We start from the raw sequence: 144179 nt of genomic DNA on the forward strand, positions 1-144179 counted from the left end.
GACATGTGAAAAGATGTTCAACATCACTAATCACCAGAGAAATGCAAATTAAAACCACAATAAGATATTACCTCACACATCTTAAGATGGCAATCACCATAAATCAACAAACAAGTGTTGGCAAGGATGTAGAGAAAAGGGAACCTTTGTGCACTGTTGATGGGATTACAAATTGGTGCAGCCACTATGGAAAACAGTATGGTGATTCCCCCAAAACTTAAAAATACAACTATTAATACCTTATGACCTAGCAATTCTGCAATTCTACTTCTGGGTGTTTATCCAAAGAAATCCAAAACACTAATGCTAAAAGATATATGTAACCCTACATTCACGGCAGCATTATTTACAATAGCCAAACTAAGTGCCCATCAACAGACGATTGGATGAAGAGGTGGTACATATGTGCAATGGAATATTACTGGACCATGGAAAAGAATGAAATCTTATCATTTGCAACAACATGAATGGAACGAGACCGTATTATGCTAAGGAAGTCAGAAAAAGAAAGACAAATACCATATGATTTCACTTATGTGTGGAATCTAAAGAACAAAATAAACAAACCAGAAACAGACTTAAAGACACAGAGAATGATGGTTGCCAGATATATACTGTAAAATGCTATTAACTATCCTGTACCCACCAATGTAAAAGAAGTGTGTGTCTCTCCATTTTGCTTTTTATTTAATCCCAGAGATTCCCTCACTTTGCTTTCTCCCACCCCCTTAATCTACAACCAATGGATTTCATGTAACCTTCCTCCTTTGATTCTCATGTATAAAATAAGTTGCACAACAGCCATTTCCCAGAGCATTTCCTCAATCCGATGAGACTTTATTTCCTGGCAATCATCGTCAGTTTGGCTCAAATAAATTCCTATAATCTTTCTCTTAAACTGGATGTTTTTTTTGTCAACACCTGGAATGGGACAGGGAGTGCAGAGAATTAGGTTGCCACCCTCCTTTTGGTCGTCTTATATGGGCTACTGAGGACCTGTTACAGCACTGGTGAGTGTGTTTAGTCTGGTAATTAGGGCAGATCACTCAGACAACAGCTCTAACTTGTGCGCAGGCTCGGTTTGGGGGACCTTTCCTAAATCTGACTACATCTCTTTTGCAGTTACCAGTCCAACGATTCTTGTTTCTTATTGGTGGGAAAGTATGACTTAAGGTTGCTTCCGCAAAGGTATGTTTTGGCTACATGACTACAGATCATGTTCTAGCTACGTGACTACCAACCACACAAAAACACAGAACAGGACTACACACCTGAAAATGATACATTGTACCTGAGCCACTTTCAGAGACTTGTGATTTCCACACTGTATTTCCATCTTTTACGTTTTTGTCCACTAGACAAAAACATTTTGTGGACGAGATCTTTGTAGATTCAGTTTTGAATCTACCCCAAATCCAGTATAATACAGTTATGTAGTTAGTGCATAATAAATATTCATTGAATAGCTAGTAACGAAACCTTAGAGAGCATGTACCACAGTGGTTCTCAGCCTCAGCTGTAGCTCAGATTGATGGTGAGAAGGTTTTTACAAAATCCCAATGCCCAGGACCCACCTTAGACTAACTCAATTCAAGTACTGGGAGCTGGGCCTGTATTTCTTTAAAATTCTCCATGTGATGCCACCATGCAGCCAGAATTGAAAACATAGTTTTAACCAAAATCTCTTGCTTTTCAGACACAGAATGGAGGAACTGCGGAGAGCGGAGAGCAGAAGTGAATTTCTCAAGGTCTTACGTAATTAAATGGTAGAACAGGGATCAGAATGCTCGTCTTTCTGACTCCCTGCCCTGCAATTTTTCCACTCATTGTGCTGCCTCCTGATTCAGTCATATTGTTTGGAATGGAAAGAAATGGGATTAAAGTGGTTGAAAAAAGATGGAAAGAAGAGGAATAGGATGGGATGGAAAGGAATGGATTGGAGTGGAGTGGAATTGAGTAGAATGGGAAGATATGAAATGATAGGAAAGGAATGAAATAGAGTTGTGATGTAATGTGATATTTACAGTGAGATGTGATAGAATTATAAAATAGAAAGGACACTATTGTGTAGAAAATAGTAAGCACTCAATCTTTGCTGTTTTTTATGCTTATGTAAGGTGAAGAATCAGCAGGTGTCAACAGGGGACTAAGTAAGAGACTTCAAGGAGGAGACACAGATACTGTGACTTCACTTCATCGGACAGAGTGCTGTTGGGACAGTGTGCTCATAGAGTCCAGGACACCCTCTGGAGCCATCTTAAAGGTTCTGCAAGCATCTGAGCAAAACCACTGCTGAATACACAGAGCATAGAAGACTGGGGTAAATGCCTTATGTTTCCTCTGCCTAAATTCAGGTTTTGCTCCATCCTGCCACATTGCAGGCTCCTGAAAAGACCAACTTGAAACTCATATCAACATTTAAATTGTCAGGATGTGATTAAGGCCTGGAGGCTTAGAGAAGATTAATTACTGACTTTCTTATGCATCAACACCCCCCCAAGTTCCCTACCCCCCGCTATGCCTCTGAAAGAATCCAACATTATAAACAGGATCTAATTAGCAACTTGAATTCAGATTTAAGATCTTTTGTGAAGGTTTGGTCACAGATGCTGCTTTAATCTCTGAGGATTATTCCTCAGCATCCAGAGGGACTTTAGTTACTTTCCTGGGCCTTTAAGAAATTTTATCTCATTTGAATAGTGCTGCCAGCTCCAAGGACCTCCTGAGGAGTAGACCCCAGATTAGCTCTTACCGGGCTAAAAAGAACTCTCTTTTGTAGTAGAATTCCTTTCCATTCCATTTACATCTTCAAACGGAAGCCTACGCCCCCCACTCTTGAGTGTCTCTCACTTGAGGTCACAAGGAAGATACAGATCTTGAAACGGACTTCCACGGAGGAGAGATGGAGCAGAGTTCTGGGCCACTTGCCGACTGGAAGGAGCAGAGTAGCTTTGGTGGTGGAGGCCCTCAGTGTGGCCCGTGGGGCTCATATTCCTTCCCTCTCTGCATTCTCGCTGCTCTGCCCTCATGTGGATTTGCAGTGCCTCTCATCCGAGATAGACATCCCAGTCTATCTCCACTGCACCGTCCCCCCCACCTGGTCTCCAGTCCTACAGGGCTTTCATATCACAGCCATGTTTGTGGTCCTCCTCGATGCAGCTTTGATCACACCCCTGTGTCCAAACCAAGCCTTTAGCAGCACCCGGCTGGCTTCCCAAAGACCAGAGTCCTTTTTCTGGCATTCAAGAGACCCCCTGCTATGGAGACAAATCACCACCTCCACTCTGGGCTTCCCTCCTCGCACACCTCTATTTCGTAGTTCTTCAAGCCGCCCATGTGGCTCCTTAAGGAGATCCTGAAATCAACTGAGTGTTTGTGGCCAACATTTTAATTGAGGTTTATAGCAAAAGAGCAAACACATGGCTTTTACTATGCAGAGGCTCTGTTCTAAATACTCTACATAGACTCGCAGACTTCCCACACTGATATGACAGGAACAGTTGCCATCCTTGTTTTGCAGATGAGGACACTGGGGCTCAGGGAGGGTAAATAAGTTGCCAAAGATGGTTAAGCCAGGCTTGAACCCAGGCAACCTGGCATCGGAGGCCACGCTCCTAACCACTGCACTATGCTGCCTCCATATACTCCAGAACTGTGTGGAATAGAATAGAAAATGCAGGGTGCACTGCATACATGAGGGGAACTGTTTCATGAAGGTCTGTTGCAGATAAACATAAATGTATACACACAAGTATAACAGAAAACGTGCTATTGTACTGAGTGCACAAGGTAAAATGTGTCTTAATGTGGCTTCTGGTCAAAATGTGTGACCGCTGTTCTGACCAAACCGAGGGACCCGCCAGTGGTCCCCCACACTTCCAGGCTCCATGCCTTCACCCACTCTGATCTTAGCACTTGAAATGTCTTTCCCCATCTATACCTCTTCAGTTCCAATGTCGCCCCCTCCACAAAAACTTCCTTAGGTCTTCTCTCCATTCTTTCCTGGAGAGACTTGGCTTCATTGATTTCCCCATCCAGACTTGTTTCCTGCCTGGCTGAGCCTCGACTCCCAGGAAGTAGCCTGTCACTCTCACTCCCCATCAGTTTGATGGTGAAATAGGGCCTGGTTGGTACCCCCGCAAATAGGCCTTGCAATGTCCCTGACCTCCCCTCTCCTTGACCCAGAGCTTAATAATTGCAAACACCCCTCCTTGCGTTGTGAGCTTGAAATGTTTCCTGCCCAGTTCCCTGCTTTAGATAATTACCCTGAAACTTGTGCTTGCTTATGATCACAGTACCCCTTGCTTGTGATCACAATCTCCATGGTCTAGCATTCTTTCCAGGTTACTGTCATCACTGCTCCTGAGTTGATTACCACGTTAAAGAGACTCATTGCCAGCGGAAGGAACCGTCACGTGGCCTCTGGAGGAATGTCCAGACTTTCCCTTAAACATCCCAGGCTAATCTAAGAATGTGAAGGCAGTTTTTGGAAGTGTTAACTGGCTGCCTTCTCAGACCACCGACACTCTGGTAATAAACGCTTATTCTATGACCCAACTCCTGTGTTGGTCTATTGGCTGAGCGGTGCAGGCAGCACGAACTCCGGACTTGGTTGGCCTCTGGTTTCAATGGTTTTCTGGTATTCAACTTCTTTCTCTGTTAGTTTAGGCTGGTGTTTCGGAAATGGTGGTCCCCAGGACAGCAGCTTCAGTACCACCTGGGAACTTGTTAGAGATGCACATTCTCAGGCCCCACCCAAAACCTACTGAATCAGGAATTCGGAGGCTGAGCAACAGCAATGTTTGCTGTGAGAAGTCCTCCAGAGGATTTCAATGTCCACTCAAGTTCGAGAGCTACCGGCTTAAAGGAAAGCTACTCTTCGTATCAGAAAAGAGTTTTCTCCATGAATCTGGGCCAGTTGACTGCAATGTGCTCCTTGAGTACAAGTCATGGAAACAAGCTCTTGTGTCCAGGTCAGCGATGTTTTTCTCCCATATACTGAATCCCCCAAGCCTAGCTTTGGGCAACTGTAAACTCTTTAGTCCTAAGGCTATTGAGGTCTCGGCACAAACCTATCCCCTGCTCAAGGCTGACGCGCAGCTCTTAATCACTACTGCAATATCCTTGCTCATTCACGGAGCTGGGCTTGCGGCCTTCAGCTATTAGCACCCAGAAATAAAAGCAAAGCCAAGAATGGACAAAGTTACTGCAAGCAGCCAGGAGAACATGCGTAGAACACCAGTCTGTAAGGCCAAAGCTTGTTAGGAGGCATGGTCAAGAGAGAGTGCAAATAATTACAAAAGCAAGGAGAGTCCACGTGGGTTTCGAATGGGAATGAAATTTTCATAGGAAATCCAAGGTCACAGAAATAACAAACCAAGAAGGCCTGGGAGCTAGCTCACGGATTCAAAAGCATTTCCCTGGACATTCTGTATTTGAAGAAACTCACATTTGCATTCCAAGGAGTTAAGAAGAAGGATCACCCAGTGAGGGGTGGCCCAGCTGGAATGCAAATCCAACCTGTGCTTCCCAACCTCCCTGCCCTGGGGGAGCCGCCCAGTCCTTTGAGTGCACTTCTCTGCTCTTCCTCTCTGCTTCTGCCAAGCTGGCCCCCAAATGCCATGCCACTGTGCCCAGTTCCAGGGCTCTGTACTTTCTGTTCTTTCTCTTTTAAGGGTTCTTGCCATAGTGGCCCCTCTTCGTCTTTCAGGTCTCCACTCAAATGCTGCTTCACTCAGCCTGCTCTCTGCCCCTTTAACTTCCTGGGGCTGCTGAAATCAATGACCACAACTAGATGGCTTAAAACAACAGAAATGTATTCTCTCACCATTCTGGAGGCTGGAGGTCTGACATCAAAGCGTCAGCAGGGCCGCGCTCTCTAAAGGTTTAGGGGACAATCTGTTCCATGCCTCTCTCCTCTTTTCTGGTGGTTGCCAGCAATCCTTGGCATTGCTTGGAGAAGCATCTGACTCCATCTTCACAGGGCAATTTCCTCTCCGTATCTGCGTCCACATGTCCCTCATGGATTGGGGCATTCTTTCATTTAGTATGACCTCACCTTACCTGGGCTGCATCTGCAAAGACCCCATTTCTAAATAAGATCACATTTCTAGGTACTTGGGATTAGGTCTTCGACATATCTTTTTGGGGGGACACAAATCAACCCACACCAGTGCCAGACACTTCCCACCACAGGACCCACAGGACCCTATTTTATCTTCTTCATAGTGCTTATCAATATATGAAATTCTCCTATTTATTTATCTGCCCACTCTCACCATCAACTAGGTCCTTACACCAGGGCACCTGTCTATTTCGTGCAGAACTGAATCTCCCACACCTAGCATGGGGCCTGGCACAAAACAGTGTTGAACAAATATTTACTGGCTGACTGAACTGCCTCTTCCTACTGGGGTCTTTAATTACATGGGCCCAACTCACCCACCACAGGGATGAGGGTATGACCTAAGCTGGCCAATCGAAATCATATTAAGGATCAGCTGCGTGACAGAGAGAGCCACGCTTTTTCTTCTGAAGTTATTGGCTACGAAGATACTGCAGGGTTGCCAGACAACGTATAGAATGCCTAATACAGGTTTAGTATAAGTATGTCCCAAATATTGCATTAGACTTACTTACACTAAGAAATCTACTAGTTGTTTATCTGACATTGAAATCAAAATAGGCCCTCTGTATTTCCATTTGCCAAATCTGGCAACCTGACGACCTCAGCCTCCAACTGCCAGCAGCCATGTTGTCCTCCCCATGGAGAAAGCCTGCTGGAGGATGAAGTCTTTCTAGAGAAAAGCAGAGCCAAGATAAAAAGACTGACTCTTGCTGGTATTTTCTGAGTGCCTCAATGCTTCTTTCCCCACTGGGATGTCCCAGTAATTTGGATCAATAAAATTCCTTTTTTTCTTTTCTAAACTTTTAAAAATAAAGTTTTGCAACAAATGCTGGCGCGGATGTGGAGAAAAGGGAACGCTAGTGCACTGTTGGTGGGACTGCAGATTAGTGCAGCCACTATGGAAAACAGTATGGAGGTATCTCAGGAATCTGAAAATGGAACTACCCTATGATCCAGTAATTCCACTCCTAGGCATCTACCCGGAGAAATCCAAAACTCCAATTCAAAAATCTGTATGCACTCCTATGTTTATTGCAGCACTTTACACAATAGCCAAGATATGGAAACAACCAAAATGCCCATCGGTAGATGACTGGATTAAGAAGCTGTGGTACATTTATACAATGGAGTATTACGCAGCCATAAAGAAGAAAGAAATCTTATCATTTGCAGCAACATGGATGGATCTAGAGAACATTATGTTAAGTGAAATAAGTCAGAAAGAGAAAGACAAGTACCATATGATCTCACTTATATATGGAATCTAAAGAAAAGACTATGTGAATGAACTAATCAGAGTCAGTTTTGGGGACGCAGAGAAAAAACCGAGAGTGGTTAGATGGGTGTGTGGGAGGGGGTTGGGGATAAGGGGAAAGGTGAAGGGATTTGGAAGCAGCTGGTAACCACAAGATGGCCTCAGGGTTTTTCTTTTGAAAATTAATTTGGGGAAGGTATTCTATAATGTTGTAAAGATTTTGTTGGGTATCCGATGGACATGCGTCCTATTTGGGAGACCACCTCAGGGATACTGTGGATACCTGATCATGGCATTGTACATCAGAAGCTAAACATTAATGAATGCCAACTATAATTTTATATATATAATGTGATGGTTCAGTGTGAGGTCGGAGGGATAGTGGATGGGGGGAGGGGGGTTCACAGTATGAGGGATATAAATGATGAACGTCTAAGTATTACCTTGTTTTGTACACCTGAAACTAATAAATAAATTAATTAATAAAAAAAAAACAAAAAAAAAATAAAATAAAATAAAAATAAAGTTTTGCCACTTGCAAGTGAAGGGGCTCTAGAGAACGCAGGTCACCTTCCAATCAGTGCCAATTTGTATTCTTCGTGAACACTGGAAGTCCACAATCTCTCGGTTTCCTTCCTCATTTTTCTACCACTGCCCCAAGGATCCCTGTTTCATTCTGACTTAGTCCTTTGTGTTCAGGCCAGACATCTCAGCTGTCACCCCTGGATCTGCATCATTCAGTCCCATCAAGATGCAGGACAAGCACTGATAAGACAAAAAACAAACAAACAAACAAACAAACAAACAAAAAACACCTCTGTTGTGCTGATATTGACCACTTGTCAGGGCATAAATTCAACGTCATGTTATTTGAATCAGGAGTAACGAATGCGGGGTGGCCGGTTAGCTCAGTTGGTTAGAGCGTGGTGCTAATAACACCAAGGTTCCAAGGTTGCAGGTTTGATCCAAACATAGGTCACTGTGAGCTGTGCCCTCCTTTAAATAAATAAATAAATGAATAAATAAATAAGAGTCATTAGTAACGAATGAGAAGGGGAAAGAAAATGTGAAGGAGAAGGCAGAGAACCCCATCTTGCTGCAGTAGAAACTTCAACAGAGCGTCCAAAGAGACAGACAGCATTGCTCTGGGCTGGGTGCTGCAGGTTCCCTAAACAGCAGAATCCCAGTCTTTCATTCCCTTCTCCAACTTCCCTGCAGGGGTTCACGCAAAGACCCCGTTGACCACACAAGAGTGACAGCAAAGGGTAATGTCCTCAGAGGCCAGAGAGCACCCTGGATGGCATTACCTGCTGACAATCTGTGCAGTATGCCTGCAATGAGACGTGTCCCTTTGGTTCTACATAACAAATCTCCTCTTGCTGAAGTGACAGACAGCTGGGATTGCTACATTTCGTTTTGGCAGATCCCGATTTGATAAAGATTGACTCTTTCATTCCAGGCAGGAGACGAGGAACATGTCAAATACTACTAAGGGGCCAGCCCCTTAGCGTCTGGGCGGGAGAGAAGAGAGAAAACACATGGCCTTGCCAAGGGATCATTCAGACGACCACAGGCAGGGATATGGATCTCCATCCAAATTAAACACTCAGCCTGCTGAGCCCAGTCTTTGCCAAGCATACACATTGTAAATCAAGATGTCGTTTATTCATCCAGCAAATGTTTATTAAGATCAAACAGTATACAAACACGGTTCTGGGCACTTGGGAAACAACAGTGAGCAAATGTAAACATGGTCGCCGCACCCTTGCTCCTCTAGTTAGGAAGATGGGCGTTGATCGAATAAATACGTAAGTAAATGAATATGTTATTGTGCCAACTGCTACCAAAGAGAGAAACGTGTAATATGAGAACATGAGAGGTTCAACAGGCTTTATTCAATGATCAACAAATATCTGTTGCGCCCTGCTGTGTGTCAGACACTGTTGTGGGTATCGAGCTGCAAGGATTTGGATCTCTTTATTAACTGGAATTATTGAACCCCCAATGCAGAAGCTCATCTCATTCCCAGCTTGTGCAAAGAATTTTTCTCCTATCCCATTGCTGGCTTCTTGGTTACCTCCATGCCATAATATACACTTGCCGTACCTATTCGTTTAAGCACGCAGAAGTCCAGGGGCTGCAATCAGTCACCCTGGGCTCTCTGGAAAGCAGGATACAGGCAAATGAGAATTTGAATCAGAATGGAGCAGGCTGCTGTTTTGTTTTTGGACTCCATCTGTGAGACTGGTAGAATTGAGAGAATTACAGAGTAGAATTCATGTAGTTCCCAACTCATTAGCATTCAGGAGCTCTACACTCATGAGGTGGGAAGTTTGGGATTTTAACTGGTACGTATTAGCTTTTTCATTTTTTAAAAAAGATTCCTGGCTGCCCATGGCTTCTGTCCAACTCTGACAAGCCTTACGATAGCCTGACTTCAGACCCACCCACGACAGGCAGGAAAAGCCAATGGTTATTTCCTAGCCGTGAAAGTGCCCTCGCTCTTCCTACAGAGTGTTCTGGCTGTTGGCCCAGACTCAAAATTCTCAAAAATTTTGTAAACAGTGAAAGCATCCTCCCGTTGCTCTGGACCACAGCATCTCATGTGCTTGTCAAGTCTTCTGACTGAAAGTACAAACGACACACCTCAAATGAGTGTTAGCAGGAAAATTTAAAAGGGGTGCTGGTGGTGGTGGATTTACTAGGATACATGGGTGACTTACAGAACCCAAGGGAACAGAGCACCATGGGGCCCTACAAGGGTTTGGAACCAGAAACTGCGAAGCCAGCAGGAAACGAGATGTCCCCAGTCAATCTCTGGGTCCCTGAGCTCTCATCTCCGCTGACCTCTGCGCTATCTGGATTATTCTCCTCTGCAGAACCACTGTCTCTACTCTGGGTACAGAAGGAAGGATGACTCTAGTTCCTGCATTTCCACCTCCCTACTTTCTCCTGCACCAGAGATTAACCAACTGCCATTTTCTTCAGAAGTTCTAAAACTCTGCCACTTACTCATCTAACTGCACTTATGAAGTACTGAGCTACTATGTGCCAGACACTGTTCTAAGCACTCTACAAATATTTACTCATGGAGGTGGGCCCCTTGAAAACCACACATCATCATTGTTAGGGCCTTTTGTGAGGGTCCACTACCTGGCATGCCATCCTATACCTGTGTACAGAATAAATTCAGTGACAAAAATATCATGCCAAAAAACACCGTGTTGACTATTGAGGAAGATGAGCTTGGATTATGTGAGTTTGGATTAGGTGAGTTCTCTAAAACGGAACCCCAGAATTAAACAGATTTACCCTCTCAGATACCAGATACCAGCAAACCAGCAAGATAGGCCGGAGCCCTAAGGGAGGATAAGACCCATTGCCCTAAGGATCACCTTAGAACCCATTTACCCTAAGAGCAGCTTAATCCCAAGGAGAAACCAGAAAGAACTGAAATGAGAGTGATTCCTTCACTCTTCTACATTTATCAAATAGATAAATCACATCACGTCCTCTAGGGCAGAGTGTCTAAAGAGGCAGAGAGAGGTCAGGAGTAGTAGAGCCAGCTTTTCACATGGAAATAAATATGAAGAACAGGAAAAGCACAGTCCACCCCAAAGCACATTTAATATTATTCTTTGCCTTTATCACTTTAGGTTTTTAAAGTCTTTCCTTAAAGAGTCTGATTTCCCTTTTTTTTTTTCTTTTAAATGTGTGGACATGTTTTTCTGCTGATTTTTGGGAAAGTTTGAATTTGTTGTTGGTGTTCTACTGGTTATGATATAACTGCGTATGATACTTAATTCTGTACGCATTAGCCAGTACCTATCAACTCCCTAATATGAACTATGACAAAAGTGTATTTTCTCTTCCTCCCACATCCTCTTCTTTTCCATTGCCTTTTCTTTTTCAATTTTCATTGATTATTATGTTTTAAAACACATTTCTATTACATGATTTATCATCTTTCGATAATACCTTTTGACTTCTGGCTATGAAAGATTAGGAAAGCAGATAGAATACATTGCCTTCCACCATTTTTCCCTCTTTTTCTTCTAACTGTTCTTAATTCAATCATTTCTACATTGTGAAGGCTTATAAGATTTTGGACTGCAATCATAATCCCATGGTTTACAGGAGTCTTAGCTCCATAGATGGATTCCGCACTTGTCATGAATCCTTTCAATGATTCCCCTTGCCATCCTGAAGTTCATCCTCTAGTGACTTCTTCAGGCAAGGCTCTCGGGAAATCCATTCTGAGTTATCGCATGCTCAAGAATATCAGCCTTCTGCCTCTACACACAAACAACAATTCAGCTGTGTAAGAAAATTATTTTATCACATTTTCTTCTTATGGCTTTTGTAAGTATTGCTCCACTGAGATCTTCCTCTGAAAATTGCCCGGGGGGGAGACAAAGCCATCTCCAGTGACTAGATACTTTTCCTGATACCTTTCCTGATTGCCCAAAGTATTGTTTTCTGAAATCTAGAGTCTGGTGGACTAATTATTCTATGTCTCCGTGTTGATTGTTCTAGGCTGATGTCTCCAGGATAAGCCTGTCCCTTTTAAATTCTGTGTGTGTGTGTGTGTTTATATAATTTCTAGAAGCTTTTTATAAATTATGTTTTGATTTTTGTTATGTCCTATTTAAAAAGATATATTTTCTTTTTTTAATTTATTCGGGTGACAATTGTTAGTGAAATTACATAGATATCAGGTGTATAATTCTGTATTACATCATCTAAAAATCCCATTGTGTGTTCACCACCCAGAGTCAGTTCTCCTTCCATCACCATATATTTGATCCCCCTTACCCTCATCTCCCTCCCCCCACCCCCCTTACCCTCTGGTAACCACTAAACTATTGTCTGTGTCTATTAGTTTTTCTTTCTCATTTGTTTGTCTTGTTTTTGGTTTATATACCACATATCAGTGAAATCATAGGATTCTCTGCTTTTACTGTCTGACTTATTTCACTTAGCATTATACTCTCAAAATCCATCCATGTTGTCACAAATGTTCCTATATCATCTTTTCTTAGCACCGAATAGTATTCCATTGTGTATATATTCCACAACTTCTTTATCCATTCATCTATCGAAGGACATTTTGGTTGTTTCCATGTCTTGGCCACCGTAAACAAAGCTGCAATGAACATTGGAGCACACGTGTCTTTAGGGATAAATGTTTTCAAATTTTTTGGGTAGATACCCAGGAGAGGGATTGCTGGGTCGTATGGTAATTCTATTCGTAATTTTTTGAGGAACCTCCACACTGCCTTCCATAACGGCTGCACCAGTCTGCATTCCCACCAACAGTGTATGAGGGTTCCTTTTTCTCCACAGCCTCTCCAACACTTGTTACTATTTGTCTTGTTGATGAAAGCCATTCTGACTGGGGTGAAGTGATATCTCATTGTGGTTTTTATTTGCATTTCTCTGATGATTAGTGATGTTGAGCATCTTTTCACATGTCTATTTGCCATTTGTATGTCCTTTTTGGAGAAATGTCTCTTCAGGTCCTCTGCCCATATTTCAATTGGGTTGTTTGTTTTTTCTGTTGTTGAGTTGCATGACTTCCTTGTATGTTTTAGATATTAGCCCCTTATCGGAGACACTGTTTGCAAAAATCTTCTCCCATTCAGTTGGTTGCCTCTTTATTTTGTCGATTTTGTCTTTTGCTGTGCAGAAGCTTTTAAATTTCATATAATCCCATTTGTTTATTTTAGCTTTTACTTCCATTGCCTTTAGAGTCAAATTCATAAAATGCTCTTTGAACCCACCGTCTATAAGTTTAGTACCTATGTTTTCTTCGATGTAGTTTATTGTGTCAGGTCTTATGCTTAAGTTTTTGATCCATTTTGAATTAATTTTGGTACATGGTGACAGATAGCAGTCCAGTTTCATTCTTTTGCACGTAGCCATCCAAGTCTGCCAGCACCATTTATTGAAGAGGTTGTCTTTCCTCCATTGTATGTTTTTAGCTTCTTTGTCAAAAATTATCTGTCCATATTTATGTGGTTTTATTTCTGGGTTCTCAATTCTATTCCATTGGTCTTTGTGTCTGTTTTTCTGCCAATACCATTCTGTTTTGATTATTGTAGCCCTGTAGTACAAGCTAAAGTCAGGGAGTGTGATACCTCCAGTATTGTTCTATTTTCTTAAGATTGCTTTGGCTATTCAGGGTCTTTTGTGGTTCCAAACAAATCTGATGATTTTTTTGTTCTATTTCTTTTTAAAAAGCCATTGGGATTTTGATGGGGATTGCATTAAATCTGCATATTGCTTTGGGTAATATGGCCATTTTAACTATGTTGATTCTTCCAATCCATGAGCATGGAATGTCTTTCCATTTCTTTGTGTCTTCTTCAATTTCTTTCAAAAATGTCTTATAGTTTTCAGCATATAGGTCCTCACATCCTTGGTTAAGTTTATTCCTCAGTATTTTATTCTTTTTGCTGCAATTGCAAAAGGAACAGATTTTTATTTCTTTTTCTGAGATTTCATTGTTAGTATATAGGAACGCAATGGACTTTTGTACATTGATTTCGTAGCCAGCAACTTTACTGCATTCATTGATTGTTTCTAAGAGCTTTTTGGTGGAGTCTTTAGGGTTTTCAATATATAGCATCATGTCATCTGCAAAGAGTGATATTTTAATTTCTTCATTCCCAATTTGGATGTCTTTTATTTCTTTCCCTTGCCTGATTGCTCTGGCAAGGACTTCCAACACTGTGTTGAAAAGCAGAGGTGATAGGGGACGGCCCTGTTGTGTTCCTCAACGTAGAGCAAAGGGCTTCAGTTTTTCACCATTATGAGATTAGCTGAGGGCTTGTCATATATGGCCTTTATTATGTTAAGGTATTTTCCTTCTATACATATTTTATTAAGTGTTTTAATCATAAATGGATGTTGTATCTTGTCAAATGCTTTTTCTGTATCAACTGATAGAATCATATGATTTTTGTCCTTTATTTTGTTTATGTGATGTATCACATTGATGGATTTGCGGATGTTGAACCATCCTTGTGCCCCGGGGATGAACACCACTTGGTCGTGATGAATAATCTTTTTAATGCGTTGTTGTATTCGATTTGCTAGAATTTTGTTTAAGATTTTTGCATCTGTATTCATCAGAGATATTGGTCTGTAGTTTTCTTGTCTTGTGTTGTCCTTACCAGGTTTTGGTATCAGGGTAATGTTGGCCTCATAAAATGAGTTAGGGAGTACTGTCTCTTCTTCAATTTTTTGGAAGAGTTTGAGCTGGATTGGTATTAGATCCTCGTTGAAGATTTGGAAGAATTCACTAGTGAAGCCATCTGGTCCCGGACTTTTGCTTTTGGGAAGGTTTTGGATGACTGATTCAATTTCCTTACTGGTGATCAGTCTGTTTAGATTTTCCAGTTCTTCATGGTTCAGCCTTGGAAGGCTATAAGTTTGTAAGAACTTGTCCATTTCTTCTAGGTTATTGAATTTGGTGGCATATGGTCCTTCATAGTATTCTTGGATGATCCTTTGTATTTCTGTGGTGTCCATGATAACTTCCCCTTTTTCATTTCTGATTTTGATAATTAGTGTCTTCTCTCTTTTTATATTAGTGAGTCTAGCCAAGGGTTTGTCAATTTTGTTAATCTTTTCAAAGAACCAGCTCTTTGTCACATTAATTTTTTTCTATTGTGTTTTTGTTCTCTATTTCATTTAGTTCTGCTCTGATTTTTGTTATTTCCTTCCTTCTGCTGAACTTGGGTTTCATTTGTTCTTCTTTTTCTAGTTCTTTAAGGTGTAACTTGAGGTTATTTATTTGGGATTTTTCTTGTTTCTTGAGATAGGCCTGTAATGATATAAATTTCCCTCTTAAACTGCTTTTGCTGCATCCCAAAAATTTTGGTAGGATGCCTTTTCATTGTCATTTGTTTCTATGTATCTTTTGAGCTCTCCTCTTTTGAATTGTTCTTTGACCCGCTTGTTCTTTAAAAGTATGTTTAATCTCCATGTATATGTGTTTTTTCCTGCTTTCTTTTTGCAGTTGATATCCAATTTCAAAGCCTTGTGTTCAGAGAATATGCTTGGTATGATTTCACCCTTCTTAAATTGCTGAGGCTGATTTTATGTCCCAATATATGGTCTAATCTTGAGACTGTTCCATATACACTAGAAAAGAATGTATAGTTTGATGTTTTAGGATGAAGTGCTCTATATTTGTCAATTATGTCTATTTCATCTAATGTGTCATTTACGGCTGCTATTTCGTTATTTATTTTCTGTTTGGATGATCTATCCATAGTTGTCAATGATGTATTTAAGTCCCCTAGTATAATTGTGTTTTGGTCAATTTCTCCCTTTAGTTCTGTTAGTAGTTGCTTGGTATATTTCGGTGCTCCCTGATTGGGGGCATAAATATTGATGACTGTTATGTATTCTTGTTGGATTGTCCCCTTTACCATTATGAAATGTCCATCTTTGTCTCTTGTTATCTTTTTCACCCTGAAGTCTGTTTCATCGGAAATCATTATGGCTACACCTGATTTTCTCTGGGTACCATTTGCTTGGAGTGTCAATTTCCACCCTTTCATTCTGAGTCTATGCTTGTCCTTGTAGCTGAGATGTGTCTCTTGGAGACAGTATATGGTTGGGCTTAGTTTTTTGATCCAATCTGCTACTCTGTGCCTTTTTATTGGTGAGTTCAGTCCATTTACATTTAGGGTGATTATTGATATGTGAGGATTTCCTGTCTTTCTATCTTTAGTTTTCTGGTAAGGCTGTGTCTCTATTGTTTCTTTGCCTTTTTGTTGTTGTCTATTATTTCTGTGTGGTGGTATTCTATGATGTTTCCCTCTGTTTCTTCTTTTATTACAGTATGTATTTCAGTTCTGGATTTTTTTTGAGTGATTACCCTTAAGTTTATGTAAAAGAAAGTTTGATATTTAGAGTATTCCAGTTTCTTCAGTACGCTTACTTTCTCCATTCCCATATTCCGGTTCAGGCCTTTACTCTCCCCCTTTTTATGTTTCAGTTGCCACAAGTTGTCCCTGTTGATGGTGGTCTAATAGCTTCCTTTAGTATTTCTTGTAGTGCAGGTCGTGTATTAGAAAATCCCTCAGCTTCTGTATGTCTGGAAAGGTCTTTATTCCTCCTTCATATCTAAAAGATATCTTTGCTGGATATATTATTCTTGGCTTATAATTTCTCTCTTTCAATAGTTTGAATATTTGGTTCCACTCCCTCCTGGCTTGTAGAGTTTCTGCTGAAAAATCGGATGATAATCTAATGGGCTTTCCTTTGTAGGTTACCGTCTTCTTTTCCCTGGCTGCCTTGAGGATTCTTTCTTTGTCATTGATTTTAGACAGCTTTAATACAATGTGCCTTGGAGAGGCCTTTTGGGATTGAGGTAATTAGCTGTTCTATTTGCTTCTTGGATTCGAGGACCCAGTTCTGCCCACACGTTTGGTAAGTTCTCATCAACAGTTTTTTTTAAATATATTCTCTGTTCTCTTCTCTCTTTCTTCTCCTTCTGGTATGCCCATTATTCTTATGTTGCTCTTTCTGATGGAGTCAGAGAGTTCTTGTAGAGTTCTCTCATTTCTTTTAAGTCTCAAGTCTTTCTTCTTCCATCTGTGTAATTTCCAGGTTTCTATCTTCAATGTCACTGATTCTTTCCTCCATCTGGTCAACTCTACTATCTAAGCGGTTATTTCATTCTTAATTTCTTCTATTGTGTTCTTAATTCCAGAAATTCCATTTGGTTCTTTTTTAAAATTTCAATCTCTTTCGTAAAATGCTCATGTTGTTCTTTGATTGTGTTTCTGAGTTCATTAAACTACCTTTCTGTGTTTTCTTGCATCTCGTTGTGTTTTTCAGAAGTGCAATCTTGAATTCTCTGTCATTTAAGTCACTTATTTCCATATCTTTAAGTTTCTTTTCTGAAGACTTTTCACTTTCTTTCTGAGCTGTCTTGTTGCCTTGGTTATTCATGGCAATTACTGATTTATTATTTCTCTTCCTAGACATCTACAAGAGTGGCTTCTGCAACAGGTTGATAGGAAGAGGTCTTTCTTTTGTTTTCCAGTACTTGTTAGTAGAATGTTTTATTTTCTCTCCGACTGCAGCCTTTTTTTTTTCTCTCTTACACGGTAGTGCTATGTTTTCTCTGCACTATTCCAGCTTCTCACACAATGGGGGGGATTCCCTGGGAGACGGGCTTCTCTTCTGTTAATAGTTCTCCTGGGTCACAGGGAGCACTGTCCATGTGGGTATGCGGAGAGCTTTTGAAGTTCCAAAGCTCTTCCTGCACCAGATTCAGAGCCCGCATGTTTTAGCAGTTCTGTTTACTCCTACAGGGATTCGCCCAGATAGGTGGGGCCAGGGGCGGGGTGAGTTGTGAGAGGTGGCCCAGAGCAATGGCAGCGACCACCACCACAGCTGGTCCCGCTTCCACAGTCCCTCCCCTTTGCCGGAACTAGTTGGGCTGTGAATCTGTGTCTGCGGTCCATGGTTCTCAGAACTGCAAATATTCTGTTCTTTTGATCTGAAACGCTACTGTTCCGCTTCTAGCACCGGGCAGGTGGGGGCGGGGTGAGCTCTGGGAGGGTAGGGAGGGGCGGCTAGTCTCAGTGCCTAAGGCTTCTGTTCTCTGCTTGGCAGTGAGGGCTGCAACCACCATTTTTAGCCTTCTTCTCTCAGTCTTTTCTCCGAGGTCTCTGCCGTGAGCGTTGGGTTCAGCCGTGTTATATGCTGCCCCCTCAGCCCCGTGGGCCGTAAGCGGAGCCCTAGCAGTCCAAGTTCTTCCCTCTCCCACAGCTGCGGTAGTTCCAGGATGCAGCGAGCTCAGAGCACTGAGCTAGGTCTGCGCCCTGCGCCCGCGCAGCTCCATCTCCCCACTTCTCCCTTCTTTGCTCCCACACTCGAGTGATTCTCCCACCTTTAGGTGAATTCAGTAGTGGGCCTCTTTGTCTTGCCTGTCTGCTGTGCAGGGAGTCCTTTGTGGAGTTATTGTTGTTCGATTAGTTATAAATTCCAGGAAAGCTTTACAGAGGCTCACCTCATGCCGCCATTTTAATGATGTCTCTAAAAAGATATATTTTCATCAGTTTGTTAAAAAGAAACTAAAAACGTAGACCATCCATTATGTGTGTTGTATCTCCCTTTGTTCATCCTTCCAGTGCTATCATTTTATGTCTAAGCCATGTTAACCCTCTGTCCATGGCCATTTTATTTCACTCACTTTTCTTAATCTCTCTCCCAGGTCCCTTCTTATATTTTCAGCCATGCATAGTTTTATTTATGTGCCTCGTCCAATAGAAAACCTTCATTCCTGTGATGGAGTATTTTTATCTTTTTTTTTCCTGACCTCTGCCAGCTAACATTTAAACTCCTTCTGTTGTTTTACCATATTTCCCTGACCTATTGTATGTCCACTGTAGACTAATTTTATGGAGGTGATTGTTCCATTGAGGTATTTTGTTGAACAGGGTAATAAAATATGTAGTGTTAAAAGTCCGCTTTATACTACACTTTACAGAAAGAATGATGAAGCCCCAGAACTTGGCTTGATCTTTAAATGCACCCAATCCTTCAACCAACCTACACTCACACAAAAAAGACACACGCAACCTCACCTCCACAAATGTCTTGGAAATGCTCAAGACTAACCACATCATGCCTATATTTCTGTTGTCAGAACCACCAGAATTCTAAGGCTCTCTGGTCACCACTCATCACTTGGACTCTCACTCCCACATGGAAAAGTATATTCTTTAATCTAACCACTCACCTACTTTGCTTCATTTCTGGAAAACTTTCTTCTCTGCTCTCTGAAACTCATAGTTCATTATCAGCAAAATCCCTTATATTTTCACATCTCTGAATTATCCCTTCATCTATCTCCTCTAAGTGAAGCCTGCCCCTAACTACAGACAATTCATCTCCCACAGAGCTTTGCAGAGCTGGCTGAGTTCCCAAAATTTGTCTGTACCACTTGCTGGACCTGGAAGTGTGGTGTTTGCCCCCTCATGAATCATTAGCTTTTCAGACAATTTTCACTCCTTTCTCCTTGAAAACCTTGGCCTTGAAACTTACATCATCAAATTATATCACTCACTACCCTTCCTTCTTTTAGTTGTCTACAGTTGTCTGAGCAATCCCTCCTCATTCCTCAAGAATTTAGTACCTGGGTCATTACAACTCCTTCCAATGCTATTCAGAATTACTTCAATATCTTTTTGTAGGAGCCCTCCAATACTGTGTGCTCTAAGTTGCTTTTTCTCTTATATTTCAATGATCTCATTCTCCACCTAATAGTGTCTCATTCTTATAGGTGTTATCATTACATCACATATCACCACATATAGGTCTTATCATTAATACTAATTGCACTGCTGAACTGTTTCAGGCATCCTAAGTTCTACCTTTTTTGAACTGTCCAGATGATTCTTTCTATTTCCCCAACACCAATAATTATTTAATCCAATGAGGACCCGTTAACATACTGATTCTACCACCATTTTACTGTCCCCCATTTCATCCTGCTTATCCAACTCAGATTTCACGTTCCCTCACATACATCTTCAAATACCTTGCTTGTTATTTCTCTCTTTAATATACTGGCCTGGGGGAAGCACCAGAACCTTGGTTAAATACTTCTTACCCAAACAAGTGAACACGTTCAGAAAACACACACACACACACACACACACACACACACACACTTTTTCTTCTGGGCTTCATTTAAACCTATACCACTAAATTAGGAACAGTCAATAATCATAAGAATTTTCCTTGGCTCTTTCATTCTCCCTCTGTGCTAGACAATCATTTTCCATTTTTTCTTTTCTCCTCAAATCTCTGACATCTCCTTCCTCACTTTACTCTCAGCTGGTAACAATGCCTTCTGTTACTTTGGAAAAATAGAAGCAATGAGAAAGAGAATTCCAACAAGGCTCCCTCCACCACACGCATGAAACTGCCAAGTTTACTCCCATATATGGTGTTCGCTGCTGTTCCTAGGGATGAACCACACCTGAATTGATATTAAAAGTCGAATCCTGTTCCTGTGCAAAGTATCCCATCCTGTCTCGCTGCCACAAGATTACTGCTCTCACATCTGCCCCCCTTTCTCTCACCCCTTATCAATATTTCTCTTCTACATAATTACCATAAGCACACTAGCATGCTTATGCTCCTGATATTAGCTATGGTGCTCCAGAGAAAGAAATACGTACATATTTATTTCCAGGGATTATAAGGAATTGGCTCACAGAATCATGGAGAGGCTGAGAAGTCTCACAGTCTTCTATCTGCAAGCTAGAGACCTTGCAAGCAGAGAAAGCTGGGGCTGTAGTTCTAAGCTGAGTCCAAAGGCCTGAGAACCAGGAGAACAAATGGAGTGAGTTCTAGTCCAAGTCTGAAGACCTGAGATCGGGACCACTGATAACATAAGTCCCAGTCTGAGTGCAGGAGAAGACTGACGTCTCAGCTCCAACAGTCAGGGTGAGAAAGCAAATCTTCCCATCCTTCAACTTTTGGCTCTGTTCAGGCCCTCAACAGATTAGATGATGGTTATTCACATGGGGAGGACAATGTGCTTTCCTATAAATTCTAATTCTAATCTCATCCAGAAACATACTCACAGACACACCCAGACATAAAGTTTAACCAGATATCTGGGTACCCTGTGCCCCAGTCAAGTTGACACACAGAATTAACCCTCACACTCAACCCCACTTTCCTGCAGCTACCGCCCCTTTACTCTGCTCCCCTTTACAGCAAAACTCATGCTGTACTTCCGTACTTCCTCACCTACCATGCGCTCTTGACCTTATCCATTGAGTCTTCATCTCTATCCTTTCGTATCCCAGCAAACGCTCAGGCAAAACTCTGCCTCCCCTGCAGACTGCTCCCTGAGTGTATGATCTGTCTTCATGAATTTCTCTTTTAGTCCCATCTTCTTAGCTTCTCCTTCCTGCCAACCTAGGTCCAGGGAAGCTCCTGCCAACTATCCACACACCTGTTCCCAGTGCTCCAAACAAAGGGGTGTGTGGGGTTTGCCCTCTGGATGTGCCATGTCCTTTGAAGAAATGTGTTTGGCCATCTTCTCCCGAGATCTGCAGCTGTGAGCACCCTCTCTCTGCACCTTCCCTCACCTTATTCGAGCTTCCCGGCTTTAATAGCCATTCTTCTGTATTATGGTTCCAAGTTACAGAGGTCTCCTGGTTTCATCAGCGATGGAGCGTTCATTTCTTTCACCATAATCTTTGATGCTTTGAGGGTCCTCTCCCAGAAGAGAAAGGAGAAGCAACCTCTCTCTCCACCACATTACAACTGGAAATCACAAGGCATGTGACGAGTGATTTGCTTGGAAGAAGAGAAATCTGACCACAGTATTTAGTGTGGATTGGGAAGAGGAAACTCTTAGGCAGGGACACTATTTAGTAAAGGCAGATGGTCCAAAGAGAGGGTCCAAGAGACTATTGGAAGTTAGAGCCTCCAAGTTAGGCCATAGAAGGACTAAGCAGGTGGGAGCCTTCGGTGCCTTCAGAGATGCAGCCTCGCCCTCGCGCCAGTCAGGGCTCAACTGGAGATAACAAACACTAATGCTATTTTGTTTATGTTTTAAAAAAAGTTATTTGAGGTAGGAAATCAAATACTTATAAAATCATCAAACGGTCTGGAGAAGTAAGTTCTAGGTAGGGAACGACTAGGAATCACTCTAGAAGCCATCCCAGAAGCAGCTTATCAAGGGAAGCTCTGCAACAGAAAGGCTCTTAGAGAATCAAAGCCGGTGTTCCAGCTTCCACGATCATATCACATTAGCCACAATCTGGGCCTCAGGAGCCCAATGCTGCAGCTGATCGGGGATCAATTCGCCTTAAGAGTAAGGTGGGGCTCAGGAAGCAGCCATCAGAATGGGGACCTTCCTAGAGCCAGGGGGGTCCAGACACTGGCAATACAGATGCCCCATGTGTGCTGTCTCTTCCCACTCATCTTGGTTCTGAAGCCAAATCTTAACATGTGTGCGTCTGGCAAAATCTTACATCCGAAACTGTACCTTCACCTGAGAAGGTTGTTTTTAGATTCCCAAACCTGAAAAGTACCCACTGGTTCATCCATAAACTGATTGGGGTCCTTGGTCCCAACTTTCCCTCTGAACGTAACTTCCCTCCACAAGTCTGGCCAAGGCAACCTTTGCCTTCCTTCTGGATGTGCCTCTGTTTCATGCCTTTGCCTGGATTACCCTTCTCTTTTCCAATGCCTGGGCATCCAACTCTTCACCCATCTTGCAAGATTTATCTCACTCACTTCCTTTTCCACAATGTTGCCCTTGAACTCTCCACCCGTTCGAAGTGGGTTCTTTTACTTTTGCACTGTGTTGGCACTTCTATTGATAATTCTCATGTCATCTCCCTGACTTTCTACTGGGTATTAAATAAGCACAATATAGGTTGAATTGCTGGCAGCAAACCTTTTATTCCCCGGTGGTAATATTATAGATCTGTATTCTTGGCATGGCCAGGAGTGCTTGGCTTTGGGCTTTGACACGTGACTTGCTTCAGCCAATGGCATTGTTGGAGGATGTGGCAGTAGGAGAGGTTGGACATGTACTTGTAGAGCTGAGCCTGTCTTCTTGCAGGTCTGCCTTTTGCCAAGAGACTATCCTGAGGGTAGATGTTAGTCCAAGGAGGATGAAAGCACATGGAGCAGATTTGCACCCAAACTGCAGCTTGAAACCAAGCCCAGCGTAACGCAGATCAATGAAACCCCAGACAGTCTAATACATGCATGAGTGAAAAATACAGCCTTGTTTCACATGCCACTGTGATTTCGCTGATGTTCTTACACAGCAGGAACAGATGAAAGCACCCATCACTGCCATTTCATGTCTTTTCCTAGACTGTGCACTCTCAGAAGTGCACAGGCTTTCTATCTTAGCCTTTGTATGGTTTTGTGACAACAGCTAAACATTATAGGGTGCTCACTAGGTATCCTATGAAAAAGCTGAGGCCCAGCAAGGGTTAATAAGTTCTCCAAAGCTACATAATGAGGTCGCAGTGGAGATGGGGTGGCTTCCAGGCAGCCTGGCTGTAGAGGCTTGAGGCAATACATCCAATCACGTCACAGATGTTTGAGAAAATAGTTGAGGATGGGCAGGAGAAAAGGAGAGATAAAAGAGGGAAAATAAGGAACAGTTCTACGATTTTTGTTGTACTTTAAAAAAAAAAAGATTTCTACTTCCGTAATTGAGATTTTTAAGTGTCACTGTGATTTACACCCGTGAAGAGGATGTTCACCATTCTGACCGCTCAGCAGTCATTCCTTTCCTAAGAGCACCTGACTACCTTTTAGGGAGCGCCTGTACCCACGTGTCTTGGGGACGTGTACATCCTGGTTCTCTCACTATAGACTCCCTCCACTTACAAGATCTACTCCTCCCCGCCACAGAACAGCTGAGGTATGCACTTGTGACCCAAGCTGACCCGGCTGGCTGCTCTCTCCACGACTCAGGTGAGTGATGGAAAGAAGAGCTCAGCTACACAGGAATGTGCGCATTCCAGACCTGCTGGTTGGGAACCATGGTTGAGGTTCCTACCTTGAGCTCGCCTGAGCTCCCTCTATCTCCTCCCCATTTCCCTATCCAGTTCCAGCCTGCCTAGATCTATGAGTTCCCCATATTCTTCCAATAAAGCTCTTTTCACCTAAGAAATTCAGTGTTGGTTTCTGTTGCTTGCAACCAAAACCCCTGATTGATTCTATTCTTTTCCCCAAAGTCTGCCCATTGTGATGGAACTGCGTGCTCCACTGGTCTGAAATCGTGAATGACACAGGTTTTGAAAGAAGTTCCGGCCAAGTTGTTTGTTAGTTGCTCTTGCCAACTGTGATGTGCGCGAGAAAGGCTCTGAGCCCAGCAGCCAGCAGTATGAATACATCTACTACCGGGAGAGGAAAATAAATGTGAGCTATGTAACACCTTCTGTCCCTGAATCACAGAATGTTCAAAGTAGATAGAACTTTAAAGAACATCTAGGCCAACTCTCTCAATGAACAAATGAAAATAAATGAGGTCCTGAAAAGGAATGTGACTTGTCCACAACTGAACAACTTAGTGGCAAAGCTGAGATGAGAAGGAGGGTCTCCTGGTTCCCATCAGGGCTGTTGCTACCCCATCACCTGCTGTTTGTCTGCCAGAATGTTTTGTTCTGATTTAAAAACTACGCAAATAGTATAGTGGCTACCAGCACAGTTTTGAGGGACAGACAACTGGGATATCTTAGCTAAGCCACTTCCCAACTCTCTGACCTTGGGAGGGTCACTTGCTTGTCTGGACTTCAGTTTACAAATCTGTAACGTGGGGATAATTACAAGACCCACCCCCATAAGATTCTTATGAGTAACAAATACCATATATATATTAGCCTAGTATGGGGCAGATAGCAAGTGTTCGATGAACATTAAAAATCATTATAAATATTCATAAAGGAAGTGACCTTCAATATCAAGTATTCCTCATGTTAGCATAGATGCAGGGACCTGACCAAGGACATGCATCGTAAAAATGGCATGCTGTTTCAGGCCATTTTCAGTATCAACTGACAGGAAATTTTAGCCTAGTAAAAATTTAGTGATTCATGTAACTGAAAAGGATGGTTGCTGATTTCAGTCATGTTGGGTCCAGCTGGTTTTAGTTCCCTCCCTCCCTCCCTTCCTTTCTCCCTTCCTTCCTTCCTTCCTTCCTTCCTTCCTTCCTTCCTTCCTTCCTTCCTTCCTTCCTTCCTTCTTTCCTTCCTTCTCCCCTCCCTCATCTCCCACTCCTTTCCCACCCCTTGGCCTTATTTCCAGCTGGGTTAGCTTCATCCTTTAATAAGCCCTCCCCACATGGAGAGTCTTGCATCTCCCACTGAAATTATTTTTACAGGTAATAATCCCTGTGGGAGGAAAATTATATGATTTCCCAATTATTCCTGCAAAAGTTCTGAAATTCATGGTGATTGGGTCTATTAAAGTTGGCTGTTCAAGCCTGAGCCGGTCCCTTTGGCCAGGGGCACTTCTGGGATTAGCCAGGCCTAACTCCTGTGCTCATTTGTGGGTCTGGGTGGGATGGCGTCACCCCCCACTTAAATCACGTGGACGGGGTGTAGGACAGAGAGCTGATACCAGAAGAAGAGGGAATGGAGACGTGCAGGCAAATGCAACCAGCCTCAGGAGCCCCCTCCCCCTTTCTACTCTTTTCTGTTATGGAAAGACCCCCAAAGGCACCCACCGGCCATCACGTCTCTTCCCTTCTGACTGTCTCCAGTCTGTCCATCTCTTCATTCAGTTCCGTCTCCTCCTCAGGAGACATGTGGAATTGTACACTCGTGTGGAGACTCCTAAAAGATCTCCAACCCCAAAGCTAAGCTCCAGCTACTGAGTACAACTCGCTGCACCAAGCATGCACATGTGTAACCTGTACGCACAGGTACCTTTCAAGCAGATCTGGGGCCTCAGCCTAGAGGGTGACCCACTTCTCTTTTCTTTAGCACCTCAGACCCCTCCTGGGTGAGGGGTTGTTGGCTCTCGCACTGGCCTCATCCCTGAGCAGCTAGGATCCTCTAAAGAAGAAACAGTGGGGCTCAGATTTGTCGAGAGCCAGCATGGCTTTGAACATGGCAGGGGAAAGTCAGAGTCATCCTCTCCTACTGATTAGAGCATTTCAACAGCAAGCGGGCTGCCTACTTGCTTATTCAGAAGGGGCATGTGCTTTGGAGGCATTGATGATAATACTGGACCTGCCAGTTAGTAGCCCATGACCTTGGACAGCGCAGTTAGCCTCTAAGGAGTCTCAGTACTCCAACCCAGTAAAACAGGAGCAGTAATATTTACCTTTCGGGGTGCTGTGAGCATTCAGTGAGATAGCGCATGTGTTGAGCTCTAGGGAGTGCTCATCACTCTTTGGTCCCCACTCCTTTGGTGCCTCCCCTCCAGCTCTTCCAGGGTGTGAGGATCTAGGACAAATACGTCCACCTCCCTAAACGGAGCAATGCCAAGCTGGTGAATCAGATTCCAAGATACAAATTGGCCTAGTATTCTGAAGGTCTCACTGCCAAATGGGTGAACAGCTCAGTGTAGGTGCACCGGGTCTCTTCTGCTTCTTCCATCTCTTCAGGGTGTAGGCCGGGGCTGCCTCTGAATGTAGGGACCCAATCCCATCTCCTCTCCTCTCTTTTCCTCTCCTCCCACCTTCCTCCCTTCCTCCCCATTTCCTCGTTTTCTTTCTCTCTCTCCCTCTCCCCTGCCCCCTCCCCTTCTGTCTCCCCTGGTGGCTACTGGTCTAGATTAAGAAAGATTAGGGCAGGCAGTTCCAGGCTTCGGGGGCCATGCTGTCTCTTTCTCTCCATCTCTCCAGCTCCTTATCCTCCAGGGCAGGAAAGGAGCCTTGTCTCCCTGCAGTATGGCATGTTCTGATACTCTGGTCTGACCTTAAAGGATATAGAATTTTGCTGCACCAGTTTTGGTTGCTAAATTCTCTTTACAGGAAAGAAATAGATTCTTCTGCTTCAAGGGTTAGCCTTTGGGCCAAATCAGGCCCAAGGCATGCTTTGCAAATAAAGCTTTATTGGAACATAACCACAGCCATGCATTTACATATCATCTATAGATGTTTTTGCACTACAATGGCAGCATTGAGTATTTGTGACTGAAACACGTGGTTGTCAAAGCCTCACATATTTACTGTCTTTTCCTTTACCACAAAAGGTTGCTGTCCCCTCACCTACATGACCCTGCCCACCTTACCATATTTCAACTTTGAGTTTTGGGAGCAAAGCCCCATCAAAGAATCAATGTTACTTTTCTTTCTCTCTTTGGTCATGTCACTCCCTCAGGATTGGTATGACTCCTGTGTCACTGATATGATTCAATGATATCAATCATTCATTTGAGAACCCTGTGAGTTCTAGCACACAGAAGAAGATATCCAGTGTGTCCAGTGATTAAATGAATCAATGGGGATTTATTTTATTTATAGGACCCTTTGGTGAATAAGTTTCTTCTGAGTCATTTCAGTATCCTCATGTCTAGTGGCGATCCAGTAAATATTTTCTAGATGAATAATTCAATAAATGAATGATAGCAAATTTACATCTTTCTTCCCTCCATTCCTTTCTCTTCTTTCTGCCTTCCTTTTAAGGTGCATTGGCACCTAGCTTGCGTTGGCTACTTACCTAGGTCTCATTCGTAGCACATGTCACACAGCAAGGAAGAACGTAATAAATAGGACATGAGAAAGGCACTGTGGTATAGTTATGACTCTCAGACTCTAAACTAAGACCCAGGTTTGAATTTCACATCTCACTTTACTGTGTGAACTTGCACTGGTTAATAAACATCTCTGAGACTTAGTCTCTGCGACTACAAAGTAGGAAATAACAGTAACTATCTTATAGAGCCTCTGTGAGAATTACATTGGGAAATATATGAAAAGCACTTAGAACAGTATCTGTACATAGCATTACCAGTGTTATGGGCTGAATTGTGCCCTCCCTCCCCCCCAAAAAAGATATGTTGAAGTCCTAATCCCTGGTGTCTATTCATGTGACCTTATTTGGAAATAGGGTCTTTGAGGATGTAATCAAGTTAAAATAAAGTCATCAGGGTGGACCCCAATCTAACATGACTGATGTCCTTATAAGAAAGGGAAATTTGTACCAGGAACCAATGCGCATGAGGGGGGAGATGAGGGAGAAAAATACAGGGAGAACACCATCTGAGGGAAGCAGGAGAGATTGGACAGATGCCTCTACAAGCCAAGGAATACTACAGATTGCCAGCAAATGACAGAAGCTGGGAAGGGACAGGGAAAGGTTCTCCCTTACAGCCTAGAGAGAAAGAGCAGGACCCTGTCAATGCCTTGATTTTGAACTTCTACTCTCCAGAACCATGAGACAATACATTTCTGTTGTTTTAAGCCATCCCGTCTGGGGTACCTTGCCATGGCAATCCACAGAAATGAAAACAATTAGTGATCACTAATATTATGTGGCTGCAATGCTTCCTAATACAAGAAGTCATGCATGTTGGACATCCCTTTGGATTTCTAGGGCTTTGGGGAGCCTGGAGAAATGAAAAGAATTCAGAGAGGGATGTGCTTTGCACCATCTTAGGTGATTGTATCGGAATCATTGTTTTCATGACATTGTGGAAACAAGGCTATGAATATCTCCAGCCGGGTTGGCTCACGAGGTGAATTATAACTGAGGTTTATGTAAGTCACAAAACACCTGTTCCTTCTCTGATGCCTCCAGTCCTCACAGTTTCTCCCTAACGCCCATCACCATAATAAGCAACAGGCATATCATACAGAGAGACGAGACGAACCAGCCAGACAGTGCAGCCTTTCTCCTCATTTCAGAAGGCCTGTCATCAGGCGTCACATCCTAACTAGAAAGGTCACATCCTTTCTGCAGTTGATTCTCTTTCCCATGAGCCGTGACAGGGTTCCACATGGAATCAGACTTGAGACAAATTATAGGACCTAAAAACTTCCTCCAAGTGTTAGAGAATGTTTCCATCAGCCTTCCACCTGGTGGTCATATCCACTGGAAGGTCACATCAATGAAAGGTCATATCATCGATCCACCGTAGTGGACATAATTGGTGCCTCGTTAGCATCCATTCATCCATTGGTCTCTTCCTCCTCCATACGCCATGAGCCTCAGGAAATCCCATCCCGAGGGTTGGTTCAGAAATGGGCACTATCCAATTCAGGACCATAAAGTGTGATGGGAATTCTGTAGGTAGATATGGAGGAAAATGTCCTCACTCTTAATCAAAGAGAAGGAGAGGAAGAGAGAGAGAGAGAGAGGGAGGGAGAGGGGAAGGGGAAAGAGAAGGAGAAAGAGGGGGAAGGAGAGAAAGGAGAGGACAGAGAGGAGAGAGAGATGTAATCTCTTTTTTTCTCTGGGTCTGAATATGACACCTTCAGCATAAGGATGAAGCCAGCACCCAGAATAGAAGAGGAGAGATTTAGAAAGACTCTGGATCCTTGATAAAAATATTAAATTCCTAAATTAATCAATTCGGAAACCTGACATGTTTTTGAATATTTTCTATGATATGAGCTTATAGATTTTCTTTATTATTTAAGCCAGTTTGAGTCAGTGTCAGATACTAGCAAAATAAAAGCATTTCAATAAATATGTCATATATTTCTAAAACAAAATTACAATATTGAAAATAAAGTTTTTCTTGCTTTTTCACTTACCAAGAGAATTTTCCTATGTCAGTAGATAATCTTTACAAATTTAATTTTATAGGGACATTATTATATTTTGAAAATGCATTATAATTTACTTAACCATTCAAATATTTGGGGGGTAATTAGATTATTTCTATTTTTCACTATTAAAAAATACATTGAGGTCAACAGCTATAAACAACCTTATTTAGTTCCTTAAGATAGATTAAAAAGAAAACTTCTGAAGGTTTTTGCTATTGCCAAATTGCTTTCCAGAAAAACTAAATCAATTTATACTCCCATTAGTGTGATATAAGAGAAACTTCCTCACTACAGTATAAATCAAAGGCAATTTATTAAGATAAAAGAATAGTATTCTCATCTTCTTTGAAATGTTTTGATTATTAGTGATGTTATGGTTCCCTTTGCTTACTGGCCACGTGTATTTGTCTCTAACAAATTGCCCATTCCTGTTCTTACTAACGTTTTGAACTGAGGTTTTATATTTCCCTGCAGACTTGTAAGAGCTCTAGAACGAATCTGTGCAATCAACTTGAAATTCATAATTTATTTTAATCCTCCAAATAATTTTGTTAGGTGGGCTTGATTAAACCCAGCTTATGGAGGGGACACATAGGCTTAGAGAAGTGTTTATACTCAAACAACTTGATAGTAGTTAAAGCGGTCCTCAAGGAGTGATTCAAGTATGAGCACAGGTGTGCACATTGACACAAACACCAGAAGACATGGGCCACGTGAAGTGATTCACCTATCACGCAGGCGCTGTTCCTCTGCCTCAGGTGAGCCTTTCTATACAGGTAATTGTCTGGTTCTCCACACAAAAGAGATACTGGTCATTCAGGTCAGAAACAGAAGGATGTATTTTCCCACTATATGTGTCATTCTTCGGATGACACATATAACCTCAACTCTCTGAGAGTAACATACTTCCCACCATCAGAATGCCCCCCAATGTGGCAACTGTAGCAGTAAATACAGATGTTCCCAGTGCATGCCAATCCGGCCAGTAACTGACTGTACCCCCTGCTTCTTTCTTGTTAGCAATTCCAGGGATAACTGCATCCCATGCTGGAACTGACAGATGACCCACGTGATAGCGGGACACTCTGAGCTCCCATTTTGGTAGAGGCTGTAAAAGTAATCCAAAGGAGGAGACAGGTGCTGTATGTCAGGGTTCAGAACCATAGGACAGCGATTTTAAAACTGCATGTAAGAATCATGGGGAGACTTTTAAATCCCCCATACTTCCAGCCACACTCAATACCAATTAAATCATAATCTTAGGGCATGGGACCTAGACATCAGCATTTTTTTAACTCCCCAGGTGGTCCAATATGCAACCCAGTTTGAGTATTAGTGCTACAGAACCACAGCTCTGCCTTCCTGTCTTGAAAAGCAAACCTTGTGCTCAGAGATCCAGGAAGAATCCAGGAGAGAGAGAAGAAAGGAAATGCTTAGCAACCCAGCAAGCCCACGCTGGGATGGTATCTTCACAACATGCCTCAACTTGAAGATGTCCTTTGATTTAAAAGCAAATGTCGCTGCTGTGTAGGTGACAGATATTGAGACTGTTCCCATCCACCTTTGAGTAAACTCATACACTGAAAAAGTCAGCGCATTGTCTGAAGAGAAGTTCAGGAGTTGAATACTGAGACCGGTCGTTGGCTTTGAAACCAAGAAATCGTTGGGAAATGAAGCTTATACTTTTTAAATAGAAATCTCTCATGGGCCTGTGACATAGGTACAAGCTCGGAGGTGACAGGACCCAGGATCCTTTCTCACTGAGTATGATCATGCTATGAGAACTCCCCAAAGTCCAAACTCTGGTCACATCCATCTAAGGAAGACAGTTTCCTAGAAGCGGAGTAAAACCATAAGGTGTCCCCTACCATCGCCAAACAAACCAAAATGAAAAGGCAGACACCCTGCCCACCACCAGCCTCGAAACAACGTACTTCCATTTTCATCCTGCCCTTTTGGGTGCCTTTTTCCACCTCCACAAGTGGAAATTTCTCCTGAGGCTAATTAAATGGTGGTTATTTATGCACAAATGTGCTTCAACATTTCTGGTGTCCCAGAAAAACCTTTCTTCCTCATGATCACAATTCAAACTATCGCTTTATCTTTCCCTATGGTTATGTGCCTCCTACTCTCTTTCCCATTATTCCCCTACACTCTAAAAATGCTCTGATGCAGAGCAGAAAACTACAGTTCCCAGTTCCCATATGGAGAGGTCAAGAGCATTCCTAGGGCCCAGAGCTGCTCGGTGGGAAAGCTGAGAAATACTGAGACGAGACACAGAGGTACCCAGCGATAGACAGTAGCTAGGAGACAATCAGAAAGCACACAAAGCAATACACATGTATAGATGATGTATTATGGAAATGTGCACTCGAAACCTATATAATTTTACTAACCAATGTCACCCCAATAAATGTAATAGAGATAAAAAAAGAAAAAGAAAGAGAACGTGGGAAATTTATCAGTCTCCCTAATTTTGCAACGTGTAATAAAAACTTATTGATAAAACTACAATAAATGTATTCAAAGCCAAACAAACAAACAAGAAGAAAGCAAATGGATGCTCAGAGAGTCAAAGAAAAAAAAAGACACATTCCAGGGGACGTAGAGACATAGGAGAGAAAGAGGCAGAGTCAGAAGTAGAAGGGCCTTGAAACACTGATCTGGACGTAAAAAAAACCTAGAGGCAGGTCTTTGCTATCAAAACCGACTGATAGGTGATGTTGGGCCATTTCCACCACTTGGTTTCCCCCTGTGCATTGCTAGGACTAGATCAGGGATGACAAATGACTTTCATTTTGCCTGCCAACTCCAATCAATCGGCAGTCACTTATGCACTGTATTGACAAGGATGTGAGTCTACACCTGGAATCTTAGAATGATGGATGAGCCATGTCCGCCATGGATGTGGGCGAGAATTACAGCACACATGCCAGGTGTTCTCCACCTTGGAAGTAGATTGTTTCTAAATTCAAATTTCAGCTCTAACATGCTATAATTCAATGCAACTGTGGCAAAAATGCAAGATCTTTTCACTAGACGAATTTTTCTCTAAAATTGTGACAATTACCTGCCATCATTCAGTAGGAGGGGGAAAAATATGATAGAAGAAAATATTTAAAGAGGGAGCATTTGCGGTTTTTCTTCTTTTCTCCCAGAGCTCCTAGAAATAGGAACATTTTAGAGTGCTGGAGGCCGCTTTCTACATCCCTTGGAGAGATGGAAGAAGGGAGACAACTGGAAACAATTAGGATGGTTCTAAGTTATTTAAGACCCTTTGCTTTACTTGTACTTTCCAAAAGAACATAGATGTAGGGGGCGGGTGCCTATAAGGCACCATCACATAACTGAGAAGCATGAGATAGAGGAAGTTACTTGGGTCTTTAGATAACACCCACATTTCTGTAGGGGGTGTCTGGATGGCTTAAGATGCTAGCCTGGGGCAACCCTTCTTATGTTAATGCCCCTCCACCCAGCAGAAGAATGTATATAACCCCTGATTGAGCTGCAATAAAGAGAGACTTGATCAGAACTCCTGTCTTGTCTCCGGTCTTTGTGTCTCCCATTTTCCTCCCTTCTAGGTGCTTCGGGGTCCCTCGTGTAGTGTCCCGCGGGTCGGGACAACTGGCGCCCAACGTGGGGCCTGAAGTCTCCTAGAAGATGAGATGCCTGAGTTCGTCCAGTCTAAAGAGCTGCAGCATATTTCTTCTTTGATCACCATAAGACTACCCAACTTGTGGGAGATCTGTACAGGTAAGCGGACGACTCCTTCAAAAAATGGGACATATATTTGTGTTCTAGACTTATGTATAGTCTACAGGCTTCCCCTCAGACACTTAGACTAGGGTTCCCCTTTCCCCTAACCTGTTGTCCCAGTCTCCTTTTTTATCTGCTCTCAGCTCACTTTGGGTTTTAGTCGTTCACCAACGAGACAGTTTTCTAGGTGTTTGGGACCGTTTGAGCGAGATTTTGCCTGCTTACTTTGAGCTCCAATCGTCCACCCAGAGGATTTCCCGACCGGTTGAGTCCCGACTGGCTTTCGCCTGAGGGTCGTTACCAGCCGCGTCGCCTCTCGGGGTCCGTGTTGGCGGATTATACCAACCGATTGCTCACGTAAGGGCTTTTTCTCCTCTCATCCCAACACCCCCGTCGCTCCGGCCGGGTGAGTCCCAAAAGACATTCGTCTGCGGGTCGTTACCATCCGAGCCGTCTCGTTTGGGTCCGTGTTGGCGGATTGTACCAACCGACTGCCTACGTGAGGAGAGTCTTTATTCTTTCTCATAATGGGACAAGAGGTTAGTGTTCATGACAAGTTTATCTCAGGACTAAAAGAGTCCTCACCTAATTGTCCTGATTTTAATGTAAATTCGAGCCCACCTGAGGACGATCAGTTAAGCTCTGAGGACGAGGCTGATTTAGAGGAAGCTGCCGCTAATCCTGACTGGCAGTCTCTGGCCTCTAATCAATTGCCCCCTCCCTATAATCCCCAAATGCCTTCAGCTCCTATCCACGATCCTGATCAAACTCTCCTCTCCCACCAAGTCCAACAATTAGAAAAAACCGTTCAACTCAAAAAACAACATCTAACTCTCCTTAAACAACTTCAACAGTTAGATTCACAACTCTCCTCTGCTGCTAAAAAACCCCCTCTTAATCTTTTCCCTGTTATTGAATTCCCCCCAATAAAAACTGAAGAGGGCAGTGCAGATAGTGATGAGGACCCCGACAGAGACAATAAAGAACCCGCCAGACACTATAAACGCCTTGATTTAAAAACCACAAAAGAACTCAAAAAAGCTGTGGATGAATATGGCCCCACGGCCCCCTTTACACTCTCAATTTTACAATCCCTAGATGACCTCTGGTTAACCACCCACGATTGGCACTATTTGGCCCATGCCACCCTATCAGGGGGTGATTATGTTCTCTGGAAATCTGAGTTTTCTGAGGCCTGTAAAGAAACTGCACGCCGCAACGCAAAAGCGGGAGGCGAGTGCACTGATTGGACCTATGATAAGCTCAGGGGCTTTAAGCCCTACGATACAAATGAAGCTCAACTACAATATCCATCTGGCCTTTTTTCTCAAATTCACCTTGCCGCTACTAAGGCATGGAAAAAACTTCTCCCTAAGGGGCCGGCCACAACTCAACTCACTAGTATTAGACAGAAGCCAGATGAACCATATGCTGACTTCATCAGTCGCCTAACCAACGCTACTGAAAGACTCCTTGGTAGCACAGAAACTGATAGTGATTTTTTCAAACAATTAGCTTTTGAAAATGCCAATTCTGCCTGTCAGGCAGCCATCCGCCCTAGAAAAAAGGGTTCACTCTCTGATTACATTCGCCTATGCACTGATATTGGTCCTGGTCACCAAATGGGCCTTGCTATTGGGGCAGCTTTAAAAGATTCATTATTTAATCCATCTAAAAGCAAAAATAATTGTTTTTCATGTGGCCAGCCCGGACATTTTGCCAATCAATGCCCAACCCCTCGCCAGACACTATTAAGCCAGCCCACTCCCATACCCATATTGCCCCCACGAGTATGTCCCAGATGCAAGAGAGGCAAACATAGGGCCAATCAATGTAGATCAAAAATAGATGCCCACGGCAATCCTCTCCTGCCCCAGCAGGGAAACTTCCTGAGGGGCCAGCCCCAGGCCCCTGCAGAGAATCCAAACCTTGGGGCGACTCGGTTTGTTCATCCACAACAAAACTTTGTCCTGTCTCAAGTCTCCTCCGAGCAACCCCCGGCAGTGCAGGACTGGACCTCAGTCCCTCCTCCAAATCAATATTAACTCCTGACATGGGACCTCAGATACTACCTACGGGTGTCACCGGACCCCTACCACCAAACACTTTTGGTCTAATAATCGGAAGAGGCAGTTCGAGCCTACAAGGCCTATATATTTACCCTGGTGTTATAGATAATGATTTTACAGGAGAAATACAGATTGTAGCCTCTTCTACTTCCTCTCTCATTTCTATACAACCAGGACAGAGAATAGCTCAACTACTCCTTCTCCCACTCCAGACCACCCATAAATCTGCCAGCAATGAGCCTAGAAACAAAAAGAATTTTGGATCCTCAGATGCTTATTGGATTCAAAATCTCTCCCCCAATAAGCCCATGCTAGATTTAAAACTTGATGGAAAAACCTTTAAAGGCCTTATTGACACTGGTGCTGATGCAACCATTATTAGACAAGAAGACTGGCCACTTTCTTGGCCCCTTTCTGACACACTTACTCACCTACAAGGCATAGGACAGACAACTAACCCCAAACAAAGTGCCAAGTTCCTAACATGGCTAGATAAAGAAAATAATTCTGGCACAGTACAACCTTACGTTGTACCCAACCTCCCAGTAAATCTGTGGGGCCGTGACATATTATCCCAAATGGGAGTAATCATGTTCAGCCCCAATCCCAAGATAACCACCCAGATGTTAAAACAAGGGTTTCTCCCAGGTCAGGGATTAGGAAAACAAGGACAGGGAATTAAAAAACCCCTGTCTACTGCCCAGCGCCCACCTCGATTAGGCTTAGGACATTTTCACTAGTGGCCTCTGACCAACCTGCACCCCATGCTGACCCTATATCCTGGAAAGACAACTCGCCCATATGGGTGGATCAGTGGCCACTAAGTTCAGAAAAACTAAATGCTGCCAATCAATTAGTGCAGGAACAATTGGCGGCAGGGCATCTAGAGCCCAGTAACTCCCCCTGGAACACACCTATCTTTGTCATAAAAAAGAAATCTGAAAATTGGAGACTTCTCCAAGACCTTAGGGAAGTCAATAAAACAATGATAATTATGGGTGCCCTTCAACCAGGCCTACCCACCCCTGTAGCTATTCCCTCGGGATCCTTAAAAATCATTATTGACCTCAAAGATTGCTTCTTCACTATCCCTCTACACCCTCAAGATCGACAACGTTTTGCTTTCAGCATACCTGTAACTAATTTCCAAGGGCCTATGCAGAGATTTCAGTGGAAGGTCTTACCTCAGGGCATGGCCAACAGCCCGACACTCTGTCAAAAATTTGTTGCTCTGGCCATCGATCCCATTCGAACTCAGTGGCCCTCTCTTTATATTATTCATTATATGGATGATATCTTAATAGCTGGCAAGAATGGGTCTGACCTCCTTTTATGCTGTGACGCCCTTGTCAATAGCCTACAAAACAAAGGCTTACAAATAGCTCCCAATAAAATTCAGTTAAAAGATCCCTACACCTATCTTGGTTTTGAACTCCAGGGTAAATATATTAAAACTCAAAAAATTCAACTCAAAACCACCCATTTAAACTCTTTAAACGATTTCCAAAAATTATTAGGTGATATAAATTGGATCCGTCCATACTTAAAACTTACTACAGGAGAACTAAAACCTCTCTTTGATATATTACAAGGAGACTCAAACCCAACCTCCCCACGCAAGCTAACTAAGGAAAGTCTGCTTGCGATAAAAAGAGTAGAAGAGGCCATCAGTCAACAATTTATCACCTTTATTGACTACACTCAGCCCCTTAAGTTTATCATCTGTGCCACGCCACACACACCCACCGGTGTCTTTTGGCAAACAGCACCTTTGATGTGGTCGCATCTCCCTGCCTCCCCCGAAAAAACTATAATACCATATTATTTGTTAGTTGCAAAACTTATCACAATTGGCAGAGAAAACGGACGCCGATATTTTGGTAAGGAGCCGGACATAATCATTCAACCTTATACAAAAACAGAAATTAATTGGCTCTTACAAACAACAGATCAGTGGTTATTAGCCTGCGCCTCCTTCTTAGGGGACATTGACAACCATTATCCCTCTAATAAGCTCTTACATTTTCTTAGGCTTCATCCCTTTATATTTCCAAAAAATACTTCTCAAAAACCATTACCAAATGCTCTTACAGTTTTTACTGATGGATCTTCTACAGGCATAGCTGCCTTCACTGTTAACAATCAAACTCAGGCCATTCAAACCCCTTATAAATCAGCCCAGATTGTGGAGCTTTTCGCTGTCCTCTCAGTTATGCAAAAATTCTCTAACGATCCAATTAATATTTACACAGACAGTGCTTATATTGCACAGTCACTTCCTTTACTAGAAACTACTGCATTCATTAAACCCACCTCCACTGCCATACACCTTTTCTTACAGGTTCAAAAGGCCATCCATGCCCGATCTTATCCATTTTTTATAGGTCACCTTAGAGCCCACACTGGGCTTCCAGGCCCCCTTTCTACAGGAAATCTATTATCAGATATAGCCACCCACAAAACAACTGTTTCCTTCGTCTCCACTGTTGATCAGGCTCAACACGCTCACTCTATACACCACCTCAACGCTCAGACATTACGATTAATGTTTAAGATCACACGTGAACAAGCCCGACAAATAGTAAAACAATGCCCTGCTTGTGTCACACATCTACCTACCCCTCACTTAGGAGTAAACCCTAGAGGCCTTGTTCCCAATGAAATCTGGCAAATGGACATTACCCATGTCCCTGAATTTGGCAAACTTAAATATCTTCATGTTACAGTTGATACCTTCAGTGGATTTATTTTTGCATCCACACAAACAGGTGAAGCCAGCAAACATGTTATTTCTCATGTCCTCACTTGCCTATCAGTAATGGGCAAGCCTAAGACTATCAAAACAGACAATGGGCCAGGCTACACAGGAAAAAATTTCCAGTCCTTTTGCTCCACTTTACAGATCCATCACATTACAGGCATCCCTTATAATCCTCAGGGCCAAGGCATTGTTGAACGCGCTCACCAAACACTCAAAATCACTATAAATAAGTTAAAAAGTGGAGAATTGTACACTATAAAAAATTCCCCCAAAAATGTTGTTGCTCATGCGCTTTTTATTCTAAACTTCCTGCAACTTGACAAAAACTCAAAAACTGCCGCTGACCGCCTCTGGCATCAATCCACAGCTGATAATTTTGCCTCCGTTTTGTGGCGAGACCCCATAACAAATCTATGGTCAGGCCCAGATCCTGTCCTCATTTGGGGACGAGGATCAGTCTGCATTTTCGATAATAAAACCCAAGCTGCCCGGTGGCTTCCCGAGAGACTTATAAAACAAATAGATGTTAACCCCCATTCCAGGGATAGCCCTGCTCCCTGAGAAGCCATCTTTCACAACAGGCACAAAAATGACTGCTAATTCATGCAACATAGCTCTCCCTTTTTTTTAGTCCAACCCCTTGGCTTTAACAATATACTATAGAGGTTATTTTTAGAAGCCTCTCCTTTACAAATTGCTCCTCCTTCATTAATGTATCCTCTCCTATGTGTGCACCCAATGGATCAGTATATATTTGTGGAAATAATTATGCCTACACCTATTTACCACAAAACTGGACAGGAGTTTGTGCCCTAGGCTCCCTCCTCCCAGATGTATCCATCATTCCAGGAGATAAGCCAGTCCCTATCCTGACTTTCGAACATATTGCAGGACGCACTAAACGTGCAGTCCATTTTATTCCCTTATTAGCGGGCCTAACATCACCACCGCACTTGCCACCGGGTCCGCAGGGATAGGACATTCCCTAGTACAATACCATAAATTATCTGGGCAACTTATATCAGATGTCCAGGTACTCTCAGAAACTATCCAAGATCTTTAAGATCAGGTTGATTCCCTGGCAGAAGTTGTCCTCCAAAACAGGACGGGATTAGATTTACTTACTGCAGAAAAAGGGGGCATCTGCCTGGCCCTTGGAAGAAAAATGTTGTTTTATGCTAACAAATCTGGAATTGTTCGTGACAGAGTCAAAAATGACAAGAAGACCTTGAAAAAAGAAGAGACCTCCTTTCCAACCCTCTCTGGATTCAATGGACTTTTTCCCTACTTACTACCCCTGCTTGGCCCCATGGGTGCTTTATCCTACTATCACTGGGACCCATCCTCCTCAATAAACTCATGCGCTTTCTCAGACAACAAATAGAGGCCTTGCAGGCCAAGCCCATACAGGTCCATTACACCCGACTGAAGATGCAAGAGCGAGGAGATCCCGATCTCCAATGACAGGAGTCATGAAACAGGACTCCTCCCCTGTGAGATGAACTGGATAGCCAATGACGGGTAAGAGGACAGCTCTCTAAGTAACATAAAAAATAAAAAACCTGTCACTGTCCCAGGTTTCACAGAGATGGACTGTCCCAACCTAAGACAGGCACAGTTCCCTAGGGGCTTAGAGCTCTTTTTTTATAAAACAGAAAAGGGGGACCTGTAGGGGGCGGGTGCCTATAAGGCACCATCACATAACTGAGAAGCATGAGATAGAGGAAGTTACTTGGGTCTTTAGATAACACCCACATTTCTGTAGGGGGTGTCTGGATGGCTTAAGATGCTAGCCTGGGGCAACCCTTCTTATGTTAATGCCCCTCCACCCAGCAGAAGAATGTATATAACCCCTGATTGAGCTGCAATAAAGAGAGACTTGATCAGAACTCCTGTCTTGTCTCCGGTCTTTGTGTCTCCCATTTTCCTCCCTTCTAGGTGCTTCGGGGTCCCTCGTGTAGTGTCCCGCGGGTCGGGACACATAGACACCGAGCTTTCAGCTGCAAGCACGCGGCTCACTCAATAAGAAATATGGAAGCTTCGGCTGCGAAGATGAAACCACCACAGCATGTACTCAGAAACATCTGAAAGCTGGAGTTGAGTGATTGGTGTTTGACAACACAGGTCATCTGTCTTCCAGGAACTGAAATCTGCGAAGAAGCAGGAATGGTTGGCAAGGAATTCAGGCCCGTGGGGTTCAGAGGATGATGATCTTTGGAAACAGAATTCTCTAGCCCAGGATTTAGTACAGGCTGCTTTTGGAGGTCTAGCCCTTGGCCTTCTAACACAGGCAGCTCGCGAATGAGATGTTCTTCTGCACTGGGGTGTCTAGAAACTGATTTTAGATTCTGAATATTTCAGGAATCTGTTTATTTCTTCCTGACTCTTCCACTGCAACTCTAGGTGGGGTCCTCATCACTTTGCATCTAGACTCTTACTAAGGTCTTTTATCTCCTCTCTATCTCTTGTCTTGACATGCTGGTCTACCCCCAACACTGCAGCCAGACTGATCTTTTCAAAATTTACGTTCCTGTTTGAAATCCCTTAATGACTCCTTTTATCTTTGGATTAAATCCAAGGTCCTGATAATGTCCTTAGAGCTCGGATCCCGACCCATGACTTGCGATCCCCACTTTATGTGCTACTAACACAAATGCAGTTGAGTTTCCCCTACACATTGCACTCTTTCTTACCATTATTTCTTTACACAGGTTGCTTCATCCAGAATGTCTGATCCACAGCTGTCTGCGTGGCTAACTCTTCAGCCCGCCATTTTGCCCCTTTCGTATATGATGACATGTACCATATTTTGTCATAATAAATATATACTTGTTTCTCTGTCTTCCAGACAGTAACTCCTTGAGGATAAGAACCACATCCTACTCGTGTCAGATTTTTGCCATCGGAATGCATGCCATGCACCCTACAAATCTTTGTTGAATACAATGAATGAATGAATATAATAGAAGTACCTACCTTATACAAAACTCACTCTTGTTTAGCAATTTACCCAAAGGAAGTTACAGTGTATCTCAAGGGATTAAATCTAAGTCAACTTGAAATTTAAAATGCGTGATACTAATAGTCTACCTACCCGTTCTCTAAGTAATCTCATTTTGACATCTTCTCAGTGAAATCTTACTCAGCTTCCCACCTCTTCCTGATCATATGGAACTACTGTTCCTTCTCATGGCTCCCTTAATACCTAATTTCACATCTTCATTTCATCACAAATTAATTTTAATTTTATATATCATATAAAGATCAGTCTTCCTGACTAGAACATGAGCTCCTGGAAGCAGGAATTGTGGTTGATTTGTCCTTGGAGTAAAAAAAATCACAGTACAAAGAGTAATCATTTAATACTTTTTAAAATATACAAGTGAGTTGTTTATTATCATAATACCTTACATTTATTACTTTTGTAATTTTCACAGTGACTCTATGAGGTAAGTACTATTATTGTACTTGTTTTGCAGATGAATAAATTGAATATTCTAAACGTTAGGTCACTGGTCCAAGATTATATTACTCCTAAGTAGGTGAGCCAAAGCTCAAAGCTTGATCTGTCACACTACGTAGTACCTCCGTGGATAGATGGATCGACGAAAGGATAAACTGATGGGTAGATCAATGTACGGATGAATGATGGATGTTGGATGGATGATGAATAGATGAATGGATAGATAGATGGATGGATGGGTGGATGGATGGATGGATGGATAGATGGATGGATAGGTGGGGTGGATGGATGGACGGATGATGGATTATGGATGGATGATGAATGGATGGACAGATAGATGGATGATAAATGGATGGATGGATGGGTGGACAAGCATCCATTAGGATAAAAAAGACAGGGAAACATTAGACATTCTTCACCACCGTCACCCCCTAATTTGTTCAGAAGACTAATTAATAATTCTAGCACTCACTGATGATAATGATTTTAGTAGGAAGGAGGGGAGAAAATCTGGGAGGAGATGCCTAGATTGACTCACCAAGGAATAATAGATCCTTAGTGCCTGCTTCCCATCTGCAAATTTCTTTTAAGTTGTGAGATCTAATCCTTGTCCAGATTTCTTCATTCTTTTCACTCCGTGAATATTGCTTAAATTACGTGTGACTGTTAGAGATCAGAGAAGTCTTTTCCCTTTTTACAGAGGAAATATTGATATTTCATTTTGTAAAAGAAATATGACTGCAATAAAAAGATAAACAGATTTATCTGGTTTCAAATTCTGCTGGAAAAAAAAAAAGATTTCTCCCTGATTCTTGACATTTTCCTGTTCCAGAAGGAATTCCCACTTAGTCTAATTAGGCTCTCTCTTTTCTTCACTGGGTCTCCATCACTCATTAGTTTCCAGCTGGGTGATACATTACAAGGAGTTTTCTAATTACCTGTATTTTGTAGGCATCCTTACCTGCAGGTGGCCAGTGAATGCTTACCTAGGCCAGACTGCTGATCTCCACTGACCCCTGATCTAATACTGACAATCTGCCGATTCGCTCTCTCTCTTACCCTATTAGGGAATTAAGAACAAAGACGCAAAGCATACAGTACAAAGACTATCACCAAATATAGGTTTCTTAAAGGATCAATGTACTCAAGGTGAAGAAGCAGGATTCACTTTGAGTTGACCCTTCTCAAAGCCTAGAGTTCATTTAGCACAAGATTTCTCAATCAGACCATCCTGGCCCAACAGCAGCTCTTGTGTTCTACTGTACGAATGAAACGTCTAGCTCGTTACTACCAACCACCACTCTCTTGAACACCTCAGCAGCTCCCCGAGATGTTCAGTAACTAGAGAGACTGTATAACTTATCATCCACATGTGGGCGCTTTTGAAAGTTGAAGTAGGCGCTATTATAATTACACCAGGAAAACAGTGCCAATTAGGACTCTCCCGCTCAATGACTGACTTGAGAATTTTTAAATTCCTCCCCCTAACTTCTGTCCGTGGTTTTCAAATGCCATTAGGTTTTGTGATCAAGCCCCTCCCTGAGATATGGCTTTGTTCCCACTAAGATTTTACTCCGTGCTTCCATCAAACTCCTCATATCACAGAGGCTCACTTTATTGTGGTTGCTGATGTCATTGCGTTTTCCCCTAGATTATTTGCTAGATGACAGCAGTCCCTCTTGCCTCCCTAGCACTGAGCACATTTCCTAGTATACAGAAGGCCCATAATAAATACTTGTTTTGTATTGGAATAAAGAGTACCTACCACGTATCCTGGTTCAGTGGTGACCCAAGAAAGACATTTGGATCATGGCGGTCAGGTTGATGACAATACCCATCCATTTGATTTTCCATCAATTTAAATAAATATTTATGAGCATTTACCAGCCACCATACCTTCATTTGTGGGCAAATTAAGTCCAGTATTTGATCTCCGTAACTTGGCTTTGCATTCTCTTCTAAAGTAAATGAGCTAATATCATGAGGACTCCATGCCTTTTAATTCCTAAATTTTCATTTTCCTTTTGCTGTCTTTGCTGTCCAAAACACGATGTCTATTTTCTATCTATAAAGGTTGTCTATATTTTTTTTAAGCCGGGTCATCGGATTTTGATCCCAATACCCCTCAATGAGATAATATGATAGATTAAGCCTAGACAGTCACAATTAATTTCTAAACAGATTTAATTTAATTTCCCTTCTCCAATAAACCCAATTTACCTCAGTGGAGGTGTGACACGTTTGATTAGACACAGCGATTCTGAGAGCAGCCGGCCTTACAGAGAAAGGGTTGTGTGTGCAGAGATAAGAGATCAAAGCTGAGAGGATTCCTCAGCAGTGTGATTAGTGGTAATTCAGCAGAACCTTCAGTTCAGTTGTCCCTCAGTTGCTCTTTAATTGGAGAGATAATTACGCCGGGAGGGGTTGGGGAAAGGGAGCCAGGGTCAACCCTCCCTTAGCGTTGGGATTACAGGGAGAGAAGACACAAGTTCAAGGAAATAATTTTATAATTTTAGAATGCTAACTCCACGTCAGAATTCAGCACCTAGAGAATCGTGCTGAAGAGAGAATGAGGTCAACACCAGGGCTTCAGAGACAGCCATTTTTCTCAAGAGCATGAGTGATTTTTAAGTCAATCTACAAAGTATTTTTTAATTGAACAAGAATTGATTAGGTACCTATTCATGCTAGGGTCACAGAACTTTTTGACTACACTGTTTTGACTAACTTTGGGTGTTGAGGGTAGTGAGATTAATAAGACACATCAATTCTTTCACTTCGTCTCAAAACCTTTAGAGGTTGAGGTTTGCAGACTTTGAATTTCCCCCATCCAGTCATAATTGTTAATTGCTCCTGAAAGCCTTCAGATACTTGAGAACTCATCCTTTATGGGGTCAATTGCATCAACCCACCCCTCACTCTTTTAGTATTCTTCCCATGACATGACAAAGACAGCTGACTCTGTGTTTTCAATTCCTGCTCCTGCCCTGACAAGCTGTGCAGGCTTAGGCAAGCTACCAAACTCCTCTGAGCCTCAATTCCTTCTCAGGATGAACGAGGATAGTATGACCTGACAAATGAAGATCAAATCAAGTAACTAACAAAAAGTACCAATTGATATGTTCTCAATAATGCATAGTGCCTTTCTTTTCTAGGAGTTGCTACAGTGACACACTGACCAGGGAAATATTTCGGACAATTTCCAGATTGAAGCAAGGAGGGATCATGATCGGGGGTCCTAAAATGAGAGCAGGAGCAAGGCAGACAAAAGCACCTCTTACCTGTGACGCTGTTGAACAGAAGTGAATGTTAATTAAGCAACAAGATGGGAGACACCCTGTGTTTCCAGGCAATTATGGAGCACCGTGGGGGCCGTTGCAATGTCCACGGCTGCAGGCTGAGTGACTGTAGAAGTTCACCAATTCCCAGTGAAACATAGAGCCCAGGATGTCTTGTTGCCAGTAGGGAGCAATATTTGTCAACGAAAATAAGAGTGAACTCTGGCGGCAAGACCAAGAGGGTCATCAGAGGTAAAAGTTGGATTCTTTCGTCTGAACAGAATGATCCAGAGTGCTTTCCATCTTGTACTGAACACACACTGACTAGTTCCTGATGGACAAATTTAATATTGTATTCACAGTTGGCTCTACTCATGTCAGCATCAGGACCAGTGAAAACAAGTCAGGGCACAGGCGAGGAGGGATGAAAGACCTGGAAAGCTAAGGCAGTCTAGGAGGCTAGTACAGTGAATCAGCAGAGGAATGGGAAAATCCAGAGTGAATCTGGGGATGGAGGCAAAGTTAGGAACCCTGCACAAGACCCCGAGTAGAAATGTAGGTTGTATTTCAGTGCCTATTCATTTCCTCAGAGTGATACCAAATGCTTTATATAAATAAAGTACGCTTTATTGTACCCACTTAATAGAAAAAGAAACTGAGGCTCAGAGACATTAAATATACATGTTTAGGAATTTCCCCCAAAGTTACACAGCTAGTAAGTGACGAGTGAGGATTTCATTCCAAGTGTTTGATTCAAAATCCACACTCGTGATCACTAGGCTATCATGAAATACAATCAATGCTTTCACCCAGATTCAAAATTCCAGGAGACAGTTTCCAAAGGGAGGCAAGTTCAGGTCAGAATGTATACAAACAATGTGAGTGAACCTACAACTTGAGTTGGAGTCTAAAACGTTTCACTAAAACTTGAAGGATCAAATCACTATGTAAGGCCAAAGCAGGCAGACGGTCCAGAATGTATGAAGATCGTCTGAGTAACAGGGTCACGACCCAGGCCAGGAGAACCACCAGCCAGGAGAACGTCCATACTGTGTCAGCCCTCTGCCTCAGCCTGGGCACTTGTCCACTGCCTATCGAGAAGGATCCTCATCTCAGCCTTTTTCAAGTACTCCCTGGAGTGCTTTGCCTTCTCTGCCTCAGTCATTCTTACCCACTGGCTCAAAGGCAGAGGTTGCAAACTGGCAAGCCTGACATTCTGCAGATGGGTTTATTTTGCCAGCAGAGTGTTGTCTGAAAGTTTAAATCCAAATGCTTTGGGAGAGAACAGATATTCTCCACTTGCATGATGCCTCTCATCTCCTGATTGTCCTATATCTGCATGATCCCTGGAAACACCTGAGTTTGTGAACCCAGTTTAAGGTATCACCACCTCCATGAAGGTGCCTCTGATTGACTCATTCCTAACCTTCCTATTGGCTCCCCTAGCAACTTGTGTCTAACTCTATCACAGAGTTCATCACACAACCATTACGCTTGTATGTCTTTTCCCATATTAGACTGTGAGTCCCTGAAGGACAGACTCCCAGCCTTGTTCATTTCTCCAGTACTCAGCATACTGTGTGGACCATCGAGGGAACTCAATAAATGGGAAGTAGATGAGAAGATCTCTGGCCCTTGGGGTACTTCCCTACCGGAGTGCCCAGGGAGACGATGATGGTTGAGATGGTAACTCATTGGCTGTCCTCATAGTAATTATATTGTACAGCCAGTGCAATTTTCAGCCCAAGAGACTTAGAGTTTGGATCTCGAATGGTTGCCCTCGTGCCCTAAAGAAACTACTGATGGGAGCAGAGGTCCTAGCTGTGGGCATAAGTGCTCATAGCGAGAGCCATTTACAGTGGAATGCCAGCTGGTGGTAGCCATCCCCGAACTTTCTCCATTCCCAGTCGCCTCATTCAGAGTGAGTATGGTTGGTGGTGCTCAACTTTGTTGATCCTGGGATGAGTACCTATTCACACCACACACACACACCCACACACAACACACACCACTCCAGAGTCATCAAAACGTCATCTAAGTTAGACTAACACAGAAGCTGTGGAAGACAGAAATGGCAGTGAGTGGTCCAGTCCTAAGAGCAAGCAATCGGCAGGAAGATGTAGTGAAAAAAAACCCTGGACCACAAGGGAGGCTTGGGACTGGGTGCAGCTGTGTCATGAAGACCGGAACAGTCTTTGGGTGATGTAATCAAGACTGTTTTTCTCCATCCATTGGCTCTCTTTTTCTTTATGTTGGCTTCATTCCCAGATAGGGCCCATTCAATTGGTGGCCCTCATAAATTCCAAGCTTAACATTCCTGGGCTCAAGTCCAGTCCACAAGAGAACATCTTCCTCCTAATAATCTCAGAAATTATAAGACTGTCTCTGATGGATGTTTTGAGTTACTTGATTACACCTGGAGCTGCAGGGCCAGTCTGCTCACCTTGAACTTGATGGAGGACCTCTGGGCTTTGTCTTTGGCCCTCTTTTTTCTGTCTATAATTCCTCCCTAAATGATTTTATCTGATCCCATAACTTTCAATATCATCTGTATCCCGAAGCTCTGACCTCTCTCCAGAACTCCAGACTCATGTATCAAACGGCCTACTTCACACATGTCCATTGTTCATCTCAAACTTAAGTTTTCAAATAGAATTTTTGATTTTCTATCCTAAGCTCCTCTTGCCCTAGTCATTCCCATTTCATTAAATGGCACCACTTCTGTGCTAGGCACTTCTCATACGATTCCACTACTATCTCACATCAAGCCCAAAGTGAAGTCAAACTGTCACGTTAAGAGTGAAGAAACTGAGGCTCAGGAGTTAAGCAAATCGAAGCAACATTGTTAATAAACCTAGATTTGGTTGCCAACAAAGACCATGTTCTTTCTACTAACAGACAATAAAAAAGCTTTCTAGATAGACAATTAGGTTATAAGAAATAAAAAGTTCAAAATTTAAGTTGCAAGAAACTTGGAGAAGGAAACTCATATGTTCATTCTGCTCTAGTCGTCACAGGTGATAAATCGTGAATGAAACAAGGACAAGGGGAAATTAACTACATTCTTGATGATATAATCACACAATTTCAAAGTTTTGAATATCAATTAAAGTGAAAATCCATAAAAATCCAAGCCATAAGAAAATGTGAAATCTATATATATATATAGAATGTTTTACAGTATTCATTTCATATAATGAATATGTATTTTATATAACATATTTTCACATCACCTTAGAAACTGTTTGCAAACTAAAAGTTAATTAGAATACTGGCTGTTGTCATTTTGAACTCTTTAAATGATATTAAAATGGGGGGGAAAAATGGCACCACCATCCATCATGTTGCCCAAGAAAGAAACTTAGGGATCATCCTTGATACCTCTCGAAATCTCGACACTCCATGTCTAATCCATCAGCAAGTCCTTTTAGCTCCTCCTTCAAAATACATCCCTCAAGTAACCACTTTTCGCAATTCAGTACCCCCCTAACTGAATTCTCAGCTTCCTCTTTTGCTTCCCATAGTGTATTCTCCACACAGCAGCTCAAGACTTCTTCAAAACATAGAAATCCCTCTCCTACTCAAACCCACCAGTGGCATACATTCATTCAAGGTAAGATCCAAATTCTTTCCTGGGACCCACAGGTCCTACGTGATACAGCCCCCACCTTCTGCTCTCGGTTCTCATCTCATTCCACTCACCCTTACTCAGTTGACTTCAGCCCCTTTGATCTTTTACTATTTCCTGTAAACGCCAAGCTAGGTGCCACCACAGGGACTCTGCCTGAAACATGTGTCCCCCAGGATTAACACATGGCTTGCTCCCTTCACTTTACTCCATTTTCTACCTCCATTTTTCTACTTCCTCCAAGCAAACTTTCCTGCCACATAGTCTTCTTTTCCAATCTTTATTTTTCTTGATACTATTTATCTCGTCCATAAAACGTATATTTATTTGTTCATTTTGTGTTTTCCCTGTTAGAATGTGGACTTCATCGGGGCAGGAATCTCAGCCACCTGGCTCACCACTCTCTCCCTAGAAACTGTAATGGAACCAAGCATACGGTAGGAGCTCAGTAAATGTTGGCTGAAGGGAAGAATAAATTGATAGTGGAGAATCAGGATGATTTTACGGAAATAAGGAAATACGAATGTCAGGCAGATGCTTGCCACAATCTATCCCTACATAGAAATATCTGATAATCAGATTAACGCATTTTCTGAGCATTCCCAATAACTAAGAGGTACCATATGTAAGAGTCTGACCTTTCCCGAATGCATTCAAAGTACTAGATTTATTAAATATTATATGTGCTAGAAAGACTATTGAAGTTGTTACAGAGCTAAGGTTTGGGACTATACAAATTCTTGGTTAAGAAGTTCAAAAGTGAACAAGGAATTTGTGGAGAAGGAAACAGGAGCTGCCATAGTAAAGCTGCCCGGCACCGCCCTCCATCGTGTATTTCATTTTAGCATCAGAACACGCTGACTGAATATTTTTGTTGTCCTTTTTGACACAAGAACTATACAAATGGGCATTTAATAAGATAAAGGAAAAAATTCCATCATTCTGAATGGAGCTGATTTGATTTCATACATAAAAGTTGAACTACTTAGAATGCATGAACTAGATCATTCACTTCCTATAAATACAACAGAGCAGCCTAACCTATTTTCAGATTACGTGACACCTTTTTTCCCTTCCTGAAGTTATTTAAGAGCAGGTCATCAACAGAATGGCCTCATTTGCCATGATGAAAGGCTGAAATTGTTGTTTGCCTGTTTTCTTTACTCTCTTACAATCAATTGCCTTGAGATTTTAGAGATAGCTTCATTGATTCCCCCAAATCTCCCCATCCACCTTTCCATCAATACTGAGTTCAAGGTTATAGGAGGTACTGTTTGTCTTATTGATGTAATTCCTCCTTCTATTTCCACTGGCCTAACTTGGGTCAATTTTATTACTAATACAATTGGTATCTTTCTACACCCTTCCCCTCCCTCAACCCCTAACTATATTTCAACTTTAACCTTCCCCCTTAGAGCCTTCACTCTCTCTCAGAACATTCTGAAAAACTGCACTCTCGAAAATGAACCCTCTCTCAATTGTCTCTGAGCTGAGGGCATCCCACCTTCAATGAATGTTTTAAAAACTGTGTGGTGTATTTATAAAGGTACAGGCTTAGGGAGTCTTTATTCCCAGTGTTTACATGTTCTTTTCATTGCATAGGGTTCGAAAGTCCAATCTCACTTTATTTATTTTTCTTCTATGAGCAATCATTATTTTCATATATTTCAAATCCATTTGTCTATTGTAAGCTTCGTGAAGGTAGATATTGTATTTTAGCCACTTTTGAGCCTCCCCTAGGGCTTAGCAAAGAGCTTGGCACATAGGAGACACTCAGTAAGTACTTGGAGAATGCATAAGTCAGTGAATTGTTAAGATTTCCGTAGGGGCAGATATGTTATTCTTCTACAGATTTTCTAGAACCCAAACTCAAAATGAGTGAACTAACTCCACTGGACTAAGTTTCTAAGAGGTCAGGTATTCTCTCATCTCTGTTTTCCTGGCAAGGAACCAGCACATTTCATGACAGAGGAGTAAAGGTTTGTTAAATGAGAGAACAATAGCAATACTTTAAATTGTATTTTTTTCTAAAGTGAAAAGTTGCACATGAAACCCCTTGGGATCCATAGAATGCTAGACTCTTTCTGCACCAAGTTTGGTAAAGGGCACTTATGGGTTGAATGGTGTCCATTCCCCAAAAGATGAGTCCAAGTCCAAGTCCAAGTCCAAATCTATGGAACCTGTGAATACGACCTTATTTGGAAAAAGGGGTCTTTGAGAATGTAATTAAGTTAAGGATCTTGAGATAAAACCACCCTGGATTACCGGCTGGGCCTTAAATTCAATGACCAATATCCTTAAAACAGACGGAAGAGAAAAATATGCCACAAAGATGGAGGCAGAGATTGGAGTGATGTGGCTACAGAGAAAAGAAAACCAGCAAACCACCCCACACGCTGGAGGTGCAGCGGAGGATTCTCCCTTAGACCTCCAAAGGCAAAGCAGCACTTCCCACCTCCAGAACTGTGAGAGAATCAACATCTGCTGTTTCAAGACACCGCGTTGGTGACAATTGGTTATAGCAGCCCCAGGAAACTCATACATAGAGGGTTAATCCCATTGAATCCTACCAACCTGTCGTATTTTCGTTTTTGCAGAGGAGAAAAGTGAAGCACACAGAAGTGAAGTGGTGTTAGTCTCATAGCTGGTCAGTAACAGAGTTGAGATTTAAAACAAGGCTCATCTTGAATGACCGTGCAACAGAGCTTCACTGAGACAGGCTTTTGCTCCCAGCCCAGGTGAGGCTCTGTGGATAGAGACTTAGATAAGATGTGAGATCTACCTTTGAGGAGCTTTCAGCTTTCAAAGGCCCTGTTCTCTCCTCTGTACAGACTGTAAAAAGAAACAGAAGTTCCACTTTACATGAGTGTCAATTATTTCTTTCACACTTCGCTTCCAAACCTAGATATCCAATGTACCAGCAAACCATCTAAATTGTCTACCATGGATCCTGGATTCAGGGAAGGAAAGGAAGAAGAAAGAGAAAGCCAGTCTGCAAGGTAACGAGGGAATGGTTCTCCCATGGAGGACACTGGTTTCCCCGATACTCGGCTGGATGGCAGAGGTTTAAAGAAACTCACTCTGTCTTCCCTGGGAATTCCTTCAGACATTGAAAAACAGCTATCATATTCTACCTATGTGTACTCTTTTTCAAGATAAAGCTATCATTTGTGCACTGCTTTATAGTTTACAAACCCTTTCACCATATATTAACCTGTTTAATCCTTCCCACAATCTAACAAGGTAGTAATATTTTTCTGGCTTTGTAGGAGAAAAAATAGTTTCATGGATGTTAAGTGATTTTCCAGGGCAGGGATCCAAACACAATAATTCTGATTATGTATTCCCCTACATTTGCACATGAAAAATCAGGGGCAGAGACACTTTGTATCAGGGAATGCTCATCTCCTAATATTCATTCTTCCCTTCAAATTTTAGCGAGAGATGTGGCCACCCAAAATAAAAACAACATTTCCTAGCCTCCCTGGCAGCTAATTATGGCATGTGACTAAGTTCTACAAAGAGACACATGCAGAGGGGTGTGCCTAATTCTAGAATGAATCCACACATGGAAGACCTGTGCCCTTCTCTTCTATCTGTCCTCCTCACTCCTAGTTGGAATGACCATGTGTAGGCAAGACCTGAGCAGCCATCATGGAGTACAAGGTGAAGGCTGTTTTGAAATAGTGGATTAGCTACCAGGAAGAAGTTGGGACTCAAGGATCAAGGAACTGCCTTGTCCATCTTGAATGATCTATATTTACCTACATTTACATGGAGGAGAAATAAATTTCTACTCATTTTATTTAATTCATTATTATCTTGAGGTTTCTGTTGTTTTCAGCCAAACCCAATTTTAATCGATGTGGTTTCTAAACTTACAAGAACACCAATCAGTGTGAAATCTCTTAGTGTTAAAGGTTTGGATTGTTTGTCAGTCTTGTAAGTTTCCTAAAACTGCTTGCAAGGCTTGAAAACTGAGAAAATGGAGGGAAATTAAAATCGGAATTGTACTAAGCTGGAGTTGGGATATTGTTAAGAAAGAGCTGTTTACACCAATCCTGAGGCATTCTATTTCTTTGAGACCTTATTACAGGTTGAATTATTGCCTATTATAGAGACTTATAAATAATGATTGTATTCACAACAACTGAATATAAATAATTGGGTTTTGTATAGTCAGCTTATTTCATCCTTTTTTGGTACCCACTTTATTGAGATATAAATCGCACACTATTCAATTCACCCATTTAAAAAGTACAATTCAAAAGTTTCTATATTCACAGTTGTTGTGAATACAATCAATTATAGCACATTTCCATCATCTCCCCCCCAAAACTCCACACCCTTTAGCAGTCACTCCCTACCCACTCCCGCTCCCCCTTCCTTCTTCAACAATCACTAATCTACTTTCTAACTCTATGGTGAGAGTTCTAACTCTAACTTCTAACACTGCGAACATTTCATAAAAATGGAACCATGCAATGTGAATTTTTGAGACTGGCTTCTTTCACTTGGCACAATGTTTTTTGGGGTTCATCCATGTTGTAGCATCTAGTCAGTACTTCCTTTTATTGCTAAATAATATTCCACTGCATGGATAGATCACATTTTGTTTATCCAATTATCAGTTGATGGACATTTGAGTTGATTCCAGTCTGGGGCTATGATGAATAAGGCTGCGATGAACATTCCTGTATTATTGTATCTTTGAAGAGTTCTATTACAAAATTCTTATTCATAGTAAACTACATTGTAGCACTCCCTACATTATAACAATTGGTCCTAATTCAACTTCTTGATAATTAGTTTAGGAGACAAAATATGTTCTCATTAGTAACCTGGATTTGCTGTCATAGTAGGTGGGGGGGGAGGGGAAAGCAACTCGTTCCATAGAGTCAGAGCACAGTAAAGATACTATCAATCACAATAGTAACCGCAGCTATTAATTGTTGAGACTTATTATGTGCTTACACTTTCCATTCATTCAGTTGATGCACCTACTTTATTTAATCATTCTCCTACTGCTGGTGGATTTGGTTTGTTCCCATTTTGTAACATGGATACTTCCACCACCATTTTCATGCGAATTGCTTTCTTTCACCTAGAAGTATTGTCTCAGGATAAATTCACAATACTGGTAACAATGATAAACTCTCTCATGAGTCTTAATGCTTAATTGACATTGATTTATAAAAGCATTTGGAAATACTAATTTCAGCACACTTCACCAGCGGTGGGTGCTAAATTTTTACACATTTTATCAGTGAAAACCACGAACTCCTCAATAATGATTTAATTTGCATATCTTTGACTGCTAGCAAGAGTGAAGCTTCTTTATTTGTTGTTGAAGTCTAAGATGGGTTGCCTCATGGAGTCTTTGTGAAAAACTGAATTTAAATGAAAAATGTTAACTCAATAGCCTCATGAACAACTGACCAATGGGATGATAACATGTTCGAATGAAAGGTGATTACAATAGTCCCTCCTTATCTGTGGTTTCACTTTCCAGTTTCAGTTACCCACAGTCAACCATGGTTTAAAAATATTACATGGAAAATTCCAGAAATTCCAGAAATAAGCCATTCTGGGTAGTGTGACAAAAATCAAGCGCCATCTGCTCAGTCCCACCTGGGACATGTACCCACCCTGTACACGCTTCCTGCCCCATTAGTCACTTAATAGCCTTCTTGGCTATCTGGTATTTCGTCTTGTCTTGGTATTTCAGTGTTTGTGTTCAAGTCACCCTTTTTACTTAATAATGGCCAAAAGTAGTGCAAAATGCAAAAGTAGTGATGCTGACAATTCAGTTATGCCAAAGAGAAGCTTAAAGTGCTTCCTTTAAGTGAAAAGGTGAATGCAGTACAATAAGATATTTTGAGAAGTAGAAAGAGAAAGACCACAGTGATGTAACTTTCATTATAGTATCTTATTATAACTGTTCTATTTTATTATTAGTTATTCTTATTAATCTCTGACTGTGCCTAATTTATAAATTAAACTTTATCATAGGTATGTGTGTATGTATAGGAAAAAACATAGTATATGTAGGGTTTGGTATAATCCTTTGTTTCAGGCATCTACTGGGTCTTAGAACATATCCCCAGTGCATGAAGTGGGACTACTGTATCTGGAACAAGAGCAAGCCTCAGTGGAGTTCCAAAAATGGCTGCAAAACACGATTCCATTGAATGTTTGATCTTCATTAATGATTTGGGAGAAAAGAGTAAACAGCACTGAAATTAACTTCACAGATGGCTCTAAATTGAGAGGATTGTAAATAGCAATGAATAATGAGAAATTACACAGGGACCAGAAAGATGAAAACTAGCAATATCTAAAAACCAATCCAACCTAGAAAACAAGCCTGCCAGGGCAGGACGACAGAGGCTTACATCCAGTGCAAAAGTAAAGAGGTGCTACACCTCCACATCCACCAAATACCCATCTAGCACACGGCAAGTGTGAGGGCCTCTTGTGTCCTCATGCAACATGCTTTCTCATTGCCATGACCACTCACACAGGCTGGTCCCTTTGCTCAAATACCTTGCTCGCCCCTATTTACGCAACTGACTCCTTCTGGGGCTCAGTTCAGATGGAAGTTACCTCCTCTAAGTAATCTCAGACATCTAAACCATTTTAGCATTTTTAAAATACATTTTAGAGTCATAGAAAGATGGCTAATGTGATATAATAGTGTTTCAATCCATTCCCATGAAAACATACTGGACCATTAGGATAGCAAAAGTGAAATTCCATAGCCAATACTTACAACAGAACCAGATCACAAGCTACCCTCATGAACACCATACTAAGACCCAGTGAAGACAAACCATTGCTATTCATGCTGCATGACCTCAGCATTTGTATCTAAGGAGAAGAGGGAAGCAGTGAGGCATCTACTGACTGACACCAGAAGAACCCCCAAACTAACACCATATATTCATCAAGAAGTGCAGTAAGTCAACATGAGAACAAGAAATGACAGTGAGGGAGGTTTCCCCCATAATTTATTAGTGAATTTCCAGGGGCTCACACAAAGCCAGAAGAGGCTGACACAGTCTGTGCCCTAGAAACACTCAGAACTAACTGGGCAACATGCTATACCCTCCCAAAACCAAGTTTCATACTGAGGAGAATTTCTGGGAATAGAGTTGAAATTGAGCAAGACAGAGACAACAGAAGCAAAGGACAAAAAGTCCAGATGAAAGTGAAGGGAGGAAAAGAAGCCAGGAGACCTCAGCATTCATAAGGCCTTGACTTTCTAATACTTCACAAAAATGACAAGAGAATTCCAGAGCTCTACAGTGAGGGAATCTATCCTGACCCACCTCTCCACCTCCAAAGAGTGAAGAAAAATCAATTTTATGTAAAAATGAGCATCAGAAAAAGATTTTCGTTAAATCCCACATACAATTATTATGAAAATAGCAAAGATGAAAGAATAACAGAAAATTCTTTTAAAGAAAAAGATGACTTATTTCGCATTATACTCTCAAGATTCATCCATGTTGTCACAAATGTTCCTATATCATCTTTTCTTACCACCGAATAGTATTCCATTGTGTATATATACCACAACTTCTTTATCCATTCATCTATCGAAGGACATTTTGGTTGTTTCCATGTCTTGGCCACTGTAATCAGAATTGTACACCTGAAATCTATGTAATTTTACTAATAATTGTCACCCCAATAAATTTTTAAAAAAGAAAAAGATGAAAGTGTTTATGACCTAATTTTTCCAAATGAACTAAAAGATACTAGAAACAATAGAAGATATGAGCAAATGAAATAAATCAGAATACTAAAGACACAATGATAAAACTCATGAAAGCATAAAAAACAAAAAACAAAAGAAAAACAGCATTTCAGAAGTGAAGACTAAACTAGAAAAAAACAGAAGAGTAACGACACAACAGATAACACTTTAAAAGAAATAGGTCAAAAGGACGAATTTTTAAATGAAAAGAAATGAGAAATCATGAGAGAAAGTAACAAATATAGAAGAGAGTCAAAGATGGTGTAACACATGTATAATTAGAGTTTTGGACTAAGAGAACCCAAATAAGTATCAGAACAAATCCTAAAGCTGTAACTCAAAAACACTGTACTATAATATTTTTTAAAATTTGAAACTGTATTTAAAATCACACATTATATATCTAAGTACCATTAACTCAAGCCAACCAATATAGAAAAATATTCTAATAAAATTACTTGACTTTAAAGAGGAAAAAAGAGTCTTAGGGCCTCCAAACACACAGGCTCATTCACTTATAAAGGAAAGAATATCAGATTGTCATCAAATATTTTGAGAGCAGGAACTTATACCAGAAGACAATAGATAATACATTTAGTATACTCAGTGAAAGAGAATGTGAATGCTGAGAGAAAGAAACTAGTCCCAAAAGATCACATTTGTACGATTCCATTTATATGAAATGTCAAGAATAAACAAATCTATAAAGACAAAAAGTAGATTAGTGGTTGTCAGGGGCTGAAGGTAGGAATGAGTAGTGACTGCTGATTTGGGGGTGATGACAATGGTCTAGAATAAGACAGTGGTGATGGTTTCACACCTTGATGAATATACTAAAAAGACTCCACTGAATTGTACACTCCAAAAGAATGAATGTTATAATATGTAAATTATATCTCAATAAGGCTGGTAACTGAAAAATTTTTTTTTCATTTTTTTAAATTTATTGGGGTGACAATTGTTAGTAAAATTACATAGATTTCAGGTGTACAATTCTGTATTATGTCATCTATAAATCCCATTGTGTGTTCACCACCCAGAGTCAGTTCTCCTTCCATCACCATATATTTGATCCCCCCCCCTTACCCTCATCTGCCTCCCCCCTCCCCCCTTACCCTCTGGTAACCACTAAACTATTGTCTGTGTCTATAAGTTTTTGTTTCTCATTTGTTTGTCTTGTTCTTTTGTTGTTTTTGGTTTATATACCACATATCAGTGAAATCATATGGTTCTCTGCTTTTTCTGTCTGACTTATTTCACTTAGCATTATACTCTCAAAATCCATCCACGTTGTCACAAATGTTCCTATGTCATCTTTTCTTACCACAGCTTTGTTTACAGTGGCCAAGACATGGAAACAACCAAAATGTCCTTCGATAGATAAATGGATAAAGAAATTGTGGTATATATACACAATGGAAAAAATTTTAAATAAAGAAAATGTGAGTCAAGGATTTTTATATTTAGCCAAGCTGACCTTCAGGTATAAAAGCTAACAAATGGTTCTCATCAAGAAATAACTCAGGGAATGTTGTTCCCATGAGTCCCTTGTAAGTATCCACTTGAGTGTGAGCGTCAGTTCACCAAAATCACTGGAACATTAAATATATATAAATAAAGAGAGAGAGAAGAAGTATACATTACATTTTAAAAGTCTTAAAATATATGTCAAACAATCACAAAGTATACACCTTATTCAAACAAGTTATTTAAAAAGTGAAACAAAAAATAGAAATTGGAACACTACCTTCATGTTTGAAGAATTATCATTAACGTTTAAGGTATGATAATTATAACATGTGATTACTAAAAAATATTCCTTATTTTGTAAAAATAGATAAGTGTAATAATTCTGGGGGCATTTATATAATGTCTGTGATTTGCTTCAAAATAATATGGAGAAAACACACACCACAAATCAGTACAAGAACACAGGTAAAACTGGAGAAGTCTGAGTAAGACCAGCAGATTGTATCAATGTTAATATCCTGGTTGTGATATTGTACTATAGTTTTGGAAGAGGTTACTATTGGGAGAAGCGGGGTTAAGGGGACACAGATGTCTGTTTGTCATTTCTTGTAATTTCACATGACTCTACAAAGATCCCAATAAAATTTTCAATTAAAAAACCCAATAATACAGAGGATGTTGGTGGTGCGACAGACAGAACAAGACTGATGACATTGGCAATGAACTGATAACTGTTGAAGCTGAGAGACGGGTTGAAGGGAGTTCATTCCACTACTTTATTCCTACTTGTATATGTTTGTAACTTTCTATAATATAGTTTTAAATGCACTTATTTTTCAGATCTCTCCATCTGTGCATCTTTTGAAGATGGGATTTGTGTTTTATGTATCCCTGCATCCTCAGTTATTTGCACAGGACTTGGCTAAAAATTCATTGGTTGGAAAACTCATGGATAAATGGATGGAAATACAGAGTTATTAGTGTGCAAATAAATGGAAAAATAGATCAAATTGGTGAAGGCTTTGATGCCAGACCTCATGCCAAAGACCAAGTATGACTATGAACACCAAGCTAAGGACTTTCGATAAGAGGAGACTATCTGACTGCTCACCAACATCTGATTCCCCACCTCGGTGGTGGATTATCCTTTCACTGAAATCAGGTTGGTCATATGATTTACTTTGGCCAATTAAATATGATGGAAAAATAATTTGTGTCACCTTCAGGAAAATCTTCAAGAGACAATGTGCCACGTGCCCTCTCCTTGTTTAGGACAGGAAGACCAACATCATTCCAAAAAGTGGCTGCTCCATCCCAGTGCGTGTGGATCAGAGATACAGCCAAGCAGTGATGAGTACGTAGCATAGGCACGAAAAAACCCTTCATTGTTGCACACGGCCCAGATTCAGGAGTTGTTTATTATTACACCAGAACGGAGCATCACCCGATAGAGGGAGATACTAGGGTCTTGCTTTGTTTTATTTGAGCCAGAGCAAGTAGAGTAAAAGCTCAACTTGCAGAGGAGAGCTGACGAGACGAGAGTATAAACCAGAACAGAGGCAGTGGAAGTGATAGAGCTGACAGATGTTGGAGAGGCAGAATCCACAGGACTGAGAAAATGAAGAGAGGGCCTCAGGACGAGAAAGAGGCATAGATGCGTCGTCTGGGGGTGCCGGTATGAATGGCGCTACTGTTACTAAGAAAGGGAGCACTGGGAGAAGAGGAGAAGGCTGTTATTGAAGGGGAAGATGATGATGACTTTGGCTATAATTTAAAAGGAATCAAGCAAGACTGAAAATACACTCTGAGCAGTTGAGCAGCACAGTAAGCGACGCAGAAGCTCTTCACAGACTGCAGGTATCAGAAGAGTGGAGACGTGAGCAAAGGCCCCTCCCGCCCCCTCCCAAGGTCACGTACCTGGCCCTTGCCTCCAAGCTGGGCCAGACTTGCAGAATATCTGACAGATGGGCACATTCCCTCTTCTCAACCTTTGCCAGAAAAGGCAATTTCCCTGACTTCTCCAAACCCAGCAGTGTCTGACAAGACCGGTGATCAGCAGGTTTTCTCCTTAGTAAGCAGGCAACATTTGCCCCTGGGGTGGACAGACCATGGAGCATTAATCAATAATAACTTTATCAGGGCTTTCAAGAATTGGCTTTGGAGGTAGGGTTCCAAGATTTCTGGAGTCTTTCTGAGTTTCAAACTTGAAAAGGCCTCTTTCCAGTCATCTTCTTTCTTGTCAAAAGTAAAACAAGCTGTGAGAGATCTAAGTAATACATCTTTATTCGGTAGTTTCCTATGGTAGCAATCTCTTACCGGTTGTAGTAATAAAATAACAATAACAAAAACTGTAACTTATTTAGAATTCATTATATGCCAGCTATTGTGCAAAGGGCTTCATATCCATGACCTCATTCATTTATGTAGCTGTCACACCAAACTGTATGAAGTTATAAAAATAATGTGATACAGAATATAGGCATTACTTACTGAGAAAGGCAAATGCTGGTGGTGACGACAAGTCTTTGGTTTGCTGAGCAAGGTGATGGTTGTGGGGAATGTAAGCTTGCAAGAAACAGGAAAATTATTTTCTTTAATCAGAGGAAGAAGGTGATGAAAAGAGAGACAGGAAGATCTGGGAGCTGGAAGACAAGACCTAGAAGTTGGAGCTTTGAGTGAGAAAGAACACACATACACACTCACACACACAAACACACGCACAGAAACACACACGCACAGATACACACACACACAAATTGGTGAGGTATCTAGAAATATCACACAAATTGGTATTCTTTGCAAAGCATGAAATTCAAACCTTTCTAACGTCCCTCTATAAAATCTTTAATAAAATAGACATTGCTCACTAACATTTGGGAGTGGGTTATAAAGAGGTACGAAATCCTGCTTGAAAGTTAGGGCAAGACAAAACCAAGGAGGCTCAAAGCACTGTGCTAAGTGAAAGAAGCCAGACAGAGAAAGACAAATATGGTATGGTATCACTTATACATAGAAGCTAAAGAAAAACAAAAACTGGCATGGCCTGAAGGTAGATTACATCACCTCTACTGCATACTATTAGCTGGAATCCAGTCCCATGTCCCCAACCCACCTGTAAGGGGAGCCGGGAACTGTAATCTGCCTGCAACCACAGGATGGGGAAAATAAAACAAGACTTTGTGAACACTCAGCATTGTCTCCACCACTCTAAAGATACAGCCAGAGAAAGCAGGTAAGGAAAAGGTCCCCATCACAAGCCCAAGCTGCACATTCCCCCAAATGAAATGCTTTTGGCCCTAGCCTCCTACCCCTACAAAGTGGCCAGAAACATTTTGGAAAGAGTCAGGATTTAGCTACAGCTGTGGTGTGAGAAGAGTTTGTGCAGCAGTGTAGAGACGGATGCTTTGAGCACCTACACGGCTTGATGCTTTAATGCTTTAAATGTATTGTCCCATTGTATCCTCGCAACAACCCCTCCCCCAAGTTTTAGACATGTGAAACCTGAGGACAGAGAGGTTTGGGGGTTCTCACCATACGGACCTAAACTGGATGTTTGATGAGGCCATATGGTACCAAAAATAAACAGAACAAACAAAAACCTTCTGGATGTGTCTGTTACGGCCTGAGTTGAGTCCCCACTCCCCCCCAAACTTATATGTTGAAGTCCTAATCCCCAATACTTCAGAATGTGGTAGCATTTGGAGAAAGGGTCTTCAGAGAGATGATTAAGTGAAAAGCATCCCTTAAGGTAGTTCCTATATAAGTAGTGATGTCAGAAGAGGAGGAAATTGGGACCCAGACGTACGTACACACAGAGGAAAGAACACATGAGGACACAAGGAGAAGGCAGCCACCTACCAGCCAAGGACAGAGGCCTCAAAAGAAACCAACCCTGCCAATACCTTGATGTTGGACTTCAGCCTCCAGTGAGAAATACATTTCTATGTTCAAGGCATCAACCTGTGGTACTTTGTGATGGCAGCCCTCCCAAACTAATAGTCTAGTGAGAAAAGCCGAAGCTGTTGCACAATTATCAGCAGGGTCACCTTGAGAGTGACTTCATCTCAAGATCCTCAAGTCCCCCATCAATAAAATGAGGAAAATGGGCAAAACCTAACAAGTGCTACTCAGGCTACACGGGTCCATTGTGCGTGAAAACACTAATACCAGGCCTGGTGTCCATGCAGTCAAAACACGGAAATAACACCTCCCATCACCACAATGAGAGGACTCAGGGCCTCTCTGTGAGTCACGGCTCAGAGTCAGGGTGTCAGATACACCTGGGATCAGATACACCTGGGCACACTTCCTTAGGTCGCCATGAGGTGACCTTGGTTAACTCACCTCTCTGACCTCTGCTCTCGGCTGAAACAGGAACAATTAACAGTGGCTCCCACCCAGGACTCGGGTCCCAGTGAGATGGATTGAGCACATACAGCTCTCAGCATAGAGGCGGGCCTACCACCGTGTTTGTCAACAAGGCCATTAGAATGTGTTGTTGTTATTCTCTAATTTAGTTTCTCCTTCCATTTCCCCAGTAATGCACTGGCAGGAGCAGAGCTCACTTGAGCTCATCTGAGCGCGCCATGTTTTAATGACCAGTCGGCTGGTCTGTGAATGGGCAAACTTGGAGCCTCATCATGTTGTAACAATTCACAGGGAACAGGATGTGTCCCGGACTGTGTTTTTAAAACAGACTTTTATGGGCTTCTGGGGAATGGATACCTCCTTATGGATCTTTATTTTAGAGACGTCTCTACTATAAAGGGCAAAAAAATGTTCAAGGAAGGAGGATTATAGTCTTGTATCAGACATTGTTCTGGAAAAGGCAGAGAAAGTGCTCCCAACAGGTCGGCATCAATATACTTCTATATTTAATAGTGTGGTTTACTTTTGTGAATTCTTTATTAGCTGGTCATTAAGAGCCTAATCGCTGATTGGAATCGGTGCACAGGGAGGAATTGCTTGCCGCCTGCTTTTGAATCTTAATGCTAAGGCAGATGGAATGAGTTTGTATACCGGCCTGGGAATGGGCCTGAACACATCTTTTTGGTGGAGTCAAAAACAAACACAGCAGCCCACATGCAGCCTGACTCAGAACTCAAACAACCTGGAAGGTGGTAGGGGAGGAACCATCTTCCAGGTTTGACCCCAACCTGGACGAACCCACCTGGGCTGAACTCTGGGTCCAGTGGCAAAGGGATTTGAAGTCTGGACTGACCACCAGAGAGACAAAGGCTAAGCAGGCTGCTCACATAGATTCATTCAGCTTTTTTGGAGCCCCTGGTAAGCACCCTGCCCGAGATGTCCCACTACACCCCAACCACACAACCCTGGGAGAGCTCCTTATTCTCTCTGGGCCATTTCTCTAGTTTTAGAATGGGATTAATAATGCCTAATTAATAGAAGTGCTATGAGATTTAAAGAATTAATGTTTGGTGCATAGTAACTGTTCAGTAGGAATGATAATAATCAGAGGTGATATCTATTAAGTGTTTACTATGTGTCAAGTATTTCGTATGGGTTATCTGATTTAATACACACAATCCTGTAAATAGGTGTTCTTACTTTGAAGGAAAAGAAAATGTAGACTTAAAGAAGTTAAGTTTCTTTCCTTGGTCTCAGAACCAGCAAATGTAGGCTAGAACCAGGTTTTAAATTCTTTTTCTTTTTTTTTAATGTGGTGTTGGATTTTTAAATTTTTTATTATTATTATTGGGGAAGGGAAACAGGACTTTATTGGGGAACAGTGTGTACTTCCAGGACTTTTTTCCAAGTCAAGTTGTTGTCCTTTTAATCTTAGTTGTGGAGGGTGCCATTCAGCTTCAAGTTGTTGTCCTTTCAGTCTTAGTTGTGGAGGGCGCAGCTCAGCTCCAGGTCCAGTTGTCATTGTTAGTTGCAGGGGGCGCAGCCCACCATCCCTTGTGGGAGTCAAACCGGCAACCTTGTGGTTGAGAGGACGCGCTCCAACCAACTGAGCCATCCGGGAGCTCAGCGGCAGCTCAGCTGAAGGTGCCATGTTTAATCTTAGTTGCAGGGGGCGCTGCCCACCATCCCTTGCGGGACTCGAGGAGTTGAACTGGCAACCTTGTGGTTGAGAGCCCACTGGCCCATGTGGGAATCCATCCGGCATCCTTCAGAGTTAGAAGCACGGAGCTCCAACCGCCTGAACCACCAGGCCGGCCCCAGGTTTTAAATTCTGGTAATCTGATTTCCGAGTCTCGAGTCTTAATTACTGTAGTATCATGGTCAACAGCAGAAGCAGGAACATCTGGATACATTGATAACTAAACCACAATCCTGGCCTCCAAGCAGCTTGCAGACTGATGGAGGAGTCAGACACGTAAACACGTAAGTGACTAAACAGCACATTAAGTATTGGAATAGAGTCACAGACAAATGCTGTGACTATCTAAAGGAGAGAAGAGCTTACCTCTCTGGTGGAGTAAGAAGAGAATTGCAGAGGAGGTAATATTTAAGCTGAGGAGCTCACCAGCAGAGAAAAAACAGGAGCGGGGCAGGGCAGGGTGCGGTCAGAACAAGCAAATGGTGCATGCAGTGGGTACAAAGTAATAAAATCATGAAAGGGTACGTTTTGTCCAGGCCATGCTGAAAAGTCCAGTGTGCCTTTAAAGGGTGGAACGTGAATAGAGAGCAGTAAGAGTTGTGCATGGAAAGCTATGCTGAGACCAGAATATGAAGGGCCTTATGTATGGCAAGTTATGGGGTTCATCCTGTAGAAACCACAATGAGTGGCAGTGTAAGCAGGACAAGAAACTGATCACATTTTTTAATTGGGGAACATAGGGGGAACAGTGTGTTTCTCTAGGGCCCATCAGCTCCAAGTCGTTGTCCTTCAATCTAGTTGTGGAGGGCGCAGCTCAGCTCCAAGTCTAGTCACGGCTCCTAATCCCTAGTTGCAGGGGGTGCAGCCCACCATCCCATGTGGGAATTGAACTGGCAACCTTGTTGTTAAGAGCTCGCGCTCTAACCAACCAAGCCATCTGGCAGCCTCTCCGGAAGCTCAGCAGCAGATCGCTGTCTTCAATCTAGTTGTGGAGGGTGCAGCTCACTGGCCCATGCGGGAATCGAACGGGCAACCCTGTTGTTAAGAGCTCGCACCCCAACCATCTGAGTCATCGGCCGTCCTGAAACTGGTCACATTTTAGGAAAACTCTTCCGGGAGCAGTTCAGGGTAGTGGACAGAGTCCTTGAAAAGGTGAAACAGACTTTGAGAATTAGATAGTTAGTGACGGATCCTAGGACCCTGGTGTCAGCCAACTGTAGCTTACAAACTTGGCAGGATGAGCTCTCTGGTCCAAGAATGAAATTCACAAAGACAGAAGACTGTGTAGAGGTCAGACACAGGAATGGAGGAGTCTTTAAGAGAAGGAGCGGGGAGATGCCCAGATAAAAACTTGAGCCTGGGAAAATAAGCATGCCTTCAGACATTCAACAAGCTCTAATGAAGCACCTATTAAATGGTAGGTAATGGGGGCACAAGTTGAACAAACTGCTGTAGTTCCTGCTCAAGGAGCACACACTGAGCAGGGGAGGTCCTGGGGGTCATGTGGGGAAGACCTTGCAAAACATGCCCAGGTATCTCTGCACCTTCCTGCAGAACAACCATAGATGAGAAGCAAATTGGCCGAGCGGGAGGTAATACAGTCCCAGAGTGTCACAGTGACCTGGTGAGACAGGATTCGATAAAGCATGGCCAGGACATTAGAAAGCATTCTTTTTCCTTCAAACTAAAAAGAATGTAGACCTCACAGACCAAAAAAACTGGTGATCTAAGTCACAATGGACAGTAGCTTTCTGTATGAACATCACAATAAGATAGAACAGCCTGGCACCATTTTAGGAACGTGGGATTTGGAGTTCTGCTGACCTAGGTTCCGTCTCAGATGCTCTTGTTGACTCAGAGTGATCTTTATTGGTTACTGTGGCTTTCTCCTGCTTCTAAGGTCGCTTCCTCAGAAGAGTGTGGACAATAATACCTTCTACCTAGGTTTGTGGTGAGGGACACATAAGGGGACACTACATAATGCCTATTGAAGGGTTTAGAATACAGCAGGTAAAGCAGATATACCTCTCTTCCCTACCCAGATTTCTAAACAAGGATAGAAATAAAACACAAGAGTAAAGATAGAGGACAAATATCAACTTTATTACTGATTACATACTGCTATACAACAAGCCACCTTAAAATGTAGTGGCTTAAAAACAATATTCACGTGGCTTATAAAGCTGCCATTTGAACAGGGCTAAATGGGGTCAGCTCGTCTGCTGTGCTCAGCATCGGTTGGAGCCGCTCCCAAGTCGAGGGCTAGAATCACCTGAAGACTCAGTCACTCACACGCCTGGAAAGTGATGCTGTCTCAGCTGAAACCTGTGGCCAGGACCCTTACAGGTGTCCTCTCCTTAGGCTGGCTGGGCGCTGCGAGCGAGCACCCCAGAGGCCCAGGGGGAAACACACTGCCTTCTATGACTTAGCCTTGGAATCCACCTGGCATCGTTTCTGCCATTTCCATAGTCCCACCAGATTTAATTCGGGGTGGGGAGGGGGTGGGCATGGATTTTCACCTCTTGACGGAGGGGTGTCAATCACATTTTAAGAAAGACACGCGGGATGAGATAGATGTTGAGGCAGCCATCTTTGGAAACTGCAAGGTGTCCCAGGGATGGAGGCTAAACAGTCAGGCTAAGTTATGGAGGACGGTTTCATAAAGCATCTGTTTACAAGGGTGTGGAAGGTTTAGAAAAAGCAACTAGACCTGTTACTGCGCCTTGGCCTAAAGGGACACGGAAAGGAGAGCTTGCCTGACAGCATCACCAACTTCAGTTAGAAACACAACCAGCCAACGGCAAACCACAGGGAAAGAGCCAAGGAAATAAACACCCCAACCTCACTCTCCTCCTTCCTGTTCTTCTCCTTCCAGACCTTCCCAGTCTGTAACCTGTTGATGCAGGATGCAGTTTGGGACACAGCTGAGAACACAGAAGGGTAGACTATGGATCTGTAGGGGCAAACAAAAGCCATCCGGCACAAAATCCATGTTGGGATATCTGGATTTAGGGGGGACTGCTAAACGGAACCACTATCTTCCAGCCTCCCAATCTCGAACTAAAACCAGCCCATCGGTTGGTAGGAAGTTTGCATCTGCAGAGCAGGTACGCTTCCCCAGGCCATTACCTCCTACTGGTTATGTGGAGGAGGAAGGCAAAAAGGACCAAAAAGCCCCCTTTGCTACATTAGTCCAAACAGAAGTGCGGATGGATCACAGGCCGAACGATTCACTCCACCTCTTCAGAGGTACCACGAGTATAAAGGGGTGGAGAGGAGGGCTGTTTTCTTACAGGGAAAATCCCCACCAACAAAACAGGGGAAGGGGGAGATTTCCCCCAACAGTGTCCAATCATCTGCCTCCGGGCTTTCACTGAAAAGAACCAATGACACTGGCCCCGTGTGAGTGGAATGTGGAGACAAGAGATTTTTGTCTCTATTAAGCCAGCAGTATAATGCATCAACTTCAGGTACACCAAACCGACCAATTTAGAACAAAAGACTTTGCACTGGGTTTCTGCATTTCCCATGTGCACAAATACCACGAGATGAGACACGCAATGTCTGGTGAGCTCAATCTTAGCTCTTCCAGGTCCTGAGAATCTGACACTCTTCAGGGCAACTTTTCAAATAAACAACCAGGATAAAGAGGAGGCAAACGCTTTGTGCAAACACCAATAATTCTCATCCTATCCTCTTACATATTGACACGTTCTAGTTGTAATCTGTTTTCCTAACCTGTTCTCCTTTGGGAGAACAGAGGCTCAGAAGGCGATTTCCATGAGAGAGAGAGAGAGCAGCAGCAGAAGAGGGGTGGCGTGGGAGAAGGTAGCCTGGTGGTACCTCCTCTCGGAACTGGCCCCAGATCTCACAGGCATGGCTGACCACCTCTCCTTTGCTCTCCCCTGACACTGTGAATGACCTGGCATTTCTTTGTTCGTGTGTTCTATCTTTCCACACTGTTTAAGGGTAGAGGCAGCTTCTTGCTGGTAGAGACTATGTCTTTACCTGTACATAGCTCAGTACCAGGCTTAAACATGAATTTGCTTAATAGCATGAAATGGGGTAGATGAGAGTGAACACACCAGCTATGTAGGTAACTGTAACACTCTCCCATTCCCCACTTGAAATGCTCAATACACGTGAAATTGCTGTACAAACTGTAACACCTGTAATAATGCCCTGTACTATTCTAAGTGCTGAGAGGGATGGCAGCCAAGATTCAGGGGTCCTAGGGTCAGACCAGGATATCCTATTTCAAGTCCCAGAAATATGGCACAATGGTTAAAAGCAAAACAGCCTCACTTCAAAGCCCAGATCAACCTATCGCTAGCTGTGTGATTCGGACCAAGTCACTTACCCTCTCTGTGCTTTGGCTTCATCATGGGTAAAATTGGGAGTAAAATAGAATCTACCCCATAGAGTGGCTTGAATATCAAAAGAGCCAATATACAAAAGTTCTGAAATAGTGCCTGGCATATAGCAAGCCTTATATGATCATTAGCTACTATTAATAAGCATCATTATTTTCAAGATTGATGTGAATAACTTATGTCTAAGTATTGCCATAGTCTCCTGAAATCTTAGAAGTGGAGCCAATCTTAGAGGTCCTGCATTCCAACCTCTTGCCACCATCCCTTGAATGGGTAGGTGGCCGACCACAGAGGCCGTTACCATTTTTCAAACACCTACCAAGTGTGTTACTGAGACACTTCTGTCTAGTAAAATGCCGTGAGGTAGATATTGTTATTCCCCCACTTTACAGAAGGGAAGATTGAACTTGAAAAGGAAGGTTGCCTCTGGTGTCACGGCTAGGAAATGGTGGGGTTTATATTCCCACTGAGGTCTCCACACCCTAAACCCTTAATGAGCTCTCTGTGATCTAGTCTTCCTCTGAGCTCCAGTCGCTTTGTGTACGCTAGCCTTCTCTCCAACCAGACTGGCAGCACCTGCCATTTCCTCCTGCCCCATCCCTTCCACCCACTCTCCCATAATAAGTGTAAAACTACTTTCACTGATTCGTTTATTCATGTGCCAGTGACTGGCATGTGTGCTGTGGGTACAACAATGAGCGAGGCATAGTCCTTGATGACAAAGTCCAGGCAGTTCCGTGTTTCTCATGCCTGGCAAACATCAATTAGGCCATTTAATTGAGTGAGGTAGAGGAAGAGACAGACCAGCACAGTCGATGTCTTAGACTGAGGTCCCCCGCGAAGGCAGAACCTGAGTCAAGGGCTCGCATGCGGGTAGTCTGTTTTGGAAAGCGAGCCTGGGCACAGGAGTGGGAGACGGTGGGTAGTGAGACCTGGAAGGAGGGGAAGCCAATTTAAGGGTGAGGTGTGTAATATCAAGTTGGTCACCACAGTGGGCAACTGGAGCTCTATTTCCCCAGGGCCTTCAGAGGAACCCTCTAGAATGCATCTCAGAATTGTCTACAATCATTTGTCTACCAGCTCTGATCCTCTAGGGTTCGGGGATTCACCATGAGCTGCTCATTGTCTTGTACTTCCAGGCAGCACACGTGTGAGTGCCAGGCAGGTTCCCACAGGCATCCTCTGCTGAAATACCTGAGAGGCTCAGGGAAGAAAACATTACAAGTGGGTTCACCTGGGCAGAGGAGGTTGCTTCTATATGGGCTGGAATAAAAGGAGGCCCAGCAACATCAGCATTACCTGAGAAGTGACTATAAATAAAGTCTCATGTCCCATCCCAGACCCACTGACTCAGACCCTCTGCACATGGGCCCATCAGTCTGAGGCCTACCAAACCCTCCAGGTGATTCTGATGGACACGTGAGCTTGAGAACCACTGGTCGATAGAATTTTTGAACAGAATACAAAAGGTATCTAATACAGTTAACTACGCTCATCCAGAATTCTAGCAACCGACAGTTCAAATCCCTTCAGATTGCAGAGTAGAAGTCTGCGGGTCACCTTCAACTCTTCCCTTTTACTCCCATTCCAGCCGCACTGAGAGCAACACCTCTTGTCTACGTCTACTTTCACACAAAAAAGACCACACGGAACATAGATCTGAAGTATTTGTTATTTAGCCCTTTAAGATAAGTTTTGCCAATTGCTAAAATAGAGTCCAGAAACGAACCCACACAAATGTGGTCAATTGATTTTTGACCATATTATAAAGGCAATTTAAATGATACTCTTTTCAACAAATGAGTTGGAAAAATTGGGTATACATGTGCAAGCAAACGAACCTTAACTTGTATCTTGCACCTTACATAAAAATGAACTCAAGGGGTGGCCGGTTTGCCCAGTTGGTTAAAGCGTGGTGCTAATAACACCAAGGTTGCCAATTCGATCCCCGCATGGGCCACTGTGAGCTATGCCCTCCTTAAAAAAAAAGAAAAAAAAACTCAATATAGGTAACAAATATAAATGGAAAATATAATCATATAAAACTTTTAGAAGAAAACATTAGAGAAAACCATTGTGACCTTCAGTTAGACAAAAAGTTCTTAAGCTGATAGCAAAACCATGATCTATAACGTAACAAATTGACAAATTATGCTTCATTAAAAACATTGCTTTACAAAAAGCTAGAGAGTGGAAGAAAATATTTGCAAATCACCTATCCAACAAAAAAAACTTGTATTTAAAATATATAAACAATGTCAAAAACTCAACACTAAGAAAACCAATAACCCAATATATGAAATGGGCAAAAGATTTGAACAGACACTTCTCCAAAGGAGATATGTAGATGGCAAATAAGAACACGAAAAGCTGCTCAACGTCTTAAGTCATTAGGAAAATGCAAATTGAAATCATGAGATATCCCTACACACCAATTAAAATGGCCAAAATTTTTAAAAAATATATGAAATCTGACACTACCAAGTGCTGGTAAGGACAACGAGCAGCTGGACCTTTCATGCATTGCTCTTGGAGATGTAAAATGATCCACCCACTCTGGAAAACACATTTTGGTGATTTCTTACAAAGTTGTAACCATACACTTATTACATGACCAAAAAAAAAAAAAAATCACACACCTTATATTTATCCTAGAGGAATAAAAACATGTCCACTCACAACCCCATGTGCAAACGGTTATAGTAAGTCTATTCAAAATCATTCCCCCTAAAACTGCAAATAACAAAAATATCCTTCAGTAGGCAAATGGATACACTGTGGTACCTCCATACAATGGAACACTTCTCATCAATTAAAGAAACGAGCTACTCGTAGACACAGCAACGTACATGAATCTCAAAGGCATTATGCTCAGCGAAGACAGTCAATCTCAAAAGATTATAATCATATACGGTATGAGACTATATGACATTCTAGAAAAGACCCAACTATGCGAGTTGCCCAGGGCTAGGGGTGGGGGAGGGTGAGACTACAAAGGAACAGCAGGAGGGGATGTTGGAAAAAATGGGGCTGTTCTGTCATGATTGTGAATGTGTTTACACATATCTGTGCATGTATTAAAGCTCACAGGACTGCACAACAAAGTAAAATGAGTTTTTCTGTATATAAATTAAAAACAAACAGAACCAGAAGGTAGGCTCCTACGTCACTTTATCTGTTTGGTTCTCAGCTGCAACTCTTACTGGAGGTGTGACCCTCACTGAGTCACTTAACCTCTCTTTGTCTCAACTTCCCAATTTGTAAAACGGAGATAATATTTTCTACCACATAGAGTTTTTATGAGGTTTAATTGAAAAAAAATGCATGTAAATCGTCCAGACAAAGCTTGGCATATAAAATAAATGTAATAATAAAAGATGCTTACTCTTATTAAGCTTAGTTCAATTGTTACATTGCATTGATTTTATTTTGTTATTCAAAAACTGATCTCCTCAGGGTGTGTGTACAGTAATTCTCACTTAATTCAGAATATTCCATTTCTCCGAGCACCTTTTTCATCTGTACCAGATTCAGAAGGATTTTATGAATTTTGTAATTGATCCATGAAATCACCCCTACATATTACACTATTGGTCTCCCTGGTTCCAAAGATTTTTCAAGTCTAATAGTTTAAAATAGTTTAAGGGAGGAAGTCAGGACCCAGAATTGGAGTCCAGAAATGCAGTAGTGTCCTCGTTCTAAGACCAAATAGGTCAAATTCTTCCCACCTAGTCTTGAATATCATCACTTGGATGGAGTGAATTGGGATTCCTGACACATAACAACAAGTGACTCACACACTATTTCTCAACTATGGAGTTTTCACAGTTCCTCTTTTCTTCCCTGCCCTGTAGTTCTTGAAATAATCCCTCTTTTATAGGACTTCCAGCCCCCTACCCACAGCCTCCCACCAACCCTAACACTAAAGTGAGGAGATGCTGGCCTTTGATATGCAATTTTAGTCTTCAAAGGACTGAGTTCCTCTGTTCCCCTTCACAAATCATCATTAGCTTTCATGAGAACATTTTCCACTGGAGATAATTGTTGTGACATGTCCTCAATGCCTTTTTAATGAAAGTGGAGCATAACTGGAGGCTTTTCAAAATGTGAACAAAAGGATTTCATCTCAGTCACACATAATACAGTCCTAGCCAGCTGTCAGTTCAGTGGCTTGACAAATGCATACTGAACTTGGTTTGTGCCATTCGTGATAAGAACAAACATGACTAAAGCACGACCCCCATGGAGCCACGGGGATTCTCACATACTGCTGGTAAGAGTATAAATGGGGGCAACTCTCGAGAAAACAGTTTGCCATTATTATTCAAGCTGAAGATATACTCCATGACCCGGCCATTTCACTCCTAGGTATGTATTTTGGAGAACCCATGTGCCTGTCCTCCCAGAGAAGCGTATAAAAAAAATTAGGGCATCATTCATGACAGCCGCAAACTAGAAACCATCCAAATGCTCAGCAGCATTTGAATGGATCAACACGTTGCTGTATATTTATACAATGAAATGCAGACATGAAAATTAATTAATGACAGCTATGCACGGCAACACAGACACTCTCACAAACCATGGTGAACAGAAGATGCCAAACATAAAAGAACAAAGTGTGATTCAATTTATGTAATATTCCAAAAAGACATCACTAAATCATTCTGTGGAATAGATAGTACACAAAAGATAAGTCTGAAAACGGTTACCATAAAGTTGGGGGATAATGGTTACCTCTAGCAGGGAAGGGAATGAGTGGTAATTGATGCTCTTGGAATAGTCATGGTTTATTTCTTAACCTGGGTTGTTGCTTAATAGGTATCAATTTTACTCATTTAAATATACATACATGTATTTTCTTTTATGTTCTTACCTTATATATATTTCATAACAAGGAGGTTTAAAAAAGGTAAATTAAAAGAAAAAAATCTAGAAAACAGACTCAATCTTCTTTTTCTCACTGAATGTAGAACACATGGAGAGTTATTTAAGGACTCTGAAAAGTAAATCGTGGCAGGTGGATTCAGGAGGATGAGAATTTGCACCCCCAAAGGGGAGGCAAGTTTACCACTGCTTTTCCTCCAGTAGAAGTGAGCAATCAAGGAGAACAGGGAGAGTTTCAGAAGAAGCTTCTAGTTGTGGCTCCAGGCACAGGAAAGGGAATTGCTAACAATCACAGGGAGTGTGGAAACACCCGTTTTTTCCTTCTCTCTGTCCTTTCAGACCCAGTCCCCAAGCAATCCTGTGATGTCAGCTGCAGAAGCCTCTACAGGAGGTGACAGGAGCCTAAAGTCTGAGGGAGGGAACCTGGTGCTCTGATCAGTGCAGCTAGAATCCCAAGAAGGTAAGGCAAACAATGATTGTTTTTTTTTTTAAATATACTATTGTATTTTAGAGTAGTTTTAGATTTACAGACAGGTTGTAAAGACAGCACAGATCATTCCCATACACCACACGACCCAGTTTCTCCTACTGTTCCCATCACATTAATCCCTCTTTCTCATTCCTCCCACAGCTTGGCCCTAGATTCAGGCACAGCTCAGAGTTTAGTGCAGCAAGGTAACTAAAGCCCTCTCTTTCTAGACAAAGGAAAGAAAAGGAGAGTCCAGGCAAATAAAAAGTGTTGGAGGCATAAAGGAGAGTGAGGATCTCAGGAAAATGACTACGTAACCTGGTTTAAGATTCCTGTGCTCACGTCCAAGCTGGGCCTGCCGAGGTCTGATCCTACCCAGCATTCCTAACACTAAGGAGTGGACCGACAGATATACCCCATCTCATGTACTTAGACTGTTCACGAGGTGATGCTGACATGGGTGAATATAAACAGTACCACAGAGGTTTGGAAATGGAACTGATATTAGAACCAGAGTCCACAGAAGGGAGGTTGGAACTTGCCACCTGAATCCAACCAGATGGATTTACTGCTAAAAAAAATTTTTTCACATGAGTTAAATAAGGCCCAGAGTTGTGTATTTCAAAATGTTCAGAATCAAATCCAAAATCACCCAGCAAACCAAGAACCAGAAAGTTCTTAACTCCCTGAAGGAAAACCAGTCAACAGATTCCATTCAATGCCCAGATCGTATGGATGCTAAAATTGCCTGACAATCCCTTTAAAGCAGTCATTATATAAAGGCCAACAAGCAATCATAAACAATCTTGAAAGAAATGGAAAAACAGAAATTCTCATTAAAGAAATAGGCGATATAACAAAGAATCAAACAGAAATGGAAACATAGGATAACTGAAAAAAAGTTAAAGACTCACCAGTTGGGCTCAACAGTAGATTGAAGATGACAGAGGAAGCATTCAGTGAACTTCAAGGTACAGTAATAGAAATGATCAAATCTGAAAAATGAAAAAAAAAATTAAAAAATAAATAAGCAGACCCTCAAAGAGACCAGTGGCACTATAACAAAAGGTCTAATATCTGTGTCATCGAAGTCCAAAAGGTTGGCAATGAAGAATATGATGGTGAAAAAAATATGTGTAGAAATAAAGGCTGAAAATTTCCCAAGTTTGGCAAAAGAAGTAAACCTACAGATGGAAGATGGTCCGTGAACCCCAAACAGGATATACTCAAAGAAATGCACATACAAATACACATTCCACGCAAAATGCTGAAACTGAAGTTAAAAAAAAAATATCCTAAAAGCAGCCAGAGAAAAACAACACGTTACCTAAAGGGGAGCAATTATTTAAATGACTATGAATTTCACAACAGAAATCATGGATACCAGAAAAAAGTACTATAATATTTTTTACAGTGCTGAAAGAAAGAAATTGCCAATCTAGAATTCTGTATCTCGTGATCTATTATCAGTAATGAAGTTAAAATAAAAGCATTCTCAAATGGAGATAAACAAAAAGGATTGCTTGACAGAAGCAGGTATGCTTTAAAGGAATTTCTAAAGCAGTTTCTTCAGGCAGAAAGCGCATAAAACCAGAAGGAAACTTGGAATAGTAAGAATGAAGGAAGAACCAAAGACATAGTAAAGATCAGGATAATATAATAGACAATTCTCACTTCTTGAGCTGTTAAAAATATATTTCACAGTTGAAAGTAAATATTGTAATATTTTCCGGTGGGGTTTTTAATGAACTTAGATGTAACATATAAGACAAACATAAAGGTGAGAGGATAAAAAGACCTATATGATAATAAGTTTTCTATGTTCTACTTGGAATAATAAAATATTGATTATAAGTAGACTGCAAAAAATTAAGTACGTGTATTATAATCCCTCTGTTGAACATTAAAATGACCATAAAAAGGGACATAGTCAAAATCTAAATAAGTAAAAAAAGAATACTGAAAAAAAAATTAGAATAACGAAAAACAGCGCAGGAAAGGAGAAAGAAACAAAAAACAAAGGGAACATAAATTAAAAATAAAATGATAAATCTAAATCAAAACATAATAATCACATTAAATGTAAACATCTAAACACACTAAATAAAAGACAAAGACTTTCAGAATGAATAAAAACTATGCTGCAATTATATGCTGTGTATATAAAACCCACTTTGAACATAATAATATATAGATTAAAAATCTTTTTTTAAATTATGAAAAAGTATATTATGCAAACACTAATAAAAAGAAAGCTGGAGTGGCTATACTAAAAAGACTTCAGAGCAAAGAAAATTACCAGGAGTAAAGAGGGACAATACATAATGGGGTCAATTCAATAAGATAACAGAACAATCTGGGTGTGTATGCAACCTAAAAAGTTTCAAACACATGAAGCAAAACTGACAGAACTGAAAGGAGAAATAAATAAATCTACAACTCCTCTTTTAGTAATAGCTAGAATTAATACACAGTAAATTAGCAAGGATATCAAAGAACTGAATAACATCAACCAATTGGATCTAATTGATATTTCTAGAACATTCCACCCAACAACATCAGTATACACATTCCTTAAAATTTGTGTGAACCACAAAAGATCCCAAATAGCCAAAGCAAACTTGACAAAGAATAACAAACTTGGAGGCATCTTCTCCCTGATTTCAAACTATATTACAAAGCTATAGTATTCAAAACAATATGGTATTGACATAAAAACAGACACATACACCAATGAAATAGAATAGAGAACCCAGAAATAAACCCACGCATACATTGTTGATAGATTTATAACAAAGGATCTAAGAATATCCAATGGGGAAAGGACAGTCTCTTCAGTAAATGGTGTTGGGAAAACTGGACAGCCACATGCAAAAGAATGAAACCAGACTGTTATCTTACACCATACACAAAAATGAACGCAAAGTGGATTAAAGACTTGAATGTAAGATCTGAAACCATAAAATTCCTAGAACAACACATAGGTGGTCAGCTCCTTGACATCTGTCTTGGTGATGATTTCTTGGACGTGACACCAAAAGTAAAGGCAACAGAAGCAAAAGTAAATAAGTGGGACTACATCACCTAAAACATTTCTATACAGTGAAGGAAATCATCAGCAAAACGAAAAGGCAACATACTGAAGGGGAGAAAATATTTGCAAATCATATGTTTGATAAGGACTTAATGTGCAAAATATGTAACTTACACAACTCAATAGCAAAACAACAAACAATCTGATTTAAAATGGGAAGAGAATCTAAATAGACATTTTTTCCAATGAAGACATACCGATGGCCAACCGGTACATGAAAAGATGGTCAGCATCACTAATTATCAGGGAAATGCAGATCAAAACCACAGTGAGATGTCACCTCACACCTGTAAGAAGGGCTATCATCAAAAAGACAAAAAATAACAAGTGTTGGTGAAGATGGGGAGAAAAAGCAACCCTTTACACTGTTGGTGGGAATGTAAATTCTATTCAGCCACTAGAAGAAAGGAAATCCTGCCATTTGTAACAACATGGATGGACCTTGAGGGCATTATGCTAAGTGAAAAAAGTCAGACAGAGAAAGACAAATATTGTCCAACACTCCTGATATCCAGTCTCTAAAAAGAACTGAATTCAAAAAAACAGAGTGGAATGGTGGCCACCAGCGACTGGGAGGTGAAGGGATAGCAGAGATACTGTTTAAGGGTACATACTTACAAACAGTAGATACATAAATCCTGGAGAGCTAATGCATAGTACAGTAATTATAGATAACAAAACTGTATTAGAAACATTAAACTTACTAAGACAATAGATCTTAACTGTTCCCACCACTAGAAGAAATGATAGTTGTGGGATGGGTCAGAGGTGTTAGCTAAAGCTACAATGGCAACCTCATTGCAATATAAATGTGTCAAATCAATATGTTGTACCCCTTCAACTTACACAGTTATATGTGTGTTATATGTCAGTTATATCTCAAACAGAAATAAAGGAGCAAAGCCCTGTAAGTCCATCTCACTGGGCTCAAATCCAGGTTTCACTATTAACTCAGGTGAACTTTTAACCTCCTGTGCCTCAGTGCCTTCATCTGTAAAACGGGCTGATAATCGTTCCTGCTTCAAAGGTTGCCGTGAAAGAAAATTGAGCTAATGGGAGTAAAGCACTTGGCATAATTGCCTGGCACACAGAAAGTACTCGGTAAACATTAGCTGCTTATATATCAGTGCCGTTCCTGCCAACTTTCTTGGAAAGAATCAGACGTCACATACGTGGAGGTAAAATGAAGTAAGCGACATGCCCCTCACCTCACCTGGTCTCATTGCAAACTCATCATTCTTAGCCTTGCAGTGAACTCCGGTATCAATTAGGCCTCAGCCCTTCTCCGAAAATGCTCAGGAAGCACAGTGAACCCCTAATCGTGGCTATCATCTTATTTTCTGATTATTCCATGTGAATAAGTCTTATCTGCCACATATAATGAAAAAGCAGCATGGTATTTATGTAGGAATGGTAGTCCAGTTTTCCAAACATAATGGCTCTAGCCCTTGATTCTGCCCGCAATGGGCTGTGTGAACCCGGGCAATTCCATGGACTTCCCTAATCCCCACTCCCTCATCAGCACTGTGGGGACAGAGCCAGGAGTGCAGTTTCCAGGCTCTCAGCTCCACGTGGAAAGGTGCTCACTCGGGTAGTAAATGGCCATCAACTGTGATTGCATGGCCATCAGCTGTGGCTAGTTGGCCGTCAGCTGTAACCAGTGAGCTATTGGCCTCTAATATAACAGCTGTGGCTACGCTAGCAGAAAAAATGAGGGCTAGCAAGAAGATGGTGGCTGAGCTAGCAAGGGAGGATTGCAGTTAGCACGGCGGAGAGCAGGTTGCGGATTGCAGAGAAGTGGACAGCAGGTTGCAGACAGTGTGGCTCCTGCTTCCTGTGTCTCCAACCCAGCCACCAGTGAGACCATAGTGGTGTGACTCCCCTACCTATGGCCCCGTGGGTGTTCCTGTTTGGCCTCACCATATCCTGCATTCTTGTGTGGGGAGTGGGAGCTGAGACCCTGCCTGCCGCCCTGCATGAGAAGCACTGACACTTACCTTCCCAGCTCATACAATGGCTGTAAGGGCTTACGCAGACTCTTCCCTCCCCTCCACATTCCCGAGAATCACAAAGAGGAGCCTGTGGCTGAAGCTGCCAGCCTGAGACTTACCTGGAGACTGTGAAGGTCAGCAGCAGGCCAGTGTGGATGACTGACAGCGATGGCATCACGCCGTAGAACTTCAAATCCCGTTCCCAGAGGTCAAGAGGTTAAACAACCTCGGTTCCATCCTGCTGGGGATGAAAGTCTCACTGTTCAGCAAGATGAAACCCTAAGTGCCCGCTCCATCAGGATGGGGAAGAATCACCAGCCTGGAAGTCGGGACAGGGTGTCAGACCAAGTCCTCACGCCAATTACTTGGGAGATCTTAGACAAGCTACAGCTGACCCTGGAACAAAACAGGTTTCAACCGCACGGCTCCACGGATATATGCGGATCTTTTCAATAAATACAGTCTGCCCTTGCTATCTGCTTTTTTGCATCCGCAGGTTTCACAACCAACAGGTTTTGCATCCACAGATTCAACCAACTGCTAACCGAGAAAGTATCCTTGCTTTCCCAGCCGCAGATTCCCAACCACAAAGGGATAATATACTGTTTCCAGTCTGCGGTGGATTGACTCCGCCAATGCAGTGGGCCCATGTAGAGGCAAAAGTGATACACGGATTTTCGACTGAGAGGTGGGTGGTAGCACCTGTGTCAGCTGTTCTTCCTCCCTGTGGACCTCAGTTTTTTCATCTGTAAAATGCGAGTGTTGGGCTGGCTTATACCAAGTTCTGGCTAAGATACTAAGGTCCTTCCTCCTAAGATGAAAGGGACAGAGAATTCCTGACCTTTAGTGAAAGAAGCTTGTTGGATGAATCACATAAGAATGAAAACAGCTGCAACGTTAACCACCAGTTTTCTAATCTATGGGAACCAACCAGAATCGAGTAAGCGTCTAACCAAAACACATGGTTGCTTTTTAACAAGAACATTGTTCCCCTCTTTCTCCTTCTCTTTGAGTGGCATGTAATGTCTATGGAAGTGTAGGTTTTAATGGTATAGTGGCAAAAATGCAAGGTGATAGTAACAAAGGGGACTTAGGCTCATAACTGCTTCTGGTTCAGGAGCCTAGAAGAAAATCAACTCACCATCATTTCCCAATTATTTCTCCTCCTGAAGCTCATTAAGTCTTTCTCAATTCATAATCAATACATTAAAGTCCCTCTGTTTTATAAAACAGTTCATCAATATTTTATGGTTTTAATAATTTATGTTTTATTAAGAAGCAGATGGAACCCTACAGCACACGTGTTCTCTAGAGATGACAGAGGAGAAAGAAAACCTGAGTTGCAGATTCTCAGCTGAAATAAACAGCCTTTCAGGGCCCCTGCCTCCAATTTGGAACTTTTGGAGGAGGGATAGTGGCTGTGGGATGATTCACTTTGTAAAGGGAGGGACCCGGTTCCAATTATTTCTTGACCATCTACGATGCGTCAGGCACCAGGCTAAGTACTTAACAGGCATTATTACCTCATCTACTCCCGCCAGTAACTATAGGAGAGAAGAATTGCTGTCCCCACTACACAGATGAAGAAACTGAGGCTCAGAGTTAGCAAGTAACTTAATCAAGGCTGCACAGCCAGGAAATGGTAGTGCCAGGATGGAAATGAGGTCATCTGACTCCAGCATTATGCAGTTAACATCTCTGCCCTCCAATGGTCAACATTCCTTCTTGGCATATTTATTTTTTTAGCATTGACTTTTCTTAGCCTTGAAATGCTAATATGAACTACACAGGCAGGGGCCCGAACTCAATGGAGCTAACACGTTGGTGGGATTAGACCAGGGGTGTCCAAACTGCGGCCTGCGGGCCAACTGCGGTCCGCAATCCATTGTTAATTGGCCCACAGCAAATTCCAAAAATATATTTAGTTTACTTAAATAAACCAGGTGAGGCAATACGTACTTTACCTCGAGTGAGTGCCTGTGGGGACAAAGCCCCAAAAAGCAGTTTCCAGGCTCTCGGCCTCACAATAGAAAGGTGCTGGCTCAGGTAGTAAATGGCCATCAACTGTGATCAGATGCCAGCAGCTGTGGCTAGTTGGCCGTCAGCTGTAACCCGTAGGCCATTGGCCACTAATATAACGGCTGTGGCTATGCTAGCAAAAAGGAATGGAATGGGGGCTAGCAAGAAGATGGTGGCTGGCGAGCACGGACTGCTGTTAGGCAGATTATGTAGATCCTGCTTCCTGTGTCTCCAGCCCAGCCGCCAGCGAGAATATATTGGTTTGACTCCCCTACTTATGGCTCCATGGGTGTTCCTTTTTGGCCTCACCGTGTCCTGCGTTCTTGGGCGGGGAGTGGGAGCTGAGACCCTGCACGACAGTGCCCCAGCTGTTTGTGTATTTTACCGCATATGGCCCTTGGTAAAAAACATTGAAAAAAGTTTTGACACCCTGGATTAGACCGTATACAATTAAAGGTTTTTAAAAAATCAAGAGAACTCAGAACTCCCACCAATCCCCGCCTTGCAACAAGGCCCTGCAGCCCATTTCACTAGCCAGGTCAAGCCAGACTGACTTGATCATCTCAGCTGTGAGAGCCAACAGTGAAACCCCATTGGACTGTGAAGGGAGGCCTCCCCACAAGATTAGCTTCCAAACAAGTGCCCCCAGAGGTACATACAGCGGACCTATCCCCTGGCAATGTGTTTCCCCAGTGCCCTGGTGGGGGTTCTCCTGTGGTTTACTGTAAGTCCAGGACAGTCGCTTCATGAATTTCATAAGCACACAAAGAAACTTCAGGCTGGGGGAAACTTTTGGCTTCGGTTTCCAAGGTGGATATGACCGATAAAGCCTCATTTCACTATAAGTTCACCATCCACTGATGAATCTGTCTCTCATGTTAATTTCTGATAACTGGGGTTTGTGTCTGATTCGGTTTTCAGCCCCATTGCCTAACACAGCACTTGTCCCAGAGTAGGTGCTCGTAATTGAGTGAATGAATCATTGCTTGAGTTCAAGCCAGGAACTGTCATTTACTTCCTGTGCAACCCTGGACAAGTCACTTAGCTCTCTGTGCCTCGGTTTCCCCATATGTAAAATAGGGCATAGAATCGTATCTATCATGCAGAGCTCTTATGAAGAATACATGAGTTAATAGACAGGAAGCTGTTTCCCCCCGCCATTTCACAGGGAAGGGGAGATGGCGGATCAGCTGGGAGGTATGTTCTCTGGGCAGCCAGACTGACCCGGGCTACCCCCGCCGGGACTCCCGGGCCAGGCATCTCTTCTTCAGGCCGCGCCAGGTGCTCCGAGGTCTTCTCTGAGTACCTTGGTGGATGAGTTGGAGTCATCTTTGGAGGTTTGCTTTGCTTCTTCAGTGAGTCAGGACTATGTCAATGGCAGGGATCAGGAAGAAATTCAAACCGGTGTTGATCAATGTATCCAGAAATTTCTGGGTATTGTGAGGCAGAGAGTTTTTTCCCACAGAAAAGATTGCAGTTATCTGTCCAGAAACCAGAGCAAGGTATCAAAGACGCTGTCTCAGAGCTAAGGCACGAGCAACAGTGGAAGGAGGCTCTGGTCCAGAAGCACATGACCAAGCTGCGGCCCGGGCAGCAGGTGCTGGAGAACATCAGCGCGCAGCACAAGAAGCCAGCCGACGTCCCCCAGGGCTCGCTGGCCTACCTGGCACCGGCGCCTGCTAACATCCCTGCACCTTTGAAGCAAACCTGAGTTCGAGCCGGCCTGAAGCGGGGCTGCCATATGAGTCAGCCTAAGCCCAGGGTTTTTGCCAAACACCACTTATTGAGGACGTTCCGTTTTAGAAGAACTCGTTGCCAGACAACAAGATACTTTTAGTTTCCTGCTCCGGTGTAAAAATCTCCCCCTATTTTGACAAGCTGTTATTTCTTTAGTACTTTACAAAATACCTATAGCTGTTGTAAACCAAGTAAATTTTTTTGTTTGTAGCGGAATTTAGACTTAGTGTGACGCCACAGACAGATTCCTTTCTGTTTTGTTTTTCTGCTTGTTTTTATTTGTTACATGTTTGTGTTACTTAATCTCTGTGTTTCTAGTTTTAGATGAGATTGTGTCATGTGAGGAAAACCCAGTTTGTGTTATCTGACCGTGAATCAGAGGGTGAGGAGTCTGGTTATAGGCCTTTTATGTTAATTAGCCCTCAGTGGTAGTACGTAAAAATATGTAAACTTGCTGTGTTTCAAGACTTGGAACTACTTCAAGAACGGGAATCTAATGTGACCAATGTTTATAATGCCTCCAGAGCTCTCAGAATGAGGATATTTTGAAAATAGGTCGGAAGAGGATTGTAATATCCTAGGTTAGAGGCAATTTGACAGGAGGATCCTTAAGTTGATACTGGCTTTTATTTGGGTAAGTTTATATTTTGTGCGATCTTTAGTTTTTTGGCTTGGGAGGGGCTGTAGTAGGAGCAGTGATATGCTAAATTTTGTTATGTTCTGCAGTAATGAATCAGTTTAAGGAACAGGGCACCCCTGTTCTTAATAGCTGCACGTGGGCAGAGGTGATGTATGAGGGTTAAAGGTCACTGGGATGTCTCTTTTTGTTTTGAGTTTTCTTTGCTTGTGTTGTTTTTGTTTTGCTTTTTTGGAGCAGAAATTTTCCATGAAGGAAGGCTCTTATTGGAGACAGTGTTGATTCTGAGGACCAGGGCCTCAGGCTGGGGAGGGGCTTGCGGGGTGCCTCTTGGCGTCTTACCCTCCACAAAGAGGATATGGAGCCTCAGCATTTGGGATGAGGTTTGGGCCTCCTCTTGATGGTCACATAGGCCGACATGGTCTGTTGATCTGCTGCTACACAGTGGCCTTGTGTCTGGCTCTGCCTGCAGGAGGCTTTCCTTTCTCTGTTGCTTAGTCTCTTACTAGATTACATCCCTTTTCCCAAAGCAAACACTCCACTGTCTCCTGGAGAGGCAGGAGTGCCTCTGTGGCTTGGTTTCTTGGCCCACTTTGTTTTCTCCAGCCTCGAGGGCCCCTCCCCACACACCTGCCATCCACTCACAGTGCGTCTGGCCTGCGTCCCGCCCTATCCCTGAAGTGCCCTCGCTGCCACACCCCCAGGGCACAGGAGGACTTCCTGTCCTCTACCAACCTGGCCTGGTTCTCCCTGGAGGGTTAGTGATTTGTCTCTGTGCCCCTTGTGGGAATTAGGCATTATTTCCCTCTGAATATCCAGGGACCTTGTATTATTTCTCTTTTATATATAATACTTATTACTCATTTTGTTTCTGTCGTATAGTATACAGGTTGAGGCCAACAGGTCCCCTCAGTGAGAATGTATAGGTTAAACAAAGCCTTTAAAATTATTTTTCTCACATTATGTGACTTCAAGTTCGTTAACTTGGTCATCTTATGCTAATTAGAAGCTCTGATGGGCAGCTATAGATTTCTTGATTAAAAATCTAAACTGATTAAGTTTTAGGCAGTCTTTCCATAATAAAGGGGTTCTGGTGATAAAGTTCAGGAACTATTATTCTCTTTAGTGCTTAGTGAAAATATTTTGAAGCAATGTATCAGTTATTGTCATTTAGTTATTAAATTCAAAAGTTTTCTGTCAAAAAAAATAGACATGAAGCTATCAGAAGAATGCATGACACGTGATGGACAAATAAATGATAGTTTCCTGGTTTTCATAGTAGGTATGTCATCCCAGTCCATTTTCCGATGAATGTAATATTCCCATGAATATTTATTTTCCCAGTGAGTATGTGTGCAATTCAGGATATGTTTCTGTAGGCATTTTTAATACTAGGTGTGATTTTTTTTCCCCAGTAGATATTTTTCCCTGTACCTATTTTTCGAGTGAAAAATTTTCTGGCAGGCAACTTTCATGGAAAGGCTATTTCTCCAGAGATTATCCCCTCCCCTGTTTTTGCAATGATTTTTCCAATACATACTTCTCCCAGTGATTACTTTCATGGTGAGCATTTTCATAATGAACACTTTTCCCAGAGGATATTTTTCCTTGGGAACATTTTTAGTGAGAACTCTTCCTGCTGGGTGTTTTTGCTAAACAGTATATGTTTCCATGGGACATTTTTCAGAAGACGTGTGTCTCCGGTAGTTATTTTTCCAAACAGGCATGTTTCCCTAGAAGTTACAGGTATCTCCTTTGGTGTTTCCCCCAAGAAGTGGGATCCCCATTATGGGCTGAATTGTGTCACCGTCAAAATTCATATATTGAAGCCCTAACGCCCAATGTGAATGTATTTGGAAATAGGACCGTTAAGAAGGTAATTCGAGCTATATGAGGTCACAGGGTGGGGCCCTGATGCGATAGGATTAGTGTCCTTATAAGAAGAGAGACAGACGCCAGGAGACTGTGTGTACACAGAGCAAAGGCCACGTGAGGACACAGTGACAAGATGTTCATCAGCAAGCCACGGAGCGGCCTTGGAGAAACCAGCCCTGCTGATGCCATTGTTTTAGACTCCCAGCCTCCAGCACTGTGAGGACAATTCTATTTTTAAAGCTACCCAGTCTGGTATTTCGTTATGGCAGCCCGAGAAACAAATACAGTCCAAAGTACTTCATATTTTTGTGGCTGGAGCTGAAAATAGCAATAAGCTCCCTCCCTTAGGCCACTTTCTGCTGGTCCTCAAAGGGAGATCTTGCTCACCCCACAGTGAACACTGAGGTCTAACGCAGCAGAAGCAGAAGGGCTAGACTGGCCGAGGGCTCCCTTTTGTGCTGGGGAGCGTATACAGTCCTTAGTCCACTTTATTCCCCAGCCTGCAGCTCTCCATAACTCTAGCCCTGCAAAACCAGATCATTAATGAGTTTCCTGTCCCCATCAGAGCAGGCCTGAGGTTGGACCACAGCACTGCAGACACATAAAGATGCTGAGGGGTGCAGAAGAGGTAGCTTAGGTCCCTTTGCCTGGGTATTCAGACTGTGGGGGGACACCTCAAGAGTCCGGTACCCGAGGGTCCATCCCTTCCAATCTGAATATGGTTCCAGAGACCAGACTATTTGTTTGGAGTTGTCGAGACCCTCTCCACGAGAGGGCTTTCCATGGAAATGGGCATAGCAGTTGAGAAGAGCCACCTTAGCCATTCGAATGGTAGCCTCTGAATCATCATATACTAATTCTGTGTGAGCCTAGGGAGAAATGCTGGACAAAACACTGACCAGAAAAGCCAGAGAAACAGGCTGGTGAGTAGAGACCATGTTTGAAAACATGGTATTTGCCCTTTTGCCATTCCGCTTCACATTCTAAGCTCCCTTCATGGAATTTCTATCTGTACCCCCCCCCCACACACACACACACACACTGTCTGTGCATTACATTCCTTCTACTCAACTACACATTAAAAATCCTTTTGCTCCCTTCTTATCACCATCCAATTTTTTCTCAGCAACAGAAATAATCAAAAACTGATTCATTCTGAAGTCCAAACAACAGATAAAAACTAATAATTTCACTCCTTCTCTCTTCCCCGTGCTAACTGGGGGGAGGGATGATTGGCAGGTAGCCATACATCTGCTGTGTACGAAGATCTACCCTTCCTGCCCCTGGGTGGGCTTCAGAGAAACAACGTCATCTTGCAGGGCATTGCAGGGTGCCCAGGAGAGATCTTGAAAATATCAAACAAGACAGAACAAGCTGCTCTCCTCCCTACCCAAGTCAGCACAAGGCAATGCACAGAGAACTCCATGAAAAACAGATTCATGTATAACAGAAAGTAATGCCCCACCCCCACGCCCAAAGATGTCCCCATCCTAATCCCCAGAACCCGTGAATATGTTACCCTACATGGCAAAAAGAACGTGGCAGAGATGAGAAGGTTATCCCGGATGATCCATATAGGCTCAACACAACCACACGGGCTCTGATAAGAGGGTGTCAGGAAGGTCAGTGTCAGAGAAAGAATTGCAACATTGTGCTGCTTGCTTGGAAGCTGAGTGAAGGGATTGTGATTCAAGGAATTGAGGTGGCTGGCTGCTGGGAGCTGGAAAAAGCAAGGGAATGACTTCTCCTCTAGAGCTTCCAGAAGGAACACAGCCCGGCTGACACCTTGATTTTAGACCAGTGAAACCCACCTCAGACTTCTGATTCCTAGAATTGAAAGATAAATTTGTGTTGTTTAAGCCACTACGTTGGTGTTAATTCATTATAGCAGCAACAGGAAACTGATACAGAATGGCCCAAGCCACTCCCTTAATGCAGAATTTGTCAGTCAGCCCAGAGCTAACCCTCAGATTTCCCTTCTCAGTGAAGGAGATTATCCTTCAAGATGGTGATTGTCATGGGTTGAAGAATGTTCCCCAAAAGGATACGTTCAAGTGCTCAGCCCCAGTACCTATAAATGTGACCTTAGATGGTAATAGCATCCACCGATGCAGATGCAATTAGGTTAAGGATCTTGAGATATTCTCATCCTGGGTTTATGGTGGGTCCCTAAATCCAATGATTGGAATCCTCCTTAGAGAAAGGAAAGAGATTTATGGAAGAGAGAGAGACACACAGAGGGGAAAAGGCCATAAAAAGAGGAAGCCAGAGATTGGAGTTACACACCCCCAAGTCAAGGAACACCTAAGGCTGGCAAAGGTGAGGCAGGATTCTCCACTAGAGTCTTCATAGGAAGCTCAGGTCTGCCAACACCTTGATTTTGGTCTTCCAGCCTCCCAAATGGTGAGATAATAAATTTCTATTTGTTAAGCTACCAGGTTCGTAATTTGTCATGGAGCCAGGATCCAGTTCACATGCCACCTACATCATCACCTTCTCTGTATCACCAAGAGAAAGTTATCTTTCTCTCCTCTGGGCATCTCTGGTCTCCTCTTGGGCAAAGAAGAGGAGAGCATGTGTGAAACACAACAACATGCTATACATAGCAGCCTCTTCAGAAACGCTCATTCATTCCCACCACCAGCCCCCTAAGGGTTTCATTGTCCCATCTTAGAGGTGTGGAAATAAGCCTGGGCAGGTAGGTAGGTTAAGGCCAAATAGCCTGCAACTGAGCACGTGATGCTGTCAGAATTCAACCAGCCCAGCCCTCTCCTGCTCCTCACCTCACGCTCTCTCCACATGCTCTGCACACGTAGTGGCATTTAGCACTTCTGCCTCAGTCCTAAGAACTCAAGTCTATGTCTCATTGTTAAATAGACCAAAAAGGCTTGAGGGCCCATGCTGGTTTCAGCTGGAATCTCCACACACTGGTGCCATCTGGTAGACACTCACCTCTGGTAGGCATCCATGAAGGAGAGAGAGGTGAAAAGCAGAGGAAGAGGAGGAATAAGGAAAGGAGAGATCGAGGGGGATAGGAAGGAAAGAAGGAAGGAAGGAAGGAAAGAAGGAAGGAAGGAAGGAAGGAAGGAAGGAAGGAAGGAAGGAAGGAAGGAAGGAAAGAAGGAAGAAAAGAAGGAAGAAAAGAAGGAAGGAAGGAATCAAACATATACAAGAGGCTTTAGGATTTCCCATTTTCTGTTGTATCACAGATCCCAGTTCTATTACTACCTTGGTGGTTCTAATGGACACGACCAGTGCTCACCAATACCCATGTTCTCTTCTGCAGGGGTACATGGCTAGACGACACTTCCTAGTTGTGGCCAGAAAACTGAGTTGTGGTCAATGGAATGTGAGCAGAAGTAATGTGTGCCACTTCGAAGTCCATCCAGCCCATAAAAACCTCCTCGGTGTAATTCTCACACTCTTTCTCCAGCTCAACACAGATGTCTCTAAGGCCTTGTAGCAGGGAGAAGCTGCATGGTGGAAGGGACCTGGGTTTCCCCAGGGCCATATGGAACAGAGCCCCTGCCTGTCCCTGCTGGACTGTGATGTGAGTGAGAATTACAGCGTTACTGCAGTAAGCCGCTAAAATTGGGGGGGGGGGTCTTCACTACAGTAATTAGGTTACGTTGGCCATTTACTGGCCCGCTCTGAACCTCAGTTTCCAGATTGGTAAAATAAGGTGACCATGTGTTTTCTAAGATGACCTGTCATTAAAAATTCTGCGGGTCTCTGACGTTCTCCAGAATTTAGTCCCAGGTCCTCAGTGATAAAAAGAACAAGTACATTCATCCACCAGGCAGACTCTTACACTGTTATGTATGGTACACCCTGAACAGATCCATTCCTTTTAACAACAAAACAGCAGATCCATCCATAACAGCTCAATCCTGAAAGAGGGTTTCAATTGACTGAATCTTAGAGCATCTGACTCCCAGAACGTAAAATCAGTCAGAGATTGACTGAAGAAGGCAATTTGTGGGGTGGGTCTGGACTTAAACACCCTTTCTACTTTTTTCCTATCACCCAGCTTTTTGCCAGCTGTACTCCACAGAGGATTGATTATCCTACATCTTGCAGCTGAGAGAGCTCTCCAGGGCACGGGCCAGCTTGATGGAGCAAACACACCTACTGATTTTCTCTGTTTGGGAGGTTTGGGGCAAACGTAGAGGAAACGGCAATTCTCTCCCCAGGATAACTTTCTTCACTGACAGAAACAAAGTCTTCCCAAGTTCCCATAATGTTGGCTCTGGGCCAGACCCACTGGGGCAGGCGAGAAAATAAAGGTGGGTTTTGTTTGTTGGATGATAATCATTGACCTTCCTCATGGACCCTGCTTGCTGTTTCCCTGCTTGCTCCCTTGAGTTTACTCTCAACACAACAGCCAGTATGATTGTGCAGACAGAGCCAGGAGTGTAGTTTCCAGGCTCTGGGCCTCACGTGGAAAGGTGCTGGCTCAGGTAGTAAATGGCCATCAACTGTGATCCAATGGCCATCAGCTGTGGCTAGTTGGCCGTCAGCTGTAACCAGTGAGCCATTGGCCACTAATATAACTGCTGTGGCTACACTAGCAGCAAATGGGGGCTAGCAAGAAGATGGTGGCTGAGGTAGCAAGCGGTGGATTGTAGTTAGGAAGGCGGATTGCAGCTAGAAAGTGAGGTTGGTTGGCAGAGAAGCGGACAGCAGGTTGCAGATCATGTGGCTCCTGTTTCCTTGTCTCCAACCCAGCCGTCAGCGAGACTATAGTGGTATGACTCCCCTATCTGTGGCTCTGTGGGTGTTCCTTTTTGGCCTCACCATGTCCTGCGTTCTTATGTGGGGAGCGGTACTAGAGACCCCAGAAGAGGCCCCATAGGCCGCCCTGCATGACAATGATCCTGTTAAAATGCAGGTTGGATCATATCACTCCTCTGCTCGCAGAATTCCAAAGAATTCTGTCTTGCTCAAAGTAAAAGCCAAAGTTCGCCCAAAGGCTAATGAGGCCCCCCATTTTGTGGTCTCAGTGCATTTCCTTCTCATCTCTCATTGCTCCCTCCATCCCAGCCACACATCCTTCCTTGCTGTGACTCAAGCATGCTAACCAGACTCCTGCCTCATGGCCTTTGTACTTCCTGTTTCCTCTTTCTAGAACACTCTTCCCAAATACCTTCATATCCTCCCACACTTCCTTCAACTCTTTGTTCCAGGAGAGAGCTCTTCCCTGAAAATCCCATTTATAATTGCAACTCCCCTCACCCATGGCATTACCTATTCCCTTTCCCTGATTTTATTTTTCTCTGTAACCCTTTCTCCTTCTGGCACACTCTGGCCAGCATACCTAGTTTCATTTCATTGTCATTGTCGACCCAGCTCTTCCTGAATATAAGCCCAGTAACGACGTGTTGTTATCCTTTTGCTGCCATTCCCCTAGGACCTAGAAGACTGACTGGCACAGAATGAGGGCTCAATAAGGAGAACCGAAATTTCGTTAAGTAGCATTGAAATTTTGTTCTAACCTTGTATTTATCAAACAATATTAGAGGCCCCTTACATTGAACCTAGTTCATTATGTGCCCTGTTGTTGTATAGAAAAGGTATCAGTTGTTGGGTTTTGTTTGTTTGTTTTTTACCATAGCTCTTCTGTAATTTCAATTTTGTCATTCAAAGATGGAAAGTGGATGGGCATTGCCCCATTCTGAAAAGAGTGTAGCTAGGCTGGCTAGCTTTTTGGAATAATATAAACTGGAAGCTCTCTTTGAGATACTGAAGCTTGAGTGAAGGTCTGAATAGCGTAGGGAACGAACAGTGCAACCATCTGGAGGAAAACGGTCCAGGCAGAGGAAACGGCATATGTAAAGGCTCTGAGATGAGAAGATCTCGGCACGTTCAGGAGATGGGAAGGAAGTCAATGTGGTCGGAGCGTGGTGAGCAACGGGGAGCATGGCAGGAGAGGAGGACAGAGAGATTGGGAGGGGAGGGGTCCAGGCACGTAGAATCTTGCAGACCAATGTGTGGACTCTGCATTTCGTTTGCTGTGAGGTTAATGGGATTCCAGGAGGACTGTGAGCAAACATCTAATATGATCCGACTTGGGTTTTGAAAGGCTCTCTGGAGCTGCTGTGCGCAGAGCAGACTGAAGGGGACAGTACGGAGCAGGGAGATCATTTCAGCTGTGAGAGTAGATGGCCTGGACCACGCACGTGGCAAAGGCAAAGGTGAGAAGCGGGTTTGGTGGTTGACTGCATGTGGATGGATGGGCATTTTTCTGGAGCGACAGTCTTTCTTGGCCATCTGTTTCTCCTGACAGCCCAGCATGCATTCCTGCCTCTTCTAGTGAAAGCATCTCCACACTTGGTCAACCACCCTGCCTCGATGGACACAGTCGCATGGAACTGTCCTTCGGGGTTCCCAAGCATCCCCTGGTGGAGGGGCCAGCCTCGGACTCAGCTAATTCAATGAGGCTCTCTTCCCTGGAAAACTATGTCCTCAGGAGGTGACCCAGGTCTGAAATGGGAACATACTCACTGTGAGACTGGTCCCCTGAAGGCACTGCCCATGCGTTCTGCATGCCAGCCCCTGGGGCTGCTTAGGTCCCCTTCTTTCCCAATGGCTAGAAGTTCCACTCTTCCTCGGTTGCATTACCCTATCATAGATATTCCTATGTGGCTATGAATATATATACATGTATGTCATGTACATACATGAATAGCCACACATCTACACATGTGCAGATATTTACAGATATACATTCACATATAGACAGTGACATTACATTATGTGTATTTATTTATGCTATGCTGTGCTATGCTATGTTATGCTTTATATATTAGTTCAAGTTTCTATTATCAACCAAATGACCTTAAGCAGCACAGAATTCATCGCTTTAATTAGATTCTCAAAGGGGCGCAGCACCTTCAAAGGTTAAGGATAGCGCTTTAGAGCCTTGTTAATCACAGTGTGGTCTTCAGGCCAGTATCAGCACCTGCCCGCTGCGTGTTCGCACAGCAGACCCCTTCGCAGACCTGCTGAGTCAGAATAATCTGCGCTTTCACAAAGTCCCCAGGTGGTTCCTGTGCCCAGTGAAGCTTGATGTGGGAAGTCAATGTGGTGTGGGAAGAAGCTCTCAGACTGGGATTCAGGAAACCTGGGTCCTGGCCTGGGTTCTGCCGCTCAGTAGTCATGTGATGTTGCCAAATAGCTTTCCTTCTAACCCTCTGCTTTTGATTTCCTCACCTCTTGCAGAAAATGAGGCCAGTAGGTCTATGACCTGCCATAGCTCCCATGATGCTTGGAACATGCCTGTATATCCAGCGTGTGGTAGAGAACATGATAACCCCTTACATGTCCATATCCCTCATTGGCTGAACAAGTGGGCAGCTCTATTCATTCACTGAGAAATATTTGCTGTGTCACCTCCATGGGACAGACACCTGCAATGTTCTGGGATGCCCCAGCTCAGTACAAGTGTTCGGTAAATGTTTTCGAATAACTGATTTAATGAAAGGATTCCTTTAGAAACGAATTAATGCATTGAATGTATAGTGTAAGGTGGTTTCCAACTATTATTAGGAGAATTCTCTCTTCAGAGATCCCTTCCAGTTCCAACAGCCTAGGAATCTATGGAATGAGTCACTTAGTTGAAGGCTTAGCAAGCATAGATGGTATCTTCTGGAAACTGCCGTCCCTAACCTGATGCTTCTCTTAAAGAGATGCCATCAGCAGGTTATTCTGACCCACTCAGAGAGACCGCCTTAGAATAATTCACCTGCCTGTAAAAACAGGTGCTAACTTCCATTTTATGGCTAAGCTGGGGGTGGGGGGTAGCAACTGTTTCCATAGCAACAGAAATGCACAATTTAAAGAACACAGTGTCTTAAGTCTATTTATAAAGAATGTGTAGGAAATACAATTAAGGAAACTAACAGCAGATGAAGTACTTGGACTGTGGCTTAATTGTCTGCCTTCCATCAGTTAACACTCAAAAGAAATGGGGTACGAGAGGGTCGAAGGGTCAGTGGCCCAGGAGGGTGCATTGAGAGCAGCAAGTGACTTTCCTGCTTCGCTGCAGAGAGCCAGCCCTGCTATTCCCGACCCCAAAGCTGGCGCTCCACTGCCTGAGGCTCACTGTGTTCAGATAGTGAAGCGCTGGCCTGAGATGTAGGTTAGGTAAGTCATTACCTTAGGGCCTCAGTTCATTGTGTCCCAGGGCTTACTAGGCTGCAAAAGTCTTTATTGTGGCCTAAAATTCCTCCTCTGTGATTCCCAACACTGAGTTTATCATCCCTGCTTCTTTCCCAATACTCATTATGCCATCTGGTGCTTCAGTGATGCCCGACTCAACATTTCCAAAGGCAGCTCCTCATCCCGACTGGCTTACTTCTGTCCCATCATCCTCTCTGGCATCCAGGACGGATACTTCCCACATCCCTAAATCTTGCCCACTGTTTCTTCTCATTGTCTCTTGTAACCTTTCCATCACCGTGACCCCAAAATTCTCAAATCACAGCAGAGCCAGGCTGGATTCTGGGCTCTTTTCTGGGCCACATCACCTCTCTCACCACGCTCCCTGGTCCTGGATTCTGGACCCTGCAAGTAGCCAACTGTCTCAACCCGGTGTGCTGCACAAAACCTGTCCAAGCATCTCCTGAACGTCTTAGCCCAGGCCTCCAGGTCCAGATGCTGGAGCAGCCATGTGCTGATGTTTTTCCCTGTACATCATCACAGAGCGGGTTTCAGCTTTCATGCACACGCATTATAAGCCCATGTTACTGAGGAAGCACCTGAGCCTCAGAAAGAAGGATTTGCCCAACATCACACAGCTAAAAATTCACCAACCTAGTATTTGAAGGCAGGTTAAATACATACATATATATATATATATATATATATATATATATATGTATATATATATATATATATATATATATATATATATATATATATATATCTTTTCCATTAATTTGCAAGTGATTTCTCAGCTCCGAGCAGAAGGGCTCTCACAGGGGCTGACCTTTAGGCAATAGGGAACCCCTAAAGATGACCACTCAGCCTCAGGCTGAATCACCTCGGGGACATCCAGCTCATGTACCACTGTTCGGTTTTTCATTTTTACTATTACGAGAGTTCTCCTTTGATGTGATAGCTGACATTTAATTCTTTGTAACGTCCACATCATGATTTTAAGCTTTCAAACCTCACTGTGTCAGCTCCATCTTTCAGATCTTTGGAGACAGCTGTCAAGTGTCCCCTTGGTCTCTGGTTCTGTGACAACAGCGAACTTTCAGGCGTTCGTAGCACAGAGAGAAGGAGGGAGTTCCCCGTGGCAAGCGTTGGGCAGACGGGGTCGCTGACCTCATTCAGTCAGAAAGGATTTCCTACAAGGACACGGCTACCTCTGCTTACATTTAACTTTGTCAGTTTCTTTTGCAACAGTGGTCCCAGGCAATGCTTCTGATCATGGGGACAAGGAACGATAAAGTTAGATTCTTAGTGTCCACCAGGGCCCAATCCTTAGCCCTCTTTTCTTTTCCTTTCCTTTTTTCTTTTTCTTTTCTTTTCTTTTTTTTTTGTGTGTGTGTCTTATACTTCCTCTTGACAGTGTCAATCACACCTATGATTTCAGTGGTCACCTGAATGGCAACCAATCCTAGGCTTTCCTCCCCAGACTTTCTCCTGGGCTCCCGGTGCAAACTTAAAGGTCTGATTGTCAAGCTTCACCTTGATCCCTCACAAACACCTCACATGCAATGGATCCAAAATGGATGTCATCACCTCCCTCCCTCCCGCCTCCAATCCAGTCCCTCCTCCGTGTTCTCTGTTCTGGGTCCTGTCACTCGGATCTACTCCGTTTCCCAGACCTGTTTGATCGCTTCCTCTAGACCACACCCCACCTTCTGCCGAGCCAGTCCTTCACATCTCACTCATATTCATCCCTACCTCTCTATCTCACGGCTGCCATCGAGTCCCTCATCACTGTCTATCTAAACAATTCCAATACTCCCTGCCCCCTGGCAAATCCTCCTGCTTCTAATCTCAACCCTGCACCTTCCAATCGAACGCACACACTATTAGCATTGATCTCTCTAAAACGAGCCCGGGACATATTGCTTCACCACTTAAAAACCTTCCATGGAATTTGCCTACTTAGGGCATCAACTGCAGATGCTGTTGCCTGCCATACAGTGCCCTCCCTGATCAGGATACAGTTTTGTTTCCAGCTTCATCTTGAAGGGGTTCAGAACAGGCCTCCCCAGGACGTGCTGCTTTGGCATGAGGATCATTTTGAGTTGAAGACAATCGAGACCCTTATGGTTAAACGGGGAGGTGGGGGGGCTGTAGGTCTGGGGGAGGAAGATCATAGAGGTGAAGTGCCGTTCTAGTCACATCACATAAGGGTACACATTATCAATACGATTTATCACTTGATGTTGACCTTGATCACCTGGCCAAGGGCTCACAAGAAACTTTTCTCTCTTCCTTAAAGAATATAAAATGGGAGAGAAGAGACAAATCTCCTGTGTGAAGAATTCCAAATGATACTTGTAGCAACTCCACCCTCAAGCCGGTGGAGCACAACTTCCCACTGGTCCGGTGTGGGCCATGCACAGCGACTTCCTTCCAAAGAGGACAGTGTAGAAGGTGGAGTCCGGGGTGGGGGTGGGGGGATAACTTTACAGTAAAGAAAGCTAACATACTCTCCCTCAACCAGATGGCAACCATGGCTTGCTAGGAAATACTGGATGAGAAAGTACAGCCAGTGGCAGAATACCTAGTCCCTTACTCGTGTTCGGGAAGCTTGGTACCCTGCTTAAGTTCCAAGTACAGAGGAAGAGCGGAACAGAGTAAACCACAAACTCAACTAGAGCCCCATGGCTCCCACCCTTCTCCCCCACCCCCTGACTCTTGGGTGGAGTCCATGCATTTGTATTGCTAACACGCTTCCAGGTGATACCCACTGCTGCACCAAGGGCCACACTCTGTATTACACTGATATGGAGAACTCTTTTAAAAACACCAATCCCTGTTCTCCTTCCCCAGAGACTCTGATTCAATTAGTCTGAGTGGGGGCCCCGGCATCTTTGGTACTTTGAAAGAGCTGCCAAGAAATTCTAACATCTACAGGGCTAAGAACCACTGCTGTAGCCCATAGACAACTTATTGTAGCGGAGGGTGGGGGGAGACAGAGAGAGATGGAGTCTGATGGGGTCTGACCAGACAATAGGCAGAAACAGCCATCCAAGGAGAAATTGGTTGTTGCTACCCAAATTCCCTAGGACAATAGAACAGTAAAGAAGAAAGTCAAGTGTAGAAATGGGGGTGTGGGGCGATCTGAATTGTAGGATTCCAGGAGTTCAGCTACTGAATGGACCCTCTGTAACTTTTCAGTGCATAAGAATGGAGAGTCAAAACATCTGGAGTAATCTAGAAGTATACGGGTCCCCAAAGAGTTAAGACCAGGGGCTCCAGTACAGAATGTACAAGTAGTGATTCCCCCAAAAAGGAAACTAGTCTCACATACTAAAACCACACTTGGTGAGTGTGCCATCCACAAAGCAAAATGCTTCCAGGACTAAAAGATATGGTTCAGCTCCCTGAACCCCTGAAGACCCTCCCCTATTTAGTGTGGGGTAAAGGGGATTCCTAAACAAACTTGAATATTCTTGGGGAAGGGGAAATGCAAAATTTGGCTAAGGAAAGAAACATAGGGAGAAAATGTTTAGTTATTCATCCACCTAATACATATTTACTGAGTAGCTACTACGTGCCAGGATAGAGCAGTGAACAGAACACAAGCATTCATCCTTGTGCTTCCCTTTGCCCAGCTGAGCTTCCTCCCCTCCTGCCAGAAGCATCCACATTGACTGAAGACGTAAGATTGTTAGAAAAAAAATAAGAACAAAAAATTGTAAGCGATAGAGGATTCATGAATAAAAGAGTCTCCCACCCTGCTCCATGCATAGTCAGTCTTTGAGACGCTGCCCCCAGAACCTGCCTTCCTGAGTTCAGAGATTAGCTTTGACTTAACCTGGTGAATTAAAAAAAAAAAAGAAGAAAAAACAGGGGGAAAAAAGAAAAGTGATCAAACGAGGATCGAACTGAACACATTGGCTGAAAAGTCAGGATCCCATTGCACAGATGTGAGAGTTCGTTTCCTCCCCTCCCTCACTTAGGAGGCTGGCCAGCAACAAGCCCTAATAAAAGATACCTTATGGTGTCTGGAGTATAAACTGACATTCGTAACACCCGTTGAAGGAGTACACAACCATCCCATCTACTATGTACTGCTTTTAAAAGTAATTGCTTGTCGTTACCAGCTGCTTCCTAATCCCTCCACCTTTCCCCTTATCCCCACCCCATCCCCCACCCCCTGCCCATCTAACAACTCTCAGATTTTTCCTTTTTGTCCCCAAAACTGTTTCTGATTAGTTCATTCACTTATTCTTTTCTTTAGATTCCGCATTTAAGTGAGATCATATGGTACTTGTCTTTCTCTTTCTGACTTATTTCACTTAACATAATGTTCTCTAGATCCATCCATGTTGTTGGACTTTTACACTATGAACAACAAAACATTTTTGAAAGAAATTAAAGAAGATTAAAAAAAAAGTAATTGCTTGTCTCCTACTCTCTTACTACACATGCTCTTTACACTGGGAGTGGGCAAGCCCCCACCCTGAACTGGTTCACAATGTAATGAGGAAGAAAGACAAATAAATAGTCCATGGTGGTTCTGTCGGATGAGTGCTTGGATGAGATATGTTTGCAGAGAGAACTCAACACCTGTTGAGAAACTTGGGAACGGTTTTCTGGAGGAATTGACATCTGACTCAAGATTTGAAAAACAGAGTTGGTCTATGTTAAGGACTGAATTGTATCCCTTCAAAATTCATATGTTGAAGCCCTAACCCCCAATGTCATGGTATTTGGAGGTGAGGCTTCTGGGAGGTAATTAGGGTTAGATGTGGTCCTGAGGGTGGGGGCCCTCATAACAGGATTAGTGGCTCTCTAAAAAGAGGAAGGGAGAGAGATCACTCTCTCAACCAGAGGGCACAGAGAGGTGGCCTTGTGCAAACCAGGAAGAGCGCCCCCCACCCCAAAGAACTGAATGGACTGGGACCTTGATCTTGGACTTCCAGCCTCCAGAACTATGAGAAATAAATGTTTGTTGTTTGAGCGCCCAAGTCTGTGGTATTTTGTCCTAGCAGCCCAGGCAGATTAATAACCAAGGGCGGGACAAGCATTCTAAGTAGCGGAAGCAGCATAAGCAGAGTCCCTAATGGATGAGAGCATGTCCTGCCCCGGGAGCTCTAAATACTCTGGATGCTGGAAGTACACGGTTCCCACATTACTGGTGCTACAAAGGAGGTAACAATGACAGTTAGAAGTTCAAGACAACCCAAGAGCTAATCACATACTACCAATGCCAGTTAGTATGTGCACTCGAGGAAGGGCAAAATCATTGAACCCGGTGGGCAAGGGGGCGGGGGTAGGGAGGACTTCTCTGAGGGAGTGTGGCAACAGAGGGGACAGGCACTGGCCCGAGGCCCAGAATGAAATCCAATACATTCCCATTTTGCATTCAGTTGTACAATGAGCGTGGCCGGCCTCTCTCTTCTCATCCCCTTTGCAGAAGTTCGCTTTCCACAGGAAGTTGTGTGGGGACTTGTATTTGCTCGAGGCAGATTGAAGAGGCCATGACTTTGGTAAATGAACGTGGCGCACATTCAAACTGGACAGATGAAAGTGCGTTTTGGCCAAAGGATTCACAGAAGCCTTTGCCAGGCTGGTCACAGAGAGGCCACGCGCTGATCCTTTGGTACCCTTTCTCGTGCTGGGCCGTACACCTACGGCAGCCTTTTCAGGCATTGACCCAGCAAAAAACAACTACAAGTGTGCACCGTGCTGGCGGCGCGACGTGCAAGGACACAACACATCTCTGGTAAACGACGTAGCACTGCCATCCTCCCAGCCGCTTGGGATCAGAAATGATGGTGTGTTTGATTGATGGTGTTTAAAAAAAAAAAAGAAAGAAAGAAAAAAAAAACTAATTTCAAGCACATACAGAAATAGTTTTCTTAGCAATTAAGGAACATTTTCAGATACTTTGCTATGGTGGGATATTTCAGAAACATTTGTGTCTTTAAATGCCAAATTCTTCAGACTGGTTATTGTAGAAGTACAAAAAAAAGGAAAAAAAATATGCTATTTGAAAAAATTTGTTTCAGGATGCACTCGGCAGTACTGGTGCAGCATGGAGAACGTTTCAATCTTTTTCAGCCTTTCCAAGATATCCAGGTGTGCCTTGGAACCCTCGAGGACTTGAATGACCAGCCCCCTACTTACCAGTGTATCTTCTTCTCTTGAAACTCTTCAGTTGACCTACCACATTCAAATACTGTCCAAATGTCAATACTCAACCAAACCTTAGTGTCTTTCCTTCCACGCTCTTCCCTCTGCCTAGAATGACTTTTTTGTCACTGTTTGCCTGGAGAACCCATTCTTATTCCCTTTGAAATTGTAAAATGAGCATGGTCAGCCTTGACTTCCCTGCACCCACTTCTGACTCCTCTCTCCAACTCCCTTATCCCAGGTAGAATGTTATTCACCTCCTCTCTTCTGCAGTAACACTTTCGAGTTCGGTCCCTACTCTTGGCCTCTTGGGCATTAGAGACGAGTTTCCGCTCCTCTCCTTCCTATTCTGTAAAAATGGAGAGTCAGAAACAGCTTCAGAACATGACTGTTTGTTCCTCACCCACCAGCACAGACACAGCTTCCCCCAGCTCTGCCCCAAGCTCATCCCAAAGCTCTCTCAAGTGCAAGCGGGTGTGTTCCTTCTCTGGTAAGCGTCAGTTTCGTGCACGTTCTCTTGACGGACCTATAGGTACACGGAGGCACTTATAATGATGCTTTGTGCAATGAGCGTTTCTAAGTTCTTCCCGTGGCTTAACAAGTGGATGTTTTCCTTACTCTCAATCTTCATAAGCCTGGGCTTATGGGCTGGGTTGAACCAAAGGATCAGCCTCGTGTTGACCAACTGGCCAAGAATGAGGATTGATTCTAGGCATTCGGAAGAACACTTCATGCAGTGAGGCACAAAGTGCTGTGGGAGCACGGAGGATCGAGCTGCTGATCTGGCCCAAGGAAACGAGAGGGCGTCACAAAGGGGGTGTCCTGCGTAGTCATTACATCTAGGCCAGTACATCCCAGATGGCAACAGGAGGCCTGTGGTGATGTCTGCTAGTTCACTGATGAACACTTCAGTTTAAAATATGTGTCATTTAAAGATAATGTTAGTATAGACACAGACAATAGTTTAGTGGTTACCAGAGGGTAACCGGGGAGGGAGATGGTAGATGAGGGCAAAGGGGATCCAATAAATGGTGATGGAAAGAGACCAGACTCTGGGTGGTGAACACACAATGGGATTTATAGATGACATAATACAGAATTGTACACCTGAAATCTATGTAACTTTACTAACAATTGTCACCCCAATAAACCTTAATTAAAAATATATAAAATTAGATAAAGATAATGTTAGTATAGGCAGAATGTAGATTTAGCAAAAATTTGAACAACCCAAGTTTAATTCGTATTATTATATGTATTTGCTTAAGCGATGGGTGTCATTCTGCCTTTATTGTGAGAGGTTCATTAACCTGCGTTTTTAAAAATTAATTCATTTGCTTCTCATAAGAATTCTATGAGGTGGGTACTGTACTATATTTAGATCCATAGGACAGAGGAAACTAAGGCACAGAAATGTTTAATTTCCTCAAGGTCAAAGAACTAGCAGGTGGAAGGATTTGAACCCAGGTAGCCTGGGGCTAGAAAGTTCGCACTTGGATACTATAAGATACTACAGTATACTGGGTACTGTCTCCTATGCAGATATGTGTGGGGAAGCCAGAAGTTCAGGAAGGCTAGGGCTCATAACTCTTTTTTTCCCTCCACTGTATATCCAGCCCTTAGTTTACAGCATAGCACATAACAGGAGCTAAACATTAAATACTTTTGAATAAGTGGGTGATAGAAACAAGAAACATAACATTCCTTTGGCTGCACTGATCACACTATTGTATATATCTGTTTACATACTTCCCTGCAGATCTTGAGATTCTTAAAGAGCTGGATTTTATTCATCTCAGAATCTTCTCATGTCCTGTCATATAGTATTTGCTCATTGACTTCATTCATTTAAAAGACACTTATTTAGACCTTTAAAACTAGGTATCACATAATAGAAGAAAATCCACAAATGGTCCTGTAATGAAGCGAAAACATTTGGGGGGAGCATTTCCATGTAATCAAAGGTGATTAGCATATCCATCATCGGTTTACACCTGTGTACGGTCACCACCACAACAGGGCTCACTAATTCCCTTTGAGAAAGTCAGATTTTCACAAAAGAGCAGTCGACAGAGCTGCCATATTATATGTGTTATGAAGGAATACAATAGGCTTCCTCTTTCACATTGATTCCCCTAAAGTGTGCTTTAAAATCATCCTCTTTTCAAAACGTTAACTCACACTCACCTTGTCAAGGACAGCTCTGTGACAGAAAGTGAATACATCCATAAATCAATCAACTTACATTATGCACATAGAGCTCACAACGACACAACAGAGGGCACAGACCAGTCTCATTAGATAGCGCATGGCTCTCCAGACAAAATTATGTGATGGCTACCCTTCCAATTATAGCTAGTGACATTATCCATTGATATGGTATAAAATAGTGGAGAAGAATGAACTTTAAAGTTATACTCACAGGGCTCAAATTTCAGTCTGTCATTTCCAGCTGTATGTCCTAGAACACGTGACTCCAACTTTCTTCCTCATCCGGAAAAAAAATAAAAGGAAATAATACTGTCTACCTGCATGAGGCTTCATGAGGGTATATCAAGTGCCAGACAAATGACCACTCGGAAATAACAATTAATCCCTTTACCTTCTTTCCCTTGATCCTTTGTATTAAAAGAAAAAATGCTCAGCTCCATATCACTAATGAGAAATACCTAAGCTAGAAAAGACATAACCACACAAGGAACCTGGTTATCCAGGGAGAAAACTAAGATGGAATAGCAATTGGTATAGAGTAATAGGAGAGACTTCCCCAAATACTGGGCTTTCGGGGGCCTTTTAGTGAGTTCCTTGAAAACTCAATAAAGGGAATTCCCATTGCACTGTTTCCTGGGGTGAGCGATACAATCTCCAGCAAATTATACATATAATATGCATATGTGCACATACTCCGCAGTATGGTATGGTTTTTAAGGATGTGCATTCTAGAAACCAGATTGCTTAAATTAAAATTGAAACTTCAACTTGTATTAGTTGCGCGTCCTCAGGTAATGTATCTAACTTCTTTATGCCTCAACTTTGTCACTTGCAGAAGGGAGATAAGAACAATATCCATGGTGTTATTTGGAGGATTGAACGAAGTAATGCATGTAAAACACTTAGAACAGTGCCTGCCTTGTTGGAAATGCCACGAAATCGTGTAAGTCCAAGCATTGATCGTGTTAACTGAGTAGCAGGATGACGCTCATTTCTCACTGCTTGATATTATTCTGTATTTTATGAATCTTTTGCAATGTCAGTATATTAATTTATGCTCTCACACACACCCAAAACCGTAATGCTGTTTTGATGTGAGAAATTTGTTTTTCAATTGAGCAGCCTTGTATTCAAAGGGGTGGGAGAGAATTGGAGACTTATGTGGAGCCAGTGGGTGAAATCCAGGAAGGACCAACGATGGTAGATTGAATGGTGCAGACTAAAGCAATTTTTAGAGGAAAAATATAATACCTGCAAAAGCTTTTTAATAGATAGCCTACAACTGCAGGCCATGGGAATGAGAAATCTTTCAAGTAGGGCACAAACTCAAATACCAGCAGGGGTTCCTTTAGGTAAGTGGTATGAATGAGTGACAGTGAGAGGGTGTAATCAGTGGGCGTGGTGGGAACCTCAAAGAACTGGATAATAGACATCTCCTCTGAAGAGGGCAGCTCCCACCAGCTTTCGCTTGCTGGGGCCATGCAGTGTTTCCAGATCCTATGATTTTTAAAGAGAACTCAAAAATCTAGACTTTCACATGAACTATTCTCAATTTTAAATGTTGGAAACTAAATTTTTAAAAATCCTGAAAGCTAAACAAACATGTTATGAAGTCATCAGAGTACAACCAATGCATTAAAGACACACCTTCATCTTAAAAAAAAAACTCTGTAGAAGAAAGTTTCTATTAAACAAATCAAAAGAAGGCACAAGAGACACTCACAGGAGGGCAAAATAGAAGAAGCAGAAGGACCTGGATTCCTGATGACATTGTTGAGACAATAAACCGATCATGGGACTATCTATCTCTTGTCTTCCTTAAAAAAAAAAAAAAAAAAAAAGTTTAATGGTTCCACCTACTATGGGGCAGATTTTCTTTTACTTGCAGTCAGATACAGCCTCACATATACACAAAGTAAAAGGAGATCAGGAACTATCTGGAGAGAAAGGTAGGAGTGGGGATAGGCAGTTGCCTCAAAAATATTGATCTGTCCACTCAGTCATTTTACAAATATTTACTGTGTAACCGCACTTTGCCAAGAACTGGACTAAATACCAAGGGTTTCAAGGATAAACCAGACCCAACCTCATGGAGCTCACAGTCCAGTCGCCATTTGCAGCTCATTTTCATGTACCACAAGGAAAAAGAGAACTGGCTCAAAAGACCAGGCCATGTGACGGGGCTGCTTACAGGTGCTATCTGGAGGACAATTCCTTGCGAGGCAGGGTAAACAAGTAAATCTGTAGACAGGCCTTTGGCTGGCTGCCAACATCATGGAGCCTGTGTACAAATGTCAAGGACAAAGTGTTCAAATGGTGGCCCCCATGCCTATTTATAACCATTTTCATCTGGCCGCTATCTGGGAGGGCCCTGGCTCTCCTCTCCTCGCCACTTCTTGTACTGTCCAATTTGACAGTGTAATTTACGGTTCTCCCTTCTCAGATACTCCCTACGCCTGAGAACAAGTAGATAAGCAGAGTAAATAGCTTGGGAGAGAACTGAGGGAGACTGGGGCATCTGGGAGGAAGAAACTGGCTGGAAATGATTCTGCCTTATGGAAATGAGTAGGCAGTTGTATTCCCGGCATCCTCTGTCTGTATGCTGGCCCTCTAATCTCCTCCACCATACTCCTCACCGTAGACCCTAACGCTGGCTGGGGGGAATGGTGGAAGCTGTGTGACAGTCTCAGGAAGCCGAGTAAATTAAAAGATGAGGGGCAGGTGAGTCCAATAAGGAAAGACGCCCCCTCTCCTCATCTCTAAGTCCTTATGCTCAGAAGTGGGAGGTGGCCAGGTGGCACAAAAGGCAGAAAAGGGACTTTCTACCCCAAAGAGACCCATTCCCTTCCCCCGAAGTCCCTCTCCAATTAACCCAAAGGAACAGATGTGTTCTACCCTTTTTCCTCAGACCACGATTTGCCTGATATGCTTGAGGCTGAGCAGTGGTTCTGTAATTAAATCACGAAGCATACTGTTGTTAAGGTCCCATCAGAAGTTGAAAGACACAAAATTTCAGAACTAGAAGTGAATTTAAACACCATCCTGTCCATCTCCCTGTCCCATCTCATGTTTCCATCTAGTCTATTAAATCATTCATTCATTCAATGTACATTTCTTTTTTTTTTTCAATGTACATTTCTTGAACACCGGCTATGTACCAGGAACTGACAACAGAATAGTAAGAAAAGGCAAAGCTCATTGGTTTCATGGAGCTTACATTCAAGTGCCAAGTGGTTGTCCTACCTTAGTTTGAATAAGTGAATGAGATCTTGTGACCTCTGGGGCCAGAACAGCCCTTCTGGGACAGGTCTGATTTCTATACGGTTCTTCACTCCATTGAAACAAATGAGTCTTTCACTCATTCCCCTGACATGCACTGAGCACCTACATAGTTCCAAGGCATTTAACTTGAAGCTTTCACCTACCGTGTTTCCCCGAAAAAAAGACCCAGCCAATCAGCTCTAATGTGTCTTTTGGAGCAAAAATTAATACAAGACCCGGTCTTATTTTACTAGAAGACCGGGTCTTTTATAATATAATACCCAGTCTTATATTAATTTTTGCTCCAAAAGACACATTAGAGATGATTGTCCGGCTAGGTCTTATTTTGGGGGAAACAGGGTACTCATCATCTCACATTCCTCAGATTTACTCTGCAAGGAAAATATGATTGATTCCCACCTTACAGATAGAGCTGAGTGAAGGCGAGAATTGGCCAAGCCCACTCGGTGGGCCACGGAAGAGTCAAAACTGGAATACAGATCCTCCCACCCGAGACCGGACTCACTGGTCAGAAACAGCCCGGGACGTTCTTGCTGGGTCCTGTCTGGACAGAGGAGAGAACCAGCCTCCCTGGGATGCGGTCCTGGGATGAAAGAGAGCTGACCCCAGCTGACTGCAATTAACTCAACAGGGGGCAAAGGGCATCCTTCCTCCAATGCCCCTGCTTGTGAAGGAGCCTCCGGACACGACAGGTCCCTGCTTCGTGAATGCCTGGCGGGAATCCTGGCTGTTTACGGGGATGGCAGAGCAATCTCCCGCTCTGTCCGAAGCTTGTCCTCAAGCACCCCTTGAAGCCTGTGAACCCAACTTTGCAATAAAATCCCGTGGTCACTAGGAACGACTCTTAACCGAGGACACTGGAGAGTGGAGAGGAGAGCCAAACATGCTGTTCCTGAGGCCAGCAACGAAACCTTTGTCCAAACATTCAGGCTTTCGGGGTGGGGGGCCTAGAATGGTTTGTCATCGCCGCTCATTTCATGGAAACAGCCTGTACTGCAATGCAGGGACTCAAATCTCAGGGTGCCCTGGCCCAGCTCCCTTCCTTACACATAGGGAAACTGAGGCTCAGAAGATGGCCAGCTGCAGGCCTAAGGTAGCAGCCAACAGGCAGAAGAGTCAGGAGAAGGGGTCAGAGGGTTGTGAAGAAAGTCTCAGTCATTTTGGTCTGATATCTCATCAGTTGTCTATTAACTAGATGCCTAGACCTGGTTAGGGGACCAGCAGGGATTTTGTGGCCGTCAGGGAGGAACGAGGTGTCCAGAATGCTTGGGAGTGACCCACCCCTACCTGTGTGACCCCAAGAAAGTTACTTAACTACTCTGTTCAGCATCTTCATCTGTAAAATGTCAATAATAATGATAGTAATATTACCTCTGTCGTTGATGTGTATGGATTAGCTGGGACATTCTAAGTAAAGCATTTAGCACATGATGTGGCCCATAATGAGGGCTCAACAAATAGGGGCTATAATAGTAGCAACTGCCGGTACGAGCTGCGTATCTGCAACGTGCGGACAGCACTAAGCATTGTACATGCATTATTTCCATTCATCACCTACATTCATTTTTAACCCTATTTGACCACTGAGACTCACTTGAGGCAGATTTGACCCTAGGTCTCGCTGGCTTCCAGAGCCTGTTCATTTGACTGCTCCCTACACCACGTGGGCTAGCACATAGAGGCCTTTCCCAGAGAAAGCACTGCCCAGATGGATCACACTCACACTGGCCCTCCTGTCCTCAAATCTGTCCTCCACTGACTGTGAAGAACCCAAGAGCAGGAAGTTACCCATTGTGTTCACGACTTCTCCCAGCACCTGGCACGTTGGGTTCTCAGTGTTTGCTGAGTAACTAATTGGAAGAAAAATAGCATCACAGACCATGTCGCTTGGAGGAAGAGAATGAAGGGCTGGGATGACCATTCATATCTGTTCCTCCTCCTTTCTTCCCCGTGACTTCTCTCTCTCCCCCCTCCCTCTTTTCCTTACTGGGCAGATCACAGAACCAAAGCTTTGGAACCCATCCCTCCTCCTTTTCCTTTCTGTGTTAGTTCTACTTTTGGAAAATTGCTTTTTGACTAGGTATCATATCTTTTCCATGCCTCCCACCCTACTGCTAACAATCTCCTAACTCCTAATCATCCTTCAAACCCCAATTGAAATGTTCCCTCCTCTGCAGAGTCTTCTCCACCCCTTCAGGGAATATAAGTCCCCATTCCCCGTGCTCCTGCAGGGCTTTTATTGCTGTTCACAGGCCTGCTCTTGTGCCTACGAGGCTGAAGAGCTGTATCTATCAGCTGTATCTATCCTCCACCCACAGGAAAGGTTACCTAATGACAAGGATTGTCGTCCTGCCTCTACCCGCAGCCTCGAGCACAGAGGCTGGCAGTTAGCAGACACTGAGGAAATTTATTGAATGAATGAATGAATGAATGAATGAATAAATGACTAGGATGTGTCCAGGTCTTTAACAAAGATGTATCATTGTGAATAAGTAGCATTCAGACATTCAATGGCTGTTTCTTAAGTGCCTCCTCTATGCTGGGTTCAGTTCAAGGCCCTGGGGCCAAGGCACTGAACGAGGCAAGAGAAATAAGAAGCAAGTACAGAAATAAAGAAACAAGATGTATTCGATGGTGATTAGTACTGCAGGGAAAATAATGCAGGGGGATATAAGAGAGCTACTGGGGTTTCTTCTACACAAAGGGTCAGGGTGGCCTCTCTGAAGAGGTGACCTTTGAGCTGAGACCTGAGTGACAAGGAAGGGCTGGCAGGAAAGGTCAGTGGCCATCTGTATACAGGAAAGCACTGTGTGGGGATGAGTGCTGCCACTGAAAGCAGTCCCATCTCGGGGATGGTAAAGCACTGTATGAGTCAATAGTGCCAGGACATGGGGTTGGGGGGACTGTGACATGTCAGTGAAGTGCTGATTACAGAGGGGATTTTGAGTCTTGGATGGAAGTGGCCTGAGCCCACTGCACGCCTTTTGGCCTCTGGGCTGCTGGAACCCTTTGAGGGGAGGTTGACAGCCTCATTACTACAAGAGCACGTGGTAGACCACACACCACTGAATCCGAGGCTGGGCAGTGAAGCTGCTTTCTTGTACTTTATTTTCACAGTTTAAATAACAGATGGGGGGAGGGGCGTGTGATGGTGGCTGGTTGACCAAAACCCAAAGATGAAACATGTACCCCACCTCCCCTCCCATTCTCCTCTCCCGCCCCCTCCATTGGTGCACATTTGGGTAAACTGAGCCCCTCCCAGGTTTTCAGACCAATTTGCTAAGAGTGTGTATGCAGCATCTATTTACTGAGTCATGCAAACAAAATTTATTTATTGAATGCCTCCAAATTCTCTGGGGCTGCAGCCACGAAGAAAAGAGAGGCAAGGTCCCTACTCTCATGGAATTCACATTCAGGTGGGGAAGGGGAGGCTGAAATATCAAATAAGAGGATTTCACAGAGTAGGGTTATAAGGAAAACATCCCTGATTGCTAGAGAGTGACTATAGGGCAGCGTCTGGCAAATGTTTTCTGTAAAGAACCAGAAGGGAAATATTTTGGCTCTGTGGGCCACTGGGTCTCCGTCACAACAACTCAACTCACCTGTTGTAGGATGAAAGCAACCATAGGCAGTATGTAAAGGAATACGGAATGAAACTTTATTTCCAGAAACAGGGAGCAAGCTCTCGGACTGCAGTTTGCCAAGCCCTCCTGTAAAACTAGGTGGGAGCACATTTAACAGGAGGACGGAAATAGGGTGGTATTTAAGCGGAGGCCTGAATGAGAAGGAACCGGTCACCTAAAGATGAAAAGGGAAGGTGGTCCAGACAAGGAAAGATCGTGTGCAAAGCCCTGATCATGACTTTCAGGAACAGAAATGCCACCCATGGGGTGGGGCCAAAGGACAAGGAGGGAGGGAGAGAATGATACAAATTCAGGTCAGGAAATAGGCAGGGATCAGGTTGCAGTGGGCCTCGTAATCCAAGATGAGGCCTGGCACATAGTAAGTGTTCGATTAATTAATTATGGCTCGGTCACAGGAAATTGAAGGAGCGCTATATTATTACCCAAATAATTTAGACAAAGTTCCAGAATCTTTGCTTAGCTGTATGTGCACCACCAGGTCTAGAGACAAGACTCTCACTGTACTCCTGTGATTGAATTCCCACCTAGCATCTCAGTTCCATGAATTATGTTTAAGCCTTATCTCTATTAAGGGGTCCACCGGGGCCTAAACCCTGCCTTAATAACCTAGCTTGAGACCCCAGGTCTTTGAAAATGTAAACCTCAGGGCATGAACTTAAGGGATTATTGCCTCTGACCCTCTAGAAGGGAGGGCCCTGCTATGTGCCAGCTGCTGACAAATGGAGGCTAGCGATGGCAGTGATTAGGTAGAATCACAAATGTCCTGGCCTCCCCCTTCGAAGTACTTCCTCATGCTCTGAAAGTTTCATGTAATCAGTGACTTGCTTTAGTCAATGAACTGTAAACAGAGATGGCATGTGTCACTGCCAGGTAAAAGCTTTAAGAGCCATTGTTGCCCTCTCTCTCTCTCTCTCTCTCTCTCTCTCAATTTTCCACTATGAATGTGGAAGTATCTGTAAAGAGGGAGCCTCCTTCTCATCCACGTGGGACATACCAGGGGTGCCAAAAAATGAATACACATTTTAAGAGATGTTATCTATGCTCAAGCAGGAGTTCGCCGTCATCAGAAGTGTCTGGACACTGATGGTAACCACTTTGAGCACCTCTTATAATTGCAGAAGTCAAACATGACTTGCATTCATCTTTTGTTATCGGTATATATTGAGTATTACAGTAAATACAGTTTTTCCTTTCTTAAAATGTGTGTATATTTTTTGGCACCCTCTGTACAGTGTTAGCAGAAATGAACTTGTGTTGTATTGAAGCACCACAAGCTTATGGTTATGATGGGAGCATAACCTGCTCCATCCTAACTAATACAGAAGTTAGTAGTTGAAAGTAAGAGGCTGCCATAACAAAAATGTAAGCCTGTTACATTGACCTAGCAGTTGGACAGTGGGTGACTCAGGGTATCCAAAATTAGGTTGAGGCAGAACAAGCCCTGGGAATATAGGGACACAGCAAATCTAGGAAATACGACTGCTAAAGAGCTGTGGCTGTGACGACTGGCTCGTGGGAACTAGTAGAGGTTAATTCTGGCCTCCAGAAGCTCACACCCTGTGGAGAGCACAGCCAGGTAAACAAGTAAATACAATACATTGGGTAACAAATGCCATGATAGATTGTGAATAAAGTCTTAGCTATCAGAGTGACATGGCATTAGTAGTACAGTAATTAATACAAGAATACTACGATGAATTGAGCAGGCTAAATTTGGTAGATTATGTAAGCTCTATGAAGGCAGAGATCTGTCTGTGATTCTTCGCTGTATCCCTAGAACCCTCCTAGGGATTGGTGAGTATGTCTTCCACAGATTTTTTTCATAGAATGAATGAATTTTGAAATCCAGAAATATAGTGGTAAAAAAGGCAGAGGCAAGAGCATACGCCAAGGCAAGGAGTTCCTATTTCAAGGATTTCCACCCACCTGGATAATATGCTATGCCCAGGATCGGAAGGAGGTTAAGGGAGACATGAGGGAGGGAGTCAGGATGACCCTGGAGAAGTAACCTGGGACTCTGATTTGCAGACCCTTGCATGGCAAAATGCATGTGGCTATTAGCTTAGAGACCAGGCGACTCAGGTTAAATACCCATAGGGATAAGGAAGAAAAAGTGAATGTGTGAAGCTATGGGCTGTTGAGATGGGATGTGCTGGTCGGAAGATGGACAACTTGATAAACTGTTAGGTGCATGTTTCCTCCTAACGGTTTTCGATCTGAGATGTTTGAAAATATTGTGACGGGTAAACACAACACGTCTGTAGGCCATGGGCCAGTTGTCAGCCACAAGTTTTCAAATTCTGCTAAAAGAGACAAGAAGCAGACAGAATTTCAAGAAAAAGAGTACAAGTCCACAATCCGTTGTCCATAATCTTGAAATTCTAAAAGCTGACAACTAAAGCTTCATTTCATCACTTTGGCCCAAACTCTTTTGGCAGCGAACACTGACTCAACTTACTCACATGAGGCTATTTATAGTCTTTATTTGTCCCTCTTCACGTGAAGTCACACATTCTACTCTTCTGTGTTTAATTATGGGGGGCGGTCCATGCTAGACCTATGTAGCATGCTGCACCTTGCTTTTCTTAAATGAAAAGACAAAGCATTCTTGGAACACTCCAAGTTTTTGATAAAGGATTATGGACCTCTAACATGATCAGATTCATAATCTGTAGGTGGGAAACTCTGGCAGCAGTATCAACAATAAACTGGAGGAAGGCAAGAAGGAAGCTGATGAAGGAGCTGGGGGCAAACCAGTGGTGAAAAGTATGGAGAACTGCACCAAAAGGGAAATGCTGAAAATGGAGAGGTTTGGGGGGTATTTCCCAGTCAGATCAATACATCTTGATGCCTGATTGGAGGTGGGAGGTAGGAGAGGAAAGAATCCGGGATGAGTCTTATGCCTCTAGCTTGTAAGAAAGGACAAATGGGGAGCCATCCACCACAGGAAAAAATTAAGAATAATTAGAATTAAGGAGAAAAATCATAAGTGTCAATTTGGACATGTGCATGTGAGGTTCTTCTGTGTCCTGTGGTTGCAGATGTATGGTAGGAAGTTGAAAATGATTGTCTGGATGAAGCCCAGGAGAGAAGCTGGGGACAGAGGTACAAATTTGGGAGGTGCAATGATTTGACTAGCCTCCTCCAGAAAGATATGAATATGTCCAAGTCCTAACCCCCAGTAATTGTGAATATAAACTTATTTGGAAATGTTATTAACTTTTAGGGAATTTGAAATGAAATCATCCTGGACTTAGAGTGGGCCCTGAGTTCATGTTTGTATAAGAGAGAGGAGAGGGACATGTGGGACCCACAGAGGACACAAAAGAAAAGCCATGTGAAGATGGAGGTAGAAATTAGAGTGACACATCTACAAGCCAAGAATGCCAAGGCTTGCCAGAGTCATCAGAAGCGAGGAAAGAGGCATAGAACAGAATCTCCCTCAGAGCCTCCAGAAGGAACCCATCCTACTCACACCTTAATTTTGAACTTCCAGCCTCTAGAACTGTGAAAAAATAAGTTTCTGTTATTTTAAGCCACTCAGTTTGTGGCAATTTGTTATGGCAGCCTTAGGAAACTAATAGAGAGGGCTTCAGCCATGCAAACCATTTTCAGTTCCAGAATACAGTGAGGGAGGAAAGAGGTGGACCCAAGGACAGGAGTCAGGTTACACCAACATTGAGAAAACAGAATGGTATTGAGAGAGGGCAGTCAGAGAGGTAAGACGAGACCTGGGAGAGTGGAAACTCAGAAAGATGTGAGCTCCAGGCAGGAAAATGTGTTCCACGGTGTCAAATTTTGTAGAGTAGACATATAGAATTAAGGCTGAGAAGAACATACCAGATGTAGCAATAAGGTCATTGATGACTTTGAGTCAGAGAAGTTTCAGTAACTTAAGCAATAAGTAAAATGTGAGAAACAGGAAATCAGTCGAGAGTTCTTTCAAATACTTTGGCAATAGTAAAGGGAAGGAGGTGGCGTGTCATGTTTAGAGTCAAGAGAAAGTATCCGTAGGAGGGGAAGCATGAATATATCCACAGGCTGTTTGTAGGAAATAACCTTGGACAAGTCTGACCAAGCAGGAGACAGCAAAGAAAATGAAAGTACTAGGACCATCTGACAGAGCTAGCTAAATAACCATCATCATTTGGGGTAGAGAGTGCAGGGCATTTCTTAATACAAAGCTGTTGTTGGGAAGCAATACCCAGTGAGAGGTAACATTTCCCGGCCTCCCTTGCAGCTAGGTAGACACATGCGATCAGTTCTCACCAATGGAAGGGACGAGAACTGGAGAGAGTGTCCTCCAAGCAAAGATGGGTATACCTTCTCTACCTTTTCCCCCCTAATTCCAGCTGGACTCAGAGGACGTCAGAACCCTTAGAGATGGCAGCATCACAAAACTGAAGGAGACTGGGTTTCTGTATCACTGGAGGGAAGCCTCCCATTAATAGGAAAATCCACAACAGACCATTATATGAACGAGAAATAACAATTGTCTTCAGTCACTGAAATATGGGAGTTATTTGTTTTAGCAGCTAGGTGGATCTAATACAGTCTGCATATTATATGTGCCCAGATCTTGTACTACTGTGGTCCTGCCACCTGCCAGAGAACTCAACTTCTACCACACTGACCCACTAAAGACCACCTGCCTCGCAGCACCTGGCATCTGTCCTATCTTCGCTGAAGGTCTTCGATCATTCAACACTAATGTATTACTCTCCTACGACCCTGTTTCCCCGAAGATAAGACCTAGCGGAACAATCAGCTCTAATGCATCTTTTGGAGCAACAATTAATACAAGACCCCACCTTATATTACATTACATTACATTACATTACATTACATTACATTACATTATATTATATTATATTATATTATATTATATTATATAAGACCTGGTCTTATAGTAAAATAAGGCCCGGTTTTGCATTAATTTTTGCTCCAAAAGACACATTAGAGCTGATTGTCTGGCTAGGTCTTATTTTCGGGGAAACATGGTAACATCAGGTTGGACTATATGATATGCTGTAAGAAATAAAGAAGACAGAATAAGAAGATAGAAAGCAATGTGTGGGGTGGGGTGCAATTTTAAATAGATTGGTCTGGGAAGGCCACTTGGGGGATGACATTGATGCAGAGACTTATGTGAAATGACCGAGTAAGCAAAGAAAGAGCTGGAGGAAAGTTAACCCGGACAGAGGGAGCAGCTCACAAGAGCCCAGAGAAGAACGTGCTTGGCATTTTTGCAGAGCAGCAAGGCCAGGTGGCCAGAGCAGAGTGCACAGAGACCAAGTGGCAGAGGCGAGGCAGAAAAATAATGAGGGCTCAGATATCCGGCCATGGCGAGGATTCCGAGTCCTGTTTTAAGAAATGGGCAGCCACGGACACATGCTGGCCTCCCCGCAGGCAGGATTTCCCCACTGTGTCTCAAGAGCCTGCTTCTTCCCTGCAGACCTGTCCACCTTTCAGGATCCAGCTCCTGATCATCTCTTCCTACCCTGCTCACTTGCTCTGAGCTCGCCTGGGCACTGAGCAGCCAGACCGCAGGGTGCATTTGCCACGGATAAGCAAGGCAGAGGAAGTGGCTTCTTTGTTCCCCTATGGAGAAGTGAGACTCCTCTGCAAAGAAAATAAAGTTCATAGGGGAGAAGCAGCACCCACGAGGCAGTGAGCACCGAGTCTATATTTGAGCTGAAAAACATGCAGACAGGCGGGCGGGAGCCCCAACACAACTGCGTCTGCCTTATGCTATCGCAAATGAGTAATTTTGCCTCCTGGAGTTTCAGGGAGCTCTTCCAGCTCTGAGACGGAGCCATCCCTCATACTAGAAGGTTGCAAAGATGCCTGTGAGGGCTGGAGGGGCCTCCACAGACGGAAACACTTCTAACAGTCTCAATGACTCACATTTGCAAACTATGCTTCACTCATTCCGTCTGTGTCACCCTGTCCTCACGGCGAACTAGGAGACAAACTGGACAACTTTATGTTACGAATGAGGACATTCTAAGCCCTGAGAGGCAACGTGCTATGTCTAAGGTGACAAAGCTAGTGACTGGGTTATTCTTGTGAACATCATTTAAACGTGGTCATTATTCGCCTGCATGAAATTGTCCATAGGTACTTAAAGTTCAAAGCCGTTCCCATGTCCTACAGCGTCTTACACGGGGATCAGCTCACAGCAGCCCTCCAGCTGATTTTGTAAATAAAGTTTTATTGGAACATAGCCATGCTCACTCATTTGCATATTGTCTATTGCTGCTTTCACACTGCACTGCAGCATTGAGTAGTTGCTTCAGAGACTGTTTAGCCCACAAAGTTGAAAATATTTACTATCTGGTACTTTACAGATCAAGTCTGTTGACCTTGCTCTTCAGATCGGTCCACGCCTCCCTTCTCTTATCTCTCCTGCTCTCCCTTCTAAAGTCACTCTTTTCCAGGCACATTGGTCTTTCTTCTCTTCCCCAAACAAGCCTAGATTTTCTGCCTCAGGACCTTTGTACTTGCCATCCTCTCTGTCCAAAACACTTTGCCTCATGATTTTCACACGCTGGCTTCCTTTCAGATTTCAGGTCTCAGATCAAATGCTGACCCCTCAGGGAGGCGTTCCAGGGTCTCCCTATCTCACAGGGCCTCAGTCCCATCTCAAATTCACTCTATTTTTTTTTTTTTTAGTGACATATATCACCTTTTAAGTGACATTATTTGTTTATGTACATTTTGTCAGAATCTCCCATTAGAAAAATTTCCCATGAGAACAGGTCCCTTGACTGTCTTGGTCACGATGAAATCCCTGACATACAGAATGGTGTCTGACACAGCGTGGCTGCTTCATAGTCGAGTGCAAAATGGGTAAATGAATCAAAGAACTAATGATTTAATCATAACCCTCCTTAGAAAGCATCAGGGGCTCTCAACCTGGGCACTATTGCCTTTTGGGGCTGGATATTCTTTGTTGCAGGGGGCTGTCCTGTGCATTGGCAGATGTTTGTTCTGGTCTCTACATAGCAGGTGCCAGTAACACCCACCACCACCACCAAAGTGTGACAATTGTCTGCAGACATGGCTAACTGTCCCCTGGGGGCAATGGGCAGGAATTCACTGGGTTGAGAACCACTGGTCTACATGGTGTAGCACTGCCCTTGGAGCTGCAAATGAAACAGCAAGCTTTTACAAAAGACTACAATCATTCCGGATTCCTAGTGAATCGTAGTTGTACCTACCGGTGACCTCTGCGTTGGGGCGGGCTCCTCCATAAGTGGATGAAATTGCTCCTTTAAGAAATGTCAGTATTGTTTTGGAAAGAAAAGTCCCAAGTTGGAAAGCACTTTCGTGTTATCAGGAGGGAGTGATTACTAACTGGGGAGCCAGTATGTACAAAGCTGCACGTTATTACCACGTCTGGACTGACAGAACAGAACAAGATGCTGTGTGTTCCAGTGAGGGAAGTGGGGGCTGGGTGGGGGGGAGAGGAGGCAATGTGGGCAGCGCAGCCAAGGGGCTTCCCTGGGGATTTGGCCATTTACAGGGAATCAGAATTATTAATGAGAGTGTTTTGTTAAGTCTTTTTCCATGACAAGAAGAAAAATGGATGAGAACAGAGATGGAGCAAATGCACCAACTGGCAAGGGCTGCCGGAGATCTCTAGGGTGTGCAGATGAAGGAAGGATGTGGAAAGTCATTTAGGGATCTTGTTTTCCACGAGGAAAATGCTGAGTGCAGGAAGCCTAGTACCGCTGCCGTCTGGCTGCTGCCTTTGAGGTAGAGGCCAGTCAATGTATTGTGCTCAGTTCCTGGGGATGGAGTCTATTTTAATAGCTCTGGCCCCCATGGGGCACAGCTTAATGGGCCACCCACTGAATACAGCCCTGCCTCAACAGAAGGGTGACTGTCCTCCAGCAGATGACCCACAGGGCACAATGGTGTCAGCAAAGAGGAGGGACTCAGGCCAGAGCAGGGTGCCCTGCCCCCTAAGCTGCATTGGTGATGCAAGTGGGGGTTGGAGGGGAGAAGTTGGGTGGCACCGTCAGTGGCCAGCAACCGAGCCTGTTGAATGAAGTACGTCCATTTCTCTCAGGCTGACTTTCCCCCTCCCTACAGCCTCCAGGGACTTCCCCTGCTTCCCATTTCTCTTCACTGCTGCCACGACGGTCTCTCTCACTCAGATTTGTCTCCCACCAAAGACTGGTTTCAAATTAGGATGGAGTCCTGGCTCCCACATTTCACTGTGGGAAATGAGCACACAGTGCTTTCTTCCTGGGGTGTCAGGACTGAGAAATAGTCAGGAGTGAATGAAAACAGCACCAGAGGGAAATAAATACAGTGGGATCTATTGTTTTTATTGATCTCGCATCCATTCTCTCTTCTGATAACACACATTTGGGGGGGGCAGGATCCATCACCCCCCTAGTTCTCAGTTCTTGAGATGTGAGTTATGGCTAGCCTCAGCCATGTCAGATCCAGCGGTAGACACATGGCCCAGGCCTGTGCCAACCATGGTACCCCATCCTTCTGTTCATGGTAATGGGTTTGTAAATGGACAAATGACCCAGATCAATCCAATCATCATACGTTTGAGGGCATAAGCTGACGAATTTCAAGACAAGGAATGCTCTTCCTGCTTGAATTGAAGAGAGGACAGGATGAAAGTCAGGAGCTGCTGGAAGCCACTCTGCCACCACTGATGGAGAGCCCATCAATGGAGCTAACAGTGAGGAGCAGCACCACGAGATGGGGGAGCATGACTGCAGCCTAATGTCACTTGATTCAGCCACGACTGAAACCGACCCACCTGTGAACTTGTGTCAATTACATGACATGCATTATATAAAATATGCTCTTTGATTTTTTTCTTAAGCATGTTTTCATTGGATTTTGCATCGATTGCAGCCAATGAATCTTGTATTGTAACTGACAAAGTTCCCAGAGTCTCACAAATTTCCCAGCGATATAATCATTGGTCAATGTTAGTTTCCTCTATTCCCTGTGATTCCTAAGCCCTTTTCTTCCACAGTGGGTGGGTACCCATAGCTAAGAGCACTCCTTGAATCCCAATGCTGGAAGCTGCTAAGTAAATATGTACTGAGCACCCAATATGTTCAGCCACCATGCTTAGTTCTTTACCTAGCTTTTATTGATTTACTTATTTAACTTGGATTGTAAGAATGTGTGATACATAGTGTTATCCCCAATTTAAAGATGAACAAACTGAGGTTTCAGAAAGTGCTGAAAGTCATACAGCTAATAAATGGCAGAGTGAGCTTTCAAATCCAACACGCCTTCCCTTACTTAGTCTGTCAGCTCTCCCTCTGAACCCTGATATTTCAGTTAGGGAAAACAATAGTTATGTACTACTTGACCATTCAACATTACTAATACAATTCACCACTTGAGTATTCACCAGAAACCCAAACCCTGGGCTAAGTATATTGCCTATAATATTCCTAATACAGAACACAATACGATAGGGATTAGTTTCTCATCATCCTTTCCATTTGATAAATGAAGATACTGAGACTCAGGAAATGTAAAATAACGCACACAAAGTTATGTAATTAGTTCGAAAAGAGGAAATGCAAAACCAAAGAAACTCCAAGCCAGTGCTCCCTCTTTCCAGTAGCCAAATTGCCTCCCATGTCTCAAGTGGGACATTACCATGAGCTTTGTTTTCTCCCACCCACAGTTATCCCTGATCAATAAAAGAAAGCTGCTCTCGGGAAATTTTGTTCCATGCCATTCACTTAAATACTTCATGCAGGAAAAGCTTGGCTCCCAGTTAAAAGAGGACACTAGTAGGCTGAGTTCATGACTTACACATCTACAGATGCAGAGGCATAGCAGGTCTATCAGGTACATTTACGAAAGAAACAAAGCAATCCTACAATGTTTCTGCACCTGGAAAGCCTTCTTCTAGACTGTTCGCCAAGTGTGGTCAATGGAGATTTCCCTCAGAATCCTGCTAACAACGCAGAAGCTGAGATCCAAGCCCAGGCCTACTGAATCAGAATATACGGGATAAATGGGTAGACAGAATGTGGTATATTGGAATATTTGAAATATATGTAATACATTATATCATTTTATTATACATAATATACAATTTTATTATATGTACTATTTAATATACCACATTTCTTTATATGTCATATTTATATTGACATATATATTTCATATATATTATATTGGAACATATACAAGGTCAGACAATTCCGAGTTCGTGAACTTGTAACAATGTTGCTAACCTTTTTTGTTATCAGAGGGATTATTCATTATGAATTTGTACCAACTGGATAAACAGTTCACCATGTTTACTATTTGGAAGAGCTGAAAAGGCTGCGTGAAAAAGTTAGACGACCTGAACTTTTCACCACCAATTCATGGCTCTTGCATCACGACAATGCACCAGCTCACACGACACTGTCTGTGAGGGAGTTTTTAGCCAGGAAACAAATAACTGCATTGGAACACCCTCCCTACTCACCTGATCTGTTCCCCAGTGACTTCTTTCTTTACCCGAAGATAAAGGAAATATTGAAAGGAAGACATCTTGATGACATTCAGGACATCAAGGGTAATATGACGACAGCTCTGATGGCCATTCCAGAAAAAGAGTCCCAAAATTGCTTTGAAGGGTGGACTAGGCACTGGCATCAGTGCATAGCTTCCCAAGGGGAGTTCTTTGAAGGTGAACATAGTGACATTCAGCAATGAGGTGTGTAGCACTTTTTCTAGGATGAGTTCACAAACTTAATTGTCAGACCTCGTATATTATAATGGAATGTTATTCAGCCTTACAAAAAGAAGGAAATGCTGCCGTATGTGACAACAGGCGAGAACCCTGAGGACGTTATGCTAAGCGAAAAAAGCGAGTGACAGAAGGATAGATACTCCATGATTCCAGTTATATGAGGTACCTAGAATAGTCCAAGTCATAGGAGCAGAGAGCACAACAGCGGTTACCAAGGAGCAGGGGGAGAAGAAAATGGTCAGAGGGTATAAAGTTTCGATATTCCCAGTGAGTAAGTTTTAAAGAGCCACTGTAGAACATTGTGCCTATGTGAACAGGAATGTCTCGTACACTTAAAAGTCTGTTAAGTCAGCACGTACAGCGATCACTGACACAAGCCCAAGTACTTACGAAAAACAGCTACACTGACGCTTACGGTACATTAAAATAAAATTTGTTAAGTGATTTATTAATCACAAGAAAATAAAAATTTCAATGGAAGCAATAATATATGGGGACGAAGCATAGGAATCTGCGTTTTGAGAAGCACCTAGTGAGAGTTGTGTGTATGTGCATCTACTCTGCTAAACAGCAGCCAACTGGAGAGACAAGCCTATCCTTTACTCCTTCATTTCACAAATTTCTTGAGTGTCTCCTGTACAAAATGCATCTTGCTAACCACTGAGAATAAACAGTAACCAATGCCCGTCCCCTCAAGGGAGCTCGGAGAGGAAAAAGACCATATCCAAGTATTTACAATTTACGATCACACCAATATTTGTTGGAACATACAATGGATGATTTGACGTTGTCTGTAGGGTGTGAGTGTGTGTGTGTGTGTGTGTGTGTGTGTGTGTGTGTGTGTGTGTGTGTGTAAGGGGAGACATCATTGTACGTTTTGAGGACCAAATGACATTCTTGCTGAGTTCTGAAGGTTGGTGGAAAATAACCAGGTAAACAGGCAAAGTGTTGCAGGCACAAGGAATCGCATGTGGAAAGGCCTTGAGATGGAAAGGTGAAAAGAAGTTTCTAGAAACGGAAGGAAAAGGAGAGGGTCTATAGCTTGGAGACAGAGGGTAAGACTGGTACCTTATGAGGCTGGTGAAGCACATCATGGACAGGTTTGTACACCACGACCAAATTTGCATTTCTGAAATATCAGCCCAGCGGCTTTGTAGAGAAGAGATAGGGAGAGGCCAAGGATGGAAGCAGGAAAACCAAGGGGGAGGCAATTGGTATCCCAGCCAGAAATGAAGATGATGTGGGTTGGTGTTTGGCCAGCGAATAGAACCATGCATATTTGGGACATAATAAATCTCAGTGATCGATCAGATGCAAGGGTCAAGGCGAAGAGAGAGCTGCAAATGACTAGATGGAAACTCCAGAAGATAACCAGAGTTTTGTCAGGGAATATGATGAGCTTCGTTTTAGAAATGTTGAATATAAGTGTTATCAGTCCAGGCTCAATCACAAGCAACGAAAACCACGCGAGCTGTTTCAGCAATGATGGATTTAATTCCTGGAATTAGATATTCTCCGTTATCTTTTACTGTGTAACAAACCACTTCAAAGTTTCTGCCTTAAAACAAGAGCCATTAGCTCAGCTCATGATTCTGTGGGCTGTCACTTTGGGCTGGGCTTAGCTGGGCGGTTCTTCTGGTCTTCACTGGCTCACTCGTGCCTGTGGTCACTTGCGAATGAGTTAAGCAGCTCTGCCTCTGGCTATTGACCAGCTGTTGGCGGAGTGTGATGAGGAGCCATTTATTTATCAAGCTTTAGCAGGCTAGCTTGAGCTTTTCACCTGGCTGCCGGGAGGGCTGCAAAAGAGAAAATGCATATAAGTCCTCTCAAGGTGCAGGCTCAGAATGGACACATTCTGTTACTTAGAGCAAGTTACAAGGCGAGTCCAAATGATAAGAGTGGGAAAACAGACTCCATCTCTTGATGGGATGAATGGCAAAGTCTCATGGCAAGTAGGCCAGGATATTGGGGATGAGTAAGAGAATGTGGCCATTTTTGCAAATGATCTACCACAGAATTAGCAGAAAATATTCCACGCTGAGCCTCTCAAAAGGAGTCAGGACTTGCTCACCAAGGGAGCTTCTTTCTCTGCCACAGTCAGGAAGGCCACCCCAGGACCACTGATTTCAAGAATACACCGCTGTCATTGTGACCCAGAGACCAAGAAGCCACTGGTGCTGCCACTTCAGCAGCAACTGCCTTTCCACATCCAGAAAGGCCGTGACTGAAGCCCGGGCCTCTGCTGCACAGAAATCCAACATCCTGGCTACTGCAGAAGACAGCCTCCACCTTCCAAATTTCATGGAAATGAATGTAATTGGTGGAACTTGGTTTTCATCCAGAACTCCATGGGAGTCTGGGAAAGATGACTGCTGGCTTTCCCACCTCAATATTACAGGAAGGAACTCTAGAAGGAGTTTGGAATGTATTCTGGGTTCCAGATCACCACATATATCTCAAAGTAATTGTGAAAAAGCCAAGGAGAAATGATAAGAAAGTAACTGGAGAGATGAAACTGTGACTCGGGTAGGGGCTCTGGGCTGACTTGGGGTTTGAACGAAGATCTGAGCATGGCCCAGGAATTCATCGCTGGATGCCTAGGACTCACGCCAAGCCAAACATCCTGACCATTTCTGGAATACAGTCAACATCCTATCCCACTGCCACTCTCAGTGACACGTACTTCAAGAGAGGAATGGCAAAAACATTCTTAAATTAAACCAAGGAGACCCATCTACGCTTGTTCTTCAAGAGCTCTGTGAATCCGACCATGCTCGTTTCTCCCGCAGTCCTATTGTTTCCCCCAGTGCAGCAAGATAAGTAGGGATTGTCTACCCAGGTGAATCTCAAAAGCCTTTCAGCCGTAGAACTCATGAGAGTTCCTTGCTCCCTTGTACAGGATAATTCTTCCTCCCCGTCCAGAGGCTCTTTGTTGAATGTACACTTCCCAGCAGGTAGAAGGGCTCATTCACTTGACACTTGGCAATTAAAGGAAGGAAGGTGCCCTGGATGCCTGCCAGGCTGTCCTGTTTCCACTCCTGCTGAGCAGTGCTGTGCCCCTAGCGCTAGGGTCCATCCTTTCTCTTTCCCATTTCACACTTCCCTCCTACACATACCCACTCCCATCCCACCCTGGACCTGGTCTCAAGTTGGGGCAATTACAGGACATAATCCAACTGTCCTACAAGAGCAGCTTAATGGCTAGGGTTTCAGTAAACCCCTAAATCCATCCATCACAGACTGGGTGGTTACTCAGGGACCAGCCAGACAGGCAGTAAAAGCATTTGGTTTTGGAGACAAAGAGGAAAAACTGAGGGTTGTTAGATGGGCGGGGGGGTGGGGATAAGGGGGAAGGTGAGGGGATTAGAAAACAGTTGGTAATCACAAGATGGACACGGGGTTTTGAAAATTAATTTGGGGAATGTAATCAATAAAGTTGTAACGATTTTGAAAAAAAAAATTAATAGGAAAATTATGCACAAGAAATTTTCCTCTGAGACAAAATAAAGTAACTCAAAATAAATAAATAAATAAAAAAAAAGCATTTGGGACCACAGAACTTTTCCCTATGGAGTTATTCAATGGCATGAAAGGACCAACTGACAGAGGTAACTAAACTGGAAAAGAAAAGTCTAGAAACTCAGCAGTTGCATCTTTTAATCCAACTGAAGTATACGAAAAAGAAAAGAATTCAACCATAGCAGTCACCTAGACAAAAAGGAAGGAAGGAAGGAAGAAAGGAAGGAAGGAAGGAAGGAAGGGAGGACATTATAGTTTTGAAGACAGGGGATGCTACACTTAGCAGAGACGTCAGCATCCAATGTTCCAGTGTCTTTACTACAGGTGTCAAATTGCTTCTTATTCCAGGAACTGAGACAAAGGTCCCTCTTTCCTACCTCTTGTTCTAAATTTTAGTCCTGAAAAATCTAGCCTCCCTATTTCCACTCATCACCCTCTCTAAGCCATTCTCCAACAACTAGAAGTGATCTTTCTGAAATGCAAACAGAACTGTGTTTGTTTGTTTTCCTGCTTGTAACCATTTGATGACTCCCTATTACCTTCCTCTACATGCCACACAAGACCTTTCATGCCCTGGCCCTGGCCAGCCTTTCTGGCCCTGTCTCTTGCTACAACTCCCTCTTCCAGGCTACACTCCAGGCCTGCTGAGCTCCTTACACTTTCCTGGAAACATCACACCCTCATGTGCTTTTTCCTCTACCTAGAAAAGTTCCCCACTCACCACCCCAGCCCTGTATCTGGCTTCCTCCAGCTCCTGCTTTGAAACTCCCCAGATACTACTACTTCCAGAAACCCGCTTTGACCCCAACAGAGTGTGTTCCAAACCCAACGACTGGGCTTCCCTTGACAAAATCTCTGCAACTGTTGCGCTTATATTCTGGAGAGGAGACAGTGAATAGATAAGTGAGCCCGTAAATGAGCAACGGAACTCTAGTGATTTCTAAGAGCTGTGAAGAAACCAAACCAAGACAATGGAAGGTTGAGTGACTGGGACAGTTTGCTCAATAGCAATGACTGAGAAGGCTGCTCAAAGGCCGTGGAAGACATCCCCGAGGGAGTGGTCTCTGAGCTGAGTCCTGCAGATGGGAAGCATCAGGGGGGAAAATTATGAGAGTGTCAGGTTCCAGGAAGACAGGGGAGCAAGTGCAAAGGCCCTGAGTGGGTGACAAGTTTGGGGCATTCAAGGACAGGCAGACAACCAGTGTGGCTGGAACTCAATGAGTGAAGAGGGATGTGGTAAGTTCTGAGGCCCAAGAAGTTTTCAAGAATCAATGGTAGAGAATTGTATGGGCCACTCGAGAGTGGCAATTTTATTCTAAGAGCAATGGGAAGTGAGTGGAGGGATTTAAGCATGGAAATGGCATAATCTAATCAAAAAGATCACTCTGGCTTCTATGTAAAGAGTAGATAATGGGGGCAAGAGGAAAAGCAGGGGAATTGATTAGGAGGATATTGCACCAAGCTAGGTAGGAGGTGATGAGAGACAATGGTATTGGTGGTGGAGACGGTTAAGAGGTGGTCAGAACTGGGGGGAGTGTTAGGCAACAGGACTCGTCATTGCAGAGGGTTAAGGGAAATAAAGAACCTGAGAATGACTTCTAGTCATTTTGCTTGAGCTACTGGGTGGATTATGTTGACATTTACCGACATGGAGAGGTCTAGTGGACAGACAGATTTGGAAATTAAAAGTGTGAAAAGTTTGCCCATGTTACACTTGCGATGTCCATAAGATGCTGAATTGGACATGTGAAAGAGATAATGGCTGTGGAAATCTGGGGCAGAGGAAAGTCGGGTCCAGAGATAATAATTTCAGCATTATCACCAAATACAGGGTTTATAAAAGCATGGGATAGATGAGATGAGATCACACAAGAAAAGAGCACACGTGAGAAAAGGAATCTGGACTGAGCCCAGGGGCACTCCATTATTTCAAAATCAGACAGAGGATAGCAAGTAAGCAGAGGAGAAGACAAAGCCAGTGAGGGAGGAGTGAAAGCAGAAAGGGTAGTATCCTGACGCAAAGAGAAGCCCAGTACCTGAATAGATGAGGATAGAAAAGATTAAATCAATCACCCCTTCTGGAAGAACATTCCATCGGTGATGTCGTCTCAATGAAGATAGTGAAGCCCTTACCGAGAAAATGATGTTAGGTAAATAAGTATATGATAATCAATAATCATATCAGGCAGAAGAACGGTTTGGTTCAAACAGTAATTACAAGCTAAAATCACAGATCATGGCTTGAATTAATTCTGGGAGCATAACATGAAAAGCCCCAGTCCCGAGAATAGGTAAAGACCAACTAGACAGAAATATCATGAAGGACTCTAGTCCATCCCTTGGATAATGCCTCCAAAATGCCCATCAATTTTTTTTTTTGAAGGTCAGAACATTGAACTTGTTTAACTTATCATTGCTTTGCAATGCTTTTACCTGTAGCTAATCAGCTGTGGTTTCAAAGTGAAATGAGAGGCTTCTGCTGTAGGAAGGAGGTAGAAGAGGACCAAAGAAAAGAGGATGGATTTAGATTGTTCTAGATGCAAAAGTCCTTAACCTGGATCCCTTGGGAAGTTGTGATAGAATCCAGGGTCTATGAAGCTGGATGGAAAAAATCATGTTTATTTTCACTAACCTTTGATGTTTGGCATTTCTTTCAGTACCTTTGAATCTGTCATCAAGAGAATCAAGATGCCTTATATCATATTACAGCGGTTGCAGATAACTTGGACTATTGTTTACCTTCACTTACTGATTTGAAGGAGTCCTGCCTCCAGACTATTATTTAATCTGTTCATAAGGAGGTACATACCTTACTACATCACAATGCTTTTTTGTTTTGTTTTATCAATATTCTGATAACTGAGTTTCGATATAAATCCTTGCTATTCCTTTGTGTTTTATTTTATGCATTTAAAAGCATAAAACAAGGGGTCCATTGGTTACGCCAGATGCCGAAGGAATCCATGATACAGAAAAGGTGAAGGGACTGTATCTAGTATGGCCCCAGTGGGAGAGAACTGCTTCAGGAAAAATGGAGAAGTGGGGTGACTCCAGAGGCAAACCTGACCCAGAAGAGAGGGTACTCAAGGCGTAATAAGATACCACACACGAAGAGTCTAGAGCTAAGTGGGAGCTGCTTCTTAGAAAACTCAGAAAACATTGAGTAGGAGAACTTAAAATACTTGAGCTTTTAGTACCCAGGGACAGCAAAGAAGCAAGCACTCATTCTTCAAAATAATCTGAGGCAAAAAAGCCCAAAGCAGCAATTTTATAGTAAAGGTTAAAAAAGTAAAGGTTAATAATCTATCACCGTTATTTCATTAATGGTTTCCAATATAGGGATGCCAGACTTCACAAATAAAAATATTGGGTAACCAAGGAAATTTTAATTTCAGATAGACAAAGAATACAATTTTAGTATACGTATGTCCCAAATATTGCATAGAACATATTTATACTAAAAAAAGTAACAAAGAATGATTTTTAGTGTAAGTATTTCCCAAATATTACATGGGACATACTTAGGCTTAAAAACATTTTATTCTTTACTTCTCTGGAATTCAAATCCAACTGGTTGTCCTGTATTTTATCTTGCAACCCTGCCAATAAATCATGCCCCGCAGCAGCCACATTTCTGCAGGAACCACCCACTCATGTTGATTCTGGTCATGTGACTTGCTTTGGCCAATGAGATGTCAGCAAATGTAACACAGACCAAGAACTTGATAAGTGCTTGTTCAATGAGGCTAATCTTCTTGGAATGCTGCTGCCACCGTGTGAGGAAGCTGGGTTTAGCCTCTTTGAGGATGAGAGACACCTTGGAGAGAGACGCCCAGCGGGCCCGGCTGGCCGAGCCTCAGCTGAATGTAGCCTCATGAGGGACCCAGGTGAGCCCAGAATCACTCAAACTGGCAACCGACAGAATTGTGAAAAATAACAAACCATGACTTTTTAGAAGTGTTTTGTTATTAGCAATAGAGAATTGATACAGAGAATCTGACTATAATTTACTTCATCAAGATTTCAGGAGCACCAAGTACATGCAAGCTGCTAACATAAGTGGAGGAGCTGTAGTTCCCAGAGTGCTATGATCCACGTACGTTAGAATCACTCAGATTGTTTGGTAGAAATCCATATTCACGGACCAGTTCTGTTGAATCAAAACTTTTGCAGGTAGGACCCACAAATTAGCATTTGTGACAAGCCTCCCTGATGATTTTCAATCTTCTTTAGAGGTTGAAAAGTGCTAGACTAAGGATTTGGGTTCCTGGGTTTGGGTCTCAGCAAATAATAGCCACTGTTTATTGAGCAACTACTGTTTGTAAGGGAATTGAGCTAGGCTTTCTACAGGTACTTTTTTGAATTTTCACAAAAACTCTGCAAGGTAAGTACTATGATCCCATTTTGCAATGAGAAGTGAGGCTCAGAGAGGAGATGTCACCTGCCCAAGGACACACAGAGAGAGGCTGGCAAAGTGAGGATTTAATACCTGCCTGCCTGACTCTAGAGGTCCATTTCACTGCATCCCACTGCTACTGTCAGAGCCAACTCATCCTTCTTGGCCTCCATCTCTTCATCCATGAGACGGGACAGGGTGCACAAGATGGTTTCTGCGGCCCCATTATTGGAGCTTAACCAACTCTACATTTGATAGTGATTGTACTTGTTGGGCGGGGGAAGGGGAGTGCAGCTACTGAAGGAGTGACCCTCAGCCTTGGGGATTTGTTGCTTTGGATCTGTATAAATCAGCTTGGGATGCTATAACGAAATGTTATAAACTGGGTGGCTTATAAACAACAGAAATTGATTTCTCCCAGTTCTGGAGGCTGGAATCCAAGACCAGGGTGCATCATGGCGGGGCTCTGGTGAAAGCCCTCTACTGGATTGTAGATGACAGTTTCTTGCTGTCTCCTCACATGGCAGAGAGCAGAGAGAAGCAGCAAACTCTCTGGTGACTCTTATAAGGGATCCCATCATGACCTCCTCTAATCCTATCACCTCCCACAGGCTCTACCTCCTAATACCATCGCATTGTGGGGCAGAGTTTCAACATGAATTTGGGGGAGACACAAACATGCAGTCCATAATAGTACCCAACCCAGAAATACCAGTCACCAAGCATCTGCCTGACACTTCCAATAACTGCAGCTCTAAAGACTCGCTTGCCTCCTTCTCCACGTAGAGAATGAGGGGGAAAGATAGGACGAAGGGAGGGAAGCAGGTTAGTCAATAATTGAATGGTTATTTGTGAACAAGTGAATGACTGGATGAATGATTGAATGGTTATAAGTCAATGAATAAACAATGCGGAATCAGATGGTTGAGGAAAGTCTGATTACATGGCCTCCAATTCCTCAGTCAAATTAAGAGGAATATCAAGTGCTTGAGAGTGAGGCAAAGAGTGGAAGTGTGTGCTCTAGAGCCAAGAAGAGTTTAGCAAGGATCAACTCAGGCAAGAATAAGATAAGGTGTGAATGTGTGGCAAGACCAACCTGCACAGCTCTGGGCTTTGAGGGTCCAGGAGGAAGGGTAGAGAAGGGTGGAGGCGCAGAGAGGGCCAGCAGAAAGTCAAAGTAGCAGCAGAGCCCTGGGCCGTGACTGCAGCCCCACGCCAGCTTGTCACAGAATAAAGGCCGCGTGGAACTATGTAACACTCCCTGAACTAAGTTGTACCCAAAGTAAGTGAGAAGCCACTAGTTGATGATGCAATAAACGGGGAGAGTTCACGGCACAAGGACAGCGAGGACCTTCAGCCTGGGTGGTGACGTGGTGGAATAATTAGATTCTGGGGCCGTGCAGATTAATGTGATGGCCAAGGATATCAGCCCACGCTGAGAGCCCTTAATTCTGTACTAAATTAAGTCAATTAACTGTTCTGAAGTTTTCTCAGTTTGAAGAGAAAAAAAACACTTCTATTTCATTCTGATTTCTGAGAATTACACTAGGCTCTAAGACTGCGTTTAAGCGCTTTGAACATTGTAAAGTGTTTTTTAAATACAAGAGATTGCTTTGTTAACCAAGGAAATCTGCCCAGGAGGGTAGAAGAGGAACCGACATTTATATGCCAAGCACTGTGCAGGGCACTTTATAAACATTGAGTCATGTGATTGGCACAATGGCCTTAAAAAGTATCTTGTCTCCACTTCACACGTAAGTCAGCTGAACCCATCATTTCCAGCCAATGAGAAACAGAGCCCCAAGGTCAGAGTCTTGCTGGAGACTTGCTTTTGGGACTGTGATTACTGTGTCATTGTTTGATTTCCTTTTTCAGGGTGCAATCCAGAGAGCTCCTCTCTTCAAGTATTTGCCATACTGATGTATCTTTTCCATTGCCCAAACCCATCCGATGAATTGAATTTGGGAATCCAGTCAAGGACCTGACGTTTCTGTAATATTCAATATTATTGCTTTTCTAGTTATAAGGGTGAACGTTGAGAGCTGGAAAGAAGGGTTCATCCAAATATGCCCCTAATCAAGGCTCTCTTCCAGGGGTAATAATAATAAGTTATATTTATATAGAATGTTACAGATTCCAGGAATCTCACATTAACAGCAACAAAACTGAAGCCTTGATTTTCCGTAAAACGCTCCCCTCTCTTGCCACTCTTCCATATCTCAACGTCACCAGCATCCATCCTATTGCTCAGACCACGTGTTTAGGAGGCATTTTGGTTTTCCTTTCTTTCATCTTCCCCCTCCTTGTTTCCCATCCAACCCTGAGTCCCAAATTCTTTCATTTTCTCCATCCTGACTGCCAGCAACACATCCCACCATCTCTCACTTAGCTCACTGCCAAGGCTTTCTCACTGGTCCTCCATTTCCAGTCTTATCCCACTCTGATTCATTCCCACATGTAGCCTGGACCATCTTCTTAAAACATAAATTAAGTCATCTCCCTGCTTATACTGGATAAATGGCATAAGGCAACTCTCTGTGTTCTCTTTGTGACTCTAGATCTGAAATTATTTCCAAAAAAAAAAAAAAAAAATTAATGTATTTTGGTCTTCCAGAGAATTCCCTTTGACTTGGACTAAAATTCAACGTCCTTCCTGTACACCAGTACTTGGTACCCTATCCCCCTCCCCCGCTCCATTCTCTGTGGCTTCCTCTCGGTTCCTAGAAAACACCAAGCTTCAAAGTCCTTCCTCACCTTGGGGACTTCACACATGCCATCATGTCCTCTGGTAACGTCTTTCTCTGTTCTTCATGTTGCTTCTTTTTAGTTCTCAGGGTCTCATTGCTCAGAGAGGCTTCCGTGATGCCCCATCTAAAGTGGTTTCCTCTCCATCCCTGCTTGCACCTGACAGGGTTCCCTGAGGGCAGAGACTTTGTCTGTCTTATCATCCTCTTATGCCAGCCTCTAGCAGGTTGTCTGGTATACAGAGCAAACTCAGTATGCGTTTTCCTGTCAGCGTCTTGCAGTGTAATCCCAACATGGACGTGTGGTGTATTCGATGCTTTCTGTCTCCTTCTCAGGATTTCCTTCACAGAAGCACAACCCTTGGGACCTGAAGACAGGCTATCACAGGTATAGATAAATGGTAGAATTTATGTTACCAGAGTATATTCTAGAGAATGGACATTTTGAACAAGGTTGATGAAAAGAATGAGAAAAACCCTTTCCTGCATATTGTCTGGTTCTGGTCCCATTTCAGCTCTCCTCCAACACAGTCTATAAAAAGGAAGTAGAAAACATGATATTGAGAGATGGAAGAAATCAGCCTGCCACTGAGAGCTTCATGCCTAATTCAGATAAGTGTGTCTCAGGAGACATTCTTCTGTCATTCCCTTGAAAGCTTTGGCTATCCTGTGACCCTGAGGTCAGCATATTAGTGTCTGGACTTTTTCTCCCCCTTCCTGCACATCCTGGTTCAATGGATCAGGCAAAATATCGAAGTTACAAAGATTTTGCATATCACCCATGGGTAAGGGACAGCCTTAAAGAATACACATCTTGGTTCTGTTTAATGAATAAGAAAATGTGATACAGACAGCTGTCATTTTTTTGAGCATTTTACTGCACGCCAGGCACTAAGCGAACTGTTTTCAGTGAAGGGTTTGTCTTATCTCGTTTGATTCTTTACATTGTTTTGTTCAATAATGTCACCCAAATGCCTAGGATACACACATCATACGTACTCGGTAAATAGTTTCCTGTGAATACACGAACAGTCCTCCAACACAGATATTGTTAATACCCCATGTTATAGATCCTAAGGATTGGAGAAACTAATCTGTTCAACACAATGCAAGCAGAAAGTGGGGAATCTGGATTGAACCCGTGTCTAGCATGAACTTTCCACGTGCCTTCCAACTGTACCAGCCAATCATCACAGCCCCCATCCCAATCCAAAACTCATATTGGCTACAGGTCCATAATATTGCCTAACCCTAAATCACAAATGCTTAATAACCCCCAAAATCTAAGGATAGCCATCGTCACAGCCAATGCTTCTCTGCTCACTTTCCAGATGATTGCATTTGCATGCAGTTCTGAATGAAAGAACAACCTCACAAAGAAACCTTTCTTCACGATGGCATTTGCCCTTTAGATTTGAAAGTCATCTGACATTGTAGTTCATTCATTAGTTCAGGGTTGCTGAATTTCTACTTGCTTTTTCAGTCAGTAGATACACAGGGAATTCGCATGGGGTCAAAAGCCCAGATCCGTTTTGCTGAGTTAATTGCAGGTGAGAACACTGGTTTGACTGGTGTTCTCACCAGGCTGCTGGTCAAAATGCAGGGGCCTACAATTTTAAATAGCCAGCTCACAAGTCTTCCTATCTTCCTGCAGGAAACAAGAAGCCACGTCGGGCGGGGAGTGGGGGGAGGTGAGGAAGGGTGCAACAACCTGGGCTAAAGGTAAAGTATAGATCAGAGCATCTTTTAGAAAATAACAACAATGACAATAAGTAATATTTATTGAACAGGACAATCATGTAGAAATACAATGGGAATGAGACCCCTGGTGTTGTGTAATATGGAAAATTCGCCTATGTGCCAACCACTGTACTGAACACCTGACACAAGCTCTCTCAATTAAGTTTCACAACAAACCTTTGTATAAACAGTATTATTGTGTGCAATTTCCAATGAGGGAAGTGGGACTCAGAGAGATTAATCATCTTTCCCAAAGTCACACAGCTACTATGTGAGAGAAGAATTTTACGAACTGCTTTGAAAATCAGCAAGAATATGGAAAAGTCCTGTGCATTGGTGACATGCAGTGGGCTTTAGGAGACTTAGGTTTCAATCCTGAGTCTGTTTCTCTCCAAATATGTGTTCATGGACGAATCCCTTCCTTGCTCTGAGCCTCACTTTCCTCTTTGATAAAATGAAGAGACTGGACCATCTCGGCCAATTTTATGGAGGTTTGCTCCCTGTAGATAGTCAATGTTTGGAAAAAATGAAGAAGGGAGCCTCGTGGGACTAAAACAAAAAGAAGACATTGAGGGGTCACAAGAGATAATGTTTGATCTGGGATTTAAAAGATAAGTAAGAGTTTGTTGGACCAGGAAATCAGGGGGATTGGGATTTCAAGTACTAGTGACCAGCTTATTCTAAGGGATGGATTAGTGAGCATAATGAGAAAATGACATATTCAGGGAAGGGCAAGTGGATTGCAGTGGCTGTTCACTCACCCACTCAGCAACCATTTACTGATAGCACGTGTATGTCAGACATGTTCTAAAGTAACAGGAAGAGGTGAGGGAGGGAGGCAGGGGCCGTGAGAGGAAATAAAGAAATTGGATGTGGGAGACCATGGAGGGCCTGCAGCGCTCAACAATGGAAGTCAGTATTACCTTGAAATCCACGGTGGCGCCTGGAAGGATTTTAAACAAGGGAATCACATGATCTCACGTACAGGACAGTCAGACTGGAGGTTGGGAGACCAGTTATGACATGGTAGGTGATCAGGGGAAGGGAGAGGGAGCTGGGGCAGGGGTGGGGGGTGTGGGTGGAGGCAGGGGGAATGGAGGCGAGATGGTACATGCAAAAAATTAACTGAAGATTAATGGATTAATTCAACCCCAATGTAGAACTTGGTCATTGGTTGGGCATAGGAGAGGGAAAGGAAGAAATTCAGAGGGTGGACAGATGGATGAATGGATGAGTGACAGGTTTGCATATAAAGCAGCTCAGTTCTGTTTTAGACAAAATACAACTCATATTTTTTCCTTGTCATCCATGAAGAAGTATTTATATCAACTCCTCGATGATAAAGTAAGTGATCCCAACTTTATATCCAAGAACATTTGTAATATGCGTATTCTAAAATACTTTGAGCTCCAGAATTGTCTAAATCATTTCCTGTGTTGGCCTCTGGAAACCCCTGCGGGTAGAAGAAGACCCATCACACTTGGACATGGGAAACGTCCATCTCTGCATGTTATTAACTTGTATGTGTTGGGGGTTGGAGGAGATGAGTTGTGTTTGGTAGATCACTTCTCCTCTGCCTCCCCGCTATTCTTTTCTTTTAATTTATGAAATAAAGTAATTGTTAGATGCCCTGGGAGTTTCAATCCAACTCTAACATTTTCTATTTGGAATTAAACGTCTCCATGATATTATCTGGAACACCAGAAAGTGTGTCTTATTCGGCGGTAAGAAAAGATGATATAGGAACATTTGTGACAACATGGATGGATCTTGAGAGTATGATGCTAAGTGAAATAAGTCAGACAGAAAAAGCAGAGAACCCTATGATTTCACTGATATGTGGTATATAAACCAAAAACAACAAAAGAACAAGACAAACAAATGAGAAACAAAAACTCAGGGACACAGACAATAGTTTAGTGGTTACCAGAGGGTAAGGGGGGAGGGGAGTGGGAGATGAGGGTAAGGGGAATCAAATATATGGTGATGGAAGGAGAACTGACTCTGGGTGGTGAACACACAATGGGATTTATAGATGATGTAATACAGAATTGTACACCTGAAGTCTATGTAATTTCACTAACAATTGTCACCCCAATAAATTTTTAAAAAATGTATTTATAGTCACGAGTATGCCCACCATTTTACATAGGTGTGTTATCTAATTAGTATAACATTCCTCCTGATCTCAACACCTTATTTTAGTTATTAAGTTGCCTAGATTCACACCCAGCCCTGCCGACTACTAGCTATGGAGCTTTGGGGCAGTAATGTAGCCTCATCCATGAATCTTATTTTTCAGAAGATATTTGAGAGAATAAACAAATGTGTCTGTTAAAGGTGATAAAACAGGAAATAGTTACTGGGTTGGATGACAGGTCTTTTCAACTCTCTCTCTTCAACCTGCTGTCCTGCTCCTAGAGCTAGAATGACGTTGGTCTCCACTTTACCTTACTAGAACAAGATAAAACAAATGTCTTCATTCCACCCGGAAACCTGGGCTTGGTTTGGTAGATACTCAAGACTCAGCAGGCACTCTCCTTTCCCACATCACTCCACCCACAGCTGGACTCCAGAAACCTTGGAAATTTAACCCACCATAACCTGAATCTATAAATACCACTGATTTTATAAACATTACATTTACATCTTCAAATTTGCTTCACCAAGACAATTTTCAATCACCATTGGTGGCAGAGCTCAATCGTTAATCTTTCTTTAAACTACAATCAAGTAACTGTAATATTTTCTTCCTGACCTGTCATACCACCTGAAAGTCCACTATAAACATCATTTTAATCAAGTCCTACGGTGAAGTTAAAACCTTAAGTTTTTACCAGCAAATGCCAGACCACTTTCCAAATCCACCAGAATGACAGACAGATAAAAAAGAATGAATCTTCACATGAGTGGATCAGGTACAGGAAATAGACAATAAAAGATAATTCCTACTACAGTACAATTTTCTCAGGGACACAGACCAGGTTCAGAAGTGCAGAGAATTAGGCGTTCTCCTTTTCAGAGCTTCTATGAATGCAGCAAGTTAATGCCAAATGAACTCAATCATTAGTGCATAAAAAGGTCCAAAGAAAAAGAATGTGGAATCAACCATGTGAATCAAAGTCCTGTATTGCTTGTTTGTTGCCTTACAGTTTCCAAACAAGTTCCATGGCAATAATGATAGCCAAAATATAGCATATGTAGTGTCGGGTGTTAAACACCTCTGCGGGTGTTAAATATATGTACCGAATGCACTGAGACAAAACAGAAAGTAGAAGCTTTTCCTGATCACCGTCTCCAAACATCAATTCAACAGACCACAAAAGAAAGGTTGGTTTCCTTTTTAACCACCCACTTAAGCTGTGGCTAGCAAGGCACATGGTCGGTTTCCAAAGCACAGGGAGGGTAGGTTGTCTAGAAACACTCCCTTGGCCAGGGTTAACCTTCAACTTCAGAAATGATATTTATCTCCCAGTGTGGGGCAAATTAAATTTGACATGTCTCTAGAGGCCATCTGTCTTCAGAGAGCTTCAGTATGTAATTCCTACAAAAAGGAGTGTTCTGCCTCATACCTGAAAGAATACAGAGCTTTACCTGAATGGTTTATTATTTTGGAGTTTGGGTATGGGAAGGGTTTAAAAGACACAGGATTCTGATTTATCAAGATTTGATTCTGTTAGTAGGGAATTTTGACTACTTTTCTGGGACTGCAACCCAATGAGTCATTTGACAAATGCTTTTCCTCTGACTCAGACATTTCCTCCTCCTTCGAACCCCTCTCTCCAAGCCTGGTTTCATGGGGAACCCAAATCCATTAGGAGCTACTGCTGGAGAGGTGGATGAAAACGCTTATTCCAATAAGCATAAACTGGAACTTAAGAGGAAAACTCATATAGTCCTTAAAAGCTCTTGTTTTGGGGAATCCCAGTTAGTAGCAATATGACCTTGACTGAATTACTTGACCTTTCAGAAACTAGTTTTCCTCATCTATAGGATGGAAATCAGAATAACCCAAAGGGCAAATGTTAGTCTCCAACACCATGTCTGGAAAACACTGCATGATGCCTGGCATGTGGAAAGCGAACGAGTGGAAGTCATTATTGTAAGTGAACAATGGGGAACAGAAATAGAAAGAACTAGTGCTCAGAAAATGGGCATAACACCAGCCCTGTGGGTCCTCTGGACCTGGCACAGCCTAGAGCTGTGAACACTCCACTGGAAGTAAAGAAGAAAATGAGAGTGGTTTTCTATTGGACTATGGGCTTGAGAACAAGGACAACCCACCTTCTTATCTCTGTACTCTTAACGCTTAGTAGTATAGCCCTTGGCACATGGAAAATGCTCAAAGAATGTTTGAATAAATAAATGAACAAATCAGTCCAAAATCAACAAAGTTAAAACAATAATAATAGTAACACCAAACACTTCTATAGAGTTTATTAAATGCCAGCTACATATAGCACACACCTTAAATAGATTAACTCATGCAATCCTCTTATCAACTCTACAAGGACTTGTCCTGTTGTTACACTTACCTTAGAGGTGATGAAACAGGCACAGAAAAGGGTACTTATTTTCCCAATTCCACACAGCTAATAAATAGCAGAGCTGGAATTTATACCCAGGCAGCCTGTGTTTCGATTCTGTGCACATAAATCTAAATGTATTACCCACCTCAAAAAATAAATTTGCTAATTAAAAAGAATTCGTGGTATTTGGGAAAAATTGAAACATACAGAATGTTAGTCTTTTGGTTTACTTCCTTCTAGGCTTTTTTCTAACCTTATTTAAGAAGATTATAACCACCGCTGACATCCAGAGTTACAGGGACTTCTTTTAAAGGAATTGGTCACATAATTCACTCTGCTACAAATCTCTTTGCAAAGCACTTTTGCCAAGTGAAAAACAAAACAAAACATATTCATTACTTGCAAGTAGGGGTGCCCAACCCGAAAGTTGTCGTCCGTTCCAGCCCTTTGGTCACAGGGACTCTGGCAGAGCTTTCTCCCCAGAGTCTGAATCTGGAATGTGGAAGCTGATGATGCCTAATTAGTGCCTGTGCCCTGATGTTATATGTTCAAGAACATTCCACAGCTCCACATTTCCGGCATTAGTGCTCCCTCCATACTCTGCTCAATACTTTCTTCCCCCTGCCTGCCCTCCACATCTCCCAATTAGGGGTCGATTTGGATAACTATTAATACTATTAAACATAGCAGGGGACAGTAAGTGCTTGTTTTTTTCCTTTGAGTCCTTGCAAGTTTATTCCTCTGGGGCCCATGTGTTATAATCTACAGAAAGCAAGAAGCTGTGCTTTTCAAGAGTAGTTAATAAACTGTTACAGCTAAACCATTGCTGCTATTCAAACACAGCATGTATGAAGCCTTCCTGCATGGTGAAAAGAATATACCAGGTACAAGTAGGAAGCCTTTGTTTCCCCCTGATATTGACCTGTAGTTTCCAAGTAAGTCTCCCCTTATTTCACCACATTACTTCACCTAGAAATAGATGGGCCAAAGTAGTGATTCCAAATTTGGCTGACTGGTAGTATCTCACCTGAGTACTTTTGTTTGAATACAAATTCCTGAGCATTCCCCATGCTTGTAGATTGAAATTTCCAACAGGAGGACCCAAGATGTTCTGTTTCTAAGAGGCCTCCCAAATACATCTGACAGTTAGTACCGCTGGGAATTGCCAACTAAGTCAGGGTATACTCAAAAATCCTGAGTAATGTATTTCCAGGGAAATTTTAGCTTTTCACATGGTAAATGTTAATCAAAACACAACTCAATAATAAAAAGACAACTAAATTAAAAATGGGCAAAGGATCTGAATAGACATGTCTCCAAAGACGACCTACACAGGAACACAATACACAACTGAAAATGTCTCCACATCTTTAGCAATCAGGGAATTGCAAACTAAAACCACAATAAAATACTACTTCCTACCCATTAGAATGGCTAAGCAAAGAAAATGATAATAACAAGTATTGACAAGAATTTGGAGAAAGAGCCCTCGTACGCTGCTTGTGGGAATGCAAAATGGTTCATCCACTGTGGGAACCAGTGTGGTACTTCTCAACAGAGTAAACAACGTTACGGCATGATCGAGCGATTCCACAAAAGAAATGAAAGTATACGTCCTCACCAAAACTTGTACACAAATGGTCATGGCAGCATTGATCATAATGGCCCCCAAATAGAAATCAGCCAAATCTATCAATGGATGAATGAATAAATTAAATGCGGTATATCCATATAATGAAATGTTATTTGATGATAAAAAGACATGAAGTACTGGAGATGCTACACCAAGGATGAACCTTGAAAACATTATGCTCTGGGGGAAGGGGGATCAAATATATGGCGACGGAAGGAGCACTGACTCTGGGTGGTGCACACACAGTGGGATTTATAGATGATGTCATACAGAATTGTACACCTGGAATCTATGTAATTTCACTAACAACTGTCACCCCAATAAATTTTTTAAAAAAGAAAGTAAAAAAATAAAGACAAGAAAACATTATGCTCGGTGAAAGAAGCCAGTTCCTAAACATGATATTATATGATCCCATTTATATGATATGTCCATAATAGGAAACTCTATACAGATAGAATGCAGATTCGTGGTTGCCTAGGGCTGGGAGGAAGGAGTGATGGGAAGTTGAAAATGACTGCTAATGGGTACAGGGTTTCTTTGAGGGGCTATAAAAATATTCTAAAATTGATTTGGTAATGGTTGTACAACGTTGAATACCCGAAATGGATGGATCGTGTGGTATGTGAATTATCTCTCAATAAAGCTATTTTTGAAATCAATCAAGACAATCAACTAATTCAGTCAGACAACTGCCATTTCATTATTAAGATAGTCAGACATACCAACCAGACATTTTTGAACCAGTCTTCTCCTTTGCCCCAAAATGCAGTGTTTCACAAGGGCCAGCATTTATTTAGCTCAAAAATCTGTGGTTTTACTGGGCTGTGCTGCTGGGCTGGGCTGACTTGTACTTGGCTGATCTTGGCTGGGCTAATTAGTATGTTGCAGGCAGCTGGTCCTTAGGCTGGACGTTGGCTAGTTTAGGATGGTCCAGCTGAAGTGATTCATTCTGCCTCACATACTCTCTCCTACAGTGGGCTAGCCCAGCTTGGTTCACATGGAGATAGTGGGGTTCTAAGAGAATAAAGAGAAGCCTGACAGACCTCATGAGACCGAGGCTGAAAATGGCACCCAGTCACTTCCGCCACTTTCAACTGGTCAAAGCAGATCGTCGCGTCAGCTGAGATTCAAGGTCAGGGAGGGAAAGGTCACTGAAAAATCACATTGCAAAAGGCAAGAATGCACAAAGCAGTAAAAAAATTGAGGCAGTTTTTTTATAATGAATCTATCCCAAAGCCTTTGAGGCAATAAATCTAGCTTTCAATTTCCTATTAACCACTCATCTTGCAGGAAGCTTTGGGCACATTTACGGCTTCTTCTTGCAAAAGGGAGAAGGTACACTTGACCTTCAATCAGAATTTCTTAGTTGAAATTAGATTTAAAACTTCTTTAGGCTACTTAATTCAAAAAAAAAAATTAAGGTTAAATACAAAGAGAATGTTCCCATAGTTATTGGCAGCAAGTGTCTTATGATTTATGGATATAAATAAAGCAAAGTTCAAACTGGCACACACTGGAGAGACCTGAGATTTCTGAGAATTAAAAACCTATTTAGGTAATGGCTTCCATGGAATGAAAGCAGAGTAGGGAAAATTCTTACATATCCAGTGCGATTCACCCATTCTAACCCAGTCGATTTATTATGACCCTGTGTAAAATAATAGGGACACACGAATGAATAAGACCCTCGCCATTCCTTCTAGCAGCAGGCTGCGGTGAAAATAGGAAGAGAGAAACGACACCCTAGAATCCAGAGTATGAGAGACTTTCAAGAAGGATGGATGGTCAGCAGCAACAAATGCATCTGACAAGACCATTCGAGTGACAACAAAAAGGGTCCATTCGATTCGGCAGAACTCATTCATTCTGTAAATGTTTGCTGAGAAGGTACAATACACTAGGCCCTTGGCGAATGCTAGGACACAGGATAAGGTTTCTGGATCACAAAGACCAGACTAGCGGGAGAACACAAACATCAAAATATGATAATACAGTGTGGAAAAATGTTTTTATGGATGTCACTGGTCTCCTTACAAAGTACGCTTTTAGGGGAAACAGAAAGCAAAAAAGCAAGACAGCTGCAGGTTAGATAACGAGTGAAAGATAAAGATAATACGAGTAAATGAAGACAATACATCAGGGAGCAGCTTGAGGGAAAGGTTGAGTTCTGGAAAATTTTTGGTTTGTTTTATCTTTGTTCTTATCTTGGTACGAAGACCACCATAGAATCTTTGAAGGCTACCAGAAGACTCCAGCTGAAAAGAGGTTGGAAATAGAGGGGGAGGGAAGAATCAATAGCATTGCCACCTAAAAAGAAACTGGATCCAAGACACAAGAGGAGGATTGATTTTGGAAAGGAGTGGGGACCGCTTCTTCCTCTAAGTAGGAAGAAAAGCAATAAACTTGAGCGAGTTCTCATACTTTTTAACCAAATACCTCAACACAGAGCAGTTTGTGTCATTTGGGGTCAAAGAGAGGCAATCTGGGGATATTTACCTTGAATTCAAAAATACTGGTATTTCCATGTATTTCTAAGGTTTACTGGGAAGATAAGAGAGAATCATCGAAATTGGGAGTTTCCAGGAGAGCTATGATGTGTGTTTGCTTAGCTATCTTTTTTGGAGATGGATGTGAGGGAAGTTGAGAGAAATCGTGGCAGTGGGTCTCCATTTTCTTGGTGGGGTTGAAATAAGGACATCTACGGAGAGTAATGGAACTCTCCGTATAGTAAAGGACATATACGGAGAGTAATATACGGAGCATGGAACTGTGAGGGAGGTAATGAGTTGGACCAATTGACACAAAGATGGGGAAGAATGCCAACCAGGGGTCATCTCCCAAATTATTAGGAACTACTGCGGAAGGGTTTATATATTAGGGAAGAGATGCTGAGGAGGTCATGCTGGTTTCTGGGAAGCCTTATTAGGAAAGTTAATCAGATGCTGAATTATCCCAAAGAATTCCATGTATACCAAAGCTAAAGAGTTATGATTTGAAAACTGCTTGCTGTTTTGGATCTTGTATGCTGCCAACGCTCTTCTATTACTGCAGATAATTGTGTCAGCTCCATAGCGTGTCTCTATATATAAACGTGCAGGGCGTGTCACACTTCTCCTGGGTGCCATTAGTCTGCAGGCCAGCTTGTTGCCTTTCAAACAGCAGTACTTGTGGTTGTGTCTGGAAGGAGAGCCCAGCCAGACAGGAGGACTCCCCAGCCTCTGACAGTATGAGAATAACATGTGTACTGTCCTCATTCCTGAAAATGCATCCTCTCCGAACACCAGCTTCTGATTCTTCCTATGAAAATGTACTTTCGTATTTGCTAGGAGCACAAATGGTTGAGGGAGATACTTGACACTTTCATATGCTTCTTTCTTAACAGTAAAATGTAAAATAACTCCTGAAAAAGAATTGCTGACTCCTTGTAACCGTAATCTCATAATCTGTAGGTAGGGGAAAAAAACAAAAAAACCCAGCACAGGTTTTAGACTCAGGCAGTTCTCGACTATAGAAAATCAGTTCTGTTATTTGACGTCTGTTAAGTTCTCCGAGCCTCTGTTTTGTTCCCTGTATTACTGGGCTAACGATGTATACACAAATATGTGTGCAGAGAACGACAGGTAATTGATAGAGATTGGCAGCCAGAAAGATAAATAACAGAGATGATGATTGACAGATAGATAAAGGAGAGAGGGGAGAAAATGTACATATTATTCAAGGTATGCTAGTTAAGAGCACAGGTTCTGGGGTTAGACTGCCTAAATTAAATCCAAGGTGTTTCAGTTACTGGCTACGGGAATTTGGGCAAAGTCTGCCTCATAGGATGGTTGTAGCGATTAAATGCAATAATCCTATAAAACCCCTAGCACATAATCGTATTAATAACCACTACTTACTGCATTCCGAGCTATACAATTGATGCACCGTAACCTGCTTAACTCTCCCAACATTGCCATGAGGAAGGTACTATCCCCATTATCAGATGAGAAGAGGAGAGTCCAGGCCTCCATGCACAGCCAGGTGGTCTGTGCATGCCCAACCCTGGGGCTGCCATCCATAAGGACTAGGTGGGACAAGGGGGCGGGGTTAGGGAAATTAAGTAACTTGCCCAAGGTTATATAAAGAAGCAAATAGTAGAGCAATGACTTAAATCCAAGTTTGCTTGGCATCCAAATACGTGCTTTTAACCTCTACACACATTCTACCATAAGTACTTATTGTATTACCCAAATAGTGATAGCTGAAAAATCAGTTTAGTGTTCAGATCAGTAGAGAAGGAAAAGAGAATGTTAAAAAGATTATCTTGACATGTCTCCATTTCTTCTCCAAGCCTCCTGTCTGGGGCACTGCATAAATTCCATTAGCAAGCCTGCAAAGACAGTTTATACCGGATTTAAAATCCTTTTGCTCTTAATCTCTGGCTGTTCCCCACTCTGAATTAACTGGTGTGGCTTGTCCTTTGCTTGTCTATCTGAAAATGTCCCTTATTTTCCAACCAGTTGCTATTGGCCACTCTTGCCTGTCTGTCCCTTAGTGTTTGCTGAGGGAAAAAGCCCATGTAAGCCGTAGCCCAAGGGAATGTTACTTAGGAAGTCAGTGTGCTGTTTCTTCCTCCCTGCTCTGACAAATTCCATGGCTGATGGCCCAGGCGCAGCACAGCATCAGGAGACTGGAGACACTCATTGACAGCGTTTAGATCACCCAGTCTGGAATACACACTGGAAGCACCAGGGTGCAGGTTCCAGTTCACTCAAGAGTTGCCAGGATCTCATCCTAGCCTGGTCTTCCTTCAGTGCGTTCAGCCCACCTTCTTTTCCTCCTTTTCAGGGTGATCCTTAAATTGGGCTCACATCCATCCTGGGTTTAAGAGCAACATGGCGAACACATCTGAGGAACACCTCTGTCCATGGCTTTGAAAAGTTAATGGCTTGGAAGCATCCTTTTTCTTCCCTTTTAATTCCATGGATTCCCGTCCAATTTTTTGTGAGGAATACAGAACCCGGTGACTTTCTCTGTCTATCTTGTAAACATTTCTGATAAGAGCAAAACTGGGTGTTAGAAGTGCAATATTTTGACTCATGCCTGAAAATGTTTACATCAGAATATAAAATATTCAGTTATTGGAAAATAAATTATTCTTTATATTTTAATATTTGATGGTGAGTTTCTATTGCTGTGTCTTGATGGATACATTTATATCACAATGTAGCAGTTTTATTTTTAAGCGTCAATATTTATAATTTGCTGAAAATTACATTCTTGGCAATTATTTAAATTTCAGATGAAAATTTTTAGATGTCAATTCAAACATTTTTGATGCGGCACATTATTTTCCAAAATTATTTTTAGAGGTAATAAGCAAAAACACTTGGAAACTGCTGTTAGACAAAAGAGATATGATAGAATAAAAATCTGGAGGTGCAGAACTTTTCAACAATATATATTTTTTTAAGTCTATGCTTAGCATAGACTTTTAAGCATCTGCCCCTCTCCAGCTATTGTGGGAATTTTGTTCATGTCCTGGAGATAACCCACAGAAAAATGAAAGAGATAGATGATACCACATGGAAGCCCACAATGGAAGCCAGTCCCACAGACATGGAGTCTCCGTGTGGACATGACAACTTCTCAAAGTACAGAAGTGACCCATCCCACTTCCTTCATATCTTTTCTCTGGCTCTCTCTTCCTGGTCCCTAGACTGCTAGATCTCCTCTATGACGCGGGCAACTTTCAAGAAGAAGGCAGTTGTTAACAGTTTCCTTCCCTCACACACTAATAAAATCATATTGATCAATAACCTCCATTCTAATTATGTTCTCAGGAGTGAGGAAGGCTTTGCTGTGAAAGAGACATTTCAACTGAGACGTAAATGACTCCAGAATCTAGTAATGAAAAAGCCCAGGAAAAAACATTCCAGCCTGGGTGTATAGCAAGAACAAATTACTAACACTTGAATTCATGTTAAAATCTTTGACAAACAGAAAGAAGACCAACATCACCAAAGCACAGTGAGTAAAAGGGAAAGAAGTATAAAAATAGGTTAGAAATATAGGAAGTCACCAGATTATGTAATACCATGGTTAGGAATATGTGTGAATTCTAAGTATTGAAATAAGCCATTTAAAAGTTTCGTCTATGGGGCAAAACCCTCTGATTCACATTTTTAAAAGATCATTCTGGTTCCCATGTGAAGAATACATTATAAGGACTTTGAGCAAAGGCAATAGTTTACACACACACACACACACACACACACACACACACACACACGCACACACATCTATTTTCTTTCCCTATTGAAATTTCATTAAACTCATAGTTAAGATATTTTTTAAGGCATACACTCAAAACAATGGAGAAAACAAGGGAGTATAAACTTTCTGAATAAGTGACTAATGACTTACATTACAATATCTGAGAAACTAATGCATCTGCTAG

General features: G+C 42.8%; 1 pseudogene across 1 annotated transcript; it reads left to right on the top strand.

Moving 5' to 3' along the window:
* The first annotated feature begins 81893 nt into the window (after positions 1 to 81893).
* LOC308502210 (mediator of RNA polymerase II transcription subunit 28-like) lies at positions 81894 to 82426 on the top strand (annotated as a pseudogene). The gene has a single exon. The product of its transcript is annotated as a mediator of RNA polymerase II transcription subunit 28-like (transcript).
* Positions 82427 to 144179: the final 61753 nt, after the last annotated feature.

The sequence above is a fragment of the Rhinolophus hipposideros genome, assembly GCF_964194185.1.
Source record: "Rhinolophus hipposideros genome assembly, chromosome: 9".
In the NCBI taxonomy this organism is placed as follows: Eukaryota; Metazoa; Chordata; class Mammalia; order Chiroptera; family Rhinolophidae; genus Rhinolophus; species Rhinolophus hipposideros.